This window comes from Chelmon rostratus, chromosome 8 (genome assembly GCF_017976325.1).
Source record: "Chelmon rostratus isolate fCheRos1 chromosome 8, fCheRos1.pri, whole genome shotgun sequence".
NCBI lineage: Eukaryota > Metazoa > Chordata > Actinopteri > Chaetodontiformes > Chaetodontidae > Chelmon > Chelmon rostratus.
The window spans coordinates 6,873,530-6,979,067 of NC_055665.1; the positions used below are offsets into that span (position 1 = coordinate 6,873,530).

Sequence of the window (105,538 nt, forward strand, 5' to 3'; positions counted from 1 at the left end):
TGAGCTGAGGACAGAAGGAATCTCCTGACCAATAGAAAAGCAGAAGGCAGCTGTTGACAGGCTCGGCAGGGTCATGCATGACACAGTGTATTTAACCACAGTTGCTGAAATACTGTCTGAGGAGCAGACTGTAAACGTTGTGGTGCAGTGTTTGAAGTCTGAAGACTCACTTCACCACTCAAAGGTGAAGACGTAGCTGAGAGCAGCAAGAGACACGGAAGACAAACACAGAAACATGCAGACATACATCACAATAGATCACCCGCAGTCCAAACCTCTGCTTAAATCTCATAATTTTTTAACCTGTCTGCGGACATGATGAAGATATACGACCACTTTTCCTCCCCTCTTCTATCTCTCTGTTCTGATACTCTCCAACGACCGGACTGTATAATGTCGTGCAAAAACCCGCATAAAATATTCATGAGCAACAGGAGGTTGAAGCAGACCACTGACTTGCAGCATCTCTCTTGTACGAACTTTCCCGTCAGTCCCAAGGTCATGAATGAATTCGGTGAGAATTTTCTTCCACTCTCCATCACGTGTCTGACATGCATTGCTAATCAACACGCCCAAGACAAGTTGAGCCTAACAAATCAATAATCGATCCCAACTGTTGACCTTGTGCACCACCTGAGGAAGACATGATCCCCTGTGGAACGTGTATTGATTTCGCACGGCTGGGTATTGATTTGACTCAATGGAGGACGTAATGGGGAGCAGCACACAGACATCATTATTGCAGGTAGAGGTCAGTCCGGTCGCTGCAGGGGGTAGCGGGAGTGGATGGCAGGGCCATCGTTCATCTGGAGAAGTTCTTTTCAAACCTCCATCAGGACAAGTGTGCGTCCTCTGAAGTGTCCTTCAGTAAATGCTCGGGCAGCTAATGGCTAACATTAGCAGCTCTGCATTAGATGATAGATTAGTTGCTCGTTTGAGTCATTTTTCAAGCAGCTTTTTTTTTTGTTTTACACAATATTTAACATGAATCGTTGGGTTGTGCACTGTTGGTCGGACAAAACAAGTTGAGGGATGGCTCATTTTAATTTTCTGACATTTTATAGACAAGTCTATTACATTAATTGACAATGGAAATAATCTTTAGTTGCAGCCTTAACTGAAATGCTTGCTGAATTTGGTGGAAGAAAAAATAAATAATAAAAAAAACCTTTTTTCTAGCCATGTTTGTGTAGTTTGTGAAGAAACTGAACAAATCTCACACCAGCTTCCTCCACAAATGAGTTCAGCGACGTCAAAGGGAGAGATGCCCCAAAGACAGAGTACCAGAGCCGGAAAAAGCTGTTAGCCGACAACAGACTGCAGTGCTGTGCTTCACTACAGCTGCTGCGGTCGAAGCAATCAGCAGAGTAGAAGATGAAGTCTTCAAGCAGCACCCTGGTGCGCCTTGCCCGCAGCACTTAGTGTTCTTTCTCTCTGAATTGAGCTAAAACTCATCTTAAAATGACATTTTTCCTAAGATAAGCACATTTGGAGTTAATATTTTATCCCTACTAATGTGATTACAAGACAAAAATTCTGTAATCTGCCAAGACTCGCCCCTACTCTGCCTCTGATTGGCTCTGACTCTGTTTTTTTTTTTCTAATGAAGACAGGCAATCACAGGGCTTTTATGGGTCGTCATGGGTCATCTCCTGATAATTCCTCCCTATGAATTCTGTGCTCAGTCTTTTTCCATCACATATCGCCGCAGTCTCTCTGCTGTTGATTGTCAAATCTAGTCATGTGACTGCAGCACCTCTAAAATACATCATTTTAGCTGAAGGACAAATTGGTAACACACTGTACGGATATCATGACAAAACGACTTCATAAGCACGGACGATGACGTACGTTTGGGAGTTTCAAAGCAAACCATGTAAAGTGTTCAAGCCACTCGTGGTGAGAATGCTTTCCTGTGTGATTTGATAGGTTTGCATATGGTGGTCAACTTAAAGCAGATGTGTTAGCGTCCAGTAGGCTGCAACCAAAAAAACTGGAAAAGAAACAACCCACACTGGTGGGTGTTTGAACAGTTTAATCAAGTTTGTATAGAAATAAGTCAAATCAAAGCACAGTCTGATGTCTTGATCAGTAATGGGTGCACCTTGATTTGGTATTTTCATCTTAAACCAGTTGCTTTGGTTGTCAGGACATCAGGCGCTCCTGATCTCTGATAAACTGTTCAAGTAAAAAGAGGAAACAACCTTTTGTTTTCTTATGATAAAAGGCTGATGATCGAGAAATCCCTCTTTTCTTTTATAATGAGATAAATAAACCCGTTCTTACGACAAACTGAGCTCTGTTATGAGATTATTAAATAATTAACTTGTGATCTTGAGATATTATAATGCAAATACTTGTAAGCACAGCGGTTTTGAGCTTTCGTACATCATCAAAATGCTCATATGAACTGCTTTTGTTTTCTTTTTGTGCTGTTGTCAGGGATATGGTCCATTTTTGAATCAATAAAACAAAACTGTGCTTCTTAAAAGCTCATTTTGAATTAGCATTAGCATTAGCATTTTGAATTATTTGGACAATCAATACTGGAAGTTTCCACCTTCTGACAAGACAAACACTGTTTTTACTAGAAGCTGTAATGTGAAACTTTACAAGAGATTACTCAAAATGTTTACACACACAACTTATGGCTCGTGAATACCAGCAAAATAAATGATTTTTCCTGAGAGCAACATGCAAGCAGAATGAAGCAGTGAGAGTTTACGAGGTCCAGATCATAAATATGTGACCCTGCTTGGTTCTGATTAGCACCAACGTCCCGTTCAACAGCTACAGCGACACCAGGAGACGTTTTTTTTATCGATTGAGTTGTGGAGGCCATCATTAACTTCCGTTTATTGGTTTCTTTTCAAAACAGAGTGCAATGATCCCTGCTCCAATTTAATTTCACACATGGCCACCGAAGTAAAGCTGCATTACAGCGTGCACACGCCTTAAAGTGTGCAGCAGCTGCTTCCCTTGAGGTGAGCGCAACAAATGTCGATGGATTTTTTTGGGCCACAATTTACGAGATCACGTCGCTGTCAGGACACACTTGGCTGGAGAACGGTGTTCAAGGAGTTGCATGACATTTTGTGACTTGTGCAAGCTTAACAACCTCTTGATCAGGATCTGATCTGTTATATGTGTCATTTTGATAAACTCCCACTGCAATGAGAGGAACTTTCCAAGCGTATTACTTTGAAACTCTTATTTTCCATCTCTGCTGTGCTGCTTTTTCTTTCTGATTGCCTTTCACGCTTTCGATCACCGTAAATGTCGCTTATTCCCACACAGGCATCATTAAGGAAAAGATGAGTACGGTGGGTGGGCGACGCTCCCAAGCAGAACCGAGTCTCCCAGACTCGTGTGGAGTGAGCATAATGTGTTGAAATGTAAACGTGGTGAAAGTCAGAGGATGACGGCTGGGCTGGGAACTTTTCCATTAGCTGAACGTATACTGACCATCATCGTCGCGTTGTTAAAACGCAGTTGTAACTTGACAGTTGAGGAGCAGCTAAAAATGAAAAATGAGCGTGTCTTAATACCAGGCCACAGAATGAAACGCAGCCCAGATGTTTTCTGAGCCGCAAAATGTTGCACCCTGATTAAAGCAGCTATTCTGATGCAACTCCTCTGGCGCTGTTGCTCATTAGAGCCTCAATATACTCTGTGCAGGTTCACGTTCATTATGGGAAGAGCGAAGTCTAATTTCAGCCCGAGCTACGGAGAGCCATAACATCGCTGCGGAATGGATAGGGGGAGATATGAAATGTGAGAAAACGAGGTTGCGCGCTGAAGCAAGGTCGTACTTTGTGTTTTCAGGATGAACCAGCAGAGATGAAAAGGTGCCGCGATACAAGCATGCAGAATAAATCAGGCAGGTGTTTAATAATACAAATCCTCACTTTTAATTAAAGAAACCTCAAAAAGTGATAAACCTCTCGGTTTGTACACTGATATTTGGTGTTACTGCTGCAGTCATGACTTGTGGAGAACGTAAGTCAAACATTTGTTGATAAGTTTTGCTCTTTACTTTATGGCTCTTGCCTTCCAACACAGAACTGGCACGATGTTCACTTCACCCGCGGCCTCAGGCTGAACCTCTGGTCCATCGAATGTTTTTCTGACCCACTTGTTTTAAAATGCACGTGCATAATGAGGCAGGGGTGCCGTCATTCTTGCTGTATTGCGCGCTCCTGGACTGAGTGACCATGTTCAGGAATTGAAAGTGTGTGAACTGAAAAATGCTGTGCACACTCGGCCCAGCTGAAAAGAAAACTACGCCACCAGATTTTTTATACAAAAAGCAATAACCTCTTATTTTCCTGCAGCAGATGAGGTTGAAATTGTCATAACAGTTACAGTTTCCTGTCATATTTCACTTTATCATGAACAGGCCTCTCGCTCCTTCATCCCTGTGTCGTCTGATGACCTTTCTGTCCTGAATCTCCCTTCAATAACAGCCGCCAGCCTTCGTCCCTCCACCCTCTCCTCTTATCTCCTTCTCCCCCTGTCTAATCTCCTGTTTCTCCTCCTCTGTGGCTCCTCTCTGGAGACACTTGACAGGTCTATTACATCTTTGGCCTCGTCTGCTCCCAACACTAAAAAAAAAACCCGTGGACTCCTTCACATTTTGCCCCGGCTGCATTAAGGCTGCGAACTGGCCTCCAATGAATCTTTCATTTCTTTCTCTGAGAGGCAGGAATGAGTCGCGGCCGCTGGGACTGATGTGGATGTTCGGCTGCAGTATAATCGTCTCTCTGCTGAGTTCGGGGCAGAAAATATTCAGTGTTGCTGCACTTGTCAACCCTCATTTTTACTTTCAATCACTCCCAGAACTCCTCATGGTTCTTTTTGTACCAGCTTTTAACGAGCAGCCGCTGACTTCTGCAAACAAATGAAATCACAGGGTGATATATTTAGTCATACAATGCAGGAAAACTCACAATATTTGTTCTTTTTTTTCCTCCAAAAAATGAAAATGCCTCTGTTTCGACTCCCCATGGACGAGTTCTTTTCTTTGGGAAGAAGAAAACCCAACAGGGGGTTGAATTAAGAGCAGCAACTCCGGCTGCCTTTTTTTTTTTTTTTTTTTTTATGGTGAATTACATTCAATCAGCAGCCTGGGCAGCGCCATAACACCATTTATAATGAACTGTCTTTGCTGTGATTTGTGTCACCTCAAACTACACCTCCAGTATACTTCTTGTGATAATGAGTGAGAAGGAGACGCAGAGAGTCACACATTCACATCATTCGACACTTCGCATCCTCGGTCAAATAGAGTAAAACTGAGTGAAGGGGAGGTTGACTTTGTGCATTAAAGGGACATTGCATCCCAAAAATCAAAAACACCCTTTTTCCTCTTACCTGTCGTGCTCTTTAACCATGTAGATTGTTTTGGCGTGAGTTGCCGGGTTCTGATTGGCTGTACAGATGTCTGCCTTCTCTTGAATATGATGGAACAAGATGGCACTCGAAAAACCCAACAACAATCTCTCTTTCCAGAAATCATGACCCAGTTCCTCATAACCGGATAATCCACAGACCGCAGTTTCATGTAGGAGCTATTTTCTGTCTACCGAACTCCACTTGCATAGACGAGAGTCTCCAGGATGCAAACTTTGACTGCGTACTCCTCAGCTGAGCTGTATTATAGCAGCATTGGCTAATGATAAAATAATTTCCAAGATAGTCATGATACAGTTCGGGAAGTAGATGCGCTCTTCCTTCTGCACAGTGATACGGCTGGCAGGTGAAATTCGGTAGAAAGAAAATAGTTCCCACATGAAGCTGCTCATAGCAAGGTCTGCAGAATTATCTTCAGTAACTGGGTCATGATTTCTGGAAAGAGACATTGCTGTGTAAGTTTTGAAATGTATATATTTTTTGCCACTTTGAGCAACACTAGTTCCATCATAAGACAGACATCTATACAGCCAATCAGAACTCGGCAACCCACACCAAAACAATCTAGACGGATGAATAGCACTGAGAATAGGAGTGTTTTTGATTTTTGGGTGAACTGTCCCTTTAAGGTAAAGTGCAGGCAAGATGTTGATACAATCAATAAAACATGAGCTCCATCGGAACGTCTCCTGCAAGAAGCAATCTGCCAAAGGAATGATCAAAGAGAGGAGATTAGCCACAGAGGAAGGCAGAGAGCGAGCGAGGATCCACCGCGACACGATAAACGCTTTCTATTGTGAGAATTTCTAAGAAAAAAAAACAAAGAAAAAAAGCTGCAGAAAGTTGTGATTTGAGCTCCAGATCGAAGATGAACAGATTAGAGAGGAAAATCCTTTCAGCCGTGAGCCACACGAGGAGACCTCCACCCGGGGGCGATGCTCCAAACAAACCACAAACATCTTTTATTCAAGGGGCAATTTTTGCACCGTCTCCATTTTTTATTTAAAGCGGGAGGCTGCAGCTTTTGGAAGTCAGGTCCAAGCTGATGTGCTCAGACTTGAAAAGAAAACGATGCATGATCACACGCCGACTGCTGAGGGAAAAAGTGCTTCAGTGTGGTGTTGTGACCACAGAAGGATCCCAGCAAAGGGCTTAAAGTAAAAACCTGAGCCATAACAGAGAGTAGAACACATGCAGGATGTCAAGAGTAATCAGTTACTGTTCAGATACTTCCAGATAAGTTCATTTGGCCTTAATAAACCTCAGTCTATGCAGGGATTTGCAGTATTTTTCCTTCAGGCGAGCTTCATGATCTTGATAAACGCCTCCAAACCGAGCACGATGCCACTTCACAGCCTTCTGGCCACCAGAGGGTATCACAAATGACAACTTCACAAAAAGGTGCTATATTATCTGTTTCTCCTCTCCGCACAGAAGATGATTTTATTTCATCAAGGCATCATTATTACGCTGGAGCCTGACTGGACAACACCGTACTGCTGATTATCCTCAAATAAAAGACAGAACGAGGGAAATCTTTACAGGAGTAATGTGTCTGAGTGCACAACAGGGAGCAGCAGGTAAACATGGAGCATCTCTGCAGGGAGAAAACCAGGCTGAGGAGAGTAATGAAGTTTAAACTTCTGAGTGACCTTACAGAGACATTTTATTTTGATGAGCATGTGCAGCATCCTGTATACGCTTCCTATGGTTTCATTGTATGAGTCTTTACTTTTGGTTTAGCTAATTGCATAATTTTAATTTCTTCATTTGCTGCTTTTTAAACTGCTTTCTCTATATTCTACAATTTATATTACAATAAATCTAGAAGTGGAAGCTGTTCTTCAGTCCCCAGTAGCCTATTTAGCCCATTCAGTGATGCCTTTTTCCAAACAGATTAATATCTAACATTTATTTTACTCCAGTAGAAACTTGTCAATCCTTCCACAACACCACCAGGAAAAAGTCCAAATTCCTCATTAAAACGTTCAAAATTCACAGCAACAAGTTCCCCGCAAAGACTTGATCCGCTTTGAGCTTCATCTGCGGAGACAGAGCCCTAACGGGATAATAAAACTCCGCTTTTCGGCCTCTTCTAAAGCGTTTAAATCACTTACCCTCCGCCGGCAGAGCTGCTCGCGTTCAGGTCCGCTCTCCTCTCACAGCACCGGGCGACAAATTGGCTGTCAGGCTGCAGCATCCCGGCGAGCCTCCGTCTCTGACCCGAGCCAGCGAGCCGGTGCACGGTCCGCTCACGTGCACGCGCAGACGCATGCATGCACGCATGCACGCACACAGTCATTAAGTCCCCTCCTCACTCGCGGCGGTGGAGCCGGGGGTCGGCGCGGCGGAGGAGGAGGAGGTGGAAGATGGAGAGGGTGGAGGAAGAGGTTCACGTAGATTTTCGTTTAAACTTGAATTTAAAAAAAATCACCAGGGCAGAGCTGCTCCCGCGGCGGAATACTCCACTGCTATTGGCTGAGATTAATATTAGGAAGCAAGGAACCACACTTACTTCACCTTTACGCTTTAAAGGGATAATTCACAGGCTTATTTGCTGTCTGGCTAAGAATTAGACGAGCACATGGATAACACCATCATATCCAAAATTTTCTCATTTAATTAAAGTCAGGAAGTCAATAAGGGTCCTCTAATTATTCCTTTAATGGACATCAATTAATCTGAGATTGTACTGTCACCTCCAAAAAACAAAACCAACAGCATAACACTTTATAATACAGGACCTGCCTCAAAGTTTCCAGGACAGACACATGTATGTAGCACTAATTATACTGTAATTAAAATAAGGCCACAGTGTTCACTTAGCACACTTTCAATTATTGCACTCCAAATAACGGAGAGAGCGTCACCCAGGGGGTCACATGATGATTAAAGGGATGAAATTTTCTGAGTTTTTAACAATTTTTTTACTTTGTGTTTGTGAAATGCAGGATTATTTCACTTCTTCAAACCTCAGGCTATAGAAACTGTTTAAAGAGAGAAAAATACTGGATAATCTCAACTCTTCTGGCCTCTAAAATCCTTCACAGGAAACAAAACTGTAAAGGAAAAATGGCCACAGTGAGGAAACACTGCTTTGTTTTAAAGGTTGTCAAGGACAAAAGAGTGGGAACCACTGTTGAAAGTAGAGTCAGTGGACAATCCAACACATATGGAGAATCATCTTTCTAATACATGAATAATCAATGGATATTTGCTTTGTTTTAAAACACACATCCAGCTAAAATAACGGTCTGAAAACCTTGTCTCTAATTTCCCCTGCGATTAATACCAAACTACAGTTGTTCTGTCCAGGAAACTGTCAGGAAATTATCTGGAAATTAAGGTGAAATGAAAAAGTACCAAAAAAACCCCCCAAAACCCTTAGCTCAGTAGTTGCGACAACGATTTTCAACACTGAGATACAGCTCTTACAGTTCACGTATGTTTCTTTTACCTGTTTACAACTAGTTGCCCTCTCGTGTTTATTTGCTGCCTCGTCTGTCTCAATGGAAGTCATCAACACACCAGGAGATGTCAAAGGAGCATAGAAAAGCACACAATCACATCAAAACTGCACAAAAGTCAACTGATCAGCAGTTGTGGATTGTAACATGCACATGTACTCAAGTACTGTTCTCTAGTACAGCTCTGAGACACCTGAAATAAAAATATGATGCACTGTTAAACAGCTTAACACTACGCAAATATAAAATAGTAAAGAAATCAGCCCCACCACAGCTGTAACATGCAAATGATACAGTCAGTAACAGATGGTAATAATAATCTAATCATGTAACACCAAGAAGGGCCATTCTGATGTGTAATGAATTTACTTTTAATACTTCAAATACTATCAAGTACATGTTGCCTGGATTTTGAGTGCACCACTTTCACTTGTAACAGAGTGCTTTTCATCATGCTGCTGCTACTTTTACTTGTGCAAAACATCTAAATGCCTCTTCCAGCACTGGTGATCCATAACAAACCAGTGACAGGATGAGAACAAAGACGTGGAATGACGAGGAAGAGGAGTGAAGGTCATGACTGGTGTTACTCTGAGGAAAGCTATTCATCCGAAGTAATTTAGTGGTGCAAATTTTTCCTGCTCTTGTATCTACTGGGCTGTGTACTGGAGCCACGTCACTGTTGGAAAGGTTTGGTTTTTAGTCAGCATCTCAAAATGAATCGAACATTATTCAGAAAAAGTGCTCTTCATCCAGCTTGTACAAACAATGAAGAGCACGTTTATGAACAATGTTTGATCCGTTTTCTTTAACTTTAATATGAAGCAATGAGCAGAACTTTTTGTTAAAATGTAATATTGCTGCCTGATATTAATGCTCTGATGCGATTTTGTGACATGTGCTGTCAGATTTTCATTCACTGTGATTGATTACCTTTAATGGCAAAATAATGACAGAAAAAGCCCAGAGATTTAAAAAAGAAATCACAGCGGCTCGCAACGCTTACTCTCACTGACAGCTGGGGCCGAAGGGAAAACCTGGATGGAAAATCTGATCAAAATACAAAGGATCTTCAACAAGAGAGCAAAGCAGCAGTGAAGAAAGCGATGATGACTTCACATCAACAGGTTTACTGATGAAAACACTGAAGTTGTGACTCAGAGCAACATGAATTCAGGTTTGGGGCCAGGCATCAGATGAACATGTGAATCAGTTACTCAGGCATGTCAAACTCATTCCATAAAGGGCCGTGTGGCTGCAGGTTTTTGTTCCAAACAAGGAGGAGCACACCTGGCTGGAATCAATTAATCAGCTGATCTCAGTCTTCAGCTGATAACTAAGTGAACCCTTAATGTTGATTGGTTGGCCTGGTGTGCTGCTCCTTGATTGTAACAAAAACCTGCAGCCACACGGCCCTTTATGGAATGAGTTTGACATGCCTGAGTTACTGCAATCGTTGAACATTTGATTCACTACCTTTCAGAGGGAAAGATTTTCCCTCCACTGCACTTCTTCTAAAGCTTTAGTTACGAGTTACACTGCAGATTCAGATTAATACAGATATATGAACACGTGAATTATGTATTATTTGACATTAAAGTACCCAGCAGTATATAAAGCAGTAGGTCACAGTGACCTTTGAGCAATAAAATCTAATCAGTTTAGCCTTGAGTTCAAGTGAATGCTTGAAAAACCCCATCACGTCAAAGGCTCCATTCACTGCAGCCAGTGCTGGATCACAAACTGGACTTCATAAACAGAGCCAGGTTCCTCCCATTCAGGCAGGTTTGACCTCGCAGCCCCCTGAAAAACCTCCACCCAGCAGGTTCCTGGTGTGAAAATGCAGAAGCATCTGAACCTTCCTGGGGGAAAAGATTTTGAGCTCACAATCCATCATCTGAACCTTTGATTGAACTGATGTCGTAATCCAGGTTATGCATGAGGTCAGTCTATTCATCAATACCACACTGGATTTAAAATTCTGCATGAATAACCTATTATTTTCTCGTCCTTTCAAACGGTGCCTGCATGATGATGTTGGGCGACAGAGTGAAAAGCTTTTTTTTTTTTCTTACTTTTGACTGAAAGATTTTATACAGAATCTCAGAAATGCAGTTCTAGCTCAGAATTTGATCCCAATACGCCGAAGAGCTCTAAGTGTGTTTGATAGAAAGCGGTTGTGTTGAGGAAATAAGCTGCATTGAATAAGCTTCCTGTGAAAGGACTCAACTCCTTTAAAAATGTTCCCCTTTTATTGTATTACAACATTAAGTCAAAGTAGATTTAAGGTGTGTTTTTTGCCGTTAAAACAGTGAAAAACAGCCTCATTGAATTCAAAGTGCAAACAGTTCTCTAGACAAATATAAAATACAAAATGACAAAACGTGAACAAAAAGGTGTTGAGAAAGATGAAGGAAAACAGTTCAACTGAGGGAATTAATGACCAAAATCTTATGATAATTAAAAAATCCTTTGAAGACACCCAACCCTGTGTGCTGGAGATAATGAGGATTAAATCGATAAAATATTTGCAGTCAGGCAATGTCATTGCTAAGATTCATGAAAGATATAAAAATGCTAAAATCTAAGAATGAATCTGACTAGAAGAGCTCAAGGTGACAAGAATAAGGTGGAAACTGCCGTTTGGACCTGTCAGATGGGACAGTTTGAAAGCAGCCCATCCCCCACCTCCACCCTGATGACAGATATGCATTGAAATGAGATATGGCACCGTATCAGGATGATGCTGTTGGCTGCTGTAAATTTTTCTTCTTCCAGGCTGAAATGGATTTGACCTTGCACTCCTCCTTTCATGAAAAGTAAATCAGTGTCTGATACAAGGTTGCTGGCGCGTGGGTGAATTTACCACAAATATGAATTACATCAAAAAATAGATCCTTAATAGGCCCTTGGCTTCTTTATAAAAAAAAAAAAAGCATCCAAACCTTCCCATCTTTCCTGCAGCCTCTGACCCCCCCCCCCCCATCCACATTCCATATATATAATCCTCTCGACTGGAGAGCAGGAGACCCGGTGGCTCCTGGGCGAAAGGCAGGACGAGAAGTAAATTAAGGAGGAGAGAGGGCTCGAGATGAGGGAAGGAATGAAAAGGAAGAGAGCGCAAACGCAAGGAGGGAAAGCATAGCGAGGGGCAGCTGAGTGCAAAGACAGCTTGGTGAAGAAACAGAAAAAACAATAACTTTAATTAGAAATCTATTTTTTATTTAGAAAAAAAATAATTAAGGACTATAAGGAAGAGAAGCATTAAGACAGAGACTTGACGAGCTGCTTTCTGACAGTAAGCCCCACGTCGTCTCGTGTCTGAGGAAGCATTTTGGAAATCTTCGGCGACGCAAAGCACCGAAGCCCATTTGAAGTCCTCGCATCCGTCGAGCCAGCCCTTCTCTTCTAATATTAAATCCCCAACATGAATAAAACCAAATCACAAACTTTAACAAAACACAGAAATCCATCGCTTAACCTCTCCTGGTATTTCAGAGTATAAAAAAGGAGAAAAACAAACTCAGCCCTCCAGTTTTCATTTTCACGTCAAGAACTGAGGAGTCCGGGTTTTTGCATTTGGTGGCTGCAGCCTTGAATAACGGGCGCTCTTCACCTGACTTTGGGCTGGTCTTGTAAAAGTCAGAGTCTCATCGGTGCCGCTGGCAGTAAGGACAGGGTGATAACTCATTTCCAGACAGAGCCTGAGGTAGCCGAGGTGAGCGGCAGCGAACTGCGGCAGGAGCCGAGAGATTCAAACAAGTCCTGAATCAGAGAGAGTCCGCTTAGCTCCTGAAGCCAAAGTGACTGAGCGGCCCACCGACGATGAAGATGTAACTTTCTGGCCAAGCGAGAACTAATAAACTTCAAACAAAGGGCTAATAATAGGTCTAACCCTACCGCTAACATTAACCTCGACAGACATCATTCACAAAGATATTTTTTTACCAGCTTGGCCAAAAGGTGAGAACGTCTGCGGTGAAAAACATCATGAATAGCAAGTATAAAATCAGTGTAAAGGCATTAATGAACTATCATCGGTTTATTGCTTTTGTAGTGAAGTGAGTCTTAAAAAGAAAGAACATGTGTGTATGGCTTTCCCCAGTGCTTCTTGGTCAGTGTATGAAGTGTTCTTATGAGTGTATCTGCGCACACCCTTGTGTGTACATGCGGCGTACTGTTCAGGGGACCACGGTGTAGGGTTGATAGGGCAGCATCTTTTGTCGTTCATTGATCGCGTAAATCCACGCCGGTTTGACGAAGTTCAGGTTGCTGTTCTCCATCAGCGCCTGTAATAGAAGTGAGAGTGAAAGCGAGAGGCGAGCAGAGGTCATGAAGTGCTCTTGTTGCATTACAGACAGACAGATGGGATGAGGTATAAAGCCTGGGGAAAACAAATGCATAACTAAAACCGCTAATTCAGATGCTAACATGGCCCTGAAATGGCTGAAAGCCGATTCTGGCCCACAGAATGAAACAGATTCTAAAGGCACTCGGTGTGAACAATGCTGCCTTTTCACTGGATTGTATTTGATGATACCTTGCAAAGAGATAAGTGCTGAGTGCTTAAAAGAAAATGGCTCAGAAGTCTCTGTGCTGGTGGTGTTCAAAGGACGTGTTTCCCCCTGTTTGACTTTTTGCAGTGTGCACTTTGTATAATTGAGCATCAACTTTTTTTGATGCAATTACGTCCACAAAGTTGTCCGTCTGCGGGAGCTAAAAATAAAAGCATGCATGCGCACATGCTCAAATCCACATACATGTGAACCTTCAGCGTTTTTAAGCTTGTGTTAAGCTTCGCTATTTGGCTGCCAGAGAAATGCAACACCAAAGGGAGAAAGAAGAGAGGATTCTGCTCACCTCCTCGAAGGAGTCGTGCCAACCTTCACTGGTCACCACGAACTGCACCTTCTCGGTCATGTAGTCCTCAATCGCTCTACAGCAGAGACAGTGTTGTGTTTTTATACGCTTGCCTGCAGGGAACTGCTTTTAATGCTACATCTTTTTTCAGCACCAAGTTTCAGTAGGTTGCTTCTAGAAATCTTTCTCACCCGTTAAAGGCGACGATGTATCGCAGCAGTAGGCGCCTCTCGTTGTTCGGGAATTTGCCGTAGAGGAAAAAGTGCTTTCCGCTCAGGAAGTCTGCAAGAAATCAGGAAATGGGAAGAGGCAGAAAGGTCGGTGAATGGCTGCACAAACTTTAGGAGGAGTAATTTTAGGTGTTTTTGACAAAGGGGAGAAAGGAGCAAAGCGCTAAAGAAAACAGAGGTAAACAGCACACACTTTGACGTTGGTGTGTGGCGATCATGAAGGCAGAAATCCGTCCAATTCAGTGTTTGTAAGAGGGGAGGAAGGCAGGGCATCCGTCCCTGTGACAGGACCAGGAACTGATAAAAGAGGCGCGAGGACACGGAGGTAAGAGCAAAGAGAGACATACCTGGAAGCTCAGGGATGGGATGGTCCTGCTCAGCCTCGGCGTCTGTGTTTTCATCCGTCGACCCCCCGTATGGATCCTCCTCTTTCACCACCTTCCCTCCTGCTCCCGCCTTCTTCTGTCTGCTCTCGTTCTCCACCCTGTTGCAAAGACAGCAGAAAGGTCTCGCTGTGTGTCTTTTATGCTACATGGCTCCATGTCTGCCTCTCAGAAGAAGAAACCGATGAGCAGGGATGTTTACCGTCTTGGAGCTGATGAGTCGCTGTTAAAGGAAGACTTAAAGCTAACTCTACTGCACTGTTCTAAGTCACTCCATCATAGCTTACTATAAGCGGGTGCGGTTATTAGAGAAAATGATTCAGTTACGCTGATGACAGTATGAAAACACCCTGAACGATCGGCCCCTCTGCGATTTAGTGATGAGCTTCAAAGTTTGATCGTCGCTTTTGCATCAGTGGACTTTTTCAGGGATTAGTTTAAATGGCTTAAAGCCGTATTAATTGATTTGAACAAGTTGTTTACAACACAGACATATTAGCACCTTACAATAAACTCGCTGTGGCGACTGGGTTTGCAAACTGTTGCCTTTTCACACACGGAGCAACAATGGCATAGATTCAGGCTCATGTTTGTGACCATCTGATGACTGCAGGTCCAGTATTCACTCTTCTTTCAGAGGGAAATATCTGGCTCCTTATCTCTAAATGTTTCACAATGTTCTCCAGCTAGGTGCTAACTTTGTCTGCAGTTTGGTGCTGCGCAGGGAGCATACACTTATTTTTCAGAGCTTTTTTTCTGGAAACAATGCTGACTGATTGAGGAGGCGAGTTAACCGAAACAGTAAAGCTGCAGGTTGTGAAAAACTAAACAATAAGCTGAAGGACGCTCGAATGTTCTATAGAGCTAAAGGGGACGGCAGAGTCAGGCGATAATTTCCTATAGGTTTTTCACAACAGGTGACATTTCTCTCTTTAACTACAGCCTATTCACGCTATTGTGTGATTACTGTGCAATTATCAACAGTCGACTCAAGTCTGAGTGGAATAACTGATTTTAGGCAGAACTATTGGAGGAACAAGAGAGCAGAGACGGAGTCGACGACCATGACGACACGCAAGAACAAACTCGTCCACATCGATAACACAATCGGGTTCATCAACATTACTTGTGTTGTTTACCTCTGCAGCTCGTCCTCCGTGTCCACGGCAGATTCATCATCATCACCTCCTGTGAAACCAAGGGTTCATTCGTCAATGTGGGAAAATTTGCCTAAAAAGACATTTAATGCTAGAAAAGTATGTAAGTAAGTGTGAAAAGCTTCATATATTTCCTGTTTACTATATTTGTTCACTGACAACACAAGGTTGTTGCAATATCCTGATACCTTAAATTACCATCACTGCACTCTGGCCCTAATTTTAAAACTAATTAACATGAACAATGTCAAAGGACTGAATCTGCTTTACATTGCTGGTCACTTCAGGACGAGTTTAATCTTGCTGCGATGAATGTAACCTGGTTGGTAACACTTTGCATTAGCACACAATCAGGTGCTGTTGAGGGCGAACGGAGAAGAAGCTCTAGTTAAAATTCCGTCTCCCTGTATGTGTTTGGCGGCTCAGTGTTTGTTGTGTCTCCTCGCTGATGCACCCCGGCACTTTACTTCTGGCCTCGCATTAACATAGAAATGAGAATCATGCGCAAGTCCCTTCACAGTGATCACGCCCTGCCTCCATTCTAGCTTCTCGCTCACAGCGCGTCGTTCGTCTTGTCCTTTTCACGGTGGCGCCGTCAACTCATCCATTTCCAAGTGCTTCATAAAGGTGATCCCTTTTGTCTAATCCCTAGGCTCTTGCACGCCCCCCTCGCCCCTCTCAATTCATTCAGAGCTCTTCAGATCCTGTGCTACCCTCCCTCCCTCTTTACCTATTTAAGCAAATGGAATGAATTACTTCTCATGAGTCACAGCTAATTACAATTCAGCTCATGGATCTTTGTAGAACATATAAGTAGGTAAATAGATATATTTTTACATTTAATTATCACATATGCTTCATTTAACTGGGTTAATAGTACTAAACCCAGATTGCCAGACACAAATAAAAGAGGAATTCATATAAACAATCAGAGAGGTTTCCTGCAACAGACAGCATTCAACAGTTAAGATGCTCTTACTTATTAATCTGTTGCCCCAATTGACACATTTAATCCTGAACACTAAGAGGCTACAGTCATGCTAGCAGCTCCGCAAGGTTGTCGGGGCGGTGCTTTGAGCTTTGAGCTACATGCTAACAGCAGCATGCTAACATACGACTGTATTAAGACACCGAAGTTAAGCAGGTTTGATGATTACCATGTTTACCATAAGAGATTAGCGTGTGGCGTGTACTAGCATCAGACACAGTGAATTTTGACCTGCTGGTGGAGCTAGAAGAAAAGTGAGGGCATCATCTAAGACTTCATTCTGTGGGAACATGAATGTCTCCTCCAAATTTCATGCCAATCCATCCAATAACTCTGGAGTTAAACACTGAAGCAAAACAATGTCAGGAAAAGTCAAGATCTTTGTCAGGACGCCACATATTTCTGCACAAAATGCTGCAGAAATTCGTCCAATAACTGTTGAAAATGACAGAGTGTCTCTGCTACACGTAAAAGAAGCACCCAGTGGTGTGGCCAGTATGGCAAGATTATATTATTGCACAAACAGAAATCATTCTGTGGAAATGTTATGTAGAATTTTCAATGTGTTTCTTATAGCTTGTTTCCTCCCTGTCTCTAGCCGGCTTTGTTGGTCTGGACTTCATTTGTTTGTACAGACTGTAACTTTGGCTATTATTGGTGTACCAGCTTTTATTTGAAAGTTTATGGTACATCACCCAAAGTGTTACCTTTAAACTCAACAGCACTTTTATGTGAGTTCAAAAAGACACTGAAATAAATAAGCTGGCCTCCAGGACTTGGAAGAAAATGCTTGTTTCAACCTTCAACACACAGCTGAATTTAATCCTCTTTTGTTTGTTCTTTTTCATTGACACTGTATCTGAACTGTGCCTCTATGTTCTTGGCTGTCATTCTTCCATTTCCTCTATTTCACCTTTTCAACAGGCCAACTGCCCACTTCTTCCCCTATCAGTTCACCCTGTCTCAGCTGAACTTCAGCTAGAAGTCAACTGGAAAACACAATTTAAGACTTTAATTTTAAAAGACTCTTGTAGCCACTTTTCAGAGCAATAATGTGTTTCCTCTTTTGTCATGACGTGACATTTTCTGTTGTACACAACAAAGGAAAGAGAAGTGCTGAGTCATTGAAGTGGCGAGGCTGATGTATGAATCTTAAATAAAACATCAGATAAAGTTACATTCTCTCACAGCGGGGCTTCAAGGTATTAAAGTAATTTGATGCAAACCTGGTTCATCCACATCAGTGGAGCCAGCATACTCATCATCTTCATCCCTCTTTTCGGGTGTCTTTCTTGGGGTTACTTGTCTCTCCTGCTTCTGTGGAGTCTGTATGAAGAGCACGGACGGAGCGTTAAAACTGACAAAACTGGAAAAAGGATTCTCCGTTAGATCGTTTTCTACAGGCTCGCCAATTTACCTTTGCGTTAATTTCCTCTTCACTCTCGTCGTCCACTTCCATTTCGCTCTCCGAGCTCGACTCTGCACCATCCATTAAATAACTGGAGGAAGACAAAACAGGGGTAAACAAAATATGTCAGGATGATTAAAGGCCAGAGGGGGGAAAAAATGCAAGCACAACATATCTTGCTCCCAATCAGCTTTGCTTGTTCAATGTTTCAAACCGCAGTGGGATTTTGTCAGGTAATAGCGGAACGAAAGCAAGGTTCAGAGAGAAGGGCATATTTTTCACCAGACAGTCAATTTCTTGATGTTTAAAACATTACCACTGCCAGTATATTAAGTACTTTAAAGTTTGCATGCTGGGAGACAAGTCTCATCTGCTGCTCCAGAGGAACCCAGTCATAAATCAGGCTTGTTCCAGTACTAACCCAGCACCTTTTTCTTGTTTCACTCTGTTGAGAGGCTCATCAGAAGCTTTTAGGCAAACTGAGTGCTGCATGCCTGCCCCTACTACCAATAGCCTTTGTAGCAAAGTGCAACAATGGTGGTACAGGAGGATGTAAGTATGATTCCAACGTCCAGTGAGAAACATGTCGTCTTCACTTAGAGACTATTTTTTACAGAATACAGACGACTGATAGAGAGCTTCATCACATGGTGCAACAACAATCACCTGAAGCACAATATCAGCAGAACCAATGAGCTTGTGGTGAATTACAAAGCTTCAAATTCGAATGTTGCTGCAAAGAAGCGGCAAATTGGAAAATGTGGATGCTTCACACACATCTTCAAGCCAGCAGCAAAGAAGATCTTTACAATCAGCACAGCTTCAAGGTGGATGCCCAAGATCACTGCCACCAGTTCAGTATCTGACCAAATCTGACTGAAATATGGTCACAACTTGCCTTCTGTTCCTGAGTTATGGTGCTGAATAATGACCAGAAAAGAGTTTCTGCAGAACATTATAATGTGACGGTGAAGCTGACCTTTGACCTTTTAGATATAAAATGTCATCACTTCTTCATTTTATCCTATGAGACATTTGTGTGAAAGTTTGTCATAATTAACATATGAATTGTTGAGTTTTGGTAAAAAAAAAAAAAAGGGGCCTCATCCTTGAGAAAGATTGGAAAGAAATTCTCTCAAGGCATTCCTGAGATATGGCGTTCACGAGAATGGGACATACAAACACATAATGCCTCCAACCTTAGCTGTCGCCGGCCAAATGAAAGCCTGACTGCAAACAGATGATTAAACAATCAAATAAAACAAAACCTTAAAAAACAAAACAGAAAAATAATGCATACAAGTTGTAGGGAGCATATTGTCCATCTGCGATGTGCTCTGCTCAGGCTGAGAGAGTGGGGAGGAATTTAAATCCAAATGCTGCAATAAATTCTGCAGTGAGTAAAAAACTGAGCTGATAAAGCAGAAAATGGATGGGCGAAACAGGAAGGACCAACTGGCAAACACTTCCTCCCACTCACACACACGCATACAGATAGAGAGGGTACAATGAGGATTTATCTCCCCACCCTCTTCATATACTCCCTCGAGCCACTATAGCGTCACCTGGACGTTATCATCTTGGAAGTACGAAGAGCAGAGTTGAAACACCAGCATGAAGGTGTAATCATTTCCGCTCACACTGTAGCGAGACATTTCACTGACCTATGCTTACTCGCTTCATGAAACTCAGAGCCCAGGAAATTGGAAAATGAAAAAGAACGCTGCCGACAAGGAGAGGGATGCACAATCTGACGGCGAGTGTCGTCGCCTGAAAAGCAGACCAGCAGACGATCCGCTCTGCTTACGCTGAACTATAGATACGTGGTTTGTCTGAGAGGGTAGAACCAGGTTATAATAGAGCTGAAACGCTTTAAATCATTCATAAACCCTTTATGTTATTTCAGATTTTGCATCATTTAACACAGCAAAGGATTAATCATTAATTGAGATTAATCAGTATCAGAAACAGTTGTTGGTTTGCAGGCGTAAATTAGATTTTGTCCATGACAGCGGCCATCAATGAGGTCATGTTAACAGGGTTCACAAAGCCATAAAAACCTCCTGCTGCTGTTTATGACTGGAGGTTAAATGTTATGAGGACCACAGCTGCTATTTGTGTCCTATTCAAATCCTCCACTCTGAAAGTAGCTCCACATATTTTTTGCTTCCTCTTGGTTTTTGATTACAACACAAAACCACACAGGACACAACAATAACACAACATAAATGCTTTATGTTGAGTGGGGCCAAAACTAATTACTTACTATTTACCTCATTAATCAACTGCTTCATCTACAAAACGTCAAAAATATCACAAGCTGCCAGAGTCCCCAGAGAAATGTTCGAATTGCTTGTTTTGCGTCACCAAAGGTTCAAAACCTGCAGCTATTCAATTTCTAATGACAAGCTGTGAGGCACACAGAGGCAGCAAATCCTCACTTTGAAAAGCTGGACTCAATCATCAACTTTGAAAATTGACAATTTTTCATCCACTAATTGTTTCAGCACTGGTCCATTTAAGTCAATCAGTCTATTATTTATTTCACAGACGTTCTAGGTTTCTACAAATCAGCTGAGGATCTAGCAGAAAGCAGAAAGAAAAAAACATGAACATTTTATTGGTTCTTGAACTTTACACTAACTCATTAAAAAAAAAAATGTTTGTTTACATGCTCTTTTTATTACTGATGAGAGATTCTAGAGCTGAATTGAATAATGGATCAAAGAAAAGCAGCAGCAGCTATTCTGATGGGAAGTTGAACGTTTGTTTTGCATCATTCTTCATTTAATATCTTTGGGTTTTCATCTTTTGGTCAGGATGGACTTTTTTTCTTAATTTTCTCACATATTACGGCCAAATTCAGAAATCACCGGCAGATGAATCAATAATGAAAATACTTGTTGCATTGCAACACTTTGGGCTCTGCACACTTCAGGTTGTAGTGAAAATGAAAATTTTTAGGCGTTTGTCAGTGATTTAGTTCGATCTGCCCGGGATTAATCACAGTGCACTTGTGCTGACATTTTGGCTCCAGTATGCAAACTATTTTCTAATTCCTCTTGGGATGTTGCAGCAGAGCCACGGTTTTAATGAGAAATTTGTTTACTTATTCAGATCTATTGTGATGGGATGCTGTAGAGCTGCTTGAGTGCTTTCTGCTCTCGTCTCTTTCTGTGTATCTCTGGATCCTCGCTGATTGGATAATGACTATGGACAAAACATTTCTGGGCTGCGTAGCTGATCTCTCTCTAGTATGCACGCCACGCAGCACATATGCACGTCAGGAGCTGAATGCATCTGTGCATTTGCCCCTGGATGCTCAGCGGCAGAGTGTTTGTGTGCATGATGGAGCAACAGTTTGAGAGTGCGAGTGTGTGTATTTGTTTGGGTACTTGTCATCATCAAAGTAAGTGGTCCCTTTAATTACCCATAGCAGATGCAGCTTTTAAATAAAGGATACATCATCAAAGCTGCACACTCGACACGCTGCACAATAGCGGTGCTGGGCAGGGGAATGGATTATTCTGACAACAAGAGAGGGGGAAGCAGAGGGGAGGAGGATGGGGGTGAGAGATCTTCAGCACCATCAGAAACTGACTGAGGAAGCAGAGCATGAGGGAGAATGACGACACAGGCCGCTGCGAACTTCGTTTTAATGCACTTTTTGAGAACCGTAAAGGAGGGAAAGCACTCGTGTGCCACCAGCGGTGTTTCTTCAAAAAGCTTTCCACATTACGCTCTCCCTCAGGCTGTTTGCATGGCTCATAGGCTACACTGTGGCTGTCAAGAATAATCCCATCAAAATGTAACTCTGATCGCTTCCATTGCTGCCTTTAACGACTAACATGAGCAAAAAAATTGATTCTGTGCACTGGGTCTTATCACCAGATTTATCCTGCAGAAACTGGATGGCAATTATCTCTTTGAGATGAGTCAGTCAAGACACACTAATAACAGGTCTGTGACAGTTATGGCAGTGTACTGACTTTTTTTTTTTCCCCATTATCGATTAATGTCAGATAATGTCTTATCTGATTATATCAACTGAAAAAAAAGGTGATGTCCATGGTGACAAATTAAAATTCCTTCTTTTGTCCAACTAACAGTCCAAAACACAAATATATATGATTAACTACATGAGACGAAAGCTCACTTTTGAGAAGCTGGAATCAGCGACTGAAACATTGATCGACTATCAAAATAGTTGCCCGACTTATCAACTAATCAACCAGTCGCTTCACTTCTAAACTCATGTCTCAAGCTACAAAGTGATGAGATATATTTGCGAGATTAAGACCACCAACATAAGACCCTTTCAGAGTGAAAATAAGCTGTTATTTTCAGTGTTTCTGGAAAAGCCACAGTGGCAATCTGACTGGTTTGGATGTGGTTCAGAGCACAAAGAGATAAAAAAAAAAACGCTTGGAAAAATCACAGTCAGACTATTCAAGTCCATTAAAAAACTTTACATACAGCATGTGAGCAATAAAGATGATGACAAGCATATTTGAACTACGCAGTGGAATATTTGGACTGTATAAAAATAGGCTGTGGCTGTGTCATCATTTCTAATAAACAAAGCTAATGAGAAATCTGCTTCAAGGTTTCAAGGTGTTTGACTATTTGGAAGCAGGGCGAACCCTCCTCCAGGCCTGATGGCCATCATCAATCAGACATGCAGGTACAGTCATGCACCTACAAGACAAGCTTTGAAATCCTTCACTGATGCCGCCTGTGAGAGAACTGTGAGCGCTCTTCGTCCTTGGTGTCATTACTCTCCAAATCACCAGGGTAAGAAGAAGTCACTGTTACTGTTACTGACGTCCTGTGTGCGCCGAAGGGCGTCGGAGAGACACTGATTTTTAACGCAGAGTTTCTCATACATTCACATATTTGTAGCAGCTGATCAATATATCAACATTTGGAACTACGGCGCCGCTCTCGCTGTCTCACAAACACATGGTATGACTGTTTGTGTGTGTGTGTGTGTGTGTGTGTGTGTGTGGAAGGGAAGGAAAAAGCAACGTGAGCAGATTAAAGTAGCTTGTGACCAATCGCGAAAAAAAAGGTGAATAGCATCATATTAAAATGGGGAAATCAGAAATAATCTAGTAGAAATAGATTAGATAGATGATTATAACACAGCACAGCCCACACAATCTTGCACGATCTTGAGCCAGTTGCCTATTTGTCAATCACATAAAACGCATGCTCTCTCTGAGTAAACGTCACAACTGAGAAGAACTCATAACAACCCATGCCTCTGCAGGCATAAAGTTAGCGTAGCAAGCTAAGGCCACAGTATGCTACAGCCTGTTGCCGTCTCACTGTCTGACCAATCTAAAATCGCTCTGTGTTGTAGAGCTACATCGATTAGTCACCCAAAACAATATTAATCAGCAACTATTTCATTTTTTTTCAAGCAAAAATGCCAAATATTTCATGGTTCAATATTTTCATATGAGAGTATTTGCTGCTTTCTCCAGTCTGACATGTTTGTAAATCGAATATTTTGGTTCTGGACTGTTGGTCAGACAAAACAAGACGTTTAATAATGTCACCGCAGGCTCTAGGAAAATGTGATCTTTATTTTTTCACTGTTTTCTGATGATCTGTAGACAAAATGATTAATGGAGAAAACAACTGGCAGATCAATCAATAAAGAAAATCGTGGGTTGCAGCCCTAATGTGGCTAATGGGAACAAACTGCTAATGAAAGGAGGAGCCCTGTGCTGCGTGTGCTCTGACGGGAGTCACAGCAACAGAAATGTGTTGTTACCAGGAGTGTGTTTTCATCGTGGTATGCAGTTAAAACTGTTATACCAGCACATCTCCAGAAGTTTTACTGATTCTATGTTTGAAAGTGGCTGAAGAACAAAATAAATGCCTGAAATTCTAGTCCATACTTTGACAGCTAATTCAACATCTAGCACTGCGCTAGTTCTGCTGACCCTACATTTCAATTGTCTGATTGTGACAGAAGCCTGAGACTTATGAGTTCAGTAACCTTGGATAACTGTGAGGGAGTCTGCTCGGATATAGATTCATCTTCCGGCCAGACAGACTCATAACTGAAGCAACAAGTGAACGAATTCCTTAAATAAAGACTCAAAGCTCCACACAGTACAACACCAGGACAGTACTATTGCAATTAATTTGGACCTTCCATTCCCCAAGACGAGTATTCTGCTCTACATTATTCAGTAGACACAGATTCATGTGGAGCGATGACAGCAGACCTTGATGTTGCAAAAGCTCCCCCTGTAATGAGGCATATAATTAGAGAGCTGCTAGAGCCGGCTGGGTCGAATTTGTGATCACAGCAGGCATCAGCTGCTCAAGGTTATAATGTTCTCTGTAACAAGTGGGCATCACTGCTGTGAGAGGTATATTTTTGGACGCTTCAATCAGTGTGAGTGCTGTGCACAGATTGTACTATGTAGAGGTACAGACATGGCTTAAGAGAAAGTATTAATCAGAGGTGGATTTATACATCGGACACATGCTCCACAGTAAAACCAGGCTGTCACCCTGCGGAAGTGCCCTTTAATAAGACACAGTCCCATCCAGCTGTTCCTGTGGCCGAGCCTGAGCTCAGGCCTTGCAGCAGGTCTGTATTTCACTTCACTTCAAGCATTATTACAGTATATAATTACATGACTATAAAATCACCACTATCCTCTAGTTTGTTTTGTATTTCAACGTCTCTTACCGTTTATGGGAGATCTTCTGTTTCCTCTTATGACAGTCAATCACCCATTCCTTGCGCACGATAATGCCCCCTGCTGATTTCACCTGGCTGTACTTGGGGGTGTTAGCAAAGGCACAGCTGGAGATTAATGGACCGAAAGACAGAGACAGACATAGACACACAGACACACACAGTTACATCACTGAAGAGAAGCTTACAAGGGCAATAGTCTGCTCTGACAGCAGAGATCAAGATGCAATCAAACTGAATTACTGAGAGTGCTAACAGGGCTGTTACACAATCCTGTAATCTGCTTCAATGATAAAAATCAGATAAAAGTGTCTCATAAAACAACATCTCTGAAAAAATTAAGGTCATCATTAGAAAAGCACGTTTGCACTTCATGTCAAAGAATCTGATTTGGCAATTTCATCATTTACTACGATCATCGTGAGATTTATTTGGTCCACGTCACACAAAGGTCCCAAAAACTTCCATCACACTTCAGCCATGGTTTCGATTTAAAGCAATTTATGAGATGCTGAGTGCAGCAATGAAATATCTGATTGTGTTTTTACTTTCTCTGTACAGCTGAGAATGTCTGTTCTATCCACTGTGATAAAGTTCTCATTCTGTTCTTTCTTAAATCTTATCTGCCAACATTCTGCAGTCTCACTGTGTATTGATCTTTCAGCTTATCTGCAGCTCTTTTGCATTTGCTCCCCATTTATCTCTCCAATTTCTCTTTACCGAGGCGTATTTCTGAGCTGTCCTTGCCACCAGAGGACTTAGTTTATTACTAAACTGACATGAACAATGTCCCCGCAGCAACAACTTTTTGACGAGGCAGCAATATAAAAGTCTTATTTTTTTACTGGCAAAGTAACAGTCAAATACACTAACTAAACAACTGTCAACAAGACTATATTGAATTTCAATGCATCTATGCACAAAGTCCGTCAGTCTATGTTGTGTGGACTACTTCATTCCCTTAAAAAAGCTGAACTTTTATTTAAAATATGTAACAATAAAATAGATGCTTGGTAGCATCTCTGTCACAATACTAATCTGTACAATAAGGCTGGAGGAAAATAGCAATGCATCCATATACTGTACGGTACTAAATGGTGAAGGACAGCGTAAGCATACAGTCTTCACACACTTCCTCCTGCTTGATACTTACATGAGGTGTGTGGAGTCGGGTGTCCAGTCAGGTCGGTATTTGGCTCCCATGTCCAGAGCCTTTTCCCTCAGCTCCCCTCTGAAGGGGTTTTGGAAGCCGCTGAGGACAAACACCACCCCCTCCATGATCCGGTTGAATGGGACCGACTGCACGGTCTGGGATTTAGCTTTCTGTGGTTTGGGCTTAGGTTCGGCTTTGGGTTGGCTCTCCCGTTTCTTCTCAGCAGACTTCTGTGCCGGGGAAGCTGGAGGGACAATTTGCGAAAGTCAAGAAAGTTTTCCAAACGAAGAAATAATCCGTAAGCTAAGTGACTTAAGTTGAGTGTTACCTTTGGCGGTGCTGGGGCTTGGCGTGCTGGCTGGGCTCGGCTTGTGTTTGGGGGTCGCAGCTTTGCCCTCAGGTGAACCAGCTGGGCTCATTTTCTTCGAGGGTGGAGGGCCAGGGGCAGACTGCCGTTCTTTGCTGAACTCAAATTTTCTTTTTGCTGGTGGCTATGAAGAAACAATTGAGGTACGTAACTAAAAAAACTGGCATTTTTAGTTCATGTTCTGCATTCATGTCTGCCCAGACTTAAAGAATATATGTGAAGACTTTGAAGGAATTCAATAAAATAGTAAGTTTCTTTTTTGGTGAAATTGAAGTTATCAGTATATTGACATGAATTATTCCATTGAGAAACATGCTGTCTTCACTTAGAGAATATTATACAGAGGAGTACAGAGGACTGATAGAGAGCTTCATCACATGGTGCAACAACAACCACCTGAAGCTCAATATCAGCACAACCATCAGCTTACGCTGGACTACAGAGCTTCAAAAATGGATGTCGCTGCAAAGAAGCTAGAAATTGTAAAAGGTGGACGCTTCACACACATCCACAAGCCGGCAGCACAGAAGATCTCCACAATCAGCACAGTTTGAAGGTGGACACCCAAGATCAGTTTCAACAATTCAGTATCTGACCAGATGTGAAATATGGTCACAATCGGCCTTCTGTTTCTGAGTTTTGGTGTTATGAATAATGTCCAGAAAAGAGTTTCTGCATAACACTATGATGTGACAGTGAAGCTGACCTTTGACCTTTTGGATATAAAATGGCATTGCTTCATCATTTCATCCAATGAGAATTTTTTGCGTAAAGTATTGTCATAATTAGCACATGTGGTCACAGTGACCTCAGACCACCAGATTCTAATCAGTTGATCTTTGAGTCTAAATGAATGTTCCCTCAAGGCTTTCCTGACATTTTGCACTCAAGAGAATGGGATGTAGGGACAGACAACCAGATAACATAATACCTTTTTCTGTTTGATTTATGTTTTGTTTCAAAAGTCAATGCGACATGCAGCTGATATTGACAGCAAAACCCCCCTGAGTGAGCGGCCCCTCCTGATTCCTTCTAAGAGTTACAGCGATCCATATTTATCTGAGCCAGGTAAAGCAATGTCTCCAGCAGTCGATGAAGGCTACACACAAGGCTAAACTACGCAACTATTCCAATCAATACACTGGATTTGACCAAATAAGTCATGTTTTTTGAAAAACAGAGGAACATAATTAGCCAACAAAAAAATAATGTGAGATATATGCTGTAAAATTACTACTTATAAAACAATCGTTATTTTACTACACTATTTATTCCTGCATTTTGCATTCTGGGACTTTCGGCTTGGGGTGAAATGAGCACAGAGAAATCTTCATGAAAATGTCTGAATAAATGTATTTTGCATCTGTGGAAAACAATTTTAACACATCAGCAAAATGTGACTTATGGGCAGAGGAAGTGTTCAATATATCTGACAGACTTCTTGAGTTATTACTGCACTGATAGTGAGACAATCATTTGGAAAATTAATTTGATGAAACTGTGACGCTAATATGAAGAGTGAAAATAAAAGCAAACTTTTAATTAGAGTTAATAGTCCTCTAGTTCATTTATCAGACACTATTTGGTTTTAAATCAAATTAACTTTCCCTGACAGAATGTGTTTCATTAAAACTCCAATAACTGTTTCATCCTCTATTTATACCACTAAGCCGTCCCGTTGTCTAAATAAATCAAAAACCCAGTGCTCGTTAAGGGGACAGCTGTGTGCTGGCTGTCCTTCAGTGACGAATATGATGGTGATGTTTAGTACCTGAGGTGAGGCAGAGCTGGAGGAGGAAGCCTGGCCTGACGACTGGGAGCTGCCACCAGCCTGCAGGGCAGCAGCAGCGTAGCTCAACTTCTGACTCTGAGGAGACACTGAGGAGAGAAAAGTGCAGAGAGTCCGTGAGGGAACAAAGTGGCTTGAAAATAATGAAATCATCTCTTCTCTCTCTTGGCACCCTTAAGTAGCTTTAAATAAAGCCTAATTAATGCCATTTGTAATTATAGAACATGATTAGCACTCTGTTGTTACAAGGACCTGGAAGAATTTAATTGGGCTTCTGCAGCTGGTAAATTTGAATAAATGGATTTACCTTTGAGTGAAGTGCTGGACTTTGCTGCATTGTCCCGACTGAAGAAGAGACTGCCGGGCTGAAGGCTGGACCCAGATGAAGGAGACTCATCCTTCACCCTGAACTGTCCCAGCTTTGTCAGTTTCTGACAGCAGAGAAAAAAGAATACAGAGTGACTGACAGCAGCACATTTAATCTTAATGCTTAACATGCTCAGGAACATTCTCATGGTATCAAATGAAAAGATTAAAAGAGCATCTACTGGCACACCCTAGAGTTGCGAGAGCAAAATGTGGCAGGACTTACCGGGGAGGTTGTTGGAGGAGGATCATTTTTGTCAGGCGGTGAATGAAACTTAACAAAGGCCAGTCCGTATGCTATGTTCTACAAAGCACACACAAGGTCATCTTCAGTTTCATTTCACAAGTACCAAGGGATAAATGCTTGTTGGCGTACACTTTCTTTATAGAAGGGAAACCTTTAATTCAGTAGTTAACTGGACACAACATGAACAGCACCTCGCATTAGTATTCATCCCCTTGAACTTTTCAACTTTTTTGTTATGTTACAAATGCAGATTAAACAGGACTTTAACGGGGCTGTATGTAATGGACCAACGCTAATTAGTCCACAATTTCGAAGTGGGAGGAAGGGGGGGTGTTGGTTTTCATAATTATTTACAAATAAAAACTGAAAAGTGTGGAGAGGATATGTATTCATCCCATTTGCTGTGAAATCCCTAATTAAGAGCAGGTGCACCAATTGCCTTCAGAAGTCACATAATTAGTTGAATAGAGTCCACCTGTGTGCAATTTAAACCCAATTTAAATACACCTGTTCCGTTAAGGCCTCAAAGTTTGTTAGAGAACATTACCAAACAAGCTACATGTTAAAAAAGAATATTCCAGCTCATAGAGCACCATTAAATCTACCATTAGAAAATAGAAAAAATATAGCCAAACAGCAAAGGCCATCCACCTAAACTGACATTAATCAGAGAGAACCAAAATGCTACGCTACACTGCACATCACCCTGAACACACCAGCCCCACAGTAAAAAACAGGGGTGGCAGCATCATGCTGTGGTGATGCTTTCATCAACAGGTATTGGGAAATACCCAAATGCCCCATACAGAGCAATTTATTCAATCAGTTTCAATCTCTAAGAGACTTAGGACTGGGGCCAAGGTTTACCTTCCAGCAGGTCAATGACCCACAGCATACAGCCACAGCTGGCTTAAGGCAAAGAATGTTACTGTCTTAGAATGAGCCAGTCAAAGCCCAAAGAATCTGTGGCGAGACTTGAAAACTGCTGTTCACAGATGACAGCTATCCAGTCTGACTGAGCTTGAGCTATTTTGTCAGGAAGAATGGAAAGAATAACAATTGTAGTCTGTAGATGCGCAAAGCTAGTAGAGATATACCGCAAAAGACCTGCTGCTGTAATTGTAAATAAAGCACTATGCATGTTGTATTAATCAAATGCTAAAGAGCTGAAAAAAAAAACAATTTGAATTCCAGGTTGTAACACTACAAAATGTGTAAAATGAAGTCCAAGGTGGGTAAATACTTATGCAAGGCACTGTACAAATATGCCTTGCATAAAAATAGCTCTTCACTGTGCCATGTATGTAACTGTACTGTAAGGTAACAGTGCTGTAAAAAATATCAAATAAATGCAAATGTTTCACACTCCTTCTATTTTGCATTGTTTGTTATAAATGACTAGGCGGTAACCTCACCTTGCTGTATGGCTGGCTACACACAATTTTCACTCTGTCCCACTTCTCCTGTGCTGTGCTCTTCTGCAGCTGGTTGGGCCCAAAGAAACGCACCCGGCTTGTGTTCGTGCCATTACGGCTCTCCGTGGGGGACATGAAGGAAGACGTAACCAAAAGAACCTAAAACACAGAGAGGAAGATTGAAAGAATAAGGGTTAAAAAATATTTAATAATTCTGATAATGAAGAGGTGATATTCTTTGTTATGTATTTGGTTTGCTAGAATACCTCATAGTCCTGATCTCTGACAGCTGAAGAATTCCCCACCAACACCTCGATGAAGGCTGACCCTTCATTTCCTATATCAATGCTGTGCACCTGCTCCTCCTTCTCGAACTTAGAGAAAAGTAGAACAGCACAAGTTAACAGAGCTTATACAAGAAACAAAGTCAAAAGATTAAAAGAATAGACACAAGAAGTTGGATATTTTATCTGCTAATTGACTGCTTATTAGAATGACAAGTACTTTAGTATTACGTTACTATTTAAAAAGAATCAAATAAAAAATAGTTAAGTAGTAGATTCTTTACAGATGAGTTTTTAAAGGTTATTTATGGTTTAAAAGCTGAAAAGCCAGTTACTCTTGGCTGTATAAACAACCATCAGGCAGAGGTCTAAGATCTGAAATGTAACCAAAAGACACATCTATTGTTAAAGCCTCAGAGGAGAGATGAAGACAGAGTTTTGCATGGTATGTTCTTATTTCACAGACCAAGATAAGAGCCTCGCAGTAGCAGCATTTTTAATAGCCTGGAGACGGGCAACTAAGCGTGTGTATGTATAATTAAGAAGGTCATAACTGTAAAACAATGCAGATGAGGGGGTTCTCAAAAGGACAAAATGTGATTTATCACCAGTTACAGAAAACATGACCGCACCACCTGAATCATTGGATAACAAACTTTACTTTTTCCTTTAGTGGATAAACAGTTAGTAACAGGGCAATTAGGGACATACAGAAAGATCTAAGATAAGATAAAATAAGACTTTATTAATGCCCAGCTGGGGAAATTCGGGTATCTCAGATTTAAATTAATCCAGTTGTAATAAGATGCAATACCCAGATCTGAGGGTCATTGTGTGATTTGGCTGAAATGAATTTAAGACTGCGTATCTACAATTGAAGTAAGCTCCACATCAATAGTGACTCGACAGCTCGTTGTGTGACCACTGCTGGCTAACATCTGTGGGAGTAAAAACATACCTGCAGAATGACTGACGTCTGTTTCTCCCCGGGTCTCGCTGCTTTCCACTTTCTGTAGGTGTCAGAGCTCAGCAGGTTGTCTGCCTTGTGGGTCTGTTTTGCATTATGACAACAAGTGAGTGGAAGCAAGGCTGTCATTTGGGTATCGTTAAATGCTTGAAAAAAAATAGATCTACAGCGCTTCCTGCCAAGAGATGAAGAAAATAACCTTCTAGACATTTTATCGTTTCAAAGCAAGTGGCAAATGAACTTACAGTGTCCTCGGTGCTGCATGATACGACGTGCTTGAGTTTGATTTCCGGCATGTTGTTGATTTCTCGACAGGTAAAAGACGGATTAATCAGCCAGTGTGACAGAAAATAACCTAACCGAGCACTTGCCTTGGCAGTAAGCGCTACCCTAGCCGGTTAACACAAAAAATAAAACAGAGTCTGTTCAGTGACAGTAAATTTAGCTTCGAAAAGTGGAGTAAATTCACTGTTACTAGTCAGCGTCAGACACACTATTGGCTAACGTGTTAGCATGCTAGCAAACAATAGGCAGAGTTTACTTTCCCTGATTAGCCAGGTGATTTTAACAAATCTCAAGGGCTGTTACGCATGAACTTTTGAAACTGTTATGTACTTGACACATAGCCGCTTACTTAGGAATTACAGTAAGTAACAGAAAAAACATATGAATGCCGTTAATTTTAAGCTAAATGTGTGTGGAAGCGAACTCATATTCCCACCAAAAGCCTGATGTGTGTCGTGATGTGATGCAATTTCCGGCTATGAGCATTTCCATCCAATGAGCGCATTCTTCTTCTTCTTTTAGTTTTGATTGGCGGCTGGCATCCTACTACTAGGCGCATTGCCGCCACCTACCGGACTGGAATTGGAACAGGAGGCTAAACCAAAGAAATGGGAGGGGGTAAACCAGGCATGTCCAAACTATTCCATAAAGGGCCGTGTGGCTGCAGGTTTTCGTTCCAACCAAGGAGGAGCACACCAGGCCAACCAATCAACATCAAGGGATCCCTTAGTTATCAGCTGAAGACTGAGATCATCTGATTAATTGATTCCAGCCTGGTGTGCTCCTCCTTGGTTGGAACGAAAACCTGCAGCCACACGGCCCTTTATGGAATAGTTTGGACATGCCTGGGGTAAACCCTCCAAACCCAATCTAGATCCTCTCAACTAAACCAATTTTCCTCAAATATCTTCGTACATGTTTATTAATATCATCTGATCTTTGTAACAGATTCCCTAGCGTGAATCCTACTTTCTCTTTCTCCAGGCCTGCTTTCAAACACTCTCCTCTCTCTTTCATACTCTTTGCATTCCATTAACATGTGTTGCACTGTCTCCTGCTTATTACAGCTTCTACAGTTACCTGTAGGGTGTTTACCAACTATTCTTAATGTGCTGTTCAGCCCTGTATGTATGAGCGCTTTCTCGTCTTCTTCTGCAATTAAATAATCGTAGCACCAGAGTTTTATCGCCACCAGTCGATCAAAATATGCACTCACTGTCAGCGAAACCAGTTTGTAGCATTCGGCAAAATTTCTTTAAATATCTAGGCAAACAACGATGTGTTTAAAAATGCAATACCAGGATTATATAAAAACAAAATACATCAATTCATTACAGTTTTTTTCAGGTGTTCCCCTTTCTTGTGAGAAACAGGCTTTGAAACATGGCATGTTTCCTTTTGCTCACACTGCTCAACATGACATTTGTCTATGTTAGTAAGAAACCTTTCAATAGACATTTTCAACCTCAGCAGGAAAAGCACAGGTGAGATTAATTACATTAATACTGACTCTGTGTCTTGCATTACTGTCTTGACTACATTTGTGAAAATTCAACACCGAGGGTCATTGTTTCCTAGTGACATTTATCAGCCAGGTCCTGCTGAGCAGTGGCGTGATGATGATGTAGGAAGAACTCACTACAGTAGTCTGTCAGTTCTACAAATCAGATAACACTACTGACCCCTTAGGGAGAAAGGCTCTTCCTCACTTACGTAATAAATGTTGAACATTGTATTACAGCCTGAGCTGCAGTCCCTCTCCAGAGGAACTTTAAAGACTGCCTGAGGATCACTTTGTGTTCGACATACTGCTGCAGCTGTTACCAGTGCGATTGGAGCAGTTGACTGGTGAGACTGCATGAAATCTGAAAGTCTGTGCTCTTGAGTTGTACAGTAGACACAAGATGAAAAGACAAAAAACCTCTTTTATCAAACCTTTTCATCTTTTATAGAAAAAAGAGCTCAGAGGTAGGTCACAGGCCAACACTCAGAGACATTCAAATTGTTCTTTGTGGAGATAATGAGAGATAGACAACCACAAGCTATTCAAGAGATCACATGGTTGTGAAATGCTGACATATAGATATGCATGTACAATATATACAAAAACTGAAAGTTGCATAAACCATGTGCTACCATCAGTATGACAGTGAATCTGGAGGGTAATGTGAGTTCAGTGTAGCAGGTGAATCATGTGACGTCTCCACAGTGAGCTCAGAGGATCTCCAAGTAAATGGCCGTCTCTGCGTCGGCCACAGCAGCACTCTGCGCCTCTCTCGTGCCCCTGACTCCCAAACCCGTTCGTCCGTCTGTTCCTCCACCCTCTCCTCCTCTTCTTCTCTCCCCACCTCTTCTGCCCATTGGGCGGATCTGAAAAAAAAGCGGACATTTTTTGCTAATCCTCGCATTTTGGAATTAGGGATTGTTGAGATTCTTCTCTCTGTTGCTGAAGACATAGCACTCAAAGACCAAGATAATCTCATACCTGCTTGGTATGGACAAAGAGAGGTGTGCAGTTCTGGTACACAAGCTGGTAGCTGCCGTTGCTGTAGATATGAGTCACTTCTGTGCAGTTAATGTAGAGCGGCATCTGGTCCTGATAAATTCCCAACCCTCCAGGGTACACGGCCGGGCGTCTACTCAGGACATCTCTGAGAAGAGCAGAACAGGGACGTGAACTGCACAATAAGTAAGTGTGACAACTTTAAGTGAATGTGTAAAGGGACGATTTGCTTCACGTACTTCCCAGCTCTCTTTCGGCAGCAGTAGAAAAAAAGAGGCAGAAGGAATATGATCAGGCAGATGGACACAGTAGGTATCACCAGCCACAGCAAATGTGTTGTCTCTGTGTATGGACAAAAAGAGCAGAGATAGATCAGCATATTATGCAAAACTATAATATAATAATCCAAAATTTCCCTCCCTGCCATTAACTCTAGGTCTTTCCGACATATTGCTTGTCACTCAAGCTTGATGTAATAGCTTCCCTTATATTTTCCAGTATAAGATCTGTAAAAGCTCTTTAAAATGTGACAAACTAAGAATATAAAGGAATATAAACTGGACTGCAGACACGAGAAAGAGGAGTTGAGCAAGTTTACAACAACATGAGGTTTTCTTTTCAGCATTTCTTAATTCAGTCTTCAGCTCATTCTCTTTAAGCTGCAGGCATATTGCACGGATGTTTCAGCACTAGCTCTACACCAGAGTGAAAAAAAAACAAGAGGCAGAGCTGTTGTCTTTGCTGGGCTGGAAAACAGAGCTTTGACCACACCTGCTCCCCCCTGCAGCAACATCAGGGAGTCATTTCCCAGCGCGTTGAAGGCAAAGCAGACCACCGTCTGAGGTCTCTCCATGCGGCCCCTCAGAGTCGCTGTTAGCTGGTCAGGCTCAGATGTTACCGACACGTTGTAATCACGAGGTGGAACCGTCCCATTCACGCTCCAGGTGACTGCTGCTTTGGGGTTGGAGTCGACCGAACAGCGACATAAAACCTCCAACTCCTCCATAACACAGGTGGAGGAAAGCCGGAGGATGACGGGTTTATCTGTAAGAGAGGAAGAGCACCCTCAATCTTTGAAATCCTTTAACTTACTACACTCAATACATTGTCTTTAAATTATACATTACTTTTTATTTATATAATATTGTAACTCTGTTTCACCATATTGTGCTTACTCTGTACATGTGGAAGCATTTCCATTTCTTTTGCGTGTGGAGCTTTTAATGATGCAAAAATTAGTATCTAAGGGATAAACAGTGTTCTGTATGAAAGACACTGTAAAGTCCTTTGATGCAAGCTTAGGATTTTGCACCGCAGAAATCAAAGTGATTTGTTTGAAATAAGGAATGAGCATTGTGAAAGATGAGGAAAGGATTTATATGACAGTAGCATTAAAAAGAAAAGGCTGACATTTTGGGAAATACGCTCATTTTTTGCATAGCGTTAGATGACAAGATCAACACCATTCTCGTGTCTGTAAGCAAAGTCGGGAAACAACAGTTAGCTTAGTGTAACACAAAGATTGGAAACAGGAGTAATAGTTAGCCTGGCATGATCCAAAGTGTACAAAAACACTTCAAAGTACCTTTATTGTTGTGTAATCTGAACATAGCATAAAACAACAGCTACAGCTTTTAGGGGTAGTTCTGTATCGTACTATTTCTTGACCAGGACCAGTAACTTCCTGCAGTGTTTGCTGGTTGCACAAAAAGCTAAGCTAGTCTTCTCAGAACACTTTGAGCCAGACCCGACAAGTCAGAGGTGAAACAAATGTGAAACTTTCAATTAGCAAGAGCAGTGAAATGCTTCTTTTTAGCCTCACAGTTACTCATTGACACCCTTGAAAACCAAGCATGTGCAGGTAAAGCTTATGTCCACACGTGTGTATGGCCATTGGAGAAAGGCCTATAAGAAGTAAAATTACACTGTATGTTCAGTGGAGTGGGCTTGGAGTCTCCTCGACCAATCAGGTTCTGTGCTGAGCAGCGGACCCTCATGTCGCGGGTCACGTTGAAGACCCGGACCGCGTGTGTGCGGTGGTGGAGGTGCACCGTGCGGCCGTGTTGGCTGTAGGACCAGCGGTACTCGGACACCGGCGGGTCTGCTTTACATGAGCAGACCAGCAAGGCGCTGCCCCCCTCCTGCACCATCAAGGACTGGACCTGAACCATCACATCCTTTGGTGAAACTACAGAGCATAAAAAAGAAAAAAAACGAAAAGGTTTTAGTAGAAACTGAGCAAAGAAACACAAAGATACGCTTGAAAATTCTTCTCACATGTCACATGCAGATCCTTCGAGGTGGCCAGCGCTCTGGCTCCTGGGTAGCTGACTTCGCACCTGAGCCTGGGTTTCACCTTGTGGGACACGGTGAAGGACAGAGGGGCCAGTAACATCAGCCTGTGGGGCTCTGGGCGGAGTGTCTGCACCCCTCCAGGCTCAGTGCTGTTCAGCTGGGCTCCTCGCTCCCAGCTCCACTGCAGGGCAGGAGGTCTGGAGGGGCAGTGATAGCTGACGGAGCAGTTCAGGGTGACCAGCTGCCCCTCCGTGGCTGCCAACACGCCGCTGATGACAGGAGGCTCGGGAGTGTCTGCCAGTGAAGGAAATCTTCATCATTACCACCTTTTATTACAGCCATTTCATTGCATCTGGACAAATGTGCTCATTTTTAGTCTGGCCACAATCAATATTTTGTTGACTATTGCTCATTCAATATAAAAAGTGTTTATTTGTATTTATTTATTGCAATGTTTGGCATGATGGTGACCTGAAGAAAGACATTTCTGCACATCTTACACTTCTGCACTTCAATATGCAATAGGAATGATTGACTTTATCTCAGCTTTTTGGGTTTTTGGATTTAATTAATCATGCATCAGAGATTCTCCACTGTGTGTTTGCAAGAATATGCTGCATTTCTGCTTCTATACAGCAATGATTTTTCTAAGTCTGGAGACCTGGATGTACATTATTTAGTTGTTAAATATCCAAAACTGCTTTTTTAAGAAAGACAGAGCAGCACAATGACTCCCCCTCTCACCCACAACATCCAGACTGAAGCTCCTCGGCTTCCCCCAAAGTAAGTCGTCCCCTCTCTTCAGAGCGATCTCAAACACCCGTGAGTCACCCTGGCTGACCCTTTCAATCTTCACTGAGCAGTCGCCATCCGCGATTCGCCCAAAGAGGGACGTCCGGCCCTGGAAATCCCTGCTCGCTTGATCTCTGTCCTCGCTGTTAAAGGCGGTGCTGCGGAGAGGGAAGAACTGGCCACCGCCTCTGAACCGCAGCCGGACGTCCACCCTCTCCTTCCTCCCTCTGAGAGGATGAGGAGGCAGAGGAGTGAAAGAGCAGGGAATCACCACACAGGAGCCTGCGAGAGCTTGGACACGGTCAGGGACTGAGGGCACAGGAGAGGCAGCCCAGATCCCCCTCCACAAGGCTGCTGCTGCGACACAGAACAGAACATGATTTACCAATACACAGATCTGACTATGCCTCCTTCTGGCTTCAGGGTTAAATCACAGGAGTCAGCAGGTCTATCATCAAGATATCCAGTCATATAATTGTGACGTTCATGTTCTATGTGCCTGATTTATTTCCTAGTTTTAACTTGACCTCTACAAAGCTAAAGACTATTTCTCAAGTGCACGGCCACTTGAAAAGTTTCTGTTCCAAGCTACAAAGCTCTCACGTCCAATTGTGCTGCAGACTTAATACTTTGAGATCTTCCTGAAAGCTAATCATAAAGAATACATTTGACATGAGGTTAGAACTGCTGTATTTCGCTGCACTGTCTGCAAATGCATGATATGACCCAGTAAATTTCGTAATAGACGTATATTTAGAAACAGGAAGAGGGCAGCTGCACTTTTGGCTCTGGAAAATCTACTACACTTGGTTTTTTACTCAGTGGCTACGATGTCGTGAATATTTTAAAATCACGATTATCTTGATTAGCTTGCATGTGTATTTTCACAGTCATCAACTTAATGGAAAAAAATAATAAATGAGCATATGCAATAATTTATTAAAGCAACAGAAAAAACCTTATTTGTGAATATAATGTAATCCTCCAAAACGGTATAATCTGCAGGAGACATTCGCACGACAAAATAACAATGTCTCCATCTCTTACAGTAATAGACTAATATGATAATAGTGAATTCAGGGATAACAAGTCATAATTAGATAAGTTAACATGACTGAATTTCGAATAATCTTGAAAGTCATTCAGAAATCTGAAGCTGGTGCATTTTTAAAAAATCATGAAGGATTAAATTACTCACCAAAAATCAGAGGACACACAAGAAAGACAGTGTCCACATGCATGACTGCACTCCTGCTCTGCCGGCACAGACAGAGGGAAGGATGAGCAGAGAGCAAAGAAGGGGAAGTTGGGGTGTTTCATTGTGCTCCTGGTGCCATGACTTCACTCTGATGCCTCCCATCATCTACGCTTATTACATTCATTGATTACATTCCCATTGGCTCAAAATGGAATTTGACAATCAGTAAGTGAAGGTGTACAACTTGACAATGATTTAAACGTGTCAAAGGATTCAAACAGTCATTCACGTAATGGAACAAGGAATTGTTTGCCGGGGAAAGAAAGACCTCAGCAAGTATCTGCGAGACAACACATGACAATGGATGAGTCACTCTCATGCCGTTGACCATTTCCTCAAAGGCTCTGACAACTAAATGTGTTCATTTCTGATTCCCCCTGTCAACACAGAACATCCAGACCAAACCTCTCCGACAGTGTGAGACAAGAGAAATGGACAGAGACAGTGGAATAAAATGTTTCTGCCTGACACTGATTAATAGCTGTTCTATCAACAATAAATACCTGTCCATGTGAGTAGGTGACTGTTTAGTTAGTCAGTTGGCCAACTGGTTTGTCTGCACAAATATGCTATAAAAATGTAAGGCGTTAGAGTATACTCTCTTTTTTTTGCGATTGCATTGGATTTTGAAGTCACAATATGTTGTGAAAATGCAAAGCTGATATTTTTCCAAATTCCAATAAATCTGAGGCGGGAACAAAGACTTGAACTCTTTGAACTACGGACCCTTTGCAAAGTTGCGGCCTAGCACTCCGCCTCCCTGCACCTTGAGACAGAACACGAACCTGCCAACACTCATGGCTGCAATGGCAAAACTAGACAAAGGAAAGTGACACAGAACATGGCAATAAAATACTAATTTTAATCAATGGGCATGGTGCTATTTGCATGCAATTCCTTATTGTTTTTTCAGTTACACCTAACCAAGACAGAGTACGAATCATTCATTTAGAGCATTCTGCTCAGCTGTATTTTCTGAAGCCATGAACTCAGCCCAGCAATTGCTCCGGTCTCAGAGAGACTTGCTGCTGAACTGGACTTGTGACCGCCCAGCGCCCCTGCTGCGTTGGCTGCGTGATGCTGAGGTGCTTTCCCCTGCCCACCACCTGTCTCCGCTGGAGAGGTCACCTTCCAATGCCGTGGGCCAGGCTCTAGAGACGGTGTGTGCCACTGAGGAGAGCAGCCGAGGGTTCCTGCGGGCGCTGAGGGAGGTGCGGGATTATTCCTGCAGCGGTCTGCAGGTCTGGGTGGAGAGACACTGCAGGAACGATGCGTTAGGTGTAAGCCAGCGCCTGCACCTGTAAAAGTTGAAGGTGAGGTTGCTTTAATATACTACTGATGACTGTGTAATGTAAGTATATATATCAACAGATACATTTCAAGTAAAAAGGAAAGGTGAAAAATGTTTTTTAAAAAAATCTTGAAGTGAAAACTGGACGACTTTGATTTAAGACATTGAAGTTTGTGACAACCAGTTTAAGGGCACCTTCCACATGAAGGAAACTACCAGCATGGCAGCACCAGAGATCAAGAAATTCAACCTGTCTAAAAAGTAAAGCTGACTGTTGTGGACTGTGCAGTTCTCTCCACACAAGCTGCAGGAGCTCAACGTAGGCTACTCCAACATCGGAAACAGAGGACTATACAGACTGGGGCCCATCCTACATCGTTGTGAATCTCTCTAGTGAGTAAATGAAGGCTGGATTTGAATTTCCTGGTGGGCTTCCTGGTGGCCTGGTGGTGCCTTTCTGTGTGGAGTCTAAATCTCCTCCCCGAGTCTGCATGCTGGAAACTGTACTGGCAAGGTCTCTGAGGTATTCTCCACTTTTCACCAAATGCATTCTGGGACAAACGCCTTACAAGCCTGAGTATAATAGGCAGTTTTGGAAAATGGGTGAAAAATGGTGAAAGACGTTGTCAAGCACATGTTCTTCTGTTCTTTTTCAGTTTGGATGGGAAAGCAGCCATGTTAGAATCTGCAGTTCTGAAATCAAATGAGTGCCAAGTGAAAAGCGTTTGTAAGTCATGAAAGAGTATTTATTACAACAATCATAACACCACGTTGAAAAATATGCATCAAAGGTTTATTGCTCGCAGGGTGCAAAGGTCAGAAAATGCATGAGTTAGCAAAGAACAGCGCTTGAGTGCTTGTTTTATTCTTTTATGTAGTCCTTTGTAGAAAATGTAAATATATATAGTCAGCTTTTATTTTGTATTTCTCTATTTCTGTTGCTATTTTTTTTCCAACTGCTGTTTCCTGCTGCCTGTAATACCCGAATTTTCACTATTTTGTATCATATCTTTGTCAGCATGTTCCGGGTGTATATAACAATAATTCACATAATTAATCAATTAACGTGATCTGGACCCGGATAAGTGACAGAACATTGATGGACGTGTCAGCCAATTAAAAAATAAGTAAGCCCTGTACCTAAGTCATTAGACACTATATGTGTTTTACTGCAGCATAGTTCTTCTACGCAAGTATACAGTATGTGACGCAATAACCTGGATCCAGAGGGGGTTTTGGAGCTCCGGAACGCTCTGGAGCACACTGTGGAGGAACTTTATCCAGACATCCCTGCCATCACAGAGCGAGGAACCGAAAACATCATCCACTGCCTCAGCAAAAACACCTCTGTGAGGACACCGATGTAAGACTTCAACACAACTCGTGCTCAGTGTTTCAGCGTTATATTGTGTGAAAACACTGCCATCTAGTGTTAGTTGATGCCTTTACACCATGTTGAGCAAGAACTCCTACTCCTCCTTGGTTATTTTCTCCTTCATCAGCATTGCTGGGAATGATGTTGGAGAGGTGGGGAAGAGGAGGCCGAGGGAGCTGGAGCGACGTCGACCAGGACTCCGGATTAATGCCAAGTTTGTGGATGACCTTGGATTACTTGAGGCCTACCTGGACTGGGTGGAGGAGATCCGGCCAGACAGAGAGCAGAAGTACCCAGTGAACAATGATAGATGGATGGATGGATGGATGGATGGATGGATGGATGGATGGATAGATAGATAGATAGATAGATAGATAGATAGATAGATAGATAGATAGATAGATAGATAGATAGATAGATAGATAGATTTTATTTATCCCAAGCTGGGAAATTGCAGTGCAGCAGCAGCATTTCACAAAGTGAAATAAGTGAAACATTGTGAAATAAGACTATAAAGAGCAAACTATACATAATAAAATATCGAAATAGCGAGCAGTAAAAAAGATTATATACATAATAATAAAATAGCAAAATAGTAAACAGTAGTAATGAAAAAGTATTGCACAAAAAAGAATATCTACAGCAAAAGGCAGTGTGTAGAAAATAAAGTGTACCGTGACTGTAAGCATAACACAGTGAAGAAGTGAAAATTTGTGAAATAGGACTAAAAAGAGCAAACTATACAAAATAAAATATCAAAATAGAAAGCAGTAGTGATAAGAAGTATTGTATTTTTGAAGAGGCTTCAGGTGGGAGAACAGGTGGAAAACGGAAAGATTGCACAGAAAGCCAAGGAGCTAAAGATTGTGAAGTTGCTGAGGTCTTCCACAGATCTGATTGGAGGAGGATAACCTGAAGTTATGTGAGGGTAGGGCTCCGTGTGAAATGGCAGATGCTGCCTAAGCATCCTCCACGAGTCAACCCACATTATGACTTCAGCTGGTAAAAGTGGAATTCATATTAATCTTAATGTCCTCTTTAACATCTCAGAAAACACACTTTAACATCTCAGAAAACTCAGAAGTCGGTGACACATTCTGCTCGTGGTCTGAGAGCTTAGCTTCTGCGCTCGCCGTTCACCCTCTGGCTCCAGAGCCTTGACATGAATCAGTAGACACAGTTTGCCCTTCGCTGTAACACAACTCCTCGACTCTTGTGACAGCGACCTGGGCTCTGTGGAGGTTTTGGAGCTGTGGAATGCTCTGGACCACTGAAGATAATAACACATACAGATCAAAGCTATTTCTCGGGGCCAGATGATAAAGGTCAAAGTCGCTGCTCTGCGCATGGAAACAACAGCTGCGTTGGATATCGAATAAGCAGCTGTACTTTCTGCTGTGAGTCTGTGTGGTTCAAGCCTTTTGACATTTTCCCAGGCTTGAATTTCTTCTTGAGTTTCTTTACGCAGCCAGTTTAAGCTAACGGAATGTCTTAATGCATCCCAACACAGCAACCTGCCGCCTGTCCTCACCATCTTGTCCATGTGAGCTGGTGGCTAATAGTCACCTAGCAGTGATCCCTGGAACACAGGTTGTGGAGGTTTGACCTCGGTTGATCTGAGGCGATCTGATTATCTGTTCTTCAAGTGATGCTAACATTGTGGTACCATTGGTCAATTCGAAAATATATATCAATAAATATAAGTAAATAACTGCTTTTTACATGAAACACACAGATTATTTTAAAGGCAGAAAGAGCTTTTATGTCACAGTGCTTTCTTACAGCTGGGTTCATGGGAAAAATTGCACTAATATTGGCCATTTATTGAAAATCCTTGTGCTTTATGTCACATAAAACACGTGTCTAGAAGAAATATATGTGTTTAGCGATGACTTATTCGATCATTTATAGTTTCAAAATAACTGTTTTAAAATCAATAATAACCCACCCACTGAGTCACTCTGCCTTCAAGCACTGCTGACCAACCAGAAGGATTTGACCTTTTATGGAATTCAGTTGAAAGTGTTTCCTTAAACTCTCATTTGAATGTTTTTCCACCTCCATAAAAGTATTTGCTCTATTTTTTTTTTGGGAGGATGGATTTATAGTTGTTGAAAATGAATGAAAAATAAACTATTAACCTGAGTAAATGAACCAAACATGTGAACTTTTCCATCTGTAATCACTAGACTTGGGAGATGCAAAACATATTTCATTTAATGACCAATGCATGACTATTTGGGCTGTTCACAACCATTACCGTTTGCCGCGTGCGTGTGCACTTTTGTGACTTCTTCATTTTCAGGTCAATTCTTGAACACTCTTATAAAAAGCAGCACAACTTTAAAGGAACTTCACTTCTCGATACGTCTTTCATCTGTCTGCTCAAGAGACCTGAAGACCACGTAAGTCATCATAACTATGACACATATCAAATCATTTACATTTATTTTCACTGTAAAACAAAAGTCTGAAAACTGAAAACATTGAGTTACTTGACTTCAATTAGCTATTTCAAAGGTAGAAAGAAGAAAAGGCACCAAAACTTGGCGAAAGGTGACAAAATTTCTATTTAAATCTTTGCAGCTGTAATGCAGTTGTGGTGATGGACGTCGTTACTGTCGAATTGATTAGTTGCCTAAAACAAATTACACCTTTGTGAATATATAGGAAATAAATAAATGATAAATAAAAGACACAACATGTTTGTCATTTCTGCTGTTAACAGCCTTATAGCATTGCTTCCTGTTTTTCATTATCATCATTTCATCTTTCATCATCTACGTCTTGTTTAAGTAAAGCAGCATGTTGTAGTAGTATGTTTGTAGTAATGACAAACTGAATTTTATAGGTGTGCGACAACTTTTTTTTTTTGCTTTTGCAAAAAGTAGGAAGCAGTAATGTTTCCGCTTTATCCCTTACAAATGATAAATAGGTGTGCTATGTCGTCCTCATGAGATGCTAACCTACAATTTAATGCTGTTGGGATTCAGTTGAGTTTTCCACATCGATAAAGATTGAAGCAGCACAGTTCTATATGTTACCTCTGCAAATATTGCATTAGATAGTGGCCTCCAAAGAAACGATTCTCTAAAAATCTGAGTTAATAAGCGATGAAATGTACCAAAGATGTGATCTGTTCCATTTCTGGGTAATCTCCAGAGTTCCTGCCACTCCTGACTCAGAAACATGACCGCAGCTCGGACTCTCCTTCTCACTGGCTGTCTGCTGCAAGGTGAGTCGGCTTTCATTCACATTTAGATCAGTGACTATCGGCACAGTACAACAGTATCTGCAGTGAGCTACAGAAATGCTCTACTGCCTTTTTCTCAGAACTTTGACTTGATGGGTGAGTCAGTCCTCATATTGGATTATTAGAGGAATTAAGTTATAGTGCTAACATTTTAGCACAGCAGCCAAACGCTAACATTTCCTCATTGCTGAGTAGTATTCGCTTGTCTTATTCAAAGACTTGTATCTTGTGTTTCAGGTGCCCTGTGTGGACAGTTTAATATCAATATACCAAAGACTATGGAGGTTCTGAACGGATCTTGTGTGACCATTCCCTGCTCCTTTGACATAGATGACTACTATCAGTCAAGTCTAAATAAAAGATGTAAAGCAATATGGAGAAAAGGTCAAATGACTGTGTTTGATAGCAGCAATCCACCCACTAGAATACAAGGACATTTGGAAGGAGATTTAACAAAAAAAGACTGCACCACAACCCTGAACAACATACAAACTGCAAACAAGAAGTATTTCTTCAGACTGGAATGTGACAATGACCTGAAATATGGGTTTGAAAGACAAAAGTTAGAAATTACAGTCCAAAGTAAGTTCTGAAGCCACTTTAGTTACACCTCTGCCATCATTTGCCTTGTAGAACTGCTTTGACCTTGTTTTGCATTCATTGCATTTTTAAAATAATATTGAAAACATGGAAAGGAATGATTACTGTTCATTTACTGACTGGTCAAAATGTACCTTCCCATCAGACGGCCCACCCAGACCGACTCTGACTCCGTCCACGCCGACGGCGAAGGAGGGGACCTCAGTGAGTTTGGAGTGCTCTGCTCCAGCTCCCTGTCCGTCCCGTCCGCCAACACTGAAATGGACGCCCACCCTGGCCGACAGTCAGGAGACACTGCAGGACAATCGGGACAAAACCAAAGTCAAGTCCTCTGTTCTGACCTTCACTGCTTCTCACCTCCATCACAAACAGGAAATCTTCTGTACTGCCATCTACAGCAAACAAGATGGCAGCAATGAGTCATCTGTTAGCATTAGCTATACAGCCAATATTTCATGTGAGTTGATGTGTTCTGCTGATATTCATCACAATTAGTAACATTAGAATTGATCTCTTGACTGAATTGACTTTAATCAGGCTTGAAACAATTAATTAATGCATTAGTCAGTGAACTGTCATAAAGGGTGAGCTTATAGGACCCAAAAGCAGAGCGATTGACAGAAATCAATGCAAGCGGGTTATTAGTACAATATCAATGTTTAAAATGTGCAGTTTGCTGGAGCTCGATCTGGCGGGCGATTGGGAATGGCAGACGAAGGAAGATCACGGAGACTGTGAGGCTGCTCAGAGAGACGAGGGGGGGAGAGTTTGGTTGGAGAATCCAGGTGGAGAATGGCTCTGAGGTTTTCTAGGCAGAGAAGACAAAACAAACGTGAGGTCAGGAGCACAGAGCGGACTAGCAAGAGCAGAACAAGAGCCGAGACGAAGTACCACATGGAATAACTGCCAATCTGGCACAGACTGGAGCGAAGGACCGCGGTTTCTGTGCTGTGAGCCTTGATTGCTTGACGAACATCAGGTGTACAGGTGGGCTGGCAGCAGGAGGGGGTGAGCCACGCCCAGTTCGGCTCAGGTACAGACAGAGACACACTGATAAGCGATTAATAATTAGTCTCAATGACAACAGCAACAATATCAAAGAAAAAATAACAAATAATATTCACCATTTCCTGTTTTATCATAAATATGAGGATTTCCTCTTTAATACTTCCTCAATGTAAATTAAATGTCTCTGGGTTTTGGACTGTTTATCAGAAAAAAGCCTATTTGAGCTTAACCTCTGGCAAATTATGCTGTTTTTTTCCCCAGTTTTCCAACATTTTACAGACTAAATTACTAATTAATCAATTGTAAAAGTAATCAGCGGATGAATCAATAATAAAAATAGATTAATGAACATAATTCATTATCACTCATCACTCACCATTAAATAAATTGTTGGAAAGACCACAAAAACCTCCACAGTAATCACAAAGAGATGCAAAATGACCATAAGGAGGCGATGATGATGATGTCATTTGTAGTTGTTTTAAGTCTTGCTCTTCCAGAAAATAATGGACTTGGAGGAAATTGCACTTCACGTTATATATTACGAAAGTCTTCACTTCTACATTTTCAAGAATGATTGTGTTACATCAGTACATCTTGTCATAGTTTTTACTGACTTGATTAAACATGACTTTATTTGTCTGTCTTCTCCACATTCATTCCAGTCGCTCCGCAGATCCTGCCCTCGTCTGACTGCACCAAAGCTGCAGACCGCCTCAACTGTTCCTGCGAGACTGTGGGAAACCCTTCTCCCACCGTACAGTGGTATTTAGATGGGCTCGCCGTCAATCACTCGCAGTTTGCAATCAGCAGTGAGTCTCTAAATGACACGGTTCTGAGGAGCATCATCACTGCGAGCCAGCCACAGTGGACGGATCCTCCCACCTTGCTCTGCCACAGCTCCAACTCTCTGGGATCTGCTACTCAGCGATTTTGCATCTACGGCTTAGAGCCTCGAACATCGGCAGAAAGTAACGGTTAGTATTGAGTTCTATTGATTAGTCGGATCAAGAATTTCCTCAAAGCAGACTTGAAATTGGAGGCGGCCCAAATCTTCGATCAGTGAAGGTCATTTGTCAATGTCAGTGAAGCACAAAGAGAGAGAGAGAATGAGAAAGCCTTACTGGGGAAGGCCACACTGATAGTAATAGATTTCACAAATGTGTGTGGGTGTGGTCATGGTTAGGTTCGGTGTCCAGGAAATGAATGTAATGAACTTAAATTTTGCAAACATGACTGTGTGTGTGTGTGTGTGTGTGTGTGTGTGTGTGTGTGTGTGTGTCTGTGTGTGTGTTGAAATATCTGTCAGCTTCACACTGATGTGGGAAAAAACCCGTACTGGGTTGCAACTGTACTCGATCGAGTTTACAGTGTGTGTGTGTGTGTGTGTGTGTGTGTGTGTGTGCTGAGCATGTTACAATTGGAATGTTATGAATTGGTACTTGTATTGGTTTCGGCAAATACCCAAATACTTGTACTTGTACTTGGTCTGAAGAAAAGGGGTATCAGTGCATCTCCCCTTCCTGTCATGGAAAATGACTCAAACCAGATTTTATCAGATACTTTTGACTAATATGTTCATTGAGCCGCCTCCCGTTTCCTTGCTTTTATTTCCTTTTCTTTCATGCTTACTCATTTACTCCTCTTTCTTGGTGTATATATGAGTAATTAGTGATAAAAAAAAAGACTTTCCTTTTCATGTGACTAATATGAACTGAAGCAACAACTCACTTCTTCATCCTCACCTCCTGCACTGTCCCTTGTATGTTTCAGACCGAGTGACGTTGGCACTCTTCATCGCCGCAGTTGTCGCACTGCTGGTACTAGTATGCGCTCTGCTGTTAGTTATCAGGTAGGCTTGAGACAAAATGTTCAGAACACCTCCTCCACATTACTGCTGTTTTTTAAATTAACTTTCCCTCCTTTTGTTACTCTGAGTGCAAATACTGACGTTGTGCAGCGTTTGTTTGGGTCGTCATCCATCAGAACAAATTCAGCACGTTGCAATAATAATAATAATAACAATCAATAACGCAGACACGCTGTACTTTGCCTTTGCCTCGTGGGCAAATCAATACAGTCAAAATTGTTTGGGTAATACTCATGTAAATCAGCATTTTTCATCAACCTTCTGTAGTCTCTATATATCCTATATAACACATTCATCATATCCTGGTTGGTTAGTTTTGACATTAGACCACCATTCCTTTTTCCACATGCAGTTTGCTTGTGCCTTTTGTTGTTTTGACTTGTATTTCATTTCTATAGCATGATTTGGGGGATTTTCTCTGTGATCAGTGGTTTCATCCTGTTGATTAATTAAACAAAGATTAATCAATATTGCCTGTACCTGTATTTTTCAGGGATGAGAAGACTCAACACAAGCTTCTAAAGAGAAAAGTTGCTATTAGCCAACGTCTAACGAATGGAGAGCGAAACGAGGTACTTAAAGCAAGGCAGTTTTCTACTTCATGTAATTAACCAGATCAGCAGAGTATCTGTACCACAGATGTTTTCTCTTTAATTGCAGGTTCCCAACAGAACAGAAGAGGACATTTATGTCAACGTCGATATGCCAAGACAGGCAGATGTCGCCCACCCTGCAGCTATCCCTGAGCCAAACGACGCCAACATGCTAAACTCTGGGCCAAACCATGCAGAAGGAGCCAGTGGGAGCTCAGAGAAGAATGAGGAAAGCAGTGATGTGATATACTCTAATGTGACTTGGAAGAGGAAAAGCGAGACAGGAGACGTGGATCAGCCTGGTAGCTCCTATCTTGAGGAGGAGAGGTGCATGGTGGGAGGCAGGCGCAGAAATTTTGAGAGCAACGCAACGAAGATGGGAGGCCTGTATGACGAACTGGGGCCTAGAAAAGTGAATGAGGAAGTGGAATGTGAATATGCGCAGGTTAAATTTCAGAGGAGGAGCGCTAAGCACACATAGATCACTTTTTGTTAAAAATGAACTGGTTGTAGATGTATAAACACCAAGCGAGGGCTACAGAGACTGTATATACACATTATATATATTTGTTTGCAAAAGAGGTACATAGCTGTCTCTACATTATTGTAGAGTTGCATGTATTTATTCTTTCAATAGCTGAACGTTATTGTCAATTTACAATATTGCATTTAATATATCTTTTAATGCATCTCACCTTTGCCACACAGTGGTTTAAGTTACAAGAAGCAGACAAGAGAGCCTCTCTATCAGGCTTTCTCACCTTTGCCACACAGTGGTTTAAGTGAACAAGAAGATACAAGAGCCTTACTATCAGGCTTTCTCACCTTTGCAGCTGACTGCTTTAAAATAGCTCCGCAAATTTCCTGTTTGAGGCTAAATAGAAGTAAAGGCGTGTGGAGTAGGAGTAGGCGCTGGTGAAGTGGTAGACCTGAGGACAGTAACAGATCAGTGGGCCATCACAGATACATTCATGTAGCAGCTCACCTGGCAAGGTAAGCCCTCTTGTCCGTGTAACTCAAAGAAAAATATGAATCCAGTGACTTTTTTTTTTAAGTACTTAGATGAACCTGGAAGTGCTTGAGGCCCTTAAGTGTCTCAGACATATGACTGATCATTAAACATCTGTTTGGCGTTGTCAACACTGTTGCCTGCGCCACAGTAAAAAATGCGTAATGTGCAGAAATGATACAATACAAATTCCTCATATTCTAACTGTAGTCTCATTGTTACAGCAGTTGTGTTTCAGAAAAAGATTTCTTAATGAGAACTGCATATTTGCTGAAGCTGATGAGCTTGTTTCCGGCTAATATTGAGCTTCATTTGTTTGTACCTCTGGTTTTACTGCTGAGTAAACATAAAAAGGATAAAACAATAAGCTAATATAGAATATATCAATTACTGTTGCTCTTCATTATTATTAGAAGCTTGTGGAACTATAAATACTTTTCACTACCTAAAACAAAATGCCAGAATTGTGTAACCATGGAAAGGCACATTGTTTTCTAATATGGTGATCAATAAAAAGTCTTTGCAGCTTTTTTGATATTGCTAAAAATGTTGCCTCACCTTTGCAATTAAAAGAGTTTCACAGTAACAAGTCTATGTGCATGAGTTTCCGGTTGTGTGTCACATATCTTCTTTTCTCATTCATCAGAACAGAAAGGCCACAACTAACATTTGCTGTCATCCACTCTACCCGTCTCAGCCTTCCTTCCTCCTCCTCCTCTTCTCACCTGACAAACCGGTCTCAGCGCTCAAGCCGGTAAGAAGCCGGAGCATCGCTGTACCCGAAACAGCTACCGCAGTGGAGGGGAGCTCTGCTGTGGTGCCATGTCAGTCATGACCTCATTCTCGAGTCGTCTGGTACCACGACCGTAGCAGTGTAGCGTCTGACCGACTTCGGCCTCATGGAGCGCTTCAGTAACTGCACCCTGAAGATGAATAATGTTAAGATAGCAGACGACAACGATTAATTAAAATATCACGGTCAATGGTATCAAATGCTGCACTTAGATCTAAGAGGACAAGAACTGAGACCTTATTTTTATTACAATTTAGTCTGAAGTCAGAGCAGTTCTTTAAGAAAGGAGTTTATTTGCACTGAAACTATCTTTTCCAGTGTCTCACTGATGAAGGGAAGGTTGGATATCAGCCTATATTTGATGAGTGCATCACTACCTATTTCCTAATGGTTTTATAAAAGCTGTTTTGGAGGCTACTGAGAAGGTGGCTGTTTGCAGAGGTGTATTTATGACCTTGAAGCACTGTCAAACACATGCCTTTAAAATGCAGTAGGTACAGGTTCAACACATGAGGTGGAGGAGTCAGACTCAGTGACAGCCTTGCAGAGCTCAGTAAATGTGATGCAGGAGAATTGTTCCATGGTGACATCTGTTTGACAGTGAAGGGAAGTGAAGTTCTTCACAGTTTGATGCAGAGGACTGAACGGGTGGAGGCAGTGTTAAGCAGCTGGTCAATAGTGGAGAATAATATTGTAGAGTTCCCAGAATTCTCTGTAATCATCTTGGAAAAGAAATCATTTCTCGACAGACTTTTGTTATTATTGTTATAGACAGTCGTGGCTTCTTTGTAAATAGTACTTCTTTGTATATATTACCCTAATATTACACATTACAGTTTCCTCCATTTTCTCTTCTTCTCATCAACACTGTTATTGTTTAACCATGGAACGATTCTGTCAGTTGACCTCTTTGACCTTTAGTGGAGCGACAGTATTGAAAGCAGATGAGATGAGCTGCTGAAATGTTCCTTGAAAGAGCAGTCTTAGCTGTGAGACACAAATGATCTCATAAGATGACAGAGCTTCGCTTTTGGAAAGAGTTTTGGAAAGGAACACGTAAACAGTGGTGTCTGTGACAAATGCAAACACAGCGTGATTACTTCCTGCTGCAGTGTGAACTGGTGCTGATGTAAATAGGGCTGACAGGAAGGAAACCAACATTCAAGACGTTCCCAGGCAACAGAAAACAGATCTACATCAGGTGAAAGGCCACTGTGTACTGTATGCGTAGTTATTCTCCCTCCTGTAGCTGAAACTGTCTCAAAGTACTTTCTGGTAATGATGATGCCACACTGGACTTGAACTCAGAAAAGCATGTCCTAAATAGGACATCTATGTGGGAAAAAATGTGTCTCATAACATTTAGTGTAGGCGTAAGTTCGCATAAACGCAGGCTCGATGAAATCCAAACGTAATTATCGAAGTTCAGTGTTTATTCCAGCAGAGATGCAGTGGGAGGAGGCCTTTTATTAACACATCCAATATAAAAGTCAACATCAGCTCCAGTTTTGCATTTTAGTTAATATTAACCAACTGGTGTGTGCTCGTTGCTCAGTCTGACATGGGTAGAGAAGTGTGCTGGCCGTGGCTCGAATGTGACTCGCCGTTTTCAGTTTATTGCACGTTATGTCAGCTCATCCCTGAACTCACAGGTTATAAGCTGGTTGTTTTTGATGAAAGCCGCAGCAAGGCCAACAACACAGAGCTTTACTTGTGTTTTTTTAAACCTGAACATCTCTGAAAGCATCTTCTTCCAGGTAAGTAAATATGTTTGCCTTATCGAATTTCTTGATATTATATCAAACACTGCAGATCATTTTTGCTGTTGAGATTCAACATCTGGTGTTTGGAGTGCAGGATCGAGAGGTGACTGTGGCTTATTTGCTTTGGAATTGTTCTGTGATCAGAGTCATGAAAAGCCATTTTCCTAACAAGCTTTATTCATTCTCATATAAGATAGACAGAGGCTGCAAAACACAACTGAGGCATTGACAATATGAGATTGCTGAGGGAAACTAAAGATGCTGATTTTACCTGTTGAAAATCAGTAAAATGTGTCTTGTGTTGGACTAACTGTTACCTACAGCATGAGCTTTAAGTTAATGCCTCTCAATCAACTTGGGGTTGATGGCAGGTTCCAACTGTGTTTTTGGCTGTGACTGGCATTTTAAGATTATGTGGTTGCTCAAATATGTTTTACATTCCTCCATAGTCATTCATTAGGTATCAGAAACAAGCTGAATGCAGACAGATTTCACTGATTACTCACCATTGCCACCGGTATAAGAATAGTCTTGTGTCTAATACTTCATGTATTGGTGTGTTTACTTCCTTTGGTTTAGGGTCATAATGGAGGTGACGGTGAGCAGCGAGATTATTCTCTCGGTTTACATCATCAGCTTCCTGATAGGCCTGCCAACCAACCTCCTGGCTCTCTATGCCTTCACTGTTAAGGTCCACTCCAAACCGATGCTGACAGACATCCTGCTGCTCAACCTCATCGTCTCTGACCTGCTCTTTCTGATCATCCTTCCCCTCAAGATGCACGAGGCGGCGTCGGGCATGAAGTGGACTTTGCCCGGCTTCCTGTGCTCCATCACCGCCTTCACCTTCTTCTCCACAATCTACACCAGCTCCTTGCTGCTGATGGCAGTCAGTGTGGTTCGCTATGTCGGGGTAGCTTTCCCTATCGCCTATCATCAGCTGCAGAAACCTGTGTACGCCATAGTTATCAGTGCTGCTATTTGGCTAATCTCAGCAGCACACTGCAGCATTACTTTCATTACCCAGCACCTCCCATCGCTGTCCAGCACAAATTCCAGCGTGTGCTATGAGAACTTCACAGAAAAGCAGCTGGAGGTCCTCCTCCCAGTACGTTTGGAGTTCTTCTTTGTCCTCTGCCTCATACCTCTTCTGATTTGTGTTTACTGCTACTTGAACTGCATCTTGATCCTGTACAGGCGCCCCAGGATATCACAGATGCAGAAGCAGAAGGCCATCGGCATGGCCATGGGGACTCTAGCTGTGTTTCTGATTTGTGTGATACCGTACAATGTCTCCCATGTCCTGGGTTACTTCCAGGGTGAGAGTCCACGATGGAGGTACTACACCTTGCTGCTTAGCACCTTCAACACCTGTATTGATCCCATCATCTTCTATTTTTCCTCCTCCACTTTCCGCTGCACTAGTGAGAAGTCCATTTTCAGGAAGCGTAGACCCGATGTTTCAGGAGCACGAGGGCAGGCCACAAGCTCTGGCTAACAGCAAAATTCACTTTCAATACAATATGTTCATATCCAGCTTCACTGTTATCATTGTACTGTATGTTGTGGACATTATATCAGAATGCGTAACGCTGTATTGATCGCTTTCACAGGTCATTTAGAAAAAAATGTCTGACATCAGGGTGTTGCTGGCCCGCTCAGAGGGACAGAGCTGCTTTCCATCTCATTCCACAGTAGATCATTTTACCACAAAACCACACAACATGTTTGGTGCATATGCAAAATTCCAAATTTTATTATTTTACAGTAACTTCTCCATTTTTGAACAGGAATTGATATCCTTTTCACCCGTGACACATTGTTTCCTGTTTATTTTAACGTGGGCCAGCCACTCTTCTGCACTCATGCATTCTGTAGGCACACATGTAGAATATACCTGCAAAACAAAACATAGCTCAGCTGAAAAGCGGTACGGTTTTTGATGCACAGGCACGTCAAGTACAAGATAATGGCACTGTTATTGTTGTATTGTTAATAATGGGTGCAAACATGATGACATTGTACTAAGTTATAATAAACAATTCCAACATCAGGAATAAGTGTAAATAAAGTTTCAAGAAAATTAAAGTGTGACAACATTGTATTGGTGATCTTGTGATTTCTTGTCATTTATTTTGTTTCCTATGAGCAAGATAGAGTAATAACACTGAACTCCTTTATTTGAACCAACCTGCAAAGAAGGTCATGAGCAGTGCCACCCAGCCTAGTATGTAGGACCAAGAGAAGCGCCAGTCACCAAAGCGTTTTCCCAGGAAGTTCACTGTCACCCCAGTGTAAATGGCCATTGCAAGCAGAACAAAGAGAGCTGGCACGGTGGGCAGAGAGTGGAAAATATTAAAATCAATATCTGTTGTAATAAAAGTCTTGGTTACAAAGTTCCATGGCAGGCCTGGTGAACATGGTGATATGCAAATTGGCCAAACAGTGCATCATTCATCCACCATAAGGTTGCTGCGCCCGTGACTCACTTGAAACAAAGAACATGATCCCAGCAGCAAATGAGCGGTTGAACCTCTCAAAAGCCGAGAAGTGGGCAAAGGAGAGGATTCCCGCGATGATGCCAGCAAAGCACGACATGGCAGAGAGGATCATGAAAGCACGAGTGGCATTCCAGTAGGCTGAGGAGGAGCAGAACAAGGGAGAGAACAACTGAAAGATGTGGGCAATAAGATAAGTAAAGAATGATGAAGCTTTCATTTGGCATGAGCAGTTTCACACCAAAATGCACTCGCATTTCTACTGACCCATAAAACACAAACTCAGATGTTTTATTCTACTTTTGTCCTCCATGCTAATTGATCTGATGCACAGCTGGACTGACACAGCAGCCATCATTAACACTTATATGCAGTTTGAAGGCAGACAATCCTATAACAGCGAAGGTATAAGTGAAATGTACGTTCAGCTGTCATAACTATTTCCATTTTGTGTGATTTTAATGCATTTATCTGTTTGATTTCAGAGCAGCTACTGTACCAGAAAGGTTTTACATGATGCAGGTCTCTAACTACCCACCACCATACATCACTATAAATACACCACGATACTTAGTCTTACACAGTGTGAAATCATCACATAGGAGGTCAAGAAAGTTCAAACAGAGGTTAACAAAATGATCATTTGAAACTCTAGGGGAGATTTCTTCGGTAAAATTCAGAACTTTTATGCAATTGTAGATTTGCAGTATTTTTATTCTCAGGATTTTTAGGGATGGAAATGTTGGTCTATCAGCAGGTCAGTTCAGCACTTTGGTCCAGACTAAAATATCTGAGCTGCTCATGGATGGATTGCCATACATTTTTAATAGAAATTCATATTCCTGGATGATGTATTAGATGTAACAGACTTTTTTTTCCCTCCATTGTCATCATGATGTTGACATTTTTGGTTCGGAGTGAAAAGTCTCGCCAACTATTTGACGGACCACCATGAAATTTGCATCAGACATTCATGTCCTCATTACGATGAATTGTAATAAATGCCCTTTTGATATAGCGCCATCAACAGGTCAAATTTTCAATTTGTGTTTAATGGTAATTAGTAGATTTTAGCATGCTAGCACACTTTGCCTGTGTGTCTTTCTAATCCTATGAAAGTTACCTCATGAAATTCTTGTCATTGTGCCTCAACAGTAAGGACAGTCTTGCAGTCACCAGTGTATTCAGAGAAGTAGACCTAGACTCTGGTGAGAGCTGCGGTGCCTCAGGGAGACCCAGTGGGAATTTTTAAGGGACAAAGAAAGTATTTTCAAACTTACCAATGCTGTCAGTCTGCATATAGCACTTGCCAGACATGCAGTACCTCCACAGGCCCTGATGGGCAAAGCTGCCAGACAGACGGTACTGCATCCAGTAGTCTGTGGCGGTGGAGACCACCAACAGGATGTTCCCCACGATGGCACAAAATAGGCCCCCTCCCATGAAGCTGTACATCATGAGTGACACTATAACAGTGGTTAAGGCTTTATGCACTGTGCAAAAAGAAAAGAAGATTGGAGTCAGTGGTGCAAGTGAACTTATGGTAATGAAGTAATTTCCTGTATCAGGGTTTGTAGCTTTAGCTTCACTGTTTAATCAGTAATAGGCCTAAATGGATTAAGGAGACAGGAATGGCCTGAAGGAGTGGATGCAGAAGCGGGAGCTGTCAGACGCAGCCAGACTGCTGGCCAGCGTCGCTGCAGGTGAAAATGGGGGCTTATCTTGGAACTACAGATTGGGCACTGTGATTTAAGCAGCTGATGAGGAGAAGACATTCATTTATATTTCCTGTTTATATTTACCCAGCAGGACTTTGGGCTTAAACAAACATTGATCCTGGGACACAACAGCTTGTCTAACCATGACCTCACCTCCTGGCACCATTGTTGAATTTATACCCAAACAACTCCTCAAAGACAGAGGTGACTCCTTCTAGACTATTTGTAAGTGGGCAGAGTCAGAAACATGTACAGTCCCTCGTTCATGGGAGATTCTGCCCAAAGATACACAAGGATGTTAGAGCGTCTGTGTCACTCTGACATCGCTTTGTTTGTCTTGACTACGCAATTAGCTACAAAGCACAGAAATCATCGTGAAACCTGCTGGCCGGGACAGAATAATCATACCAACCACAATGCAATCAGCTCATAGCAACATGTGCTCTCTCTCTCTCTGTTTGAGCATGTTTGTCATACTGCCTACTGTCTTTGAAAAAGGCCCCAATATGTACATTTCCTAGTCACACCAGACAAAAGCCAAATCAGAAAATATCCTAAGACCACCACAGTCAGCTCACACAGTGCTGACAGACAGTGATGCCTGACACAAATGGCTTTGAGTTAAAGATTGAGCAAAGTTTTAAAATCAGAACAATGACACTACCTTCAATTTAAACAAATGTGATCATTTTTTGATGAATTAGTCCAACTCCTAAAAGATAACCCTATAATAATAAGATAAACCCTGTTTCCCTATGTAGCTGCACAGAGTGTAATAAGCCATAATAAGCACGTTTGAAGTATGATGACAACAAATTGATATGAACCAAATTAAATCAGCATTTCCAACTTTGTCAAACATCCGTGTCAACGGGGTCAATTTTGCTCAGAGACAACATGCATCATACACACCTTAGGGTGGAGGGTCTGAGCAACATAGATTTATTGAAACACATATAAGGAACGAGATAACTCTTGAATCTCAAGTTTGGCATCACGAAATGCATTAACTTAAAACAATTTTTAAAAGTTTCAAAAATTAAAACTGCTAATCTAACACACGTTTATACAAAATATGCACACTGTATCTAAATGATGTGAGCTAAAATCCTGCAAGCTTGCTGCTGTCACATGGTGAAGGCCCTCTCAGCCCACCTGAGAGGTTAGCATGCCGTGATATGCTTTCTACTTAATTATTTTTGCTCCCAGTTCTTACCCTCTAAATGGCATCGGCAATTAACAAAAGACCCGACATCATCTTACCTGAATTCCTCAGGATAAATCAACCCTCTTAAGTATCAGCCTTTCCTCAGGGAAAGAGTGAAAGAGAGTGCAAGCCAGGAGTGAGCGAAACGTCAAAGAGGAAGCCCTAGGCTGAATTCCAAAAAGTTATCCCCTCCACTTTTCTGTTGATGGAGGCAAAATCCTTTAAAACAATCAGGACAGAACAAATGCACTTGAGCTGCTGGGCCAAAAGCCACGTGACTCTTTCACACTGAACGACATGGGAGCATTTTGGGGGTCAGGGGAGAGGGGAGGGGTGATGGTGTTTGGGGATGGGGGATGGGGAGGGTCTGGGATATGAGGCCGCTGCACCACAAACTTTGTCTGTTGTTCTATTAGGTATTCTGGAACTGTGGATGTGCAGAGGCTTGCAGTACTGCTGTGGTCAATGGAACATGCTGAAGCGCACACTTTCTTTCAGTGTGGCTGGGGTGTGGTCATGGGGACACATACACGCTTAGAACAGACACATGACCAAAGAGCTGCTTAATAAAATTACACATTGCATGCACGCTCCCCCTAAACATGTAATGACCTTATGGAAATATTGTACAGACAGTAAAAGGCTGCCCAATAATGCATTATAACTATACATTGAAAAATCTGACACGTGAAAGTATTTAGAATATTAGTATTAACACTGCGAGCTATTGTGCATGCATCAACACGAGCCACAGGGTTTGCACACTTTGTTAAAACAGTCACAGCTGCTACAGAGGTTGGATTGTTTGAGAGAAAATAAAGTAATATGAGCTCATCACATCTCAGATGATCTGTGTTAATATTCTGTCTAAACTGAGGGGTTTAGTTTGGAGCAACATTTGTTGGTGGTGCAAAATAATCCAAACATTTAAAATTAAAAGTTCAGCTGAGGTGTGTGAATGTGGGAATGCATGTGGTGTGGAGAGTACTCCCCTCTCCTGTGCTTATACCAGAGTAATAATGCAATACCTTTTTTCTTTTTTTTGCTTATTCGTCCATGATGAGTTAATTTAAAATTTATCTTGTGTGTGGTGTCTAGATGACACTGGCATCACTACATACTGTATAATGGTACATGTCAGTACCATTTACAAAGGGCTGAAAGACTGTGCTGATGCATTTGCCTTATCATATTCCATGTACGTCTTCACATGTAGATATGAGTCAAGTCAAACCTGCGGTCGACCACGTTTCCTCTGGAGGAGGCTGTTGGAGGTGGACAAAATAATGCAGCTGATGTTTATCAGCCAGGTCCCGCTGAGCAGTGGTGTGCTGATGATGTAGGAAGAACTCCGCTGATACAATCTTGAGTTGAAGAGAACTTTATTAACAAGCAGTATCAGATCAGAGCTTCAGGGTCAGATCAGAAAACTCTGCCCTTAACATACAGACAACACAATATATAGCATGGCGTTTTGTCTCCACACTCCACCCATATGTTTCTCATCTTCAAACACCAGATCATGCTCTGGGTATTGTCCCCTCAAACATTACCACCTATAGTTTATCTTTTCCTGATCTAACCCTACGTCGCCCTGTGTGGCCTCACATATCACAACTAAGAGCTGTCTACATTCCAAGCATCATTTTACCCCTGATCATGCTTCATCTGACATATATCTGATATTTGATTGATCTGATCATATACCTCACAGCCAAAAGATGAACCGAGGCAGAGCATCTGCAAACCATTTGACCAACATGATAGTAAGAGCTGCTCTCAGGTTTAATGGCTGCCTTGTCTGAGTTAGATCACTAATGCATGCTGTGTTATCATCTGAATTACAATCGTTTGAGTTTACAAATTTGAATGTGGAAACAGCCCATGAGCATTACATAACATCCTATCAGCTCATGTCGGAAGCACTCTCACTTTGCACTGCTGGCCCTGCCCTGAACGTCTTCCAGTGTGCAGAGTCAAATGTGTTCACCGAGTTTTTGGGTAGTGAATATTAGGATTTGTACACTCTGGTTAAGAGCTGTGAGAAGTCCACTCTTCATATGAGTCAGCTTGTGGTGTCTTGTGCCTAGGGTCAAGGTATCTTTATCTGTCACCGACAAGCATGAGCCCTTCCTTTATTTCAGCATGACAAGTGCGCTTCCTCAAAATGCAGGTCGAACACTAGCAGCTGATCAAAATTCAAAACATAAATCCTTTTTATTGCAGTGTTTGCAAATGATGCAGACAGACAACCTGTAAGACCTGTTATAAATGGTTTTTCCAGAGCTGTGTTTTATATTTATGACACTTGGGCTACCCTGAATTTCCACTATAATTCATGTCAATTTGAGTGAAAGTTGATCAAATTGAAGAGGAATTAAACAGAAGAAGCAGATACAGACAGACACAGAAAGTGACTGCAGCATTGTAAATACTTATTGTGATTATTATTATTATTATCCACATTTATTGAAGTGTTTCTGTTGCACTGACAGCTGCTCACCATCTTAATGTCAAGAGACGTCCTTAGTGCTGCACCACAGCACCATCTGCTGCACAAATATAAAAAAGGTCTGTCAGCTAATTGAATGTGTGTTTCCTCACAGCTAAAGGAGGAGTCTTCATCGGGGTGAATCATGTACTGTAATACACCTCCACCAGAGAAAATTTAACTGCACAATCTCTAATTCTTTCCTCTGTACTGTGCTGTCCTTTTATTGGGGACATTGTCGAGCAAGATCGCCACAGACCCCAGCCATTCGGGCCACAGACTGTTTGTACCGCTTCCATCAGGAAAGCGGTACAGGAACATGGGCCACTAACAGACTGAGGGACAGCTTCCTCCACCTGCACCTTCTGTGTACATTTAAGTACACACACGCTTAACTAAATGGTCAGCCATTTGCATTCAGTATATACATTTTAGTATATTTCAGCTGCTGTTGGTACATTTCACTAGTATATTTTATTTTTTATTGTTTATTGTTTAGTATATTTTCATTTCTGGTATATTTTTATTGCATGTTGGTTTATTTTATTCTAGTATCTTAATTTTATTTTTGAATCTTTCTTATCTTTCTTATTTCTAACATGGGGGTTGCAATGCAAATTTCATTGACATGACATGCTCAATGACAATAAAGAAATCTTGAATCTTGAATCTTCAGCAATTCAGTTCTACCTCAAAATGCCTCTCTTAGCTTTGGATATGTTTGCACACTGCTGCAGATAAATAGCTGATGTGAAGAAGCTCGGGATACAGACACCAACTCGGATCAGGAGCGCTGTGTGCATTCAGGTGATCCAGCGAGACGCCGTCAGGTCAGATACCTGCAGAGAATCTCTCCACTTGTCGCCCACCACCACATCAGCGGAAACAGAGAAGAAGCTGATCAAAGTGCGAGCAAATGAAAGGGAATGAAGGGACACAGTGCCGAGACATACAGTATGAAGATTATGATGAGCACCACAGCACATGTCCCTGGAGGAAACAAAACGGATCAGACATCCTTACAAATGCTTCATCTCATTATCCCCCCGCTCATGTTCAGGCCTCCACCCACCTACAGCTGCAGATCACTGTCATAAAGCATGTTGAACACAGCAAAGCTTAAAAATAGTAAACATTTTCACGAAGTTGTTCTGCCAGGAGAGAAAAGCTTGAGTGACAAGGAAGTGAGGTCCTCTGGGAAAGCCTGCAGTCATTGTTCCACGAGGGACAATATGATAATAAAAAACATTAGAAAACACAGAAAAACATTCTGACAGTGAACGCTCGCGATTACTTTGTGCTTGACATTGTTATGGATTTAAACGTAAACATAATTTCCATATTCTTCACTTTCAGTTGTATTTGCAGTTTAATAGTATGACATCCAAAAATTGGATTACCTCAGAGTCCATACTTGATGCAATGTTTTCTGCACTGTCACTGTTTTTTCCATGTCAGACCAATCCTGTCACTTTGTCTGACACAATATGAGCGACTGAGCTTTTCCAGGATGCTCCTTTCATACCCAATCATGATGCTATCACCTGCTACCAACCAACCTGTTTACCTGTGGAATGATCCAAATGCTTTTGGAGCAGTCAGTCTTTTGTTGCTCCTGTCCCAGCTTGTTTGAAACGCATCAAATTCAGAATAAGCAGATGTTTACAAAAATCAATTAAGCTGATGAGGACGAACATTAAATATATTGTCTTTGTACTGTTTTCAGTTGCGCGCATGTCAAAAAGGATTCGCAGATTCTCACAGTCTGTTTCATTTATGTTTTGCGCAGCGTGCCAACTTTTTGGAATTGTGTTTGTGTGTCTGATGTCCAAATTTGAATTCATTTATTGGAACATCCAATAAATAGCACGTGAGGACAAACATCACTTCACGATGGTATTTAATCAAACGGCTTGTGGCAAATGAAAGATGACAGAACTAAAACTTCAAAATATGCTAAATCTAAGGAAGCTGCTGAGCTAAATAAATTCACAGACATGGCTTACGCTTTGATTTATTATGAATAAATACTGTTACAAAGCAATGGAGCTTTGTAACAGGAAAAGTGACACAAATAAGCGCTGACATAAATTTGACACTGAGCCTTATTTTAGTTAAAATAATGATAAAAATATAGGAAAATCTCATACATTAAAAGAAAACACAGAAAACATGTCATCCTGTACAAACGTAATATACACATCAGAGTTCAGACAGTTGTAGCAACTCTGACAGGCGGTGGAGGGACGAAGGAGGGGAGAGCCACTGATCTTTCAGAGGGAGTCTGAAAGAAAACAAGCCAGTGAATTCACTGTAAATCCACAAGAGTGCTAATCTACCGCTGAGACGCTGTGCGTTTGATTAGAAAGGCTACCTGCTGTAATCTGTTGTAATCAGGGGGAGACTTCAGCCCTCCTGTCAGCAGGTTATGAGGAGTCGTATCTGTCTGGGTTGTTATTGCCTGCCAGTGACAAGACACAATTCACACAACCAACCAGAATAACAGATGCTGAATTCATTGTGCAACATATGAATGAACACATACTGCATGATATTTAGAGTGAGGTATATATTTTACACCCCACAAACTGCCCATCAGCTAATCTGCACAGACACATTCCTGAACATTTAATATGTTGTCCAGTGAAGTGATTCTAACCTTCTCAACTGCTCTGGACCTTGGATATCGTGTCTGCCGACCTGCAAAGCAAGGACAAAAAGTGAATAACATCTGTCACAGAGTCTAAAGAACGTACGTCGCCATGTTTAAGTACTTCACCTGCCTTTGTTCTTGCTGCAGTAGACACAGAAGTAGATGAAGCCGCCCAGCAGGAGCAGGAAGAGGAGGCTGCAGGGGATTCCAGCTGCAATGCCAGCAATGGCAGAGCCACTCAGCCCTTCACCTAATAACAATAATAATAAGCTTTACTTTTAAAGCACCTTTCATACAAGAATTGCAGCTCAAAGCGCTTTACTGCAAAGCAATCACCTGCACTAAGTGCTCCACATAAAAAAAAGCCATAGAATGAACATAAAACTAATGTAAAATGAAATGGAGAATAAAAACCACTTCATAATAATAATAAAATGAAGAATACAAGCATCAAAGGTCTCCACACTCAGACAGCACCAGGACAAACTGTGAGCAATGATATTATCACTGTAGCACCATCACTGACCCTCCTGTGATAAGAAATGCACATCATCTTACCTGGACCAATTCTGTGGACCTCAGATGGCTCTCCTTCGGCCATACGAGCTTTGGGGATGACCCGAAACCTGTACGTCAGTTTGGGATCGAGGCTGAAGATGTCGGCGCTCCTGGCGGAACCAGGTTTCTGCTGGATGGTGTGAAATCTGTTTGAGCCGCCTCTAGTTTGGGTGCCATTGCGGTTTTTCTTCAGGATGTCTGGTCCTTTCATCTGGATGTCAAACCCTTTGCAACAGCAGACACACTTCTGTTTTGTTTGATACTGACGTCAGAGCTGATCCATCACCAGACTCAGTGGTGGTGACAGATCGTTGCGACAGGCCGGGAAAATCCTACCGTTATATTATGTACATAAAAAGAGACATAACAAAAACTGACATTTGCTTTGCAAAGTACTTTTGTCCTTAAACTGTGTTTTCCCCAAGCACAGCTCTGCTCAGCTAGAGGATTCCCACATCCAACATCCCACAATATTTACACCCCTATGTTCCCTGTTGAGTTTCTGCACTGCGTCTGCATTCGTCCTGCAAAATTCTGCTGAGATGCACAAATTCAAAACAAGTTTCTGGGCTCGCATACGATGTTTAAAAGATATCCTTGTGGGAAAAGGAGTTCATTGCTGTGTTACCTGTGACGACAGAGGTGGGCGGGACCTCCCAGGTCAATGTGACGATGGTTCCATCCTGATTAGGGAACAAACTGGAATCTGAGATGGACGGTCCTGGAGAGAGAGGGCAGGAGAGGGGGGGTGAGGGTTTACCAAGACTGGAGAGCTTTGTTTAAAGGGAAAAAGCAACCTCAGGTATTACTCAGCTCTCTGTCTGAGGGCCGATTGTTTCCTTTAACTCTGGTAATGCCAGTAGCACTCACAATTAGAAGCTGAATAATCACTGCACTGTACTTCTGTCATGGAAGAAGAAATCTTTTGCTTTAGTATCAATACAATAATGATATTTCAGCAAGAAGCCCATCTCAGTTTCCAAAGGCCCAAAGTGACATCAAGTCGTTTGCCCAAAAGATGATATAAGGGAATTTTTGTATCTATGAATAACTGGTTATACTGATTGTTTGAGTAGTTGCTGATTAATTTCCAGTCGATTGAGTAGCAAAGACATTCAGCATCACTCTGAAGAACGGCCCCTTCAGAATGCCAAATTACTGAATCAATCATTCATTTATAAGCGGCAGTTTAATATTTTAGCTGGTTCATGTGGAGCTAAATTTAGTTAAACACGGTATTAAAACGTGTCACGTTACATGAGCTCATACGTTATGCATATAAAACCTTCATGGGAAAGTAATTAGTAACTCTCGCCGTCCTCTGTATGTAATAAATCAGTAAACACAGCATTTCTCTGTGCAGCAGAGCAGAAGTTGCATGATGTGAATCTAGCGAAGAACAAGAACTGTACTCAACACCAGCACAATCGTCCACCTCTTAACTGAACCTCCCTCCTCTGGCTGCCCAGCGGGTTGCGGCAGGTGCACGTGTAGTTTTGGAGGAGAAAGTTGCTGACGTTGTAATCTCGAATCCTGAGCCGTGTGGTGTCACTGCTGATCTGGTGCGTTGCCCCGACGGCGACGGCCTGGCCGCCTTTGGACCATGACACCGCGGCTTTGGGCGAGGCCTCGCTCACACAGTGGATGGTGACCACTATCCTGCCCTCAGAGTCCACCGTGGTTCTCACAGCTGGCAGGAACTCCACTGGACTGCCTGGGGAGGATGAGCTTCTTGTTAAAGTCACAACACCATGCCGAGGTGTCACTTTCTGAACGGCAGATTGCGAGACTTACTTGCAGTCACGTTGCACTCGTTCTGTTGGATTGGGTGATGTGCTGCGCAGGCGACAGTTCTCCCGTTGAGGTTGTCTGAGGCGGTGACAGTCAGGCTGAAGTTCCCTGCTCCTATGCTGGTGTTGCTTAACTCTGGGAAAGAAAGCTGAGCATGTGGCGTTCCCCCGGACCACCGACAGTCGTACTGCAGGTCGACGTTATTCGCCGACTGCACAGAGCACATCGGGTCGTCCGGCGGCTTCTCTGCCCAAAGAGAAAATTGATCAGAAATTATTAAACTGAACTAAGCAGTCTTCTTCATTGAATTTAATTCTAGTGCTTTATTCAAAAGCTTGCTAATAAAAGGTCTTTGTAGGATGAAAGATGGTAGAAGACTGTAATCCTACAGCTCTACTGAAAACATTACAATAACTGAAACTAGATGTACAAGGCTTTAAATTATGGATGTCAGTTCAAAACCGTAGTTTCATCATTCCTGGTGCAACCAACTCATAATATTCTTCAGGTCATACAGAGGCAAATGAGAGACTGGTGAAATCCTCTCACGTGCACACACTGAACAGATCAAACATACCGTAAATGTTTAAACTCGTGCTCTGTCGGCGCTGTTCTTTAGTCTGCTCGTTGAGCAGCGTGCACGTGTAAACGCCTCCTTGGCTGGTCTGGACATTTGTTAGGTTTAGGACCCCTCCGCGGGAACCAGAAAGGGTCCGACCACCAAACGCCCACTCAGCAGTTGGCGGTGGGAGTCCGTCGGCCCGGCAGGAGAGGCTCAGAGAGGCTCCCGACACGTAGAAAGGCTGAGCTGGACTGGCTTCTAGTGTTGGCTCGTCTGGTCCATCTGTAACAGACCAAGAAGAGCAAAGAGAGTTAGATTGGAGTGAGGGGGATGCAGACAGAGAGAGCTTTTAGAAAGAGTTAGTCTTACACAGCACGGTGACGTTCATGTGAGCTGTCTCGCTGCTGAAGGGGTTTGTCAGTGACACCGTGTAGCGCCCTGTGTCGTTTCGGTTTGGCCTGAGGATCACGAGGCTCCGGTCCTCCACCAAGTAGCGCGAGTTGGTGTTTATCTCTACGCCGCCGAAGAACCACATCTGCTCCTCAATAACTCCTTGCTGCATCCTGTACTGCAGGGTGAACCGCTGACTTCCCTCGACGACCAAATCAGGCTGTGCACTCAGAGTCACGTTGTGGATGGTCTCTGCGAAAGAAACGGGGACGGGACGGCGGAACAAGTGGATGAAGTGCTTAAATCATATGGCTGTTACACTTGTTTTCCTTTCAAATGCACCGAAGTGGCGCTAATCCAGATTGAATTTGAAAGATAATCAAGCGTGAAACTTTCTGGATGCTGCGTTTGCTTTCCTTGACCACATTACACAGTGCAGAGGCGGCCACATATTAGTACCCCGGAGCTGGAAGGGATTCAGAGTCTTAGTGTAATCCATTTCATGCATTTTTAAAACACTACACGGTAAATACTGTCAAGAATTAAAGGTAAGAAACTAAAAATGTTGCCGTCTCGACTCAAATGTTGGATCTGCATAATTGTGAAGTGCAGTCCACCGTCGCTTGAGGAAACTGGGGAGCTTTTGTAGACACAGCCAGTGACTGAAACCCCCCCCCCCCCATTTGTTGTGACAACATTGAACTTTCCATTTTTCTCCAGGCAGCAATATAAGCTGCGCAACAACAAAATATGTGTGATAGCATCGACAGTAGGTTCAGAGCTCAGTCGGGGACTCACCAAACACTTTCAGAGTGAAAGTAGTCGAGGATTTTCCCAGTCCTGACTTGGTCATTTCCACAGTGTAGTTACTGGTATAGTTAAGCGGCACATTCACAAAGGTAAGGGATCCATTTAGTTCAATCCTGAGCACTTTCCTGCTGTTAAGCGGGATGTCCGGCGGAGCAGGTGAGTTAATAGTCCATGTGACAACAGGTAAATCACTCATAAGCCAGGTAACTGCTGGGTCAGGGGCTCCACTGAAGGACACAGCCAGAGTCACATTGCTGCCAGCTACAGCATTCACCTGAGAGGGGCCAGCAGGCGAAACCAGCAGGTCACTGCGTGCACCTGTCCAAGAGGAGCCAACTCATTCATTAAAAGAGGAAACATTCAGTTTCAGCTGATGCAGTAAATGATATGAGGCTGGTATCCTGCGCTTACACTGTGTCTGTTCCTGTTCAAATGAACAGAAATCAGTAGAATTAATGTGGTTCAACGCGAATCTTAAACAAAAGTGAACAATATAAGCAACAGACACACAAATGAGACGAAACAAAGCAAAGCAAAGAAGCGTCCAGCTCGCAAACTAGAACCTGGATTCAGGTTTAATCTCACCTTGACAAGTGAAGATCAGTAAAATGGGCAGAAAAAATGCGTTTAACCTCTTAAACTCATCCAGCAGCGTCATTTTAACCAAACAGAGCGACAGCCGAGAGGCTCACGAGTTCAACAGCGACCGGCAAAGAATAAAGAGAGCTGCGGATCCTGCGCTGCGCTCTCGAGCTCAAGCCGTCAGCAGCGCGCGTGAGCGGTTTACCTGAGCAGGTACAGGACTTGACTGGGCAGAGACCACGCCCCTCCTCTAAGATCACCGCACTATTTCTGTGTTGGTGAGGAAGGTGATGTTTCACTTTACGGTGTTCCCTCTGAGGAAGGCGCATGATGATTTGTGGACGTGGGGGTTCAGTTTGTAAATCCAGTTCTGTGTCGTGTTACGGGGTCTCTGTGCGTCATGGAGTCAACCTGACAGAATAATGTGAGAACGTTAACTGACCCTGATCCTGTTAAATGACCTTCATACTTTATATTCTCTTACAGACTCCAGTGTCAGTTAATTAGGTACATTCATACACTAAAAATAATTCAGTCTAATGCAAACCTCTGCCTGCAGCACATCCTCTCTTCATGTATGGACACCAAGTGTTTAATATTGAATAAACAAGATGTTTTTTAATAAATAATCACATTAATAAATACAAGTGTTACGTGTAATATGACCATGCCATTGTGAAAAAATCCAGTAAAAGTTTAAAACTTGCAGCTTGTTATATTATTTAATCTAATTTCAATTAATTCCAGATGTTTTTACTTTAACATGTTCCAAAAATTTTACACCATTTTTCCCCAAATGACTGTTTCATCTCATAAATGAAACAAACTGGGTGGTGGCTGTTGCTTGCTGGCCTGGATTAGCAGACAGATCCAAGTATTTTTAAACACAAATTGCTGGAATTCAACAAACATGAAATAAAATAAACCCTGCTTTTGTGAAAAAATTAGATTTTTTTTTTTAAAAAAAGGTACTGGATTGATTCACAATCCAATTGTCAAATTGTTTGAACTGTTTTACAGAGCTTGATCCTCATTCTGGAGGATATTGTTTTGTGATGCATGTGTTTCTAATATTTTGTCCACCCCACTCATATCAGACTACGTTAGAAACACCCTGCTGTGCAGCACATTACGGTTCAACAGCAGCACAGACTGCAGCCTCCAAAATGATCACACAGTCGACTTAACACTTCTCAAACACTGTTTCGACAAAGCCGGAGCATTATAACCTTCATAAAAGAGAGGATTTACTGCAGGACTCCTGTACAAGACTGAAATAGGTTTAGCCAGGTGTACCTAAAAATCTGGCAGTGTTTGTCAGCTGTACCTCCAAGTATTGCTGCTTAATTCAACGTTAAATTACAACACGGTAAGAACACCGCTTCAGCAGTAATAAATCCACCAGGATGGAACACTTGATGCAATAAATCCCCCGGTCTCACCACCAATCTTACAAAGAATACCCCACTTCTCCCACCACAATTTGTCACAGGTGTTAACAATGTGACTACATTGGCACTTGCGTGTTGTGGAAAGGTTCAGTGTGCTGAAAATGACTGTTTTGGACTGGAAAAGGTGAATTTTCAGATACAGCAATAGCAACATCTTTCCAGGGAATTAGAATGTGTTGATTTTATTGTTACTTGCAGCCTGCATTAACCTGTGGGGAATAGATATTGTTAGTTCAAACCACCAAGAGATGCCAAAAGAACAGTCACAGGTGTATTTAGATATGAAAAAGACTGGCTGCTTTATTGTCATGGTAATGTTCTGTACAATCAACAGTGAACTGAGGCGCTTGCGGTAAAATTCTCTCCTTTCTCATACTGAGAGACACCGTCTAGGCAGTCCCGAAACCCAGTTAAAATCACACAAACTACACAAATAACCAGCAGACTTGACACTAATCTTGAAGGATATAATCATCTCAACATGTTCGGGTCCATATTTACATAATATCATTTACAATAACTGCACCTCTCAACATGTGCGACAACAGACGTACAAGATTGAACAGCTGAGCCGAGCTACTGTTGCTAACGTGCATCGCACTGGTGGCGCTTATGTGCGGGGCAAATTAAACAGCAGCATGAATGACAGGAAGCTGGGTTTAAATTATTGCATAAAGGCTACTTGTCTAAAGTTAGATTAGCAGCCTGTGATACAGATGAACCATCCATGTAAGTTAAAATGCACACAAAAGACAAGATGATCCTCATGGGGTAGTCTGGGTCTGCTGCAGGACAGTGTTTCTCAGTACTCCTCCTCTCCTGTTGGTACCTCCCTGCATATCCTGAGGAGTCGCGGCCTCAAACAGAGGGATTAGACCGATACATAAGCTCGTCCTCGGGGCTCGCATATGTAATACAGTCCAGTTATTCATTAGAGAGTCCTGCGAGGAGAGAAGAGAATGCAGATTTGTAATTCAAGACAAGAGTTGCAATTAAAATCTTTAATTAGTTTTGCTTCTGTCACCACAAGACACAAAATACTCTTTGTCAAAGCAATTAATTAGTGTTCCTACAATGAAGGGACGGTGATATCAGAGGTGTAACATTAATATTCCAAGCAAACAATTCTATCATTCATCACAAGAAGTACATTTTCTGCACGCACACAAAATGTATCGAGTCATAATCAAGAGGCAGATATAAGTTTATTAAGAATAATGGATTTTTTGGTTTGCAGTGTTCCCCCACAAATTATTCAGTAATGATTCGCTCCAGCCTTTCCAACAAACCCTTAAATAAAACTTAGCCTACTGCTCACCCAAAAAACATCTAAATATTATGAATACTTGATGTCATGATGTATAAAAAGAATCGTGTTTCCCAAGCTTTTCCAAGTAATGGAATTTATAAGTTGTGATTACAACTTCTACAGAAGAGACTGAAAAACATGGAGAGTCAATAAATAAAAAATAAAGCCTTTGCTAAACTTACAGACCCTTTTTTAGTTGTTTTACTTGTTGTGGCTCAATAAAAGCATATCTTTACAAATAACTGCTAATTGTTACTGAATCTGCCAAAGATGTGATGACTTAAATGAACATATTTGGTTAGTTATAATAATCTAGCTCCAGTCAGACTCTCCAGTGATACTCACCCATCTGCTGTGCTCTGCGCTCCCCTGCTTATGCTCCTAAAGCCTCTATACCCTCCCTGCCTCCTTCAGCTTGCCCACCAGGTCGTCCACCGTCTCCACCTTCATCCCCGCCTGTCTCTGCGGGGGCTCATCGACTCTCAAAACCTCCAACCGTGATGTGAGGTCCACACCTAAGTCTGCAGGCTTCATGTTAGCTATCTTCTTCTTCTTGGCTTTCTGAAAGTAGGAAAACACAGGAGAATTTTCTCTCTTTGTAGCTCTGTGCTACAAATCCAAGTTCATTCTTCTTCCTCCTTCCTGCTTCTTGCATTTCCGTCTTGTGCTACCTACCATGATATTAGGCAGGGTGGCGTATCTGGGGGTGTTGAGTCGGAGGTCTGCGGTTACCACTGCTGGTGTTTTGATCTTAATAGTTTCCAGGCCGCCATCAATCTCTCTCACCACTTTAATCATGTCTCCTTCCAATGAGACCTCTGATGCAAAGGTACCCTGCAATATGACGATACCGAACAAATTCACTACACCAAATCCACAAATGCACCATTTGGAAAACAATGAAAGACTTTTGTACATCGTAATTTCTAATGCGCCATTGTTCCCGTGCCCTGCTTAACCTGTACACTGTGAGGCAACATGTTATGAAAGTGCTCCATCTATTGGTCACCAGTGGAACTTTACCTCAGCTGTCCGAGCAGCCTTTGACCTGCATTGCTGATCTGCGCAGGATCACTGCAGCTCTTACTGACTCGAACTAGTCTCTGCTAACTTTGATAAGGCAGTCTGGGCCGGGGGCATAGCCTGATATCAGCACTGCTATGTCTCACATTTGACACATGCAAAGACAAACGTCTTTTGGGACATGCTGGCTGGGTCCTGTTAAGAATTAATACACTAATACAAGTCAGAACTTACTTGGGGCCAGTCCAGTAGGGCTGCTGTCATCTGACCTGTCTGATTGCAGTCATCATCGATGGCCTATGAAAGCAACACAAGTTCATTAAATGAAGGCAACAGTTCTGCAAGATCTGAATATTCAGTATAGTATAAAAGCAGAAAGCATGATCTGATTTTAAATGAGCACAATGCAAAACTGATCCAATTTTCTTTTCACCTGTTTGCCAAGGATGACCAGTTGAGCGTCCTCCTTCTTGGCCAAAGCAGCCATGATCTTGGAGACCTGCAGGGGTCCCAGGGTGTCATAGTCTTTCCCAGCCACTTCCACATGAATGCCACGGTCTGCTCCCATAGCAAGGGCAGTGCGGATAGTCTCCTAATGGAGGGCGAAATATGGGTCAAAGAATTAGTATTCGGGGGGGAATTTGAATAATTGGTTGGTGCTGCTCCCCAATTAAAATGTGTAACCAAATCACAAAGTAATAAAACAAAATGTGGTAGGGCTTAAAATTCATATCACATTTGTCTCCATTTCAATAAATGTAACACTAACTACTTTATACATCAATGTTTAATATTTCCTTCTTGCTCACTTCTGAAGTTTGGTCCTAATGACAATGTCACTAATTAAACCAGGGATGGGGAGCGTCTGGCCTCCTGGCTGCATACGACCCGCAAGACAATTTACAAATACAAAAGCGAAACTTCTCTAGACAGCTATTACCTTTAACCAGTGATGAAAGAAAATAACATAAAATAGTACACTAACACATCCTTCTGAGAGGTACCTGAACACAACACGCACATAGCGGCTGATGTCACATTAATTCATGACGGCGACCACCAAGGAGACAAAAGTAGATGCGTTGTGTTGTGCTTTCTGAGAGAAATCGACTGACCATTATTTTTGTGGAAGTATAAGCCAGTGTCATTACAGCTTGAAACAAGCTAAACTGGATGAGCTACAAGGACAAATACACTTTGATAAAGTTAACGGCCTGTGGCAGAGTTTGTGTCCCAAAAAGCAGCTTTCATAAGACCACATTCTGACAGAGACGGTCTTATGCAGGCAAGCTTTGTGGTGAGTGAGCTAATAGCTAAGAAACTGAAACCTCCCAGAAGGAGAATTTGTGAAGGAGAGCCTTGTTGCTGCTGTGGAGCTGCTAACACCACACAAAGTAAAACTGTTCCAAAGTGTCAGTTTGTCTGGAATAATTCATGGAGATAAAGGAAAACCTGATGTGGAAACTCAGTGATAGAAAGTGTTTGTGTGATGTGACCTTCATGGTCGACATTACCAAGAACCTCTTGAAGCTGAACCTCAAGCTCCAGCAGCTTCTCAGCTCTCTGCTTTCAAATGTGACAATATTTGAGGAGAAATAAAAGCTGTGGCAGCTGGAAAGAGGAAACACTGCATTTTGCCACTCTGCAAGAACGAAAGCCTGCTGTGATCTGAATGTGGTGGTTTCAGGACATGAAAAGTAAACAAGGGGAACAGAACACATTTCTACGCTGATGTGTCTGACAACCTACAACACAAAATCACTGAACTGCAAAGCAACAACCTGCCACTGTGAGCAGCTCTTTCCAAAAGTGATTCTTGCAAAGAGTCAGTTTCGCTTAAGACTGACTGACCCAAACCTGGAAAACAAGCTGCGAGTAGCATCATCATCATCGCTACAATCTGACATCAGACACCTCGCTAAAGAGAAGCAGTTTCAGCCTTTGCAGAAGTTTGTGGGATATATGTATTCAGTAATTTAGTAATGCCCTCAAAGGATGTTCTAAAAATTTTAATGGCCCTTGACAGGAAAAAGGTTCCCCACCCTGAATTAAACATTCTGGGCCTGAAATCTTGTTGCTGTAACTATTCTTGGTTTCTACACAGGAGATGCCAGCAATCTACTTAAATAAAAAGTGTAATATAAGTAAACACGGCCCTGACAACAGTTATTATGAAATTATTTCTATAATGATATGTGCGACATAGACAAATGGCACAAATAATGAGCTAAATATTTTTATCCAGTCTCACTGCTTGATTATGCAAGATAGGATGAGCAATTTTCAATTATTACGCTTCAGTTGTTAATATATTGAATTGATATAATAATTAATATATATATATATATATAATATAATTTATCTATTAATTAGTATTTCTTACACTAAATCAACACTTAATTAGTGAATGACTACCCGGAAAGATTACAAAAGATAAAGCTGAAGCCCAGCAAAAACTATAAAGTCTGACTAGGAGTAGAAAGTAGTTGTCGACCGATACAGGTTTTTCAAAGGCCTATGCCAATATATAGACAGCAGGGCGGCCAACGGCTGACATATAATGACACTACCATGCTGTTGTCTCGGACATGTCTGCAGATTTTTTTTTTTTTAGTTTAATCGGCCTTGTGATTGCAGGCACTGGCTGATGGTGATTCTCTCAAAATGCCAGATATTGGCCCCATTAATTGGCTGACTGATTAATCAGTCTACCACTGGAGAGAACTCCTTCAAAAGTAGGCCACCTGTCACCCCACACTGTACTTCTCCAGGACATTGGTTAACAAGGCAGGGATGCAGAGTCTGGCGCCATCTCACCCACCTGTGCTTGCTGTGGCCCACAGCTGACAGCCACAACCTCCTTAATAAGCTTCTTCTCCTTCAGCTTGACCGCCTCCTCCACAGCGATCTCGCAGAAGGGGTTCATTGAGTGCTTAACACCATCCGTCACCACGTTGGTGTTGTCCGGCTTCACACGAATCTGAGGAGGAAGATCACGGGAGAGGATCACTACAGGGGTGCCGGATGACAAACAGAACAGCCTGGATTCTAGGGCAAGCTGTTGGTAAATGAGCCAGCAAACTGTCTAAAAAGGTGAAAAACAAACCACTGAGTGATGCATGTTTAAACAGGTGCCCTGTGGCTGGAGAGTATGTCTTCATTTTTGGATGAGCTCTCATCCTGTCTTTTATTGCCCTGCATTATTTGAATATAAAATGATAGAGAAGAACTTCCCCTGAGGGTAGGAAACATAGGGAGGGATTTGACCCCATTCAGTCACGAGAGCAACAGTGAGGTTTGGTGCTGGCGCCGATGTTGAGCGATAAGGCCTGAATCACAGATCAGGTTCCTATTCATATCAAAGGCATTCGGTGTGGTCGAGGTCATGGCTCTCTGTCGGGCCAGTCAATTTCTTCCACACCAAATTGGAAAAAGCATTTCTTTGTGCATGGGGGCACAATCATGTTGAAACAGAAGAGGGTTTTTCCCAAACTGTTACCACAAAAGTGGCCTGATAATGTCGGCAGCAGATGTGTCAGTATTGAGCACCGAAACTGTACAGATCCTGCAGAGGGCAGCTGAAGCAGGAGTGTTCCTGCTGTTACATGAATCAGCTGCTAACAGATATTGAATACTGCTGTTGAGCATCATCTCTAAGAGGCAACATGAGGTGAAAGAAATACTGAGGATGCAATAATTGCGTGACTGCACCGTACACTATTGTCTGACAGACAAAAGTCGGGGAAAGCCCTTATATATTATTGAGGAGTACATACAAGTTGTTCAGCCAGACATTAGGTTACGCAACTTGACAACACCTGGAAGACAGCAGCTCAGGCAACATTGCATAGATGCCAACAATAATGCAATTATTCATCATGCGTGATAATATAAGTGACCACATGAGTTTAGCTGCAGATAGACAAGTTATCTGTCAAATATGTAAGCAGTTAGTTCTGTTCCTTGGCTCCTGTGCCACAGCCAGCTGGCGTCTGGCTAATGTTAGCTAGCAGAACACAGAAAAGTCAAGTAAGTGAGGGCAGGCTAATTTGTTTTAAAAACGTAAATAAGGCCATTGAAACAGCAGAAGGATATTACCTTAACGGCGTAGTCAATGACACGCTTTACTCCGACGAGAACACGGCCAGACATTGTAGCTGAAACGTTTTACTACACAGTAGTAGACGGCTAACGTGAAAGAGTCACCGCAATGAACCTTCACCCTAGAAGGAGAGATCGGACTGATTTTAGGGTGATTCCAGGGGAGGGAGCTGAGGGGACCGCCTACCAGTCCAGCCAATGAGAAGCTGAAGAAATGAACACTCTCTACACTGATTGGCTGATATGTGCTTGTAGCTGTTGTTAAATTCAACAAAAGTCAGTCATTGCCATTATTTCAGTAAGTGAATAGTGGCTATAACTTGCTCGGGATTTTTGGGAAAGCGTCTTAAATCCATTGTAGTGTTCACTGTCGATTGCCCGATTGTCTAAACTGCTCAAACTGTGGGAATTACGACAAATCACCTGTAAATAATATGGTGTTCCTAATATCTGTGTCGCAAACAAACCCGGCGAAGAAAGGTTCCGCTTTCAGTGGGGCAAAGTTCACAACAAACGGTAGAGTCACATAATGAGGGTTAAATAAGTTGAGCTTCAAACACTGAAGTTACACACCAGCGTGACTTGAAAACATATGATGGCGGTTTTAGGGTTTAACTTTTAATCATATCTGGGTTTTTCTGTCCTCTAATAAAGATGAGTAGACATATTTTAAAAAACACTGTGAATGAATAAATCATAATCTTTTATTTTACTGGTTTCTTGTACCTATGATAAAAATGACTTGTACACTTGTTTCAATTTTATTTTTCTCTCCACATCATTTGCTCCTAACTTGTGCCTGATTTTTTAACATTAAATGTATTGTTTTCCTGTTTCTTGTTCTTTGGTTTTTGCAAACTGAGAGAGGGAGAATCATAGCTGGAGATGTATGGGATCATCTGAGAGTTGCTTTTTTCACCACCTATACTGGCAACTCAACTTAAAATTGTCAGACTGGACAAATGCATAATAGGCCATTTTGCCTATTTGGCTAATTTAAGAGGCCGCAACATTCCTCTGAAATAGTTTTAAAAGAGACCTTACAATTTCTCATTTAAAGCCTTGATGTAATAAAGCAGCAAAAAGCATTATATTGAGAGGTATCTCCAATATGTAGTGTGCCCTCTCTGACACAAATAGTATGTACAAAATATTAGAAACACAGCTCAGTTAGGTGTACCTCATAAACTGATAATTGGGTGCGGTGTTGGTAACTAAGTAGATTTACCCAAGCATTGTACTTTGTACACAGTACATTTTTGGGGTATATTTTCTTCTTATTATTACTTAGTATTTTCATTGTATGCTACTTTTACTTCTACCCCACTACTTTCAGAAGCAAATACTTCACTACATATATTTGACAGTTATAGTTACTAGTTACTTTTCAAAATGAGATAAAAACGTGTATAAAAAAATATGATACCGTGTTATAAATTATACCTCTGAAGTGTGGTTTAGATTTAAATACTGGCTGAAGCATGGCACTGGACATTTAAGTGCTACTGGAAGAGTTGACTTTCTCTGGATAAATACTAAACGCCAAAAATTTACAAAAAGCAACAGATTGACAAAGAAATGGAGAAACAGCGTTAATAATAAAGGTAATGGGAATTAAAGCAACCAGCAGGAAGATCTTAACATTGAAATGAACTTTGGACTGGGATGTAGGAGACGCTACATTTTGCAAGTTAAGTCTTAATTCTCTTAGCATCAGTGGAAATAATAGTTCTGTATCACAGCCTTTACGTTTCATAGCCCATTATGCTTGTTCATTTGTGAGCCACACCATTACGCACCGTTAACCCCTTAAAGATGCTTTTGTAGCATGTATGTTACACAAACAGACGATTTAGGGTTTGTTTTTGTTTTTAATGTGTTTGTTGTGACAGTTTGTGTCCTCCTCGCTTTCTCTCCGGGTGAAGAAGATATCTGCTCCGCAGCCGGGACCGTTTCACGGTATTGTGATCACAGGTGTCATAAACGGTCGCTTTTGGTCGTGGTCTTCGGCTGAGCTCAGATCCTCCAGCGCCACAGCTGATGGAGCGGAGTCACCTCGTATCACCCAGCAGCGGCAGCGGACTCCATTTTAACTTCGACACCGAGCCGTACCTCACGTGTCCTGGGCTGTCTCTCTCACATGACCCGAGTGTTTGTTCCCGTGATCAGCACTTCCATCTCCGTCTGTGACACCGAATATCACTTTTTATTCAAACACTGATGGATATGCTTGAACAGAGTCTGGACAACGCAAGGTAACCGAGAGTCGACCAAAATGGCTAACTGAGACAAGCTAGCAACGACATGCTATATCGGATAGCTAGTTTACGAGGCAAAACAAGGCCTGACCTAAAAACTATTGTCAAAACGAATTCAGTCTAAAGACTATTGTTAAGTTAGTAAAGTGAACTGGAAGACTATGCTAGCTGGATAGCTGAAGTCGTATTATAGAAGGCCAATGCCAAGTTGTAAAAACATTATAATCAGCTAAAAACAACTGCTAAGTTAGCTTAAGCTAGCTATTAAAACACAAACAACTGTGTTGTCAGCCACTGTAGGTAACCTGAGGACAGGATCAATGCTGTGTTTTACGTTGCGATTGTTCTGTTGGTTGACTTTTTGCTTAAGTTGGCCATAACATTAGCGAAATTGAAGGCCACTAATTGTATTGATTTATAATAATAATCGCCAACGTTAGCTGGTTGCGTATTGTCTTTAAAATCAAGGTATTTGTGCGTCCTATTGCAGCCAAGAAAAGCAAGAAGAAGAGGTTGTCCAGACATCTGAAGGTAAGAATTTATTCAACAAACTGTCACTGACAACCTTTGACACCTGTACTGCAGTGATGTGTTTATTTTGTGTTAGAGCTGGAAATAACGTTTTATACGTAGTTAACGTAAATGGTTCTAACTGCTGTAACTTCATCCGATAAGTAAGATGCGTAACGAATGTGTTAAACATTGTTTTTTGCTGCTAAGTTCAGATCTTGGTAGCTGATTTTATTCGTTTTTCCTCTCTTCCATTCTCACAACTGGCTTTTCTGTCCACTTTCCCTCCCGAGACGGAACAGGAGAGGAGCAGACAGCTGTTACAATAGCCAGTGTTCAGCAGGCTGCAGCGTTTGGCGATCATAACATACAATATCAGTTCCGCACTGAGGGTGGTCAGGTAAGTTGCTAATGGATGGAACCGAACACACAAATGATTGTTGTTTTTTTTACTGTCTATTACAAAAAGACATAAAGTGCCCCTAATGGCATACCAGCCTAGAGTTTTTGGCTAAGATTGCATCTGTTCAGCACTCACAACAGAAACCAGAACACTCCAGAACTGCTTGAGATGTCAGGTTGAATAAATGCCTGTGGGTGTTTGTACAGAGACATAAGTAGCGTCTGACGGAGCTTCACATTATGTATTGATAAATGCGGTTGAAAGGATCACATGCACAGAACATTGTGACAGTGGGGGATAACTGTCAATTAACAACTTCACGCTGCATGTATGTATTCATTATTTAGGGGCCTCTGTTATTTAGGCATAAGCGATGTTACCTTGCAGAGAGGTATGGTTGCGTTTTCATTTTGTTTTGTTGCGTGTTTTCACTGGATGCTTTGGCCTTCTCCCCTATTCCAAAGTCCAGTCAGGAGGATGGCAGTTTTTAAATTGCCTGAAGGTATGAGTGTGTGGTTTTCTTTTTCTAGTCCCGTGATTGACTGAGGACTCTCTCCAGATTGTCTGCGTACCGTCTACTAATATGATATTCACACCAGCGTTGGTCAGTGATGGACAATGGATCAGTGTTGGACAATGGAACAGTAGTTCAAGTAAATAAAGAGTAGTGTGACATTTGAGTTGGTTTATCCTTATTTGGATGATTTACACTGGAGGGAATTAAGTCAGTGATCCATGTGGTTCAATTGGTGTAAACAGGGCTAGTGTGAGGTGTCATGTGATTCCAGTTGGGTCTAGGATTGGCATGGGGCTGCTGTCACATGTCAGTCAGGAGGAGAGTCACATGATGGAGGAATACAAATACTGATTCTTGGAACAAACAAGCTCAGTTTCTTGACTTGTTTTCAAATTGAATCAAGCACATTCTGAAGCATAAGCATATTACACCCCACACAATATGCTTGCACTTCAGAATGTGCCTAAAGTGAGATCAGCACACTACTGAGATTTGGACTGTAGTGTCAGATACCAGGCTCGGCTGAACTGAAGCAATAGACATGATAAACAAGTCTACAAGTCAGGTAAGGTTTTGATCTGGGCATGGTATACTCATCATAGGTATTATATTACATGAAAAACTAATGGTTACTCAGTGTTTTTTTTTCTCTCATCCGCTCTTTTACCTGTGTTTCTCTCCATTGAAGGTGACGTATCGTGTTGTTCAGGTGACTGACCAGCACCTTGAGGGAAGAGATGATGGGGGAGGAGCAGTGAGTGTTGTCTCCACAGCTGCCTTCACTGGGGCTCCTCAAGCTGTCGCTCAGGTACCAGAATATTCCCTTTTTATTAACTGTAGAGAACCCACTGGTAATATTGACTGTTTTAAAGACTAATTGCATGCATTAGACTTTAAGTACTGTCACAGTCTTAAGGGATAAGACTGGCGATATTTCAGCTTTTATTATCTCAACAGTCTCCCTTAAGAAATTAGAACCAACAATAGATTTATCCTGCTAACAAGTATTGTCTCTGTAGACAAAGCCCGGTGTTACTCATGCCATAATACTCCAATGCTCTCCAAATATTATTAAACGTGTGAAAGAGACATGCCATTGTACTGGGTGACATATTCCCTTGTTAAGATTAAAGCTGCAAGTGTAGGGAAATTCCACTGAGCTTGTCTAACTAGCAGAGCTACTCACAGGGATTAAAAATGCAGCCGCAGAAGAGTTTTGGAATAAGGTACAAGGGGGACATTGATAGCCAAATTCATGACACAAGTTTTTGGTCTAAAACTGCAAGAACAGGTCAAATTTGTCTTCATTTGCAGTATACTGATCACTTTACTGACCTTGCTGTTATCTTTGCTAACAAGATCACAGCTACTTCTTTTTTCTCCCTTTAGCCCAGCTGTCACATGGCACTGTGTCTTGCTTGGGGGTCTAGAGGGTATAGCAGTATTGAGTCTGACAGAGACTGAGGTGTGCGTTTACCTGCTGTGACTGCTCCATTGCTACTTGTTCAAGCTCTGCTCCGTCCCTCTTACCTGTCACAGGCTGTGATCCAAAACCCTTTCAGTAATGGAGGAAGCCCAGCAGGAGAGGCGGTGGGAGGGGAGACGCGCTTCGCTTACTTCCCTGCAACCGCGGTGAGCGACGGGACCGTGTCTGTGCAGGCCGCCGCGGATCCTACACTCACACAGGCAGGGGGTGAGCCAGTTCTCATGCTTATTTTGAGTTGAAACTTCCCACAGAGCTGCAGGGTTAATTTAGCCATTATTTTGAGTGACAGACGGAGTGTAATGAGGAGTGCCATAACGAGAGAACAACAGCCAGTTTTTCAGTAGTTGTAAATGAACCATGATCCCCACAGCTCTGGCCGATGTGAAACAAAGTTGGGACCATATAAAGTATTGTAGATTAGAAATTCTGTTGCCATTTTTTTCTTGGTACTATAATTAAAATTTGATTAGTGATACAAGTGGACATAGCATTTTTTGTACAAGCAGCATATTTTGTTGAAAATAAGGTTCCTCGCTCCATAATGTCAGAAGCATTTTTGCCATTGTTAAAATATGTTTCTCTTCACAGTTTAGAAATGACTCAAGTCAAATACTATCACGGGCCAAAATGAACTTAGTCACGCTGATCATAATTACTGTTTGCTTCATGTCACATGTCCACCCACCCTGCTTCTCTTCCTCTTTATTGCCATATGTCGTCGTCTGGCTAGACTGACTGTCCTTGGTTGCATGGTGGTGATCCAGAGAAAGCTGGTGGACTCTATATGCCTGTCAATGAGGGTGGCCGACCTGGAGAGCAGATTGTAGCCTCTGGCTCTGTTGTACACAACCAGCATCTGCTTGTTCTGGCATTCTGTTGCCAGGACACTGGTTGGCAGTTTAAGGAGTGGGTTATCAGTGTTCCCTGATGGTTTTAGAGTGAGAGTGTAGCGTTTGGACAAGTGGTTACAGGAGCAACTTGTAATTCATCACTCAGTGTTTCTGCTGGGGTCTGTGCTTTCTGCCACGCTCTTGGTCCAGGCTAGAGCTCTGCACAGGCGTGAAAACGAGACCGAAACGAGACCTGTACCTGCATCTCAGCACCAATTCCAACCCAGTCTGATCTAATGTTACCTTTTAATTTTTTTTTTAAACCACGATGGATGCTTGCGTGCCATTCCCAATTTGTTAGAGCACATGATATCTTTGATTTACTTGTTTTGTCCGACCAACTGTCCAGACACCAGATACTGAATTTGCTGTCATATATTACAAAAAAACTGCAGCAAATCCTGTCATCCGAGAAGCTGAAAGCAGAGACTACTGATTAATCAGTTATCAAAATAGCTGCAGATTAATTGATTACTCGACCTACAGAAGATGTATCGACTCATTGCAGCTCTGTGTGAGGCATACACAGGGTGAAGCTGAGCTGGTCACAAAACAAATGTAGCTTGTAATAGCTAATAAACAATGTTTCTCACATGTTTGTGGCAGTAACGCTACACAAATTTCATCCAAGTACCCCCACATGGCACTACAGCATTTCCAAGTAATATACCATCTGCCCCGCCTGTGAGTTACTAAGCCCTTGTCTTTAAGTTTTAGTAAGATGACCCTGGCTCATAAACCCAGACCATCATTCCCTGCTGAATATTACAGTTCAGTCAAGACGAATACACGGGCATACAAGGTCATTGGGTTTCTTCATTAAGGGAGCTGTCCCTGAATCTTTGGCTTTTTTGATAATCTCCCCTTTAGCAATTTTTTTTAATGTACTTCATCCATTACTGAGGTTTAGCTTGTCAGGCTAATGCAGCACTTCTCACACACCCATCCTGCGCCTCTCGCGCTCACTGAGTACGTGTGTTGTTCTTGCATCACATGACGCACACACAAAGACGTCAGATGCCCTTAAGGCCATTGTCAATTGACGCACCTCAGTTATAACTTGATACACTCTAGATGCAGCAGCAGAAAACTACAAAACCAGCTGTGTTTGGGGCACTTTTTTTTCCCCCATTTGGGTGTTGTGAGTGGCTGCTTGCAGATGCCACAGAAGGGGAAGAAGAACATGAGGTTGCTTTGCTGTGGGTAGCAGCCGGAGCCAGGGCGTTCATCTTCTGTGAGCCGGTGGCAGTTTAAGCAGCCATGACATACTGGCTGAGGAGTGCACTGTAGGGTGTAGGTGGAGAGTGCTTCACAAGCTGTCATCTCCTATGAGGTGAGTGATAGTGAAGGATAGTGTAGTGGGCTCTGGCAGTGAACCACATTCTTACTGGATCCATGAGCAGGGAGTGCTTGACCTTTCTGTGGATTATACGCTATAATATAAGTGTTATCCATCCTCAAGCGTCATCATTTTTGGTTTTCACTTTCTTCCAACAGTATTTTTCCACCAGAAACACCTTCTTAAAAAAAGCTGATTTTCTCCATGGATTTCATACACAAGTTCAGTGTTTCTTGCTGCAAGAAGACACTAAACTCAGTGATCACAAAATGAGGTAATAGAAACTGAAGTGCAACATGGCGAGAAAATGCCAAAGAGCTTCTGGGCACAGGAGTCCCTCATCAAAAGTTTTTTTTTTTTTTTTTTAAGGCATAAACTAAAGGCTTTTTGGAGATTTGAAACTATCGAGCCCCATTCATGTGTAATGGCTGTGTCAAGGAGTTACAATGTCCCGTTATGTGGCGTTACCACGTGAAGGCACCTTAATTTTTGGGCTGATTCATTGAAAAAGGCAGTAAATTGTGTTGGCGACTCACAGGAACAAGATGAGTCCCGCCGGCTTTGTAGCAGTGCTGAAAGGCACAGTTTCCGTGTGCCTTGCAGTGGAGTTTGTGGATTTTTCTCTCAATTTTATATTTCAGGTTTTGTTGTGAACGTCTCAGGAGCTGGGAGAAAAAGGAGTCTTGGCAGTTTTTCTGTCTACGTGTTGATTGTACATGAGAGTGCTTCCACTGTGTAAACATTGTTTTCTGTGTGCCTGCGAGGATTTAGTTTGATGAATTTTGGAGTTTTTTTTTTAACGATGAAAACACTCTTACTTGTTGTGAGATATTTCAATAGAGTCTTTCGTGCCATGCCGCCCTTTTGTCTTTTTCCTCATTGCTAACTGTTGACTCCTATACCTTCCACAGGCCAGTTTTATGTGATGATGACCCCCCCTGATGTCATTCAGGCAGGCACGCCACGAACCATCGCCCCACGCACACAGCCCTACCCTGCGTGAGTATCAGCTCTATCAATTGCTGTTTGGGAAAATTAGACGATATTGATATTGCAGTCTGAGACACAGCTATTTCTGAAAACAAACTAACCGCTGGTCAGTTCTTGTCCATGTCCACAACAACACTGTTGTTGTCGTCCATGTAAATGGCACTCGAAATGGGCCATCTAGTGATTTTGAAGTCGTGAATTGCTCAGTCGAAGTTTGAAGGTGAAGTTTGGTTGGAGTTTTAAAAATGGGGCAGATTGCTTTTTAATTTGCTTACAGAAAATTTCTTTTCTATCAATTAATGTGGATTAATTTCTGTCAAGCCTTTAACCATTTAATAACTCATATTTGAGTTTTGGCGGCATGGGTCTGCTCCTGTGAACTCCAGAACAAATCTGCACAAGCTTGACACTGACTGCTTTCAGTTTAAGAAACCCCACCTGGCAGAGCCTGAGATACACAACATTTAAATGAACACATATTGAGTGAACAAAGCATGCTGAATTCACCTAAATCTAAATGCTAATGCAGGAGGAGGCTGAGGAAGTGGAGGGAGTTAACTTGCTGGGAAATGGGGTAGGGATGTGGTGTTAGCAGAGAGAAAGAGCACCAAAAGCCATTTTTATATGGCCCACCTAGTTTGAGAACGATCAGGATGATTGATGATTGGATATAATATGGTAATGTGACTGTAAAACAACTTCCATGCCAATTTAAATTACGAGAGGCTCAGTTTATGAAGTGCTACTGTAGTTGTTGTCTTTAACCTCTACCACATGCTGTGTGTCTGTCCAGGGACTCTTCTTCATCTCTCTCCTGAGCTCACTTTGAAGGTTTAGTTTATTTCAAGGGCCTTTATTTTAGCCCATCCCGGTTGGCCCGTTTCCTCCTTCTCCTCCAAAATCTTCTTCTGTTATTCATCTCTAAAATTCACAACATGTATCATTTTAATCACGCTTCAAAAAGGGATTCATCTCAGCCTCTCTCCAACTGTTAGCCACATGCTGGTGATTGCTATTATTAAGATAATCAGCAGGCTCACCTGAGCAGAGACAAACTGAGTTGTCATCTTAATTGCTTGTTACCAGTCGGGTTCTGGCCTACTACGGATACTTATTCAGAAAAGGAATTCCAGCCAGCTTTATTTCAAATTCAGAGTTCACTTGCCAGAAACACAGGAGCCGTAGTGCTTAGGGGTGCACTTTTCTTTGAGGACAATGTAACTATGTTTTGTCCTTGTTTGGTAAAGCCGAAGCAGAGCCACATGCTCGTTTGGTAACCCAAAATGAACACAATTATCAAATTAAGTTAGCACTCACCTCCATTTTCCACCAGGCTTGCACTGAACCATTAATTTACGAAACTGACAGGATGCAATAAATTAACAATGGTTGCTCTAGGCAGCACATAAGCTCCTGTTTTCCTCCTCATTTTGATAGTTATTAAAAGACACAAACAGAAGACAGGCACGACACTATTAGCTGCCTTTCATTCATCATGTGTCAGTTCGGGTATAAGCAGTATATGGATTGACAGCAAGGACGTCGACTGCCTCTGTGATTTTTCAAGAACTTCGGATTTCTCGAAGATTTAAGCTCCTTTGTTGTGGGCAGCATTACGGGGAATTCTAGATGGGCCCTAAATTTGGCAGCAGCTCTGCCGTTTTTGATGTAGCTTGATATTCACAACATACAGCAGACTCCTTTCCAGTCGGGAGTAAAGAACCAGCTTTGTTGCAGCGTGCGCCTGCGTCGCCATGTGTTGAAAGCGAATTGTTTTCTCATCTCTCAGAATGCCTATCTGCAATATGTTTGGTTCTATTTATTTCCTCTGACATGAATAATTTATGATTTTTGACACAAGCCTCAGAGTTATATTTAAGTGTAAACTAATGAACAATGACATTATGGTTGACATGTGAGTAAAATGAATGAGAACTTCACCACCCTATCTGCCGTTCGCAGAGATGAAAACGAGCTGCTGCAGCATGAAGGTTTAAACTGGTGAGGACAGTTTCCACATTTCTCCCACACTCCTTTTTTTTTCCACAGCAAATGAACTAATCAAATGAGATCACAAGAGGAGAGAAGAAGCACACAAACCTCTGCCCTCCTCCCCTCTCCGCCCCTCCCCTCTTTTAAGTCCCTGGTGATTCTCCTTGCTCTTGATGTGTGCGACACAGATGTAGCGTTTCTTCAGCGCTGACCCTGATCCATTGTTGTTAGTTGTGCTTGTGGCAAATGTATTCCTCCATTAGGACTTAGAAATTAGGTCATTGTTCTCCATCTGGAAACAAATGGCTTGCTCCACACTTTTATTTTAGTATCATTTTCAAAGTGTCCTCTGTCGAAAGTTGTTTGAGTTTTGCTCTCTTGCAGCCTAGTTTAAGTTTTGAAACTAATTGGACCACATTTGAGGTTTTTATGTGCTGGAATTCATATTACAGATTAATAATACAGATGAAGCAAATGAAAACTTTGTGTTGGCAATTTAACCGTATCCCATTCGCATAATTCTTTGCACAGACTCCGTTAATGGTAACTAAAGCTCATCTTTGTTCATATCATTCATTTAGAGACTATCAAGGCCAAGCTGCAGTCACTTGTATCTCAATGTACGCTTAACTGACTCATTGTCCAGGCCCTGACTAAAGTAATAGCCTAATAAAAGGGCAGGAGGACTGAAGGTTTCTCTTTCAAGGATAAATATAAGACAATGCAAACTTAGTCCTCTTCTGTGTCCATGCTTCAATTTCTATGACTAAAGCACTCCAGCAGCAGGGTTGTGTACTGCTAATGCGGATTTTTCTGTTAACAATAACTCTCAGGGACCACTTAGATGAGGTGTGCCTCCAAATTGTGAAAGTGCGGGGAGGGTGCATTCCTTTAGGCCTGTACATTTAGTTATTCAAACCGTCATCCACATTTTTTTTACACTCTGCCGAAGAGTACTGTTGGGCTGAATCCATTATACAGCTGAAATCCCATTAAGATGCGTTGAGATACAAGAGAGACTGCAGTTTGGCTTGGCTGACTATCTCAAACAGAGATATCAGCAGTCGAGTTGTGTTGATGGGTCACAAATTCACTGCTGTAGAATAAAGATGTGTCGTAGAGGGACTGACAAGGAACGAGAATGACCTTACAGGACGTTATTAACTTCGTGCAGGGAGTAATGCATCCAATAGAGAATACTTGCATTATTTTTGTTGCACGGTTTTCTTAAGCAAAGACATAATTTTCTGCACCGTTTCTCTGCTTTTGCATGGTTGATTCATTTGAAATGGGGTGATTGAAGTATTAATTGTCTGTTCCATTATTGAGACATAAACAGTGTTGAAATATTCACTTGGCCACCTATATAATTATATGTGAGTGTGTTATTGGCCTGCTCATGTCATGGTGGGTGGTTGGATAAGTCTCCCTGTCACGTCTCAGGGACTTAATTAACAGAATACCTCAGGGAAGACACAGAGACAAGAGACAGTTGTGTCATTAGCCGTACGCCCAGACTCCAATAGACAGCATCTGGTTTTCTACAGTGTCGTAATTTTACAGCATAATAAAGCAGAGAGCTCCCTTCGAGCCACACCTGGGAGGAGGACAGCCAACAAGAACAAGAAGGTTGGACGAGTCTCAGTATTCCAGTCAAAGCAGCCCAGCTTCAGGCCATTGAGGCTGTCAGGACTGCATATGTGGCCTCATATGGCTGTGCATCCTTCAGTATCTCTACCAAAAGGCACTACACAACTTCAGAGGCTCCTTTTTAAGTAGCACACTGGTCGTGGCTGTGAAGGCTGTGATTACAAAAGGCTTTAAAGATAAGAGTGAAGAATAGTTTTTAATAGGCGCAGGATTAGGTGAACTTGGCAGGGGGGGTTGGTTTGGATGCGTGCCTGATTGTAGGGTAGTCAGAGATGGGAGATATTGTAGTGTATGAAAAGTGTTTTATTTCCTGTCTGTCTGCAGGAAAATGGATGGACCGCGAACACCGAGAGATGAAAGGAGAAGAGCGCAACATAATGAAGGTGGGTAATTAGCTATGATTGTGGCTTTTGATTTCATCAGACAGTGCAACACAATGCAGTGTGGTGCCTAAATGGAGCATTTTTGTTGAAAGAAAATCACAAAGACCTGTCAAAATATTCCATTAAGAAGATAACATATGTTTACAGACTGGCCACTAGAGGTTACTGTTGAGCTGTCCGCCAGGCAGTATTTGGTACCGAAAGTGCATTGAAATGACAAGATCTAGGAACTGAAAGCTTGGCTGTGTTAAACTAAAATTACCTCTCATCTATCAATTTTAAAAGATAAACAAATCAGGAAATGCTGCATGTATTTATATACATTTTACATTTTTTCAACGGTTTCTATTTGAACACTCAGTTGAGAGGCGGCGAAGAGACAAGATCAACAACTGGATTGTCACACTTTCCAAGATCATCCCAGACTGCAATATGGACAGCACCAAGACTGGAGCAGTAAGCAGTCTTACTTGTCTCTGCACTGCTGCAAACATTTGACCCACATTTCTGTTTTAAATGGCCACCATTCAAGCTCTGTGACTGCGTCCCTGTCCTTCTAGAGCAAAGGAGGCATCCTGTCTAAAGCTTGTGACTACATCCGAGAGCTGAGGCAAAGCAACCAGCGGCTGCAGGAGAGTCTGAAGGAGGTGGAGAGGATACAAATGGACAATGAGTTGTGCAGACAGCAGGTATGAATACCGGTGTATGCCCTAGCCTACAAATACCGGCATCAAGTGAAGTTTTCAGGACTTCAATGGTGGGTGAAGAAGGTCTATGAATGATAATGTCAGAATCTTCCTTTGAGCTGGTTGGGTGTCGCAGATAAATAAGGTGGCCATCGTGGCCTGCATATGTGTCTATGAAGATTGCCACTGCATTGAATAGATTAGTTCAAAAGCATAAAATCCATCCAGCCCCATGCGCGTCTTCATTTCCCCAAAACAAACCCCCGGAGACTTCAGCCCGTAGAGCCGATCACCACAGCCTGACAAAGAGGATCAAAGAGTTTGCGCTCATAGAATGAGAAGTGTTACCTGAAATCAGCCCATTGAGAGACTGTGGGAATAATATACACAGGGGTTGTGTGAGAACTAACTGCATGCTAATGCACTCAAAGTATTGTGAAATCTTGCAGCTCTGAAGCTGCCACATCTCCCTGTTGAATCCCAGGCCTGCAAGGCACTCGGCAATATATTCTTAGTCTGATGCTCAAAGCTCAATATCCTTGCCTCAGTGGGGAGGCAGGGAATTCAGGATTCACCCAAGGGAAATGTAGTGGAGATGACATACCTCAAGATTTGATAATCCAGTTGGTTGTGGACAGCGGTGTCTTTAAAAAGGGCTGCACATACTACTCTTTAATCCCAAGGATTGAATAGCCCTGTGTGTACATTACACACAGCCAGCCCTCTCAGTCTTCAAACGAAAAAGTTTGGTCTGTAAACTTGGAGCTATATTAAGCTGTCACGGGGATGAAGATGTTGATAATGAGATTTTTTTTTTCTTGGGTTCTTTGTTCTTAAGATTGAAGAGCTGAAGAATGAGAACGCTTTGCTCCGAGCGCAACTCCAGCAGCACGGTATCGAGATGGTCGGAGAGACGCCGCCGCAGTGAAGCAGAGGCGGAAAGGGCAGGGAGGGGCGCCGCCGCCCAGACACGCAACCGACGTGGTGGAAAGGAAGGCGAGACGATGAAAGAACAAGGACTTGTGAAGAATCACTTTCTTTTTAGTGAATGCATCCTCCCCTGGGCTCCCAGGTCACGGCCCCTTCACTGGCCAATTGTGGCTGTGCTTGACTGTTCCAATCCTATTGAGATAACCACCAGTTACAACTCAGCAGACATGTGCTCCAAGAATAGATGCCCACTCTTCACCACCAGAGTGCTGCACTGGCACTAACTATGAAAACGAAGCGCTTCTGAACTCCTCCCTTGTTTTGTATTTATGTAGCCTCACTCACGGACTCTGATGTTTGTCATTTAATTTTGTTCCCCATAACTGTATTTCTCCCCCAAAATTATTAATTTTGACTTAGTTCATGCTTTTACTCTGTTTGTGTTTTTGAGTTCTGTTTTAATGTTGTTTTTAGCTGCTTTAATTTATTAGTCCGCTTGCTGACAGAAGCCTTGATGGAGACCAGTTACACTGAAGCTCATGCACCCAAGAGAAGCAGATTGAATTTTAAGTGAGACAACATCAAAGTGTGCAAAACATTCTGATTCTGCAGACGGAAATAATGTGACACACATAGCTTACCTAGACCCAAAGACAAACAAGGAGCTGTGCTGGCCTGTGCTTCTTTGCTGATTTATGTAAATATGACTTCTCATGTTTTAATACAGATGTTACAGAATGTTAGAGCAGATTATCTCTGGGAGTCAACAATCAATAACTCATTAACTTTACGCTGGCCCGTTGTCATGGTGTGTGCAATCCTGGAGCTTGATTTGAGAAAAAAAAAAAAGTGGTATACTTGAATTGTTGGGCATTTGCTTAGCCAGAAAAATAATTCAAAGTCACTTGTGAAGAACCAACTGCTCAGATGCTATTTAATTACAAATTGAGATGTACAGGTATGGACGATGTGGATTGACAAAGCCAGAGAGCTGGATTGTGGACTAGAGAGGAGAGCGGTGCAAATTCCAACTTTTGCCAAACTATAGATAGGTACTGTGGGTTTTTTTTTTTTTTTTTCATCTTTTGTTCATGTGTGATTTACCGGTGTCTCAATACGTGTAAGAATAATCCCCACATGTTTCATTTCAAGCTGTTTGCTCTATTTTGGTATTGCAACACTTCAAATGGAGCTCAACGCACGAGGGTGGGGAGACACCCCGGGGAGCAGTGCTCAAAGACTCTGCTCGCTATGGAGAAGGAGCACGCACAGATCCTGTGTTGCACTTCTTAGCCGAGCACAACTCGTTCTCCACGAAGAGACGGAATAGTTGGAAAGTGGCAAACTTGGAAATTATCTCTCGTATTTCTCCACCCACTCAGGCGAACAATAAGTAAACTGTAATTGGTTGTACAAACAGCAAAAGCCAATATTAACATTGTTGATGATTTTGTGAATGAATATACATGATGTATTTTTGTTCCGCTTTGGGCGATGTGAGTGAAAGTGGAAGAGAGATATCAAGCTTCGGAGCCACTTATTACAGCGCGATTGCTTCTCCCTGTGTCAACAGCTCAGGATCCAGCAAAGCAAAACCAACACTCAGACCCCTGGCAAAATCAGGCAGACTATCACATTTTAATATCTCAGACTGTGCAAGTTAGCAGCTTGTGCTTTGGAAGTGCTGTTCTGCTACTACTGCTAGATTCAAACCTGATAGCGCAAGTGTCTGATCTATCAAACAAGGCTCCTAGCCAAAGTTGAATGATAGATGTTTTGCAGTAGAGTTTTTTTTTTTTTTTTTTTACACCTCAGTGAGACGAGAGCAGAAAATGTGAATGTGAAGACATGAATAATGCTTTGGAAGATGGGTGTTCACAAATGAAAGGTCACTTGTGGCTAATTCTTTTTTTTTCCCCCTTGTGCTTCTTTTTTGAAATGGCAAAAGAAAGAAGGAAAAAGGACTCATTTTCTCTCTGTAGCAGCCTCACTGTTCTCAGGTTAGATTGTAAGACATCTTTTCTAAGTAAAATGGTGGAAAATAAAACTTTGACTAGCTAATCACCTTTAAGAACTTTGGTTGTGCTTCATTGTCCTGCAGATGTCAACGTCCATCCTTTACATACTTCTGTCAAGTCAGTTTTCAGCCCCTCGTGTGTTAGTCCACATAGTTTAGTTAGCAATATATCTTAAAAACATCATGTGCCTCACTTCACAACTCCTGAACTGTGGCATGTGAAAACAAAGTTAATATTTTTCTGGCTTTCTCAGATTTAGATGAGAATTTCAGCACACCTGGCACATTTGAACATATTCTGCCATTCTGAATTATTATTATAATTATTTTTTTAAACTTTCATTCAATCTTTACCAAATTTGCTGCATGAAATATTAAATCCCCAGAATACTTGGTTTCAAAGGTATTTCTCTCTAACCTTAAATATTTGTGACTCAATTTTGAACAGTCAACCTTTCAGAGTTTCATTCAAATGACATTAGAAAATAAGTTTTTAAGGTCTTTAAGATAAGCCTAGAAATTCCTACAAACAGAAAACCAGAATTTGCTGTTGGTGCAGCCTACTTGAGATTAGCTGCTGTACCAGCTACTGTGGAGGATGGGGCAAAAATGAAAATGATAGTTCAACATCAACATGATGAATTCAAACCAGAGATCCTGAGTCTGACTCCTTTCCTGTAATATTCCAGGACACGGTGGGTTGGTATTCTCTAAAAATGCTCAGTCCTGATTGGCTGAGCATTTATTATGATTATGATTTGTTGTGTATTTTAATACAATCTTGATTCCATAAAAGCTTGTAAAACAGAAAACATTGTGATAATTTGCTAATCTTTATATATATATATATATATATATATATATATATATATATATATATTCAACTGAAAACAGCACAAAGGTGATAAAACAGTATAGCTAATCAGCTTCATTGATTTTTGTAAATATCTGCTTATTCTGAATTTGATGAAGCAACACATTTAAAACTGAAAGTTGTGGAACGCTCCAAAATCACCTGTTTGGATCATTCCACAGGTAAACAGGTTGATTGGTAAGAGGTGATAGTATCCTGGAAAGGCTGAGTCGCTCACAAGTAAGTAATGTTTGCATTCTGTTTTTATTCAGGTTTCACACAGACTCTTAACTTTTTTTGGAATCGATGCAGACTTAACATTTTGAGACACTCTCTTATCAAAACAAATCTGGGGGATTATACAACCTCGAGGAACGTGTGCACCCTCCGCGTACTCTTCAGTTTATGCAATCAACACACTGGTAAAATTAAAACCAGTAAGTAGCTGGAACACACAGAGGGCACCTTGGGTGAGAAAGATCAATGCTGGATAAAAGGCGCATCTAAGCCCGCAGTGGGATTGAGTCTGACACCGCAGGTCAAGGCATTTAAGCATCATTCTGCTGCTCTTAAAGAGCAAGCAGCCGTGATTTTGATAATCTTTTAAGTGCTCACTGGGATGCTGTACACGCCCAGACAGTAAGACTATTTATAACTGAAGGAGCCATTATCCATCAGCATTCATTAGGCTGACACTATGTGTTAAATTTGCCTGGGTTTGTCTTGCCGCCCCCCTCCAGCGTCTCCAGGCTCGTCAGCTGCCATCCGAACACACAGAGCTAGCCAGGCGGGCAGGCAGGCGTCTGTGTGTCCCTGTCTCTGTTTGAAGTGGCTGATCTCTGACCCCACGTTCCTCTCTGATAGGGACATACGTACTTTGTCTGTCTGCCTTTTTTCAGCTCAAACCTGTAAAAGCTCTCTGAAAAAACAACAACAAAAAAAAAAAAACATGCCGAGTTGAAAGTCAGATTGGAAAAGAGCTACAAGACAATATAGAGAGGCGTGGGACACTTTTCAAACAAACCTAATATGAAGCGTGCGCAGGGCAACGTGGCTCTTCCCTCTCTGTGCAGATAATTCACTTACAATTAATTGATGCATTAATTGGACGAGGGAAGTGTCTCCGCTTTGAGCGATATATATTATTATTGCAGAAATGATGCTTAGTGTCTGGTCGGTACTGAGCAAATGTCTGTTTCCCTGTTTGCCTGGAGGGCAGAACAGAGCCACATGCTGTAAAATCCTTTACGCGATTGGAAAAGTCCTTTTTTAAATTTGTGTTTAGGCACGTCAACCAAAGCACACGGTTGGCTGATTTTCATTGAGCTGGTGCTGGCCAAAGCATTCTGCTGGAAAGCCACAGTTCCATGTTCTGCAGGCCGGGCTTACCTTTGTGCTTTCTGAGCTGCAGGAGCACACAGTCAGGAGCATGCATCGCCCACTGCCTCAGCCTGTTTCACATTACCTCTCTCTCAGGTTGTTATTTGTCAAAAATGGCTGACAGGAGGACTCTTATGCCATCTGACACACAATGCTCCTCGTGCATTGTATACCACACAGAATCTCATCTTTCTTGGGCCTACATTAATAACTACAGAGCTCCTGTCGCGCTCATAATAGTAGTATCAGTACAAAGGTATGTGTTCTGCTGCTGTCAAGAGACGGAGGGCTGGAATGAGCTCAGCTTTTTTTTTTTTCCTGTCTTGAGCAGCCATGGTTTTTTGCTTCTACAGTATTTTGATCAAACTGACAGGCAAATTCTGTTTGCATATGTTTCTCGAATAAGAAGAAACAGCAGGGAGTGTAGTTTCTCAAATCAGTGTTCAACATAATATCGGATAAACAATAAAAATGTCGCTGTTTCTGATCATTGATGTGTCTTGTTTAGGACTTTCTGATCGCAAATACAATCATTAGATGACAGAATCGGATGCTAGATGCTGCAGCAGAAGTTATGTTGTCTGAAATTCATATTTATTTATATTGTTTAATCCTCCCAGAGAGGCCCGTTCAAAGCATGAAATGGTTGACGCCGTGTACAACAATTAAGATGAACACTAAACTATGGTCAAATAAAGGCTTGTGGCCATATTCCACTATGATTTAACACCTTTTCAGGCAGTGAAATGCTCGTGTAGCAGCTGAAATCAAATGGAGGAACGCTCGACGAGAAGATCGTAGTTTAAATTTTTTTTTTTTATAAAAGAGCCTCTCAGTTACAGGCAGACAGAGTGCTTTTAAACTGCGGTGACATATGTTCAATGCATTACCCTTTTGTAAAAGGTGCATTAGACTCACATTTCAGCTGTAGCTCGCGCATCAGGAGAACAAAACAGCTGTCTCTCCACTCTGGAATAACATAAAGCAGCAAGATGCTTAAAAGCTGATTTATGCCATTTTAGCACCTCCCTTCATGCTGCCGTCTCAAGCACGCTATTTTCATGCAGTTTTTACTGCCCAGCCCAAATCTCAAAGTCATTTTTGTGGCTGGACTTGTGGTGAGCGCTTTAACCTTGTTTATCCTTGTTTTGTGTTTATTTTAGAATTATTACAGATGTGATGTTGGTCTTGATTTATTGTTTGAGCTTTTCTTGTCTCTCTTTATTGTACAGCACTTTGAGCTACTTTGTTTTTGTGGAATGGAAGCATATAAACATGGTTTTATCTTCTGTTATTATCATTTTTAAGGGAATTTTGTCTTCTTCATGAATGACATTAAGATTGAAATTGCTCAACAGTATTTTGGAAGTTCCAGTAACGTGTCTCTACACATGAAGTGGGGAATTCCCCACACTGTCAAAATGCAGAAACCCATTAACCTGAGCTCCATACTGCCCCCTGGGTCTGAAAAGTCACATTGCATTTATTTAACACTGAGTCAGTGCATGATCAGAGGTCATCACTATTAAATGTTCTCATGTTTATTTACAAAATGGTGTGTTTATGATGTACCGACACTGGTTCCCCCATGTCCTCATTTTGAGGAAAGATGGAAACACTGTGCAGGGGGCCGGTGTTTGGGGTGCGGGGTTGTGTGTGTGTGGTGGGTTTGGTAGCGGACGAGGTAAATCTGTGGAATGTCTTGCAGCTTCAAGTACAGCAGGTAAGGCAGGAGAGGATGAGGGGATAAGGGGATGAGAACTGGACGGGGACAGGAACAGAGGTCGATGATGAAACAGGGACAGATGGGGGCAATGCCCTCGACCGGGAGGAAAAGGTAGAGTGGCGCCTGTAGAGGTGAGTCTGTCCGCCGTGCTGGTGCCTGGCTTTGTTTGGCCAGAAGATTCCTACTGATAGCCTCAGTGGCTGTTGGGAGACACGCATGCTCAGTGAACACAGGCCAAAACATGCTCAGAGAACCCAGACCTACACACTCTTTTCTCCTTTTAAACATCTTTTATGTGTCTCTTTCCTCTTCTCGCAGTAAACCTGGATATGATAATATTTTTGTCACGACTCGTTCAACCAGTGACAATTCCTCAAGAGCTGAGTCATGCTCATCATGGCTGGACATAATGTGCCAGTTCGAACGGCCCCTTTCTGCCCCCCACTCATACCAGAACACATGGAACACAAAGTGAAGATAATGTGATGCTCTCCCTTCGCATGAGAGACGTATGGGTGGATTCCAGCAGATGTGGAGCCATTCGTGATTGTATTTGTTGACTCTGATGTTGTGGTCACCCAAAGCAAGCACCCGGGCCAGCAGGGTTATCAGTGAACGAGACAGACTGACGCAGGGGTCCCGCGGCATGTTGTTCCACTAATTGAGTCAGCACGGGCAATTTGGAAAGACTTTGAAGGTATAATGAGAATTCAAATGGCCCCTGATTTTATCAGCGTGCTCAGTCCACTGTTTATCAGTTTGTACCTTTATTTTGCCTTTTTGTTATTTCATTTCCACCGTTATTGATTTTTGTAGTTATTCCCAGCCTGATGTTGTTCTCCAGTAGTTTTCTTACACTGACAGGTTAATTAATCTTAAGGTGTTTATCACTGCTTCACTGATAAGGGGGAAAATAATTCGTAGAATTTTAGAGTTGCTGTTAACATTATTATCACCATGTTATTGTCATTAAATTGACATGTTGTAATTTCACTGTTTAAAATATTTATGAACCTAACTGTTCACATGCTGTGTGGCAGGGAAATATTAATGATATTTTAATGAAACAAACAGTTGTTTGTATGTCGATATATCATTCTTACATACTTAAGAACCTCACATGAATTACAAATATATAGAAAACCATATAGATAATGATGCAGTAGATTTGTTTTGTTGCAGGGTAAAACACGTGGAGCAACTCTTCACTGTCCAGACATAATAGACCTCATCAGATCACATCATATTCATCTTTATCTAATGCATATTGAAACACCTTGACTCTCAAATAGAGGTTTTTAATCCTGGCTACTATTCCGCTGCTCTCAAAGGGATTTAATTTGGTTCAACTGCAGGTTCCTGTGTATTATGCAAAAACTGAATGTGTTGAAAATGAGGGGCTAATTATTCCATTTGAGAGGTTGTAATTACATCCTTTAGACTGAGCAATGGATATTCCAAAGTGGCTCCCTCTCCTTAGTGAAGGATTTCCTGGGTCGAAGCAAGTGCAGCTCAGTCAGCCGTGCAATAGATTGACCCACGCAGGCTTGGCCTTTGCTATGGGAATCTCCAGCTTTCTGGTTTGTTCCAGGAATAGTCACATTTTAAAATAAGCCTCTACAAGTATTAAGCGTTGCCTCGATACGGAATACATATTGCTCTCATATATTGTTAAAATGATGGTCTCCAGCAGTGGCAGCAGCTTGTTCATGTGTGGAATTATGTGTTCTGTCTGCTGAAAGTAATTTAATTTAAAAGTTCATAGTTGATTTGATATTATTGAGCAGACAGTGGGGCCCACAATCAAAAATAGATCAGAGAATTTCCACCAGTGTTGCAGCACTATGAGGAGGAGAAGAGGAGGTCAAAACTTCCCCAGTGGAGTTAGGTAACTGCTGCCAGGAAAGGGCCGGGCCTCCCAGAGCGATGAGGCAACACTGAGTCCAAGTCTGCATAAATACCACAACGCGCCTCATACTCAACCATCAGACAGCGGGAGGACTCTAAAGAGCTGACAAGGGTCACCAAAAGATCTGACGAAAGCCACTCGCCCAGACGATCACCATCCATCACTGGAGCTGAAGAATAAATTGAAGATACTGTCTTGCTCTTCGGTGGCCTGACACCCATGAGAAAAAAGACCAATCAACTGTAATCTTCAAAGGATTTAATAACCAAACCGCTTAAACCCCTCCAAGATGAAGGCATTCAGCATTGCAGTTGCAGTGACACTCGTGCTCGCCTTTATTTGCATTCTGGAGAGCTCTGCCGTCCCATTCACCGGGGTAAGAATTTGACTTAAACTCACTTCATTTGCTTATTAGCTATAAATGTTTTGTCAGGATGCTAAGATGTGGCTCCTAAATGTGCATAATTCATTAACAGGTGCAGGAGCTGGAGGAGGCAGGGAGCAATGACACTCCAGTTGCGGCACATCAAGAAATGTCAATGGAATCGTGGATGGTATGTTCAATTGACTGAATGAATTAAGCCAATTACCGTGAGCAAATTAAAATTTAAGTGGATGTGTTTTCCCCGTGGAGTGCCCTGGTGCTCTCTCCACACAAGGAGGGGATGAAACGCTGGAGATGAACACCACGCTCGTGTCTCTTGTCTTTCGCACAGATGCCGAATCACATCAGGCAGAAGCGCCAGAGCCACCTCTCCATGTGCCGCTGGTGCTGCAACTGCTGCAGGAACAAGGGCTGCGGTTACTGCTGCAAGTTCTGAGGGTTCCCGGCGCAACCGGCAAATCTGAATTTATTCCACGTTTTAGCTCACCCCCAGAAATGACCTTTTCTTGACTTCTTTCTCCAATGCATAGTCTGCTCTACACTGTTTTGTATCATTTTTTACCAGGTATGAGTCGTGGACGAGCCCTGGGAAAAAAAAAAAATGAGAAGCTATTCTTTCTATTTATTTTGTATGTTTCAACACTTTCATCCTGTAGGTCTTTTTTTAAGCTCAATGATATGTAAATTTGTTCCTAAAAATAAGGCAGATGTGACTGTTTCATCTAAATTAAGTTAATATTTGATGCTGAATAAATAATGAACTTTCGAAGCAGCTGCAAAATGTTTTGGTGTTATTAATAAGCAAATATTAAACAGCAATACAGCTTCGTAGCTGTGCACGGAGTAACACAAGTATCATAAACAGCATGGGTGCATGGTAAATACATGCTGTGCAGTATGTGTGATAAACCACAGGAAGATCTAAAGTGATAAAAGGCAATTTAACAACTTTGAATTGTAATTATTGTTGTGTGATTTGGTCTTGCTGTAGTTACTTGTGCTCAAGTCAAATCTGTTTTATTTATATAGCCCAGAATAAAAGGTCATAGTTTGCTTCAAGGGGCTTTACAGTCTATAGAGCACAAGACACCCTCGATTCAGATAAAGACAAAGGAAGAAACCTCAGTAAGAGTGACAGAAGAGGGGTTCCTCTCCCAGCATGGACAGACATGCAACAGATAAGCGAAGAGTGTGGATCCAGGAGGACGCTGAGCAGCTTCAGGTCTCACCAGATTGGTACAACCTGAGCCACACGACCTCCTCTCAATCATGGAGACCTGGATGGAGGACAGGCCACACAAACACAGAAGAGGCAGCATTCACACACAAAGGGAGGGAGGGGCAAACAAGGAGGAGAGGAGAGGCTGGACCACCTGGGGATGCTGATCCAGATCCAGTTGTGCTCTGTGATATCGATGCAGTGACACTTTTCCCATCTTAAGACACTCCGCTGTACTGACCCAGACATGTCATGTGTTTCATAACCAATATGCAAACTTTCATGCACTATAAACATTTTCTGTTCTTTATCACTGACAAATACACTTTGGTGGTATACACTTTATTAATTATCGTCAGTCACTGTGCACAGTCCAGTAGGATTTTCCTCTTTGGCCATTTTTCATTGCAATGACTTTTTCCCAGTTAGTTAGTTAATTAGGCATCTTGCATCTAAGTGTTGTGATGCTTTCTTCTCAAAAAACGTTCTCTTGAAATATCCTCCGGAGCTCGGAAAGTGACACATTTCATGCAGCTGTGGCTCATGAGGTAGAGCGGCCGTCCACTTATCAGAAGGTCGGGGGCCGGCAGTCACATGACAAAGTCTCCTTGGGCGGGAAATTAACTCAATTACCCTAATTGTGAATGTGGTGTGCCTGGCCAGTCACCATCGTACGAATGTGTGTGTAAATGGTTTGACTTGTGCCGTAAAAAGTGCTTTGAGTGGTTTTCAGACTAAAAAAAACACTAGATGAATACAGACCATTTACCGTGTTTCCTGGAGTTTAATTGTGCCGCAGTGAATAGAAGACGTGTCCACAGAGGCAATTTTGCAGTCAAGACAGGTTCGACTACGAGGCTGGTGGTGCACCATGACTTCATCTTGCATCTGAAAAGCATGTTGGGAACCTGCTCAGCTTGATTATTATTCACAATGGCCTCTGGTATCAGCAGTTTCACTGCATTAACACTGCTGGGGAACAGAAATCTGGGCACTCTTGTACTTCCATATTTGATCTGTGAGAGCAGAGACGCTCCTTCAGCATCTCCATGAAGCACGTCAGTGGGAAATGTAAGAAAATGAGCTGAGGCTGTCAGATCACCAGTATCAACAGTGTGCCCTCTGCTTGCTCAGCTAGTTACTGCAACTACTACTGGTGAGAAAACGATCAGACAACTCAGGGACGTAGATCTCACTATTCCCCCCATGATTGTGTTTTAGGAGTTCCCGTGGTGCTGTCACCAAAGCAACGGGTGGCACAGATTGAACTCCCTCTCTGGATTACCAATTGAAAATTATTTCATTCATGGACTGTCAGATTGAACTGTAACAGGGTTGCTCACATGAATGACTGGCATATAACCTTCCTTATCAAGATGAGATCATCACAGTGAATCAGTAGGGTTTTTTTTTTTCTTGCGGATTATTATGGTCTGTGTGTGTCGCATTGTGGCAGCCACATTCCTGCTATCATGTTATTAACTAACTGCTGAAGGCAAACACTACTTTAATATGCTGGTGTGTCACGATACATAGATACATACAAGTACTGTTGGTGTACATTTAAGATCTCAAACAGATACTATTGGTTGTCATAAGGCCACAAACACACATAAGGTGTGTGTGCTTCTTCCACAAAAAAAAATCTTGCAGACAATCAAAATTGAGAAATGTGAGGGTCTGAGTTCGTTAGTGTGCAGCTTTCTTCTTTTTGCTTCTTTGTCATTTATTCCTCACAGCAGTGCACAACATTTTGCAACAGCCAGAGATGTTCCATGCAGAGTGTGTGTCAGGGGTTAAAAGCCAACAACCAGACGCAGTGAGTGAGAACACAATGGAGCTGTGACGTACAGCACGTGCTCCTCCCGACAGGATTAAATTCACTACATGTGATATCAAAAGCAATAAAACTCCCAGAGAGAAATACATGCCCTCCAAGTCGGAGCTGACACTTTGTTGTACAATAAAAGTTTGATAAACCCAGTTTGACATAAAGCTGCTTGAAATATTAATATGCACGACCCTTGAATTCGATTACGTTGTATATTTCTTGTTTTATTCTCACATTATTTATAGAATTTAAAATGCGGTCCTGAAACGGCTCTGCTGATTTAAAGACTTCTGACTTCGTGACAGGTTGTCATTGTGTTTGCACACCACGCTTCTCTGCTGAAAACCCTGCAGGTACCACTTTACAGCAGTTTTTCTCCATTAATCTGATTTCAGAGACATGACCGGCGGTTTCGGGAATAAGTTAAACACCAAAACAATGATTCAGTCAACAAAATTCCAACAGTGTCTACAAAGATGTAACAAAACTTGCTCATAAAGGAAACAGCATTCTCGCCTGCAGTCATCTATCAATGATAGATCTGAAAATAAATATGTTTTAGGCTGTTTACTGCTCCATACTGTATATTTACATCAGGCTATGATTTTCACACCGAGATTCACACCGTATTATAGAACAGGTTTGTGCAATTCAACCTCAGCATAGGTGCATGGATGTCATTAAAGGGCCAATCCATAACATAAGTGGGAACTAAAAATAATCAATTGCAGCCACAGATAAAGAGAGGAATAGTGGTTAACATGGTGGTCCTGGATGGATGTTATACATGGTAAACAGTCAAACTATAACTAATTTCCCACAATTTGATTGTTAAAAAGCACTTTCAATTTTCAATAGTTTAACTACATTGGTGTTTTGCTCCTATACCGGGCACACACACACACACACACACACACACACACACACACACACACACCCATATGGAGAGAATTCACTGCAGTCACTTTTAACAATCAATTTCACAATAATCAAGGTCTAATGATGGGTGATCATTTTAAAAATAGCGGTGTCTTCAGGGTATTGTCATGTCATGCACACTCAAGAGCAACTGTCATCCTTCAACATTTAATCTATTCGCAGCCATTTGGACATGTGGCTGTCACTCTTTCCACGTGCTTGATTCATGTGGAAGCTCAATGTTTTCTTAAAAATCTTGGCCTGATTATTTGTTCTTCAGTCTGCAAATGTATAAATAGGCACAGTTACATGTTCCCTTTTTTAAAGTTTGGCCGATACATGGGCATCACTACGGTGTAAATGTAAGCCACGTCACTGCTTGTAGCCAGAGGATTGTTGTTCGAGAAGCTCTACCTAGAACATCATGTTTAAAAGCCTCAACGACTCAAATACATTTTATCAACAGGCGCTCGAGGAGAAAAATGGATCGTTCTCATATCAAAATACTGCAGATTACTACATCAAATAAGGAGCCAGTTCAGACACAAAATAACCCCATTTTGCCACAAAATTTCAGTTGCTACTGGAAATACATCAAGTAAACAATAGGCTTTTAAAATGCTCTCTCATTTAAGTGCATGGTGAAAAAAAGAAAACTACAGACTCAAAGGGTAAAATGCTTGAGTTACTAAACTCCAACACTGCTCATTATACCCTCAAGTTAGTTTCATCCAGAATTATGCCCTCGAGCCAACGGCAGACTACTGCACGTCATGGGGTACTTCTCAGTACTGAACAACAGAGGCAGAGAGGCGAGAGCTCAGTCCAAGCCCTAAAGTCAGTAAACTAATTTGAGCCACCAACGCTGTGACCACACATACACGAATATTTTTTTAAGATGGATATTTTCCCTCTCGGTTTAAAAAAACATTTTTTTAACCAACCTTTGTTTTGCAAAATATTTCCAGACAAATGGGAACGTAAATATGTCTCCAAATGCTCAAATAAGCCAGCCGGGCCAGTAGGTGGCGGTAGAGTTTACGTCATTGACACATTCTGAGCCGTGTTGTGAGCCTATTTTCCTTTGGCTGTAGTAACGTAAAAACACAAACAACAGCAGCTAATTATTGATTTATTTGTAGTTTCCAGGCACACATGATATCATCATTTCCCAAACACTCAGTTTTACATGCACACATGGATGCACGCATTCAAAGGCCTCGTTTGCAGAGGAAAATGTTTGTTTTTGCAAAATGTCCGTATATGTGTGGCCAAGGACTCAATGAACCCAGGACCTGGTCTTTAATGTGTCCAAACTATTCAAATGGTAGACAGGAGGGGGAAAAATAGTCATCAAAAGAAAATCAACACCGTTGAGGGCAAATACAACTTCAATAAGAATTTTTAATGACACAAGAATGAATGCCACCGGCATAACAAGCACAATGATCCCTGTGTTGTCTCATCCTTTATAGCTTTGCGGTTCCTCTCCAGGCAAGTTTGTTTATTGGATTCCATTCAAATTAAAGCTACCTCATCGAGTGTGATAATGCGTGCGTGGAAAAGGAAAGTGGTGAGACCACTCTGGGTACACACAACGGTCAGAGGGTTCGGAGACGCTTCAGGAGAGCCAGCAACAAGCAGGCAGGTACAATCAAATTAACAGACACGAATGACTCAGCCAAGACGCAGCTTGAATAGCTCATCCGAAGCGCGTGGAAAACTCTCCTCCACTATGTACCTGTGAGATAACGAGCAAATGAGAAGCAGCTGTGCAGGCAGGTGGTCAGCCACAAAGGCAGTCAGGTGTCAGGTGAGACTCGCTGAGGGTGTCTAGTGGACAGGTAGGGCATAATGGGACAATTAAATAACACACAGTGCAGGTTCAACCAGACGGAATGTGGCAAGCTGTGTGACGACACCATTTCCACTCCTTTTCTATGAGAGCAGGAGGATCAAGCCTCCTCCTGCTGAGAGAGAAATGCTGAGTTCAGGGCCTCTATTCTATCAAAAAATCTGCACAATTTATAGACACAAATTTTTGTTCCCTATGGGTTTATCAGAGTGTGTTGTCTCGTTCTAATTGGTTTAGTCTGAGAGCAGATTTATTTTAATTATGCAGATTGCAACCACCTGAGTAATGAGCATGTTGGTGTATGCGGTGTACGTTTCCAACTCTGCTCTGGGACGTGCACCTGACAGTCGGCCTTTTTCACAGCTGATGCTTTGACATTTTGTCATAGCAGAAAGAAACACGTGTCCGTTTTCTAGCATTCAGGATGGCCGTGGGTTCCGGTTCTGGCTCGGTTTTATTCAAGCGTTCCAGTAAGCCATGACAGTGCGACAGTGAGCCAGCATGGACAATAGAGGCGCCCTGAAACCGAAGCCACTAAATGGAATGAAGCCATCAATCATTTTGTGAAAAGGGCCTATGATGCGAGATCATAAAGTTGTTCTATTGAATTTACTGAGTGCAAATGGCACAGCGTGCAGGTCTCTTGTTTTTATTTTCAGTCTGTTGCTGAGCTGTTGATCACACCTGTAAAGGATTTTTTGATGGGCTCTTCACTCTTCACTCTACAATTTCGCCCAAACCTGAACAATAAAATACACCATGAACGAAATTTACGAAAAACTCCGCACTTTGATGGCAGAACCTGCAGGAAACATGCAGCACAACCTCCCTCCTTCTTGTTTTTTTTTTCAGTCAGATATCTGTTTAATGCTTTAAAATATTTTTACGTGAAGCAGCTGTGTCAAACGTCATGTTTACGTGATTTATCTGGGACAATGACGTTTATTCTGCTCTGACTCTACCTCCTCTTTCTGTGTCACACAGTGATACAATTCCAGTCAGATCACTGTGTGTACAAAAATCATACTTTAAACCTTTAATCTTTCTCCCAGTCATTTTTGAAATATTACCTGGATATGATAGCTCTTGTCAGCGGGGATTCAGCTTAAACTAAAAGACCGTCATCAGCTTCAAACTAACTTTTCCTCAAATTCATTTTCCAGGATTTAATTTGGCTGTATTTTACACTTGTGATATTGCCGGCAGTATCAAGAAGGTAACTATTTGTTATAATTATGAATCCGAGCAGTGCAGCCTTTGGGTAGAGCTGCGCTCCTCAGTGTGTGTGTGCGTGTGTTTGTGTGTGTGTGTGTGTGTTGGAAGAATGCAGGGATGACCTAAGGGCACTCGAGACCTGGTGTGATTTAAAAAGACAGAGATGGGAATAGACATAGTTGCTCTCTCGCTCTTTTCCCGTCTTCCATTGATCGCCGGCTTGCTCAAAGGCCGAGGGGAGAACATGTTAATCGACTCCTTAGTTGCTGAGAAACAGCCTCCCCCTTTCCCAAGCTTTCGGAGAACATTTAGAAGCCCGATACCGCTATTGACCAACGGCCATCATTGAGATTCCACCACCTCTTCTCAAAGAAAAGATCTTCTTCCGGCTGCCCGTATCACTGCTCCTCACACCCTGTATAATGCATCACACTGTGCCATTTGCATTTAGATCGCTCCTTTTTCCCCGCTTTGCACATTGGGCGTTGGGATCCGAGTCGATACTGTGGTGGGCTCCTAAGGAGAATGGATGGAGGTGGTAATGAAGGCGAACCACCAACACAAACACGCCGCCCGGCCGTTCCTTTGCCCGGTGCCGTGCAGCACCTGGAGTCGTTAGTTTTAATTAGCGGAGGGGAGTGATAGGAGCTCCTCTCCCCTCCCACCCACCCATCCCCTCTGGGGGAGAGCTGCTGAATACTGATGCTCCCTCACACGGCTGCATATTTTTTATTTTCTTTTGTTATCGGCATCTAATTGATAAAGATCCAGAATCACTCATTGCACCACAACGATTACACACACTTACCATTTAATCAGAAGAGATTGTTTGATTGGAAGGGGAAATAAATAATCAGGTCAACACATTGATGAGCTCAGTTAGATTGGTTAATTAAAGTAGTTGTTTTCTTCTTGTGCCAATTGCCGCGATGCAATGGAAGTTTGTGGAATATGCAGCACTTTGTGAGGCCTTTGTAGAAATCTGTGTTGGCTGTGGGAGAGAAAAAAAAAAGTCAGCTGGGAGAGAGCGACATATGGTTTATCAAGTGAGCAGCTCTCCGCAGATATTTCATGGAATTAACCTCCTGACAGTTGCAGAAAGTTGAGCAGTGGATTCCAGCATCTTTAAACGCCGCCTCCCCCTCTC

The 105,538-nt window shown here is 42.1% G+C and overlaps 9 protein-coding genes across 13 annotated transcripts; 4 read left to right on the plus strand and 5 right to left on the minus strand.

Annotated features, from left to right (window-relative positions):
• Window positions 1–11,894: 11,894 nt before the first annotated feature.
• Window positions 11,895–31,953, minus strand: xrcc1 (X-ray repair complementing defective repair in Chinese hamster cells 1). The gene is made up of 17 exons (XM_041942773.1): window positions 31,463–31,953; window positions 31,209–31,301; window positions 30,233–30,340; window positions 29,967–30,125; window positions 28,531–28,608; window positions 28,246–28,369; window positions 27,921–28,027; window positions 26,111–26,273; window positions 25,783–26,026; window positions 24,621–24,737; window positions 17,915–17,996; window positions 17,724–17,823; window positions 15,492–15,540; window positions 14,317–14,453; window positions 13,931–14,021; window positions 13,740–13,815; window positions 11,895–13,168 (listed from the first exon to the last, which is right to left on the minus strand). Exons 1-17 carry the CDS (start codon window positions 31,511–31,513, stop codon window positions 13,061–13,063), a joined length of 1,887 nt encoding a protein of 628 aa, XP_041798707.1. The 5' UTR covers window positions 31,514–31,953; the 3' UTR covers window positions 11,895–13,060.
• Window positions 31,954–33,432: 1,479 nt separating this feature from the next.
• On the minus strand, window positions 33,433–38,352 carry LOC121610932 (sialoadhesin). Of its 2 annotated transcripts, none has more exons than XM_041943261.1 (8): window positions 38,291–38,352; window positions 37,045–37,446; window positions 36,283–36,594; window positions 35,930–36,193; window positions 34,777–35,049; window positions 34,245–34,347; window positions 33,988–34,153; window positions 33,433–33,872 (listed from the first exon to the last, which is right to left on the minus strand). In XM_041943261.1, the coding sequence occupies exons 1-8, from the start codon at window positions 38,331–38,333 to the stop codon at window positions 33,717–33,719; spliced, it is 1,719 nt and encodes a 572-aa protein (XP_041799195.1). In that variant the 5' UTR covers window positions 38,334–38,352; the 3' UTR covers window positions 33,433–33,716. The 2 variants fall into 2 exon arrangements, with proteins under 2 accessions (XP_041799195.1, XP_041799194.1); XM_041943260.1 differs by having other exon boundaries at window positions 37,045–37,449; window positions 38,291–38,343.
• A 5,034-nt stretch (window positions 38,353–43,386) lies between these two features.
• LOC121610431 (sialic acid-binding Ig-like lectin 5) lies at window positions 43,387–49,891 on the plus strand. The gene is made up of 8 exons (XM_041942533.1): window positions 43,387–43,421; window positions 44,179–44,251; window positions 44,507–44,851; window positions 45,015–45,326; window positions 46,543–46,854; window positions 47,651–47,729; window positions 48,241–48,319; window positions 48,408–49,891. The coding sequence occupies exons 2-8, from the start codon at window positions 44,206–44,208 to the stop codon at window positions 48,819–48,821; spliced, it is 1,587 nt and encodes a 528-aa protein (XP_041798467.1). The 5' UTR covers window positions 43,387–43,421; window positions 44,179–44,205; the 3' UTR covers window positions 48,822–49,891.
• Window positions 49,892–49,973: 82 nt separating this feature from the next.
• LOC121610433 (free fatty acid receptor 2-like) lies at window positions 49,974–53,902 on the plus strand. Its single transcript, XM_041942534.1, has 2 exons — window positions 49,974–50,103; window positions 52,485–53,902. The coding sequence occupies exon 2, from the start codon at window positions 52,492–52,494 to the stop codon at window positions 53,401–53,403; it is 912 nt and encodes a 303-aa protein (XP_041798468.1). The 5' UTR covers window positions 49,974–50,103; window positions 52,485–52,491; the 3' UTR covers window positions 53,404–53,902.
• On the minus strand, window positions 53,741–55,861 carry lim2.5 (lens intrinsic membrane protein 2.5). Its single transcript, XM_041942535.1, has 4 exons — window positions 55,684–55,861; window positions 54,395–54,544; window positions 54,097–54,231; window positions 53,741–53,802 (listed from the first exon to the last, which is right to left on the minus strand). Exons 1-4 carry the CDS (start codon window positions 55,859–55,861, stop codon window positions 53,741–53,743), a joined length of 525 nt encoding a protein of 174 aa, XP_041798469.1.
• Window positions 55,862–61,817: 5,956 nt separating this feature from the next.
• vsig10l (V-set and immunoglobulin domain containing 10 like) lies at window positions 61,818–67,339 on the minus strand. Of its 2 annotated transcripts, none has more exons than XM_041942878.1 (12): window positions 67,169–67,339; window positions 66,572–66,901; window positions 65,753–66,025; window positions 65,399–65,665; window positions 64,825–65,067; window positions 64,466–64,744; window positions 63,659–63,751; window positions 63,031–63,255; window positions 62,603–62,722; window positions 62,479–62,519; window positions 62,194–62,280; window positions 61,818–62,103 (listed from the first exon to the last, which is right to left on the minus strand). In XM_041942878.1, the coding sequence occupies exons 1-12, from the start codon at window positions 67,239–67,241 to the stop codon at window positions 62,029–62,031; spliced, it is 2,106 nt and encodes a 701-aa protein (XP_041798812.1). In that variant the 5' UTR covers window positions 67,242–67,339; the 3' UTR covers window positions 61,818–62,028. The 2 variants fall into 2 exon arrangements, 1 of the variants encoding a protein (XP_041798812.1); XR_006007043.1 differs by having other exon boundaries at window positions 62,049–62,103; window positions 62,599–62,722.
• A 1,534-nt stretch (window positions 67,340–68,873) lies between these two features.
• On the minus strand, window positions 68,874–75,184 carry etfb (electron transfer flavoprotein subunit beta). Its single transcript, XM_041943012.1, has 7 exons — window positions 75,047–75,184; window positions 73,770–73,928; window positions 71,382–71,540; window positions 71,183–71,245; window positions 70,601–70,759; window positions 70,271–70,486; window positions 68,874–69,557 (listed from the first exon to the last, which is right to left on the minus strand). The coding sequence occupies exons 1-6, from the start codon at window positions 75,098–75,100 to the stop codon at window positions 70,316–70,318; spliced, it is 765 nt and encodes a 254-aa protein (XP_041798946.1). The 5' UTR covers window positions 75,101–75,184; the 3' UTR covers window positions 68,874–69,557; window positions 70,271–70,315.
• Window positions 75,185–77,124: 1,940 nt separating this feature from the next.
• LOC121610825 (upstream stimulatory factor 2) lies at window positions 77,125–89,960 on the plus strand. 3 transcript variants are annotated; one of them, XM_041943117.1, is made up of 11 exons: window positions 77,125–77,304; window positions 77,798–77,838; window positions 78,111–78,217; window positions 79,426–79,545; window positions 80,277–80,430; window positions 83,364–83,451; window positions 85,405–85,443; window positions 87,409–87,467; window positions 87,829–87,923; window positions 88,028–88,156; window positions 88,992–89,960. In XM_041943117.1, the coding sequence occupies exons 1-11, from the start codon at window positions 77,270–77,272 to the stop codon at window positions 89,079–89,081; spliced, it is 957 nt and encodes a 318-aa protein (XP_041799051.1). In that variant the 5' UTR covers window positions 77,125–77,269; the 3' UTR covers window positions 89,082–89,960. The 3 variants fall into 3 exon arrangements, with proteins under 3 accessions (XP_041799051.1, XP_041799052.1, XP_041799053.1); XM_041943118.1 differs by lacking the exon at window positions 85,405–85,443 and having other exon boundaries at window positions 77,126–77,304; XM_041943119.1 differs by lacking the exons at window positions 77,125–77,304; window positions 77,798–77,838; window positions 78,111–78,217 and adding an exon at window positions 79,125–79,302.
• Window positions 89,961–97,058: 7,098 nt separating this feature from the next.
• Window positions 97,059–98,023, plus strand: LOC121609924 (hepcidin antimicrobial peptide). The gene is made up of 3 exons (XM_041941705.1): window positions 97,059–97,344; window positions 97,445–97,522; window positions 97,685–98,023. The coding sequence occupies exons 1-3, from the start codon at window positions 97,258–97,260 to the stop codon at window positions 97,787–97,789; spliced, it is 270 nt and encodes an 89-aa protein (XP_041797639.1). The 5' UTR covers window positions 97,059–97,257; the 3' UTR covers window positions 97,790–98,023.
• Window positions 98,024–105,538: the final 7,515 nt, after the last annotated feature.

Coding starts and splice junctions, on each gene's coding strand:
- lim2.5 (XM_041942535.1), bottom strand. CDS start 55,861: ATGATGTACAGCTTCATGGGAGGGGGCCTATTTTGTGCCATCGTGGGG. Junction 54,545..55,683: donor TATGCAGACTGACAGCATTG/GTAAGTTTGAAA, acceptor GCTCCTCCTCAG/CCTACTGGAATGCCACTCGT. Junction 53,803..54,096: donor GCTCATGACCTTCTTTGCAG/GTTGGTTCAAAT, acceptor TTTGTTTTGCAG/GTATATTCTACATGTGTGCC.
- vsig10l (XM_041942878.1), bottom strand. CDS start 67,241: ATGACGCTGCTGGATGAGTTTAAGAGGTTAAACGCATTTTTTCTGCCC. Junction 66,902..67,168: donor ACTGATCTTCACTTGTCAAG/GTGAGATTAAAC, acceptor CCTCTTGGACAG/GTGCACGCAGTGACCTGCTG. Junction 62,104..62,193: donor ATTACAACAGATTACAGCAG/GTAGCCTTTCTA, acceptor GTTTTCTTTCAG/ACTCCCTCTGAAAGATCAGT.
- LOC121610433 (XM_041942534.1), top strand. CDS start 52,492: ATGGAGGTGACGGTGAGCAGCGAGATTATTCTCTCGGTTTACATCATC.
- etfb (XM_041943012.1), bottom strand. CDS start 75,100: ATGTCTGGCCGTGTTCTCGTCGGAGTAAAGCGTGTCATTGACTACGCC. Junction 71,541..73,769: donor GTGGGCCACAGCAAGCACAG/GTGGGTGAGATG, acceptor GCCCTCCATTAG/GAGACTATCCGCACTGCCCT. Junction 70,760..71,182: donor CCCTACTGGACTGGCCCCAA/GTAAGTTCTGAC, acceptor GTCATATTGCAG/GGTACCTTTGCATCAGAGGT.
- LOC121610431 (XM_041942533.1), top strand. CDS start 44,206: ATGACCGCAGCTCGGACTCTCCTTCTCACTGGCTGTCTGCTGCAAG. Junction 44,852..45,014: donor GTTAGAAATTACAGTCCAAA/GTAAGTTCTGAA, acceptor CCTTCCCATCAG/ACGGCCCACCCAGACCGACT. Junction 46,855..47,650: donor AACATCGGCAGAAAGTAACG/GTTAGTATTGAG, acceptor TGTATGTTTCAG/ACCGAGTGACGTTGGCACTC.
- LOC121609924 (XM_041941705.1), top strand. CDS start 97,258: ATGAAGGCATTCAGCATTGCAGTTGCAGTGACACTCGTGCTCGCCTTT. Junction 97,345..97,444: donor CTGCCGTCCCATTCACCGGG/GTAAGAATTTGA, acceptor ATTCATTAACAG/GTGCAGGAGCTGGAGGAGGC. Junction 97,523..97,684: donor TGTCAATGGAATCGTGGATG/GTATGTTCAATT, acceptor TCTTTCGCACAG/ATGCCGAATCACATCAGGCA.
- LOC121610932 (XM_041943260.1), bottom strand. CDS start 38,333: ATGCATGTGGACACTGTCTTTCTTGTGTGTCCTCTGATTTTTG. Junction 37,450..38,290: donor TGTGTGTCCTCTGATTTTTG/GTGAGTAATTTA, acceptor TCTGTGTCGCAG/CAGCAGCCTTGTGGAGGGGG. Junction 34,154..34,244: donor TGCCGAAAGAGAGCTGGGAA/GTACGTGAAGCA, acceptor TGCTCTTCTCAG/AGATGTCCTGAGTAGACGCC.
- LOC121610825 (XM_041943117.1), top strand. CDS start 77,270: ATGGATATGCTTGAACAGAGTCTGGACAACGCAAG. Junction 78,218..79,425: donor TCCGCACTGAGGGTGGTCAG/GTAAGTTGCTAA, acceptor TCTCCATTGAAG/GTGACGTATCGTGTTGTTCA. Junction 80,431..83,363: donor TACACTCACACAGGCAGGGG/GTGAGCCAGTTC, acceptor TACCTTCCACAG/GCCAGTTTTATGTGATGATG.
- xrcc1 (XM_041942773.1), bottom strand. CDS start 31,513: ATGCCGGAAATCAAACTCAAGCACGTCGTATCATGCAGCACCGAGGAC. Junction 15,541..17,723: donor CACTGATGTGGATGAACCAG/GTTTGCATCAAA, acceptor TTGGTTTCACAG/GAGGTGATGATGATGAATCT. Junction 13,169..13,739: donor GGCACGACTCCTTCGAGGAG/GTGAGCAGAATC, acceptor CTTCTATTACAG/GCGCTGATGGAGAACAGCAA.